This window comes from Rhamphochromis longiceps, linkage group LG4 (assembly GCF_057381845.1).
Source record: "Rhamphochromis longiceps isolate RC_006_pf linkage group LG4, R_longiceps_female_GT1.1, whole genome shotgun sequence".
Lineage (NCBI taxonomy): Eukaryota > Metazoa > Chordata > Actinopteri > Cichliformes > Cichlidae > Rhamphochromis > Rhamphochromis longiceps.
Window position 1 is genome coordinate 15,145,490 of NC_140560.1, and position 126,909 is coordinate 15,272,398.

A 126,909-nucleotide genomic window follows, 5' to 3' on the forward strand; every position below is an offset into this window, starting at 1 on the left:
CAGTATCTGTTGACCTAAAAAGCTAGCTAGCTTTAGGTGATAAGTATAAATCCAGCTTCTCATAACCTCTGGCTTTACAAACCATTGGATAATGCACATCTTTTATATACAGCCTGTGGCTTGCCCATCCCGCCACCTTTTCCCTGACTCGTGAGTCAGTCAGCTACATAATCCCCTTGGCAGAGATAATAAGGCTCACACTGCAGTGTCACTGTAGTTAAGTAGAATAATTTATTGCATTTCTTTATTTAGTCATCTGTTTCAGTTCATTAACAATAATTACAGGTTTAAAAGCTCATAGCATTTACAGAGCAAACAAACTTGTCTCTCTCTCTCTCTCTCTCTCACACACACACACACACACACACACACACACACACACACACACACACACACACACACACACACACACACACACACACACACACACACACACACACACACACACTACAATCAGAGACTTATGGAAGCTTGTGACTGCATGTTCTGGTAGAGATTGGTAGTGGCTGCAGGGAACATGAAAATATGCTCTCTACAAAGCCTCTTATCAACTCTCCAAACTGTGCCAAGCCTCTTCAGCATGTCCGTGAACTTCACTATCATTCGGCTGCTATTTACAGTAGCAAGATGGAAATAACAAGAGACCGTATTGCTCCGAAGTTCTCATTTTAGAAACTTGTTGAGGACTGTACAGTTAAAAAAATAAGAATGTTCCGAGCATTAAGACTTCAGCTGCGTGAGGATGGCACAGAAAAAGATGGTGTGTGAGCGAGGAGGAGAATGGCAGGAAATTATGGGAATAGATGGACTGAAGAGTGTGCTTTAATCCTATAATTTACAAATCAAGTCACAAATTCAAGTTAAAACACACCAGTTTCATTCAAATTGATCAAACACTGCTGTTTGGAGAGACAGGTTACCCATTACATTCATTTCTCCCCTCGTTGGTTAGCTCTTAAGATTATTGCAGTAGTAAAGCTTCATTCATCTGATTAAAAGAAAAAGGAAAAAGAAGAGGAGCATGTGAGGGTTTCCCCCCGTGACACTCATGTGAGAGCTGTGACTTGTTCCTGAAAAAATTTATCTGTAATGCCACAAGAATAACGAAAAAATCCAAACATTGTGTTTTAGAAATTTTTGGAGGCAGTAAGCTCTTTTTAAAAATAACCCTCTTTTTCAAATTAAGGTGTGAAAGCATTCATCTAGTCAAAGCCAGATCCATGGAGAATGAGCTCACGTTAGCGTGTCAGGAGGAAACCAGCAGATACATTCAACCCAAGTGTTGTTTTGTGCAGACTTGAACATCCAACATCACTAACATTAACCTGTGAGTTTAATTCAACAAACCAACTTTTACTTTTCTAAAATAAACAATAAATAGCTTCTCAGTTAGCAACCTGTGTCCCTACAGACTCTCAGAGTGAATGAATAACTGAATGAACAGACTTGAGCAGTACTATTCCAGTTATTTTACAGCCCTTGAGTGATCCCGATCAGATTTCCCATTAATTCTTTTGGTTAGTCATGGCACCGATTGGTTATTCAGCTTTATGAATTAGATGAGATGGTGAACATTTACAATTTGAGACCTGCTCCCGCCTAGCTTATGCTAGAGATGACTTGATAAATTTTTAAATGCGCTGCTCACTAAATGGAAAAATATGTAAAACCTACAAACACACCCCACCCAACCCAGCAGCAGTTGCAGGGTGACAGAAACTGCTAACCCATCTGACTTGCAGTGGTGTTCTGTGTTTAGCATAGTCGTGAACACCACCGAAATGCATGTGGTGACCCGGTATGTGAAAATATGACACAAAAATAGGTCTTCGAAAAGTGCAGCTCGCAGCAGTAGCGTGTGGTATGTGTTTTGAGCTCATACACAATCAGAATGAGTAAAAAACGTTGCTGGTTGCGCGCCTCGACACACATGTGCCAAAAAAAGAAGAAAAAGAAGAGAAAACACGAGCTTAGAAAGCACGGAAAGCCAAATGTGCTTTGAGCCCTCGTTGACCAGTGTCTGTTTTGAGTCTTTCTTCATGTGCAAATACAAAATGTTGAGATGCTTCCGAAAGCCTCTTGGACTATTCACATCACTTTCTAACCTACAGTTTCCATCATGAGCTTGGTATATTATCTATCACACTGGTGACTGCACGAGTACTGCATGTTCCTTAATCCAGCTCAGGTGAGTCTGGTGTTTCAGTGTCTAACTCTGCATTATCAGACTCTGCAGCTGTCACGCCTTCTCTTTCTTGCTCGAGGTCCCCATTGAGCTCTTTAGGTGTGCCTTCACCTTGTATTTCATCTGTTCTCTCTGGAACCTCATCTGTGGGTGTGACAGTCTCGGTCGTCTCAGTGGTTTCCTCTTTTACCGTTGCATCTGTTTCAGTCTCATCTATCGGCGAGCCGTCCTCCTCGTCTTTCCTAACCAACTCGTCGTCCCCCTCCTCCTCCTCTGCGATAGAGGCATCTGGTCTCTGTAGGGACTGAGCCGCTGTGACGTGGCCGGTGCACAGGTGCAGGCGAGGTGGGTCGGCAGGCGGCAGCAGGGTGAGCGACTCGACGCTCAGGGTGTCTGCGCTGTTGTCGGTAAGGAGTGAGATAGTGGGCTGGGAGGCTGGGGTGAGGCTCGGGGCCAGAGCTGGAGCTGGAGCTGGGGTTGAGGGAGCAGAGGAGACTAATGTTACTTCTCCACCTCCTCCTTCACTTTCTCCGCCTGAGGACGAGGGCGGAGTGTGCTCCAAAAGTATACCGTCATCTAGGAGAGTGATAGAGAAGACAGTGAGGGAGCTAAACTCAGAGGCAGATATTTCTACGGATTAGCACTGGGGTGGGAAATGATGTAGCTTGTAGCACAGTCCACACAGGGGACTGTGGGTAAAAAGAGTAGCTTCGAATTAAAGGAAACAGATAAAAATACAGAGGCACTGGGTGAGTGTATCAAGGTCAATTTAAAGAAAGTTCATATCGGAAGTCTTTGCATAACAGGCAAAAACCTTTCAGTGCTCCCTTATTCACAGGGTGCCAGAACCACCGCTAACTCTGCACGTTAGAGTTGGCAGATTTTCACACTAGTGCCCTTCCTGATAAAACCCCAAATGAATCTGTGTTTCCTCCTGGGATCAAACCAGGGATCTTTCACTTGTTGGTTAAATGTGTACAACTGTACCATATTCCATTTTGGCAAAATTCAGTATTTTCCAATTCTAAAGGTTTCTGAAACCTTTAAAATTTTAAATATACCCAGCCAATAGGAACCTGAGACCACTGAGGATTTGCATCAACTGGAAATTGAGGCACACAAAGCGCTCTGTTTACACTGTAAAGAATCTGCCAGTCCCCGCTGACAAGGTTAAGACTATTTTCTAAGCCTCTTAGAGCCTAAATGTCCTCCATCATGGAACCACTGCACAATCTGATTTTAAACAAAAACCCAGCCCTGACTGTATACTATAAACTACGATGTAGGCATACTTACATCGTAAGAGTGTGAGGTATGTTTCACAAGAGTAAACAACAACAGAAAAGCTGTTTTAGAGCAATAAAATAAACTAGACGAGTATGTTTGCATGATTTGGAAACATTTGGTCTAGCCTGCTCCTTCTCCACCCACATTTGTCTTTAAAAAAAACAAAAACAAAACAGTTTCATCTATTCAACTCCTGCATCACAAGCATCGCTGTTCTACTGTTATCAATCCCATCAGTGAATCCGATCAGAGCAGCCTTTACCTGCTTTGGTATTCAATTCAATGATTCCCAGTTTATCATGTGGTTGGTGGTTCAATCATGGGCCCTTACATATGACAGTGTTATTGTGTAACTACTAAACCCCAAAAATGATCAGTATATCATCAGACATGTCTGTGTAGAGACACGCAGATTATAGCTTTTTATAATCTTCTGTGTAAAGTCCCTTAAACAGCTGATAAGCCTCACTGTTTTCTCTTTTATCTTATTCACCATTCAAAGACTGTCTCCCTGCACATTCAGACAATGGCCATGCTGGAGCACCTCTTTTCTGACGCACAGGTTGTCATGCCAACGTTGCTTTGCAAGCTTGACTATTGCTTGGAAAGACATAACAGTGGACTCATGAGCAAGAAAATGGCTGTTAATTTATTTTATTTATTCGGCACCAATCCACAACAACAGCTGCTTCATGTAGCAGGAATCTACTGAATCTGCAAGGGAACAGTGCTGTGTTGTAACTATTTAACTGATGTGGGAGGGAGCCAATATGATCATTTACATTGTCACGTCGACCACACATAGGCATCTATACGACACAGTGAAACACCACTGCCAGCTACTGTGGTTTTGGAGGTTTGTGTATGTAGTTGTATTATAGTTACAAAACTCTCCATATGTCAAGGAGGTGTGTGCGCATGCATTGTAACACAAATATAGTTGCTCGGCACACTGGCGTGCTACAATAATTTGCAAAGGACTGAGTTCCTTTGTCACTTAAACGTTTTATTTAAATTCAGAGCATGTGTAATATAAGTTTGTCTTCATGCTTACGCCTGCAGGAGCTGTGGTGGTTTGTGTGCGTCCGTGTGAGCGTTACCTGCAGGACTCTGAGCTGATGTCGTGCTTGCAGTAACAGAGTCGCATCGCCCCGTGCTCCCGCTTCCACTGGAGGGAGGTGAGGGTGAGGAGAGGGGTGAGGGAGTGTGCTGGGGCACGCAATGAGCCACTGCAAACCCTGGAATGAGTGCAACAGACAGACCCTTGCCATTAGCAACTCAAACTGTCTCTTAAGTGTTCTCTGCTACAAACACACATAAAAAGAGGCGTTTTTATTCCAATATTCTACAAAATAAACTAATTAATGTGGCTCGTAAAAAAGCTTGGGTAAAATTTAGAAACCTCTACGCTTGGGCAGATCCCACAGCTTGCAAACATTTCCCAAGAAACAGTGTCTGTTCTTGATTTAGAAAAGGCTTGATTTTAACTTCATCTGCATGCTACATATTTCCACAATGAATCCAGCTCATCCAGATGTTATTTTGCTTAACCTGTATATTCCTCGCTCAGTTTCTTAGAAGCCCATGGCTGTTAAATATTAGCATAAGGGTCAGCGTATCACAAGCATTTACTGATGTCATGATAACTTTTACGTACCCACTGGGACACCTGTGGCCAAAGCCGATATGTTTTTGGATGTCTGTCTGTCTCCTTTTAAATGTGGAATCTCTTGAACATCTGAAGAGAATTTCTTCAAGTGTGACACCAACTTTTACTTGCAAGGATGAACTAATTAGAATTTAGTGAACAAATAAATAATAAAGTCAAGGTCACAGTGACCTCGAAGTTACTGTGGAGGGAAGCTTCATTATCTTGCACGAGACTCCATTTGGATAAGAGGGTGAACTGAGTGAAATCTGATGGTCAGTCAGACCTGCACCTGAATAAAAACCCTGCGGTCGTACCTCAGGATGTTCAGTGCTATTCGTTACACTATTTCACTGCAAAAAACGATGAAACTATGATTTCACTGCGACACTTTCAGGACATTATTCACCACCACAACACAGCAACAGAAGCAGCAGTTGTGAGCATATTTAATATTTGGCAGATACAGATTTGGTAAACAAGCCCTTTATACCTGCTTACACACTACACACACTGGACTGACATGGTAAGGGCATACAGTCGTATTAATTGAAGCTCCAAACTGTTTCAGCTGAGGTAATGATACCGTGTCAAGATTTAAGAACAGGCTTCGTAATCTACCCCACTTGTTGCCCTCTGGAAAAATAAAACTACTAATTGGGTGCCTTGTAACTCCAGAGGAGATTCTCCTGCTAAGGAGGACAAAAGAGTCGTATTCAGGAGCTGAAGATACAGTGAGTACAGTGATATAACTCACGGAAATCCATTGAAAAGGGATTATATTAGTGTACCCAGTGGGACTTACTCACAGGGATTATATTACAGGAACAGACAGAGCGACCGAAGTAAAGCACAACAGTACGAACAGTATTCACTACTTTATCGAGTGAGGAACCATATACAGGGAACTTCACAAGATCTCAAAATAGGCCTTGCCACATCACTGTTAGGTTTTAGAACCACATGGATTTCTCTAAGCCAATCAGCATAGATCAGGCTATGTAACAGATAGTGACATCATTGTTTCTAACCAATCAGCAGTAACCCACAGCATTTCGACTTCAGTTCTTTTGGAATTTGGGAAATTTGGTTTTTCGCCCCTGCCCACTCTTTCATCTGTGGTCATAATACTGAAACTAACAGTGGTGGGTTGATGAAACTCACACATTATGTGGTTGAATAGTTGCCCTAAATGTTCAGATATGTGTTGTTTGTGTAGGATTTCTTGAAATGAGTGAAATTTTGGAATGAAAAAGGTGGCGCCACATTTGATCGTTTGACACGTTCAACTAAAACTGGAAAGTCTATTTTTAGATGTACACCAGATGCATGTACTAAGCCATACTTTGGGTATTAAAAAAAAAAGGTATCGCACATCATAATGTAGCGCTCAATAAGTAAATCCCAGTAAACTGGATGTTGCCACAGGATTGTGTACTATAATACAATGAGAAATTCAACACATTTAGACATTTCCGAGCCACGAATAGTGAACAGTGTCATTATGTTTAGTTTTATGAGCTTATAACACCTTTTATTGCACTTACATTGCCTACACTGGTATCTTGTCTGCTAAAGTTGATTTAGTAATTCAATATGTATGATTTATTTAGTTAAGATTGACTTTGTGTTCTATATTTACAATTTAGATCTCAGTATTTTTCAGTAGATCTACACTTCACTGTTAATGTTTTGTTCAAAGTGGGCTAAGTATAGACTTCAAAATGGACACTTTTTCTTTAAAGCCGTCTGCTCGGCTTCTTTATGGAATAAGGGAACTGCAATTCAATTCAGGTTTATTATAGCAGAAATCCCAACAATACCCAAGGGAACAACTTCTGTGTTACAGAATAGAACATCCTGTGTTTGAGAGTACACACATACTCAATTTTAGAGTTGAAGCGATCTTAACGCTCTGAATACGAGTATAAATATCTCAGCTGGGTTTGATTTCTCTTGAACCTTCAGTTGTGTCACATTACAGCCTCACTAAGAACCATGAAGAAGTTAAGTCACTGGGCAGGACTGTACTTTGATGTGGGTGATATATTTGTGACAAGCAGACATGTCAGTTAAGGAAGTTAAAATAAACATTTCTATGTGTTTTCTTGTACATTTAACATGTAAACAGTGTATATTAACTTAATTGACCTTCATTGTAACATAAAAATGTCAAAGTATTTCGATGAGCGCCCTGTAAAGGATGAACAAATGCAAGAATTTTTAAAATGCAAGTAATATGAAGGGACTTTTCAGCTCAGTTCTGAAGAATCCCTTTTCTATTTAAAGCATCTAATCTATGTTTTTAGTGAAGCACTTATCTAATGTTCACCCCAACACTAAAGAAATAAAAGCAATAACAAAACCATAGTACCACTGGGTCAGACGCTATAAACAGCTGGTCTGAGATAAAAGCTGAGACGGTACGTGCATCTGTGTGTTACCTGGTACTTTATCGACAGAGGCAAAAACTGATCTATTTGCCGTGGGATCATTTGGTGCCCGCCTAGACTGCTCGTAGAACCGGAAAGGCAGGCCACTGGCTGAAGTGTTTGCAGTCTGAGCGAAACCCAACACCTCTGTTGCACTGGGCTGCACAGGCAGGTCCAGCAAAGCTAAAGAGAGAAAGAAAAAGTGAAAGTGTAGCACTGACCTGTGGGACAGGTTCATGTTACAGTTAAGGATCCAGTGCAAACTCCAGGACACAAAATACTCACTTGTCCTTAATACAATGACAGTATTGCACAAGAATCTTGAACCACTCCTTTTTATAATTTGCAAAGCCAGTGCAAAGACGTCATAACATGCAAACATACATGGAAACAGTATAAAGGATACAAGGAAAAAATGAAGCTGATGCCAGGCAGAAGCTTTTCAGATGGTATTGCATGGTGGTACAATTGTTCAAATTTGGATTCATCACTCCATCAGACCTGTTGCCACTGACTTTCAGTCCAATTCTTGTGGAATTAGGCACAACTCAGGCTTTTCTCCCAGTTTCCCTTCCTTAAGAATGGCTTCTTGGGAACTATCTTTCCACTGACATAATTTCTGATGAGGCTTTTTAAAGGGCACATTACACACCATACTCAGGTATTCCAAGGGTTTGGATAAAAGAAAAAAATACATTCAGCAAGCCTGGAGAACTGTTGCTCACGACGTCTGTAAAATTAAAAGCGAAAGTCTGGCTCCATGGAAGCAAAACAAAGTCAGGAGTGACGGCTTTCTGTACAGTACAGTAAATTTTATTTAAGCAAGAAATGTTTTTGTATGCACAATTATATCGGCAATGAGTCAATCTGACACTGTTGTTGTGACCACACTGACTATTTTGGTGAGGATCACATCCTCCTCAACTTTGCTGCATTAGCAGGATTTTATATTGTTATGAGTTTTGTGTAATTCTAAAGAATCTGGACTTCAGTGGGGGGAAGTACAAGGGACTGACGGGTAAATCCATCCTTATTTGCCAAAGGACTTTTTAGTAATTTTTGTGTTAAAGGAAACACCCACCACTTTAGCCAGAAGATGGTCAAACATATCCTGGCATAACAGCAGGCTTATTATAGCAATGTAAGAAATGACTCTGAGATCATCAGAGCGTCACAAAAAGAAAACAGACATACGACTGACAACTTTTTAAAAAAGGGGAAATATATCACTTTTAGAACTTAGAAGAAAGCCAGAAGCTAATTCAGGGAAATGACCTACACTACGTCAGTTAACAAAGAGATGAACTTTCACTTCTCTTGGACTGAAGTTTCCCAAACACAAAATTTAGTAAATTGAAATGTCTTTTAATAACTAACTAACTAACTAACTAAATAAATGTCTCAATTTAAATTTTGCTTAAATTGAATTTTAGCATTTTGTTGAGGCTGTGAAGCCTTCCTAATGTTTGCTTCAGTTCTGGATTACTGATTTAATTTTTCACTGTTAAATTCTCACCGTAGGTTACTTCTGTTTTTTTAAGTTTCTGTTGGCCGTTTTACCATGTTCACCAGAAAGCAGCGACTTTCTGTTTTAAATAAAGTGTGTTTTCTTGTAAAAGCTGCTGTACTGAACAGTTTCACAGCACTTTCTAGAAGACTTTCAGTCTCAGCGAAAACAAGCCACTAGCTTAACGAGAAAAGGGTCATTTTGGGTAAAAACAAAAGATTTAAAAGGTGGTTTTTCTCTGTGTTTTCTAACCGGCAATCCTTTGCATCTTCATCCGCCGGGCCTGGATACGGCCTTTGGCTAGCCTCTGTTTGGCGATGATGCAGCGAATGTGGTCTGCAAAGATGAAGTTGGCCTGCAGAATGGGCAGGGGCTTGGCGTGGGGGTTGGAGCTGGGTTTATGAATGACAATGTTTAACGCCCTGCTGTCGTCCTCAACGCCGGACACCTGCATGTCCTGTTGAAAGAGGACAAAAAATGCAAGATAAGATGGATCAAATTGTGTGAAATAGATCTGCATTTTAGTGTCCCCAGAGGGACAACAAAAGCTGACTTCACAAAGAGTCAATAAACACTGAAAGAGAAACTAATTATTGTAGAAAAATAATTGATTTCTGTGCATTTGTTTTACACTTGCATTAAATTAAAGTTCATTACATCGATTAAGGGTTGGGGGGGTGGTTCCCTAATATTTTTGCTGGGAGTTGGCAACCCTATTAGTTAGGTAGGTACAGTGGGGCAAAAAAGTATTTAGTCAGCCACCGATTGTGCAAGTTCCCCCACTTAAAATGATGACAGAGGTCAGTAATTTGCACCAGAGGTACACTTCAACTGTGTGAGACAGAATGTGAAAAAAAAATCCATGAATTCACATGGTAGGATTTGTAAAGAATTTATTCGTAAATTAGGGTGGAAAATAAGTATTTGGTCACCTCAAACAAGGAAAATCTCTGGCTCTCACAGACCTGTAACGTCTTCTGTAAGAAGCTTTTCTGTCCCCCACTCGTTACCTGTATGAATGGCACCTGTTTGAACTCATCATCTGTATAAAAGACACCTGTCCACAGCCTCAAACAGTCAGACTCCAAACTCCGCCATGGCCAAGACCAAAGAGCTTTCGAAGGACACCAGGAAAAGTATTGTAGACCTGCACCAGACTGGGAAGAGTGAATCTACAATAGGCAAGCAGCTTTGTGTGAAAAAATCAAATGTGGGAGCAATCATCAGAAAATGGGAGACATACAAGACCACTGATAATCTCCCTCGATCTGGGGCTCCACGCAAGATCTCATCCCGTGGGGTCAAAATGATCATGAGAACGGTGAGCAAAGATCCCAGAACCACACGGGGGGACCTGGTGAATGACCTGCAGAGAGCTGGGACCAAAGTAACAAAGGTCACCATCAGTAACACACTACAACGGCAGGGAATCAAATCCCGCAGTGCCAGACGTGTTCCGCTGCTGAAGCCAGTGCATGTCCAGGCCCGTCTGAAGTTTGCCAGAGAGCACATGGATGATACAGCAGAGGATTGGGAGAATGTCATGTGGTCAGATGAAACCAAAGTAGAACTTTTTGGTATAAACTCAACTCGTCGTGTTTGGAGGAAGAAGAATACTGAGTTGCATCCCAAGAACACCATACCTACTGTGAAGCATGGGGGTGGAAACATCATGCTATGGGGCTGTTTTTCTGCCAAGGGGACAGGACGACTGATCCGTGTTAAGGACAGAATGAATGGGGCCATGTATCGTGAGATTTTGAGCCAGAACCTCCTTCCATCAGTGAGAACTTTGAAGATGAAACGAGGCTGGGTCTTCCAACATGACAATGATCCAAAACACACCGCCCGGGCAACAAAGGAGTGGCTCCGTAAGAAGCATTTGAAAGTCCTGGAGTGGCCTAGCCAGTCTCCAGACCTCAACCCCATAGAAAATCTGTGGCGGGAGTTGAAAGTCCGTGTTGCTCGGCGACAGCCCCAAAACATCACTGCTCTCGAGAAGATCTGCATGGAGGAATGGGCCAAAATACCAGCTACTGTGTGTGCAAACCTGGTAAAGACCTATAGTAAACGTTTGACCTCTGTTATTGCCAACAAAGGTTATGTTACAAAGTATTGAGTTGTATTTTTATTATTGACCAAATACTTATTTTCCACCCTGATTTACGAATAAATTCTTTACAAATCCTACCATGTGGATTCATGGATTTTTTTTTCACATTCTGTCTCTCACAGTTGAAGTGTACCTCTGGTGCAAATTACTGACCTCTGTCATCATTTTAGGTGGGGGAACTTGCACAATCGGTGGCTGACTAAATACTTTTTTGCCCCACTGTAAGTACTCTTTAAAATACCAAAATGGGGAGGATGGTGTAGGTTTAAATTTATTAGATTGATCAATGTTGCTGAACTATAAAATGTTTTGGGTGGAGTGCATTTTTTTGCATACAGGTATAACAGAATAGCTTAAGTCTCTTGTTTTTTAAAACTTGAGTATGAACTTACACAAAATGCAGCAAGATATTTATAAAAAACAGTTTTATTGATTACAAAATGCGCTATATCGGATTCATATCGGTATCGGCAGATATCCAAATCAGTATCGGACATTAAAAAGTGTTATTGTGCCATCTCTAAAGTATAGTAGGTGAGCTAACACAGCCCTCAGGTATACGCCAGTGCTGATGGATTTGAAGATGGAGAGCGTACTATTAACCGTAAAACTTTTACCTGTTAAAAAGGAGAAAAAAATTAAATAAAAGAGGTGAGACAGGTATTTGACTCTTTCTGTGCTTTCTGTTAAAGCACATGAGGCTGCAGCATGCTAAAACAATCAACAGATAATATACGGGCGTAAGCCTTGGGAATTTCCAGGTGTAATGAATAAGCTGAGTCATGCTGGTGCTTGCGTCATCTGTGTTCCTTTCATGCCTGCAAGCAAACTGTACATTCAGTTTAGCATTCTCATTTTACTAAAATGCTTCAAAACATTTCATGACAAGTTAAAGCCACTAGTATAAATCCACTATTTTCTTTAGGACACGGTTTCTTTCTAATTGGAATTATGGTTATTTTCAGAGGACAGGAAGCGTATACAAGTCTTTCACTTCGGCTGCTGAAGAGTTACCTGCTGGCAATAGTATGCGGAACAAAATTCGCATTTTCACTGAAACAGGTGAACTGCAACTGCACAAACCCTCAAGGCATCACTAAGAGCTTTACATGTCTCTTGTAAAAAGGACACAATGAATTGAGTATACAAAGAAAATGCCTGAGTAATGAGAACGCAACAAGACAGCAATACAAAACATCCTGTGCTAGAGAACAAAAGAGCAGAATTACACTGGAGAACAAAAAAGAGATAAATCAATATGAACAAGAGTGAGTAAGTAATGAGTACAATATTGCAGAAAAAAATTCATGGTTTTCAATCAACATTTAATTTCAACTGAAAAAACAAAACAACAAACGTGTACACTTTTTTTTTCTTACTTGCAAGAGGCCGGCAAATTTGACGACACCCCATCCAAGGCGTTTGCTTTCTGGTTCCACCAGACTCATCTGGTACACATCTACAGCAAGGAATCTCTGGGCCTGTCCCCCATCTTTACTGACCACCATACAGGCTATCAGGTCACTGTTATCTGAAAAAGGGATCACAAACATAAACATCAATGGGTTTTTTTTAAATGTTTTTTTAGATCTTTTTTTTTAAACATATATAAAAATTGTAATCCATTTTTTAAACTGTTTACAACATATTTAATATGGCATTTGGAGTTCGAGCCCAAAACAGCATATTAATAATATGTATATTATTAAATAAAGGACTATTTACTTCTGCCAAAGTGTTTCAAGTTAGCTCTGAGGCGTTTCACACACACCAGTCAATGTCATGACATGTCTGTAGAGACAGATCAAACATTTGTCATGTACTGACTCATGTCAAATGTATTTGTGTAGCACTGGAGGGCCTTACAGCAGGATAGAAAGAGGAAAAAATGACAAACATATATAGGTTATGATATAAATTAAACTTTGATAAAAATCACAAGCAAAAAGCAACCTCGACTAGACTTGTTTCCATGTTCAAAGACGTCTAGTTATTTACACCTGCCACGCTAGTGTTTACTATAGATGTGTTTACTATGTCACCACCAGTCCAGGTTGTTTCCACTACAACCTTGGTAGATGCAATGTCAAACACTGTGAGAGGACCCAGTCCTGTATGTTATGGCCCCAGGACAGCTGCTTTACTCTGCAATGTGCATGGGAAGCTACCCACTAGAAATATAATCAAACAAAAGTTTAAGAGGAGGATACAGACATGATTTATTGATAAGCCACTTCAAATAATAAACTTGCTACCCTCGATTTAAATGACTGAGATCAAAATGAAGCAAGTTTTAGCTGATCGCAGGTGTTCAGGAAGTTTTTTCATGCTCAGTAGAGCACGCGCTCAATGTTCTCACGAAAAGTGAGAACATTGCAGTACTGGACATGCCAACTGGACACGATTACACAATGCAACGCAGTAGCAAAGCACATGACAATAATTGTTGGACAGGTATCGAGGCAGGTGAGATCTAATGTCAGTAATCCAAGTGTTTAAATACAGTCATAGTAATGTCATAGCCAATAGTAGTTGGATTACCATGGGAAAACTTTTCCAAGAGGTAATGAGGCTCTCGGGGACTGAGGTCAACACCCCAAGTAGTCCACACACCACATGCATGGGACTGTTTATTCACCAGAGTTCAGTCCCCAGAGTAGTGGGAAATAACTGTGCCACCCCCCACGCCTACCTAATTTCTTTTGGAAAGCTTGTCGGGTGAAAAGGTCTTAAAATATGGAGGACATTTAAAACAAGACAGTTTGGCCACTTAAAAAATAAAAAGGTGTTTCCAGAAAGTGTGTCAGACAGCGTACAATATTTAGCAATAGCAATAGTTATAATATTTTATATGTATTATTAAATGCATATTGCATAATGTATAGGTCCTTAAGTATCAATGAATCAAGATGCAATTCAAGTCCAGACTTTCATCTTTAATTTAAGGAGTTTAACAAAAGCATTTCATGAAGTGTTTAGGAATTATGGCCCTTTTTATACTCAGTGTATGGAAGAGGGCTTCCCTACAAGTATCATTTGTATTGTGGTAACTTGTACAGCACTTTCGGAGCACCTCTGCCCTTTATTAAAAGCACTTTAAAACTAGAACTAGCACTGCACTCAGTACCCCATTTGCAAAAGTAAATCAGACATCTGACTGACAAGCAGTTTCATGGCCAGAAGAGAGCTGTTACCGTGTTATTCCATTATATATAAAGCTTATAAATGACCTCGGATTTGATGGGCAGACAGTGGCAGTGAGTTGACGCACACAAACACACACAGTCAAAACACACAGAGTGCTTTAAAGGACAGTGAAGAAGCTCTGCTCCCACGCCTGGAAAATACATCAAGACAAAATAAGCCCACATGTCCAGTTCTTCATTTCAATTTACCACAAAACCTACTGTAAAGTAAACACGAAATACCGAACTGATGATCTGATGTGACACCACTGGTTTTGATCTAATTATCACCCACCTCGACTGACTCTAAATGTAAACCAGTAACATTAGACTGACGTACAACCCCCATGAGGAATTTCTCTTGCAGTCTCTCACACATCCCTTCCACTTGATGATATTTATGTTTCATTTTTATTCCTTAATTTGAATTCTCAAGTATTCTGACTAATCTACTTTTACAGTGCAACATGACTAATCCTATGAACATAAAGCAACTCAGATTCACATATCTGAGAAAACTAGTGGCTTTAAATTTAGGTATTTAACAGCAATATGCTTCTTACACAGGGCCAGCAAGCTTTTGCTGCACATTCATTCATACATGCGGCCTATTTAAAGATCAATGGGGAATACCAAGAACTCAACAGTTCCTACTGAAACAGTGAGCAGTGAAAGTACCTACAGCTGGAGATACAGTCATCAATTTTCGATGGTAACACAAGGGATGCCGACAACCAAATGGTCAGAGAAACCAGGGGAAGTTCTGCACACTCAATCCCCAGAATAAACGGGGGAAAAAACCGTGCCACCCCCCATGCCTACCTAATTTATAGTGGAAAGCCTGCCTGGTCAAAAGGGCTTAAAACACGCAGGACATTTAAAAGAAAACAAGTCAACTCCATTCATTTATCACTGAACTTAATAAGACTAAAATTACTTTTATTAACACAGACAACTGTTAGAGAAGGACTTTTCTATGAAAGACTTGAACCTTTGATCTATTAGTCCAAAAGAAGAAAGGTCTTCACAAAAGCAGTTCTTGTTCTACTTTTCTGATTCAGATTTTGAGGTAATTCGAATGAGACACCTTGGGCAAAAAAGCAAGATATGACTTGGATGTTCAGCCAAAAAAACCCCCAAAAAAACTCTAAACAAAATCAAACAGCATATGGCTGCCTAACTTCAGTATTCTCTTCAGCTTTTAAGTGTTCCCAGTTGGCTGTAGGCTGCATGAACAATACCCCTATTCACCAAGGTGAGAAGAGAAAAATGCAAAACATGTGACTCCAGTTTCGTTACAGGCCGTCTTACCCACAAGCAACAGCTGGTCACATTTCCAAATAAATATCAACATATATCATCAGTTCTGAGTTACATAAACGTATAATAATTTGTTTTACTCATTTTTTTCTACATTGGTTAGGGTTACGAAACACCTACATGACATGTTCTCCAGTAGGGCTGGGCCATATTATACTGTTCACGGTAATACCGGTATAATGTTAGACAACGATAGGAAAATGAAATATCGCGATAGAATATAAGTAAAACTCGCATGCGCAGTGCCTTTGTTTTCATACGCACATGGCCGATTGTTGAGTGAAACAGATGAACCAGAATTGGTTTGTAAAAATGGTGCAACTTCAGTGATGTGGAACTGGTTTGGTGTTTGTCCGTCAGATACACGACAAAGCACATTTTTTTTTGCAGAACATGCAAGCGGCCGTCGTTATTGTCGTATTTGTCGGACTAAGATGCTCTTAAATCTGGGAGTAATCTGGGTCCTAAACCCCCCTCTTCGGGTCAAACGAACACTGCACTGAGAGTTAAAAACTGTCTAAATTCTTTCATCTTTAATAAAAAAGATCAGCATTGCTGCTTTACCAGGTGTAACTATGAAGTTTAACTTCCAGGCATCCATGAAAACAAAATGTATTACATTTAACGGAGTTAGAAGTTAGCAGGAAGCTAGCGGAAGTTAGCTCGCTAGTTTCGCTAGTTACCTAAGCATGATATTGCATGTTCTGACTGAGAGATTTCTGAAAAAAATCAAACGTACAGCTCTGCTATCACTTCCAACATAAATGAAGACAGGAAACTAAACAGCAGTGACGTTTGTAGGGTTACTGAAGTTCGGCTAGCTGGTATATAATGATGTGCTACGTGATCGCTAGCGACACAGCTATGTTAGCACAACATAAACGGTGAAGCTGGAGGACGAACACTAACACTTTTCCACTTATAAAAGTTAACGTGAAGGTTCCTCATGGTTAGAGACAAATGCAATCGCATGGCAGGATGCTGTAAACGGACCAAACTTCAGTCAGGAGAACAACTGAGATAATCCATCCACAATACGAGGTTAGTCATTAATATACTGCAACAACATGGGAATAGGGCAGCTGCCAGAGAATTCAACATTAATGAATCAATGGTACAGAAGTGGAGGAAGCAAAAAGAAAGAGTTTAATAAAGTTTGATTTATCTGACTGCTTTGTTTCGCTTAATGTGCCTTATAATCCCGTGCACCTTATGGTCCGAAAAACACTTACTGCACACTGCAGTTTAATGTTGCAAAGCACCTCTTTTTAACTTCAGTGGATATTATACATGGTTATGCTCAGGATATGTCAGCCCATTTCTACTGGAAATGCCCTTTGGTTAAACTTTCAGCAAGGAATTTGCATTTGCACTGTTAAATTTTTATAAAGCTTTAATGTACATAAAAACCAGCTTCTTGTTTAAGTGAAAATAAATGGAAGGTTGTCCTTTTGCGCTAGTAATGTTGTGGAGTTGTATTTTGTCTCGCATCAATTATATCGTCAGTTATATCGTTATCGCAAATTTTCAAATATATATCGTGATAAATATTTTTGGCCATATCGCCCTGCTCTATTCTCCAGCGAACTTGAAAAGTTTGTACTGAAAAAGGTCCTCTGTGGAGGACCAGTTTAGACTCGACGCTGGTTTCTGGAAACCGGAGAAGCACGAAAAATGAATTGTGAATGCAACTGAACATTGTTCACTTTAACTTTCAAAGGGTTTGGTCTTATTTCTTATGGCTGAGGTGATAATACGGATTTTTACTGTGTGGACCTTTACAGGGATAATAAACATTAAGCTCCATATAAACACAGCCCACGTGAACTCTAAAGGCAATAGTAGAGCGCAGACATTTATCAAGGTTAAAACAACTCCATGCACACGCAACTGAATATTTGTGGCCTCACAAAAAAGCACAATTATATACTCTCCCACTCTGCAACACAGGGTGTGCTTTGAAATTCACCAAAAATGTGGCCCAATCAGGAAGCTTTTTTCCTCCATTATCCATTGTTCAATATAATAAAGTTTGTCAGCCCTTAGGGGGGCTAATTAAGAAAACATAAAGGATCCAACCCACACAAAAACACACACCCTACATTTTGGGCAATGTTCATGAATGAAAATGTCACACTTCCACTGCGTGTGTGACTATGCAACCACAGATTTATTCCTCCAGAGACTACATATACTAAAATACATATATGCTGTGTAATTTAAGAGTTAGTAAGAAAAATGTTGTGAATGGAGGCGGAGGCAGCCTAATGGTCAGAAAAAGAATTTTGTGGGTGGAAGGTAGCAGGTTTAAATCCCCCGTATACAGGAAAAACCCTCCACCCTGCATTATTACTCTGAGAAGTTGTGTTCTGAGTCAACCACCTTGCTTTAAAGACAAAGCAAACACAGGAAAATCTTTCAAACCATACAAGAGGTAAGATATATGACAGAAAATCAAGAGGCATAAAACTACTGGAAATCAAGTCAAACCTGATATGATCAAGACTCTGTTAAAGGCTATCTTTACCTTAATCTGCTACAGACTCTTGACTGGCATTTGGAATCATCAAAACATTCGTGGTTTCAACCACTGAATTAGACTTGAAAGCTAAAGGGAGCCATTTGGTTTCAATAGCTGTATTGCCATCTATTTGTCGCGAGTGTGTCTGAGGCATCAGCCCGGCTTCCCAAAAGACGGGCGTGAAGAGACATCTTTCACTTATAGCCTGTTCACACAATCACAAGACAAAGAGATCACTTAACATAAGCCAACTGCAGCACAACTGTGACACTGACTGAAAGCAAGTTAAAAAAAACAAAGAGAAAAAAAAGACAAATTGCTGAGACACTGGTTTGTTCCATCCATAAGGCCACAGGTTTACATCAACATGGTTTCCAAGCACCGACAGTGCAGCTGACTCAACAGATGAAGTGATAAAACTATAAAGGCCGCAGCTCACCAATACTCAATACTAAGGTAACAACCCCGGTGGAATTTATTAAGCCCTCTCGCTTTCTGTGGTAATTCTAAGAAGTCGATTTTATTGGTACTATCTTTTTAAGGCGATTAAGAAACACAATGTAAAAAAAAACCCCAAATACACACCTGTGCAATATCAGAATATTATCATTACAAAAAATAAGACATCTTGATTGTCTTAATCAACGACAGCAGTAAAGCCGACTCTGTGATAGACAACCTGAATAAAAGCCCCATAATTTGCATAATAGAGCAGATATGCAGAAATGCTCATGTTTGGGGAACTAAGGTGGGGATACACATGCCTACATAAACAAAATAAAAATAAAAAACTACTTATTGATGAATAAAATATAAAAATGATGGAAAGAAATCAAGCAAATACAATTTTATATCAAGTTTTTAAATACATTTATTATGTTATGCTTGCCCTTTATATAATTTTGCTGCTATGATTGTAGTAAAGTCTGCTTTTACTGACTCATTTTATCCTTTCTGTATGGTTTAGGGAGTTTCAGTCTCGCGTCTTTACTGGAATGTGTTAATTTGTAAGGGCATGGCAACTGCATGCAACTGATATTGGTTTAATGATAAGAAATGGATTTGCCTTTGTCCTGGCTCAGAAACAGCATTGTGTCATTTGGCCTTTTCTAACATTAAAAGTATTAATGGTTTTTGCACATGCTGCTTAAGAAGCTATGCTGATGATTTAGTGTTTAGCAAATCTGTGTATTTCTTTTGGAATAACTCTGATCTTCATAAAGATTTCATGACGTGTTTATACTGCGAGCTGTTGTGACTGTGCTGATTGTTACTTCTCTAAAGGTGCGCTTAGTCTCTCTCAAACTGTTTTCAGATGTTTGGTTTTCATATTCTGTTTAGATACAACACCTGTACCAGCTAAAGAATATCGATTCTGCACTACTCCATTTCTTGAAATGCAATGTTTTTAATGCTGCTGCATGTGCACACGCACACACACTTATGTTGTTGTTGGTAGAAAGCGGACTTGCATCGAGAAGTGGTTTGCTATGAGGTTGACACCTGTACTCGGAAAACCGTGCAAAAAAAAAAAAAAGGAGCCACAGATGCATACAGAAACACGTACACAAGAAATGTTCAAGTATGGATTTGCACAGTTTGAACATTTGCCGTGTGAGACACTGTCATCACTCTCGCTCGCATTACTCTGCAGTTATACTTGCGATCCTCAACAGCAGAGCAGAGTTAACCACGTGTAAGTTTCTATTACGTCTGCATGTAACAACTACACACCTGTGCACAATATGAGAAGACGGTTCAGGTTATCTCTGTGTAAAATAAACCTCTGTGCACAGGTGTTTGTGATTGTTCCTCAAGCTCATCGCTGTGTTGCTGTGGGTACGAGTGCTTGTATGTGCATTTACCCACAGTAGTGTGTTGCATCTGTGCTGTTACCTACTGGGTGAAGAGCGTGACTGAGAGAAAGAGGGTGAGAAAAGAAATGTGACAATCTCGTGTCGTTATTCTTTTATCCTGTTGTAAGCATGGAAATAAATCTGCACAGCAGCTGTAGCTTGTGGTCTGGTATTACACAGTGTACATTGAGTATGCCTTTGTGTCTCTGTGTGCGTCTTACTGAGGTCTAAGACATCGTCTGTCTTGATCAGATCTTCAGGTCTGGTCAGAGGGAGCTGTGTCTCGGGTTCTCCTTGAAGCTGAAGTGATAAGGACCGCAACATGAAGAAAACCCGAATCGCCTGAAGAGATGAGAAAGCCCACTCATAAACAAACAGGCACAAACACATACAGAGAAATTGCATGCTACAATAAACCTTCTGTCTAAAACTGGCAGTTTTAAACAAAGGTTAAGAATAAACACCTAACAGTGCTCCTCTAAAAATCCTAATAAGAGTTTTTTTAGATGACGGACGCAAACCTTTGATCACAAAAAAACCTCCAAACCTATTTTAAAATTCTTCTAAGTGAAAATTATTTCACTGGTTTGCTTCGATGTGCCACAACCCTTCAAGAACAACTCAACTACAAGTCCTGATTGTCTGTGTATGTCCACTGAACTTGGGTGTGTGAGTGGATTTTCTTTTGCCTGTCTGCTTCTCATTTGGGAGGACTGAGATTTCTGGAAGTGTACCAAGAACAGCCAGCATGAGCTACAACAATAGATTTATCCAGGACACCGTCACTGAGCTTGTGTGTGTGGGCGGACGCACCCTGCGTGTCTTCTCCACGTCTCCACAAGGAAGTCTCTTTACAAAGTCAATACCGGTCAGAGGAGTGCCAGTGGGTGGCAGCAGTATTGAGGCATCCATCATTAGATACTCCACATTCAGTGGCTTACTCTGCAACATAGAGACGACATTGTGTATGAGAACACCCAGACCTAACAGCAGAAAGAGAAATGTGCTTGCAGAGTCGGGCTGATGTTTCATTTTGAACAGGGAGGTATGTTACACCCCGGCCTAGGCAACCGGGGTGCAACGTAGAAAAACAAAGATAAGGAACATAAAACCACGAAGGCTCTCCACCAAAATCCCAAAACGAAAATATCCCATGACGAAAGTATTAACAAACCCCATTCACAACTATTTACAACAGACTATTTATTTACAACAAAACACCAAACTATTTACAACACGGGGGAGATCGCGACCATGACACACTGAAACACAGGGTTTAAATACATAGAGGGAGCAATCAGGAAATGGACCACAGGAGGGAAACACAGCTGGGGCAAATTAGAACTGACGAGACAGGGAAAATGTAAACTGAACACACTAAGATAACACAGACTTTCAAAGTAAAGCAGGAAATACATAAGTCATGCAAAAACAAAACACTGACACACCGAAACGTAACAGGGGAGGAAAGCAAATATTAAACGAAGGCTAACCCACCGTCATGCTCCTGTATTCGTCCTCAAACATGTCCAGAAAGATTTCTTCGCCCTGTGTTGACAGTGACATTGAAAAGACGTTTAAAAACAAGAGAAAACGGGGGCAGAAAATAAATACAATCAGTATTAAAGAAAACCATTTTGGGTGAAAGGCTTTCTGGGGATTTTTTTTTTGTGGGTGCAAGTCTGTGCATGCAGAGTGTGAAAAAAAAAAAAAAAAACAGCATATGCAAGTGCACATTTTCCCGTAGATACATGTTAAGTAACACTTTTATATATAATCCTGTGCTTGGTTTATTTGGGTCCACGGTAAACTTCCCAGTGTAATGACATTCTTCTACTGTTGCACACAAGAAACAGAAAGTACTGTTCCCAAGCTAATATAACAAGCTTATGCATGCCCTGTCATAATAAACATGCTATTAGGAGCACAGGGCACAAGTCCATCTCATCTGTCAATTCCCATCAAAAAAATTAAGGTGTAATATTAAACAGAATATCCAGGCCAGAAAGAAACAAGACACAGACACATGTTTACGGTCTACAGAGTTCACGAGGATCTTTTTTGAGACACTTGATATGGTTTCGGTTTCTTTTTGACACCTTTACCTTTTGACACATTTGCATTACCTGCCTATGCGAACAGTTTGTCTATGACAGTTTAATAAGAACAAGGTGTTCTTCTTCAGTATAAAGTACATTCAGAATTGGCAGACGTAGAAAAGAACTGGTGACTTTTCCGATGTGTTCAAACACACCACCACCTGATTCTCTTTCAAACAGTGTATATTAATGGTGATATAATCAAAATAAATTGAGATTTTAAAAACTGAAATTAATATGTACTAAAAAAAAAAACCTCACTTTGTAGAAAGCAAGCTGTTTCCTGTCCAAAAAGAACAATTTGTCAAACAACTGAAAGGCGGGTCTTTTGGCATAATGTACTATAAACAGAGACACGGATAGACAGGGCTTTTGTCCTATGCCCAAGTGTTTTTAACCTAACATTCACACAGTCACACTCCAGTGGATACATCAGGGGCAACTCTGGGTTCAGTATCTTGCCCAAAGACACTTTGACCTGCAGACTGAAGGAGCCGAAAGATCAACTACCGACCTTCTAGATCGATACAGAAAGCTCTAAGATTTACGATCATTGATCTGAAAGTGATGTTCAAACAGAAGCAGACCTTTCAGCTGAATAATGATCCAAAACACATTAGCCAAACAACCGATGAATTTCTCAAAAAGAAATCAAGTAAAGGTCAGATCTAAATGGCAATTATATTAAATTATATAAAAGTACCGTAATTGTCGGGCTATAAGCCGCTACTTTTTGCACAAGCTTTGAACCCTGCGGCTTTTAGTCAGGTGCGGCTTTTCTAAGGATTGTCCATGATTTTTGTCATATCGTAAGACGATTTGTTTTGTTTGTTCCGCTGTTGTACGGCACTACGTTGCCTGGCGGAAGGGCATGTGATCAGACACACAGTATCGGGGTTCAAGAGTGGTATGTTGGTCACGTGTCCATCCGCCAGGCAACATAGTGCCGTACAAGTAGCGCGAAAAACAAACTTCAAAGTAGCGCTATGCGTTCAGCGGGAGTCGTGGATGACGAGCGGCGATAAACTTGCGAAAAGCAAGTTATGCTCAACTCCACCGGTGGATTCTGACAGCGTGGAAAAGTGTGAAAACATCCACGATCACCAACGGATTTCGAAGGGCTGGACTGTTGCATGATGGAGAGGAGGACACCGCCACGGCCCTTCTGAGGGTGTTCGACTCTGACACTGACAACGAGGATTTCTTTTGTTTTGAAAGTGACAACGAAGGAAAGAAGCTGAGAGTGGATGACGAAGCCATCCTGAGCCTGTTCGTTTCCGACACTGGAGAAGAGGACTTTGGTGGTTTTAGTGCGCAGGAAGATGGTGGTGACTTTTCTTCTTGTTAAAGCCGTGTCACTGCACCTGAGCCTAAAAGGTTGTCTGAATCTATTTTTCTGGTGTGCTGTAGGTTATTGTTATGTACTACATTTGTTACTCGTTTATGAAGCACAGTACATGTTTTGTACTTGTAATTACCGCTACTTGTACATATACCTAAAAAGTTATGCAAATATGTACCCATAACTTGTTTTTCAAAATATTAATAAAAGGGGTGTGTCTCCAAACAGCCATCTCTTTCCTGACAATTCCCTTTGTGCATATTCTCTTATATATGATAAGTCAACATTGAAACACCTGCGGCCTTTAGTCAGGTGCGGCTAATGTATGTACAAAACAGGATTTTCCCCTGATTTTAGCTTGTGCGGCTAATATTCAGGTGCGCTTTGTAGTCCGGAAAATACGGTATTATATAATATGATGTGATATTATATAATATAAATTAGTAATTGTATTAAATTAAACTTCATGTGCTTGCCACAAAAAATAAAAATACTGGCAGATGCCAGTGCTACCAATCAGTCTCTTAGTAGACACATGTATAGTATAAATGTGAAAATCCTTCTGGAGTTACTGCATTTCAAGATTGTCAGAAGACTTGACCTCTGACTTTGACCTTAAGGTTGAGGACACTGAGATTCGAACTTGTCTGAGATTTTAAGTAGATGCACCTATGGTATCAATTTCAAAATCAGTCGTCTCATTCTTGATTTATCACATTCACAAAAGTGGGTGTCCACGTCGGCCCATCCAGCGGGGTGACAACAATAGCCTACCAGTCTTTAACAGCTGAAGGGTAAAAACACAAAGACCTGTGCAGGTTGAAGGTATTGTCTTTTAACATACTTAGCATTAACTTGGTTAATTAGCAGCACAGGCAGAAAGCAAAACACTCAAATGTGTTATTTTCTGTTACTTTTTTAGCTGAAGGATGATACAGACATGACTTAAACGGACCGAAAATTGATTTTCAAGTCAAAACCGTAGTGTGATCCGTGGAATATTGATAATAGATTATCAGTATACTGCCAGCTTAACTGATTTTATTGCTTCAGCTATTTTTACCAAGTGTCTATGATTGCATATGAAAGTGTGGAAAACTCTTGAGCTGACTGTTAGTTCTTTACTTTTTGTGTCCAAGCGCAGTTTTCTGGTCAGTTTTTATTTACTCATATTATGTGCCTGGAGCACTGCAGACTTTCTAAAAGGTCTTTCAAAGCCAGTATCTGCTCATTTTCAGAATCTTTTTTTGATTAACCACTTAACACGGACCAATGAATCATTCAAGAATAAATAAAACACCTAACTCACAGTGGCGTGTCCAGCGGGGTGGCCTGGGGGGTCACAGGCCACCCCCCCAACCAGACTGGCCACCCCAGGTGCCACCCCAAAGGCAAAACAATAAAATTCAATCAAATATCAAATGTCCGATTATGTTTTCACGGTGAAGCTCAGATATCCGAGTGTAAGTGAATGCAGCATCGGCTTCTGCGCTATGTGCATCATGTTAGCAAAGGTAGGAGAGCGAAGCACGAAAGACGGCACTGCAGGAAACAATTTTTCGGTGAAAGAAAATGAGGACAGAATAAATGTCCCGGTAAGTAATATTAAGTTTGTTGAGTTTAGTAAACTTCGGTGAAATTAGAATACCAAGGAAAAAAATAACACTTAAAGAATTATTGCAGCCGTCGAATATTTCAGACAGTATGCTACTGAGGGGAGCTAACATAAGAGTTATGAGTTATAAGATATAATCTAAGTCGTAACATTGCTGTATGGAGCTGCAGATTTGGTTGACGCAGTTTGTCCCGGACTTTCGCTATAATGAAAAAAAGACACAAAGCTGGAGTTATTCTGTCGTTACGCTGCACAGCTGCCTCTTCTCTCATTCTCTCCCCCTGCCTCTCCTGTTGCTACTTCAATCATGAAACTGATCAATGATCGGCTGATCGCTTTTCTCTCTTGTTTGTTTATCACCCACTTTGCGACAGAAAGAGGAAACCAGCAGATGTCGCGCTAAACAACAGCAGCACGTTTAAGCTTGATCAGCTGTTGTTAGAATTTATTTAATATTACTTTCTAGTATCAGCTGATGTTTGCTGGAGCCACAGCTGTAAAGCTGCTAGTCTTGATGTCGGTTTGGATATGTGGTGAGAGGGAAACATGAAGATGATACCAGGAGATGTTCTCACTGAATCATCAGAGCTGAACAGGTGATGGAGAAACAGGTTTACCTTTTAGGTGACATGAATGAGTTGAAGGGAAGTTATGAACTGTTTCTGAGAGACAAATAACACCAGAATCCTTTTCTAGGTAGCTGACAGCTGGTAACTGTGCAGGGGCGGGTCTAGCAAAGTTTTGCCAGGGGGGCAGGTAGGGCATTAACAGGGAAAGGTGGGGCACAAAGAAATACTTTTCTTTCTTATTCTCATTTAAAATATCTAGCTTTTATTAAATAATTATCTAAATCTTACAACCAAAGTTTTTATCTGACGTAAAATGTATAGAAATCATACATATACCAACAAGACAGTGTACATATGGAAAAGATATATATAAATCTTATAAAGTTTGTATCTGTCTCGTGTATCTGTCTCGTGTGAAACCCCCCAACAAAAATTTTCTAGACACACCACTGCTAACTCAAGCTATGCCCCAGTGTTGTGTCCACATGAAGAACCAATTTTAATATGTATCTTTAGGAGCTTTGTTGCTAGCAACCAGTCACAAAAATGATTTATTCCTCTTTTTTACAATGCAGTAAACACACAAAATCAGAATCTCACTGAAAAGCTGGGGGGGGGGGGTACAAACAGGAAGGCCATATGAGAGAAAACCTAAATCACATTTCAAATGAAAGACTATGTCATTAATAAAGTGGGCTGAGTTTCCAGTTTCTAAGGCCAATGGTGTGCTCATTTTTCCTCCAGAAGAATATTATAGCACTGCTGATGTTTTTGCTCTTTGAACAAAAGGCTTCCCCTGTTAGTTTTTGCTTAAATACACTAAATTTTATATAGCACTGTTTTAAAGATGATCAAATATCCTCTTGTCCAAATAAATTAATCTCTTCAAATTTGTCCATGTCCACTGGATATGTTAAAGTTTCTGAATATTTAACTATTGTTTTTCTTTTGGTTTGTTTTTTTGTGGTTCATCAGAAAACCCTGTTCAAACTCACAGAACCATAAAAATTTCCACTCTGAGCTTTTAACTGCACCAATAAAAAAATTTTCTCTGAAGGCAAAACCTCCAAATGAACAAAAAAACCAGCATTAAACATTTCTGAGTAGTTTTCCTTTGTTTAGTCACCAGATTTAAACATTTTTTGGTATTATTTTCAGTCACTTCTCTTCAACATTTTCCCAAATGTCGCAAATAACAGAATCATGACTGATGCCAAAACTGATATTCAAATTATCAAAATGAAACAGAAAGCCAGCTACCGGCTATTTAAGCATGCAACTATGACATATAGGGTATGGAAAACACTTTCAGTTTTGTCTCCTATACAGTACCTTCAGAGAAATGGCTCCAGTTATTGTCAGTGTCTCATGCACCTACAATAAAGTCTTATCTCCAGAAGGTTTTACTTTCATTTGTAAAGTTTCATTGTCAGACAAACCAGAATTTACCGGCAGGTGCTGATTGAACTTCAGTTCAGAGACTATTCAAGAAGGACTTGATTTAAAACCAGACTTTTTTTTTTAACTTCCTATTTAGAGTCCTTGTAAATTATCCCTGTCTGTCTGGTAGAACAACAAACTTTACATTGTACAAGTGCCAAAAATCTCTCTTTGCAACATTAAACACTTAAATGTTTAACGCTAATGTCAATGTTAATCGCTGTGCAAGTTCTTTACACTTTTTTCATGCTGATATACAATTCAATGTGGGGGCAGGTGAGACATAAAAGCAAGGCTCTTATTTTTGTAGGTTAGCATATGAATGAGTGAATCTGTGTTATTATGTACTCGCCTTGTAGAACTGTCGCAGTAAATGCAGACTCTCTTCTCTGGCACCCTGCAAGCACAAACATGACAGTCTGAACAGTCATTCGGGTATCACACACACACACACACACACACACACACACACACACACACACACACACACACACACACACACACACACACACACACACACACACACACACACACACACACACATACAAAGACTCACAAATAAACATGTAGCATGCAAAAAGCACAGTACAGATAATAGTGGAGGATACAGGGTGAGATAAAACTGTAAAGGTTTTGCATTATATTTTGTGCTTCAACCGAAAGCAGTTTTTCCTCTACTAGAAGCTCAAGTCCGTATCTGTGTCAGATATCTGTGGTTTCATCTGCACAAAAACACTAAAAAACAAATTGCAAATCTTTTTTTTCTTTTCCCCCCTCTTCATCTAACTATTTATTGTCTCTCAGCTAGATGGTAACAGAAAGACCTCATATCAAATCTTTCAAAGCCAATAAGTGTATTTCCCATAACATGGCTCAATTCCTCTAAGTAATTCTGCCATTGCCATTACTGGAAAATAACACAGTATAACAAAATGTCAAATATGCAATGGAATTTTCCAGATAAGTTGTTCTATGGGCATTGATAAGATATCGCCTCAGTGAGCACCACTTATCCAGCAACTTACTTTACTTGTAAAGGCAAAAACTGTGTTACTGACTGCTGTTCCTGAGAAAGACAGACATGTCAACAATACTTAATAAAAACCCACTAGTGAATTACATTCACAGGAACCTGTAAGTGTAATGCAACTGTAACGTCACTGCCTGTGTGCGTTTTAAATGCTGCTGTGATGAAAGTAATGATCTGAAAGTTAGTAAAATGGTTGATTATGGATGATTATAAGCTCTTCCAATGAGTTTAAAATGTAAGTTTTAGATTATATGAGCCATATGGCGGTGCAGCAGTTAGCACTGCCAGCTCACAGCAAAAAGGTCCTAAGTTTGAATCTAATCTGAAGTCTTTCTGTGTGGTTTCTCTCCTGCAAGAGTCCTCTCTGGATTCCTCTCAAAGTCTAAAGACAAGCATAGGGTTTGGTAAATTAATAATTAGGGATGGGTACCGGTTCTGACATAAACGGTAGTAACCAGACCGAAAAGCAGCGCACATTTCGGTGCTTTATTTCGGTGCTTTTTTTTCCTGAGCTGTGATACACTTCTAGCCAATCATTTTACGTTTCCGAGGATAGTAGGCGGGTCCAGGTACGTACGTTCAGTTAGAGCAGAGCTACAGATTAAAAATGCCCAAGGCGAAGCGGTCAAAAGTCTGGCTGTACTTCACAGCAAAAGATGCAAACTCAGCAGCCTGCAACAAGTGCTTTAAGCTGATACTGTGATACTGTCAAAGGAGGTAACACCTCGAATCCGATGAAACACCTGGCGACGCATAGCTTTTTTTTTTAAAAGCCAAGAAATGCGCTGTATTTGATAGCTTGCTGCGAGACCTCACACCGAGCGCATCTACTGCGGGTGGGTTGCCTGTTATCAGACCCGGAGTTAGCAACATCCCCAAAAACCCAAAGATTAGAGTCCTGGCCCCTAGCCCTGCCAGTGTAGCAGAAATGATGACGGATGATGATACAGCAGCAGCCGTTCTTCTCTGCGTGAGTAGCTTAATGTTGTTCGTGTGTAATTTACGTTGAGTAGGCTAACCACGTTATTACATTAATGCATGTAACGTGAACTAGCAAACATCATCATAGCTACATGCGGCTGTCTTCTTGTTTGATGGCAGATACTCCCATCACCCTGGCCAAAAAGGCTAAAATGACCAAAGAAAAAGAGGGAAACAGTTAAACATGAGAGGTTTTTGGATAAAGTTTGTGTTTTTTCCATTGTTTAAGCACTGCTTCCAGCCAAGAGTGATACCATATATGCCCCACAGCTGCAGAAAAGGCTAACATTGTTATCTTTTTACAAAAAACAGCTGAACATGAGAGGTTTTTGGACCAATTTTGTGTTCTCCATTCTTTAAGCACCGGTTTGAGCACCGTTTGAGCACCGGCACCGTTTCAAAAGTACCGATTTGGCACCGGTATCGGATAAAACCTAAACGATACCCATCCCTATTAATAATCCTAAATAGACTGTAGGTGTGAATGTGAATGGATGTCTCTCTCTATGTGTTAGCCCTGCAACAGACTGGGGACTTGTCCAGGGATAGGCTCCAGCTCCCCTTAGACCCTGAATTAGGGTAGGATGAATTATAGCCATGGTCAGATCACCATCTGTGTGATATTAGCCGTCAGACCTAAATTAAGCAAACAGGAGGCTTGATGTGCAGCATGTGGCAGGGTTGCTGTGCCCCTCCTGTGAGCTGATGCCCAAAATGCCCGTATAAAGGATAATCTTTTGTACAAATTGAACAGGAAAGCCAGTCTTGGAAACTGAGAGTTTATAGCAGTCCAAAGCCTGCTTGTTTGGCTAATAATGCTCATAACAAGCACTTCAACCGTCAACATAACCATTTAAGCTTAAACAGCCTGGACCCCCCCCCCCCCAAAAAAAGTGTGTCTTCATTACTATTAAACTGTGTCAGAGGTGGGAAATCCTCCAAGCAGAAACCCCCCAAGTGATGTTTAACCGATACCAAAAAAACAGTTAGTTTCACCAAACCCGCTGCAAAAAATAAAAGCTTTTAAAATGACCAAGATAAGGTTTCAGTTTAAAATTGTGAATTTTGTAAAAGGAAAAGGAACTCATTGACAGCTGTGCAATTTCTTCCTAGAACTTTATGTGCGTGCAAAAAAGCAAAAAACAAAGGCAGTATTACCATGAAGTGACAGAAAAGGAAATATAACTTCCCTGAAGGATGATCACAAAAAAACAAAACCCAGATATGTAAAACCGTGTGGGCTGCAGAAAAAATGGATGTCAGTGTTTAAACAGGGGGCAGATGGGAGGTCTGTAAAAATATCATCAGTCACTAAGTGGCTCTAACCAAGAAGCCTTGCAGCTGTGAATTCTACAGAAGTGACACAATTACATGGAAAGGGCTTGTTTCACTCCTATGGATGACACAATTTTCAGCATTTCACTTCCTGCTGAGGTCCCATGTTCCCTCAAGCAGTTTGTGAGAGTCATAAAGTCTGCTAACAGGACTGTTGAAATGTCACGGGAGCATGCTTGGGTGTGCTGTACCTCCAGGCAGGCCAGATGAACGTCTTTGATAATACAGTTGCTCCCAGACAACACAGACTGCTTTAGCAAAAGGCAGCTCAGCTCGAGGGTAGCTAGACGCACTTTACCATCTGCACACAAGTAAGAGAAATGCATAAATAAGTATCAAATATAACACATTGTTTCCTGTTAGGTCAAAAATCTAAGAAATTCATCACATGCATCATATCATGCAAAATGGCTATACATGGTTTGTGAGCTTTAACAGCTAAAGTTTCTACCTCATTTGCATTTGCCGGGTTAGAAATTCTCGTAACAAATGTTTTTGCTCAGTGTGCCAGTGCATACACTATATGTTCAGCTTAGCAATATGCAAATAAAATGAACATCAAAAGAAGAAAAAAAAAAGAAGGTACTTTTTTTTTCTTTTTTAAAGGTATGAAACACCACACCAAATGTGGAAGTGTGTATGTGTTACCTGGCAGTGCAGCTTGGCTCATAACTCTAATAAGTCTTTCTACGAGGACCACGCTGTAAGAACTCCTCTCCTGGTCTGGAACTGGCAACTGCAGACGCTCCAGAAGATCAAGGTTGATACCTACAAACAAATTAAACAGAAAAACAAAGTAAAAGAAAATGCCAATTCTGAGCCACGATCATTAAGGCTGTCATCTTGACTCGTCTTTATTCTGGGAATCTAACGTATGTAATATGTTTAATTGGTTCATCAGCAGCACAGATGGAAGGCAAATCACTGTAAGCCGTAGAGTTTTACTTCCTAAACAGCTGCGACACCACTCCACCACATTTAGGTTTTTTTAGCTGAAGGATGACACAGACATTACTTAGAACCTAAAATTATTTATGAAGTCAAAACTGAGGTGTAATCATAAAAAAGGGACCTAACACACGAGATAAACGACTGCTGTGTCCACAAATAACAGACAAACTAGCAAAGAACCAATTTTAAATTGTATCTTTAGGCACTTCGTTACTAGCAGCCCGTTGCAGAAACACATCATTTAATCCCATGTATTTAGCTGAATGAAAAGATAACAGTTTGACAGGCAGTAAAGAGTATTTTTGCATGAAGACGCTGATTCCTAAAGACCTGTTTACCAAAAATGTGGAGTGTGTTCTTAAAAACTGTGAAGAAACTAAAGAAGTGGGGGACATCTGTATAGTGAAAAGGCATTTAATTCTATTCTACAAGAGAAGAAACTGCATGTTTTATGAAATAGGAAAAAATCCTTCTACTGTTCACTGAATCCTTATATGAAATAGTCTCAGTGGAAAGGTGACTTGTCTAGAAGCCATTCTTAAGGAAAAATGCTGAAAAGACTGAAGTATGCTAAATTACAAAAGAACCGGACAGGAAATCAGTGGCCACAGGTCTGATGGAGTGATGAATGCAAATTTTAAATTTCTGGTTCAAATTGTTGTCAGTATCTACAGAGGTCTTCAGGAGAGAGATACAAAGGTTTGCAGCCACATGTAAAACAGTGTGGAGACTCAGTTTTAGTTTGAGGTGTCATTTTTCCAGCTGGTGTTGCAAATCTGGTCAAAATTTATGGATTTTGATCCACCATGCAATACTAAAAGTATAGATTTTTCCGCCTAACATTGATCCCAAACACACTGCCATTGCAGTGGAAGCATATCTGGATAGAAATACACACAGTGGATCACTATCAGTCATGGATTGGCCTCCCCAGACGTCAACATTACTGAAGCAGTGTGAGATCACCTTGGCAAAAAACCAAACAAAAGGCAGCCAATATCTAAAGAAGAGCTCTGAATGTCCTTCAGGAAACCCGGAGAAGTATTCCTAAAGACTACTTAAAGAAATCAGAAGAAAGTTGCCTGAGAAAGTTCAGGCTGCGATGAAGAATAACAGTGGGCATACCAGACACTGACTCTCAAGCTGGTTACAACAGAAACATTTTGCTTCATGTACTGTATGCCTTCACATGTTTTAATAAATTACTGCACCTATTTCCAAGACCTTTGCACAGTGCTGTGTAACACTGAGTGCTCAGGTAGAGTAGAAAAGCACTATATAAGAACCAGTCCATTTACCAGTTGCTGTATACAAACAAATGAATCTACATGTATTTTAAAGAGAACAATCACACAGCCCTTGAAGCAAACAGATGTCAATAATTTTCTTTGTTACTTGATATTCATTCACTTAAATAGAGAGACAAAAGCCTTATTATTACATGTCAAAAGGTTTATGCCAGTGGACAGATTATGTTAACAGTGAGCTTTTGCTTACCTTTGCTGTGTGAGACAGCGTAAAGTAGGCAGAGGACAAACAGCGCATGGTAGTCGTCACTGGTGCAGTCAAGGGCACTGTACACCATGTCTAAGAACGGCCTGCAGGGAGCGAGAAAGAGACAACAAAGAGAACATAGCTTCAGTTAACAATTCTGTCTTTCCCATTTTCAATTCTTTAGACTTTTAGATGAGGTTTACATCGCACTGCGCTCACGTGTGTTTGTGTTTGTGTGTGTGTGTGCGTGCATGTACCTGCTCCTCTGTGTGTGTGTGCGAGTAGCTGCAGCTGTCTTCTCCTCATCAGTGATGTTCTGCTCTGTCAGCTCTGACACCTTACACTTCTCCATCACCACCATTTCTATCTCTGCACAGATACACACACCGCGAGATGCATACTTAGTATTTACTTACATAAATCTCCACATATTTGGAGAACCACCTACCTCACAGAGTATCATTCACATCACAAATTTAGCACACTTACAGACACGGAACAAAGAGGCTCTAAAACGTATGGACCAACTGAAGTGTGAAGGTCTTAAAACGTACTAAAGCTGCCAGGAAACCTCACATGTGTTCCTCACAGTATTTAGAGCAAGCAGGTTAAAATTAGTAATTTATAGTAACACATCAATAGACAAAGGAATATTTAAATCTATTATGAAGAAAAACAGATCTATTTTTAAACGTATTCTTTAAAATGTTGGTAATTTTATCACTTGTTTTATCAGTTAACAGTGGTAGGCGTCTTTGTTCCATCCCAAATGGTACTCATGTCATTCTGAAACCATCTTCCCCTGCAGCCCATGACCACATTTGTGCTTTTAAAAAAAATGAGTAAAGAAAAAAAAGGTTGAAGCTGTTAATGCCTCAGTATAAATCAAAGCATAAAAAAAAAGAATCATTTCAGATGTGTGAAATGGTCACATTTTAACACACACACACACACACACACACACACACACACACACACACACACACACACACACACACACACACACACACACACACACACACACACAGAGCAGGAGTGAGAGACAGGCGGAGAGATGAGGAGCACAGGATGGAGTATCGCTGTGGGAACCAATACTGCTACGTGGATTGTGCTCAGCACAAGATCAGTGGTAGCCATGATGATCATGGGGAAATTAAATGGTGCCAAGAAGAGGATGCAGCAAAAAGAGGGAGTCCTCATCTTAAAACAAGCTAAAGAGACGGCTTCTGTTCTGATTGTGCAGCGTTGCCTGTTTTTTACTCCTGTTACTTTTTCCAGGAATCTTATTTCCTGAAAAAAAAAAAGATGAGGCTGTATAATATAAATTTAAACACAGCATTTTCTTGTAGCTGCAAATGAAAAGCAGCAAAGCCACCACATTTCCAGTGAAAAATGTCAGGTGTTCTTTCTTTAAAGAGTTCTCTCTCTTTTCTCTTGAGGATAACCAGAGTGCATGGGAGACCACATTGGATTTATGGCAGTGAAGAAACACTCACAAACACAGTCCTGTACTGCTGTGTCCAGCGAGACACACACTCACCTTCCGCCGTCTCCCCACTTGCTCTGCTTCCCTTAGAACTCCCACCTGCTCCTATTCCCTCTGTACCTTTTCCCTTTTCCCTCTCTCCTCCTCTGCCACTGTCATCATCCCAGCCCTCTTCTAGTCCTCCTCCTGCACTGCTGCTTCCGCCCCCAGCCCTTTCATCATCTTCCTCTTCGCCCAGGTTCTTGTAGTTTGGCCTCTTCTGTGTTCTTTTGCGGCCACGATGGCGGGACAGCTCCAGTGAGCGCTCCAGAGACTCCGGAGGCTTGATGAAGCGGCGCATACCTCCCGCACTTGCCTGATGGATAGAAGCAAAACAGGACAGAGGCCAGGGTATGAGGAGAAAAGGAATATATCACCTGTGGATCACTCAGTTATTATTTTAGTCAACAACACATAACCATAACCTTCAAAACTGTTTTAAAAATAACATCACAAATGTACGAGCTGCAATCCAAAAGACAGATACAAAACTTTTCCATAAAAAGCCAAAGGAATTCCTGATGTTCTGATTTGTGGTCGATAAAATTTTTAAGGTTGTCTCACTGTGCACCTCTAGGCTGTTTTCAGTGCTGATGCTATTTTTAAAACAACCTGTGGAAGTCCAGTTCTGACAAGTTTCACATGTGTATCTGCAATGCAAGCCTGAACTTCTCCACTGTTTCAAAACAGAGAGCCTCAAGAGTTTCCTTTTGGAAAAGAAAAAGAAACTCAAGCTCAAATCAGAGGACCACCGCTGGTGTTGAGAGAAGAGTCCATTGGTGCAGCTTAAAAATTCTTGCACTTTAAATGCAATGCGATTGGGGTACAATGTTTTGATGGCTTGTAACAAAGTTTGAGTCATTTCTTTCAGATGCTTCAGGATATCAGAGTAGTCAGTAGTCATTACTTCGAGTCAGCAGTATGACTCTATGAATAACCGTATGAGCTGTTGAAAATGTTCCCAACTGCACTCCTCACCTGACCGAACATCTTTAGACTCATAAATTCTTGACTCCTATGCTCAAAGCTGCTGTTTGCTCTCTGGGTTCTAAGCTAGAGACCCAGCAATGATGACTGCTGATATGCATGTCAAGTATGTAGACTTCAAACTTCTGCAAAACAGAAATTTGACTGTGAACACTCACACGTGTGTTCACAACAGGACATCCATCTAAAACAGCAGATGCACAGAAAGCAGCCCAGAGGTGCACAAAGAGAAAGCCTTGCAGGTAGGGCTGTGCGATATGACCAAAATCTCATATCCCGATATAAGAATTCTATCGGCCCGATAACGATATAAATCACAAAAATGTAACATTTTCTGTAAATTCTGTGAATCTCGGGCAGCTCGACTTGCGGGAAGTGTTTCCAGCTGCGCATCATGTAGCTGGAGTCGAGTGTTTTTAACCGATGCATGAAACGATACATTTTTAGACAAAAGGTGTAACGGCCGCCGTTTTCTTTGTGAGTATTTATTACACGGCGTGCTGCAGGGAAAAGCCTGTTCTAACGTTTGAGTCTAAGGTTTATTTTTTAGCACCTGACAGCTCTTTAATTCTCATCCGTAAATAATCTGCTCTTTCACGTGATTCAGTTTATTTTGAAAAGTCTCAACAGGATCTTGAGCTTTACTATGAAAGGTTTATGTGGAACATAAACAAGCGGACACGCGATGCTGTTACCGTCATTGTTGGTAACCACAACGCATAAAAACAGGCGCTTGTCCGTTCGTAGTGTGGTTATATTAAATATAAGAGAAAGAGAGAAGTTTAAGAAATTAATATAGCCACTACAGTGACCATCAAAACCATGAAAAAATATTGTCGTAAACAGTTTATTTTGCGACACCACGAAACAAACGATAGCGTAAAATCGTCATCCGATATATATCGTTATATCCAACAGCCCCACTTGCAGGGCAATTAAAATCAGTTATGTAAACTAGATATCATGTATTTAAGTCTTTTTGGCAGGGCAAAAGATAGGCAGTGGTCCAAACAAGAGAAACAACAAAGGAAAGCTGTCAGGTGGTAACAGGAAATGCGATAAGCCCCCGAAAAAAAATTAACACATGAACACAAGTATTTGCAGAAATTGCGTATTTAATTCCATCTATATATAATTTTACTTGTGTCTATTTATTGTCACACTAATTACAAAGTCTTACAGTAAACATACACTGATGTTAATCAAAAAGCCACTTCCCACTTCATACATTTTTGGACTAGTTCCTCTCTCACACACACAAAAACACACACGCGCTTTGAGGCCCTTCTGTGTGGCCATACTCGAACTTTGAGAAACCCACTTTCCACATACAGCCCCCAAACCGACACCAAAATGCACATGCACACAATCCCACAGGAAACAACTCGTAAATGATAAAAAAAAATGCTGAGCAGTGCTGTTAGGGCTGTCACTTACAGTAAGTATAACATGTGTAATTGTGACAATCTTCCTGTTGCACGTTTTAATCACAAACTCCTTACTGCTGCACATGAATATGAAACTCCAGGACGTTTCAGAGACTGCAAGTAATCATAAAGCAGTCATTTCAAAACTTGATGATCCTCTAGTTCATTTTCTACATACAGCACTAATAGTCTAGTCTGACGGAGTTATGACTTCAGGTAAGATTACAGTTAAACAAACAGCTGACCAAACAGTTAAGAGTGGAAAACAACGTCTCATATTCATGTTGATGTAACGTCGACATGTGTTACCCGTGTTAACATTTCTGCACACCATGTCCTTATAGGTGCCCAGTAAAGATTCAAGATGGCGCCGGTGAGGTCGGCTGCCGTCACGACTGCTCCGACCACTTTTTCTTTGTCTTTGCTTTTTAAGTGATTACAGCCGGATTGGCGTCCTTGCGGTGGTGCCGTAATGTTTGGTGATAAGAAAAAATTCCAAATAATTCTGGCTATAGATTTTGTTTGGGCAAACAAAGGTACTAATAATTGACATCAAAGAGAGACAAAATGGCAAAGATGAAGAAAGTCGAAGAAGATTTGGAAGAGATTAAGCATTCACTTAATTCGTTGACGTCGGAAATTGAAAAAGTAAATAAGCAACAAGGAATATTAATGTCGATGATGGAGCAAATCAAAGAACTAAAAGATCTGGTCAAGGAGAAAGATAAGACAATCCATTTTTTGGAAAGGAAGGTGGACGACCTAGAACAGCAGGCTCGACTCGAGGAAATGGTCATTACAGGTCTGGAAACTAAACACAGAACATATGCGAGAGTTACCGAATCTGGGACTGGTGCAAAACGAGGAGAGGACGTGCCCCCGATGGAGGAGCTACAATCGTTGGAACGGCAGGTTGTGGAATTCTTTTCGAGTAAAAATCTTCCCCTGCATAGTAACAATATATCTGCATGCTATACTCTTCCTAGAAGGCACAAAAATGCTCCTCCAGCAATTGTAGTGAGATTTGTCAATCGAAAACACAAAGTAGAATTGCTGAGAAGGTCCAGCCTTTTGAAAGGAAGTGGAGTATATTTGAATGAACATCTTACAAAAAGAAATGCAGATATTGCAAGACAAGCTCGTATTTTACGGAAGGAGAAAAAGATTCAAGCAACCTGGACCAGGAATTGCAAAGTGATGATTAAACTGAATGGAACACCAGAAGAAGCCAAGGTTGTAACGATTAAGGAACTTGAGGAATTGGACAATTATACGTGATAATATGATTAAGATAGACAAATGGTTGCGACCAATTATGGCTATAACTAGTTTTTTTTTTTTTTTGGCAAGGTCAAATGCTACTTCGGGAGGAAAAGGACAAAAGGAAATTGTAAAATTGGATATGGAAGATAACAAGATCAACGGACTTTAAAATATGTTGATAAATGAATGTGAGATTGCTTAGGATCTTTTCTTTCCTTTTTCAGTTTTTTTCTTTTTTTTCTCCTTTTTTTCTCTTTTTTTGTTTCCTTTTCTTTCTTATGAGGTAATAGATAGCGCTAGAATAATTTATGCATTATGTTTGATGACACAGATTATAAATCATATGATTTTGAAGTAGGTATTGACCCTGAAAGGAATGTGCTTAATACAATTAATGTCACATGTGATTATTTTACAGAGGAGCAATTCAGGGATAAGGTTGATATAGCCAATACATTTTCTTTAATTCATATTAACTGCAGAAGTCTTTATAGAAGTTTTGCTTCGATTGAAGATTTTCTGTATAGTCTGAGAGGCAAGTTTCAAATAATTGCTCTGTCTGAAACATGGTTAGATGAGAATAAGGGTTGTAATTTTTGTATTGAAGGATACGATTTGTACTTTGTGAATAGAATTAAGACAAAGGCAGGAGGGGTGGCACTTTTCGTTAATTGTGATTTGAAATGTAAAAAAGTTGAATGTATGTCTGTTGTTATGGATGATTTAATGGAGTCTGTGACAGTAGAATTGGATATAGAAAAGAGAAGTAATATAATTGTAACGTGTATATATAGGAAACCGGGATCACAGATTGAGTTATTTACAGAAGCAGTAGAAAATTTATTGAGTAAGGTTAAGGGAAATAAGACTGTATGTTTGTGTGGTGATTACAATATTGATCTTTGTAAAGTGACAAATGATAAGGCTTCGTCAGATTTTTTTGAACTATTATATGGTAAAGGATTTTATCCTTTAATTATAAAGCCGAGTAGAATAACGGAGAAATCAGAGACACTAATTGATCATATTTTTATTAATAGTTTGGAGAATAATATTGAAAGTGGCCTCATCATAAATGATATAAGCGATCATCTACCAGTCTTTGTTATTTTCGATTTAAATATGAAAAGAAAGAAAGAAGCTAGTTTTGTGAGTTATAGAAGGTTAAGAAATGATGAAGCAATTAATAGGTTTAGACAAGATCTCATGGAAACGGAATGGAAGGAGGTTTATGTTAATGAGGTCAACATTGCATACGGAGTATTTCTAAATATATATTTGGCCTTGTATGATAAACATTGTCCATTGATATCATTTAAGCATAAGAAAAAGAATATAAATAGGAAACCTTGGATAACTAAGGGTCTTGCAAATGCGTGTAAAAAGAAAAATAATTTATATAGGGAGTATATAATATATAGAACTAAAAACGCGGAAATGAAATATAAACTATATAAAAATAAGTTGGTATTAATATTGAGGAAAGCTAAGAAAGATTACTATAATAAAGTTTTTCAGGAAAACAAAAATAATATTAAGGGCATTTGGAATATTTTTAAAGAGGTATTGGGTAATAAGAACACACCCAAAGTTCGGCCTAATTATTTTATTAATAATAATCAAGTTGTTAAAGATAAGACCGAAGTAGCAAACGAATTCAATTCTTTTTTTGTAAATGTTGGACCTACTTTAGCAAATCTAATCAGGAAAAATGATGATCCAGGAGATGAGGAAGCCTGGATAGGTGATAATAGAATGGTTAATTCCATATTCTTAGCCGATACTACCATAAAAGAAATAGTAGCAATCGTAAAAAATTGTAAAAATAAAAAATCTACTGATTGTGATGGTATAGACATGGTCATAATTAAAAAGACAATAGATTGTATAAGTACTCCTCTTTGTTATATTTTTAATCTTTCGCTACAGTCAGGAGTATTCCCTGACAGAATGAAAGTGGCAAAAGTAATACCATTATATAAATCAGGAGATAAGCATAGTTTTAACAATTATAGGCCAGTGTCTCTTTTATCACAGTTTTCAAAATTGCTAGAAAAACTCTTTGCACAAAGACTTGATAGTTTTATTGAAAAATATCAACTAATACATGAAAACCAATTTGGATTTCGTAAAAATAGGTCAACGGCATTAGCGTTGTTGACTTTTATTGAAGATATTTCATCTGCAACACATAATAATAAATACACAGTGGGAGTATTTGTTGATTTAAAAAAAGCTTTTGATACGATACAACATTCTATTTTGATTTCTAAATTGTATAACTATGGAGTGAGAGGAGTAGCATTGAATTGGTTAATGAGTTATTTAGAGAATAGGTTGCAATATGTTTATTATTTTGGCAATACTTCTGAAAGACTGAAGATTGTATGTGGTGTTCCTCAAGGTTCTATTTTGGGACCTAAACTCTTTAATTTATATATTAATGATATTTGTGACGTATCTAAAAGGTTAAATTCGATTTTATTTGCAGATGACACAAATTTTTATTGCTCTGGAGAGAATTTGAAAGACTTGGTTGAAATTATGACTTCTGAGATGTTAAGAATAAAAAAATGGTTTGATGTAAATAAATTATCTTTGAATCTGACAAAAACGAAATATATGATATTTGGCAATCGTGTAAAGGAGGATAAAGTCATTATGTTTATAGAGGAAGAATTGATTGAAAGAGTTACTGAATTTCGTTTTTTGGGTGTAATAGTGGATGAGAATTTGACATGGAAATCTCATATTGAACATATTAGAAAGAAAATGGTCAAAAGTATTTATATTTTGGGTAGTATAAGAGATTTATTAAATTATAAAACAATGCGTATTTTATATTTTTCTTTGTTTTTTTCATATATCAACTATTGTGTTGAAGTTTGGGGGAATACATATGAGAATACCATAAAACCTTTAAACCTATTACAGAAGAAAGTTATACGAATAATTCATAATGTTAAATATAGAGAACATACAAATAAATTATTTATAGAATCAAAATTATTAAAATTAGGAGATTTAGTGAAATTACGGACATTATTAATTATGTTTAAGGCTAAAAATAATATTTTACCTTTTAAGTTACAAAGAGTATTTTTGATGTGTTCAAGGGGAGAAGAGAATAGAAGGAAATTTTATTTTAAACATCAGTTAGCCAGGACTACACAAAGATTAATGAGCACAACGGTTAGGGGTATAAGACTGTGGAATTCACTTCATTATGATTTAAAGAATTGTATAAATTTACAATGTTTTAAAAAGTGTTATATGTTTAAAACGATAACTCAGTATGAAGAATGCGAATGAATGTGATGTTGGTTTGGGATTCGACCGGAGAGAAATGTCAATATTAGTTTGTTCCTGATTTTTGGTGCCCACCGGTGATATAAGTTCGATGGTAGATAGGGGGCAGGGTTTAATAAGAATATTTTCTTCTTCCTGCTCCTTTTCACACATGGTTGTTGTGTTTTGTTGACAGAAGATGTGGTTGTTTTGTTTGATTGTAGTACCAAGTGTGAAATAAATAAAAATGAAATGAAATGAAATGAAATAGGTCAGAGCTGGTTTAGGGTTTTATAAACAGCTTAAATTTGTGGGTGATTACTGTATAAAGCCAATAATTAGCAAATTAATCTATTAACTAACTGATTGATATTTAATGAGCAACTACTGTTATCAGCACTTTTTCTCTTTTAGAAATTATAAGAAAATGATGACGAGGTATCTTCTGAGATCCACGTTGATCCATGTATTTTCAGCTTTATGTTCTTCCAGAGAAGCTTAGCAGGATTAAGTTGAAACAGCATCCTTCCTGATCTTTTATCAAACCTTGGTGCAATCCTTCACTGTTTGAAACAAGCCATTTGGCTCCTTTACTTTTTCCTTTAAGCCATCGGTCCTCTGATTGGCTCCCCTTGCAAATAAAAAAAGATTTCAGTATCAAGTAAGAGGGGCTCATGGGGACTACTTGTACATATGCTAACCGTGCACTTGCAAATGAGCAACCACTATTTCAACAACTCATTGCAAAAACAGGAACTACGGAACATCGTAAAAGGAACTGATATATTTCATTCATCCTCTGATTTAGCAATTAATTTACTAAGTATTTATCAGATTATTAAGGAATTACAATAATGATGGTAGTGGCTATAAAACTATACAAAACACACACTTTAATGGCTTCAGGGATGATGCGAAACAGGACTGAATTCCAAGATAATCCTTTCTCTCTGGTTTCATTTCATGAAAAGATTCACCTGCTCTTACACCGAGAGGAAGAAAACTCTGTATCTCACACTGAAACTGGGTGGCCTGATTTCACTGAAGTTCTTGTGCTAACACAAACCACCAAACACAAACATGAGCACGTGACCACGTCAAAACATACATGCACTTACATACGAGCAGGTGTCTGAAACCATCCTCCTTATTCAAATGTGTGCCTAGGATAAACCCAGTATCAGTTTCTCTCCATCAACCTCTGGTGAAGGTATTGTGGATGAATCACAGCAAAAAGCTGCATATTTATATACATCATTTAAAACCCTCGCTTTGGCCCTTTCTCCTCCATCTTTTCTTTCTTTTTTATTAATTTCTTATGACACAAAGGTATTCTTGTAACAATTAAAGTCTTAAACATGTTGCCACTATTATTTTATTTCACGCTTTTTAATTTAAAATTCAGAAAACCTTAGTTATTAGGTTTTTTTCCCCATGCTTTAAAAATACTCACATACACTGTGTGTTACTGGTAGGATTACATTGTAGTTACTGCTAAAAACACAGTGTGTATTTTGTCAGAGACAAACCACAAACCAGTATCAGTGTGTGTGTGTGTGTGTGTGTGTGTGTGTGTGTGTGTGTGTGTGTGTGTGTGTGTGTGTGTGTGCATGTATGTGTGTGTGCGTGTCACACCTGCTAGCTGACTATATTCTGGTAAACCACTCGCAGTCTAAACCAATGCTGAGAAATTACTGGAGGTCAGGGAGCATGCACGACATATCTACAAACACACACCCGCTTGAAAGTAGGGTGCCATTTGCAGGTCAAAAGATAAACCCAATTTTCCTGCACAGTAAACGAACTGCACGAACTTACGTTACGCAAAAAAAAAAAAAAATACTGCCACATGCATGCAAATATCAAAAACATGTATCTAACTGGTGCACTTGCAAGTAAACACATCTACAAAAGTGTGAGAGAAAGAGAGAGAAAACACTTCTTCCAGGAAAGAGATCTGGGTTAGGTGAGCCAGCTCTGTCAGTGTTCCATCATGTGACCTAATTTCCTGCCACATCAAAGACGAACAGGAGGTGCCATTTGACCACCTGCGCAAAAACAGAGCCCATACCTCATATGTCTGCTGTTTTATCTACAATAAATCAATCTATAACACGGTACATGTGATTTAGCAGATACGAGTGCAACTTCTGAGTATCTACTTGGCATCTTTAGGAATAGTTAGTAGAACTTCCTCAATTAACCATGGTGATGTCACACAAATGTGTGGCATGCATAACACTTGTTCACTGCACTAATCTGCTCATTAGCGTTTTTACATGCACCAGAACAAAATGCCAAATACACTGCTGCAGGGTAAATGCCAGTAAATCACACAACCTGCACCGGTATCCATCTTATCAATGTCAATCAGTCAGAAAAAGAATAATTAATGTGCAAACGCAAATTTGTGTTGCCTAGTGGAACGGAAAAAATAAATAAATTACCCCCGGTAAAAAAAGAAAACAGTAACTCATGGATAAACACAACAAATATGATTTGTTAATCTACTTGATTTTACTTAAGAGAAAAATATATAAACAGGGAAAGTGATCTTGAATGAATATCTGGCAGGTACGTATTTGGGTCTGGCTGCCTCCTGTTGTGGTACACCAAAGCTGTGAAGACATCACGCCTCTAGTTATATTCACTGAAAAGGTAGGCCGTTTCTTACAACAGCCAGAGAGCTCTTGCGCGCGCACGCACAGACACACACACTCAGCACAGAGAATAACCACAAGGGTTCTCAGAAACGCTCACTACCTCGGCACACCCACCTGGCTTTAAAAGCAGATGGTCAAAAAAAAATGTAAGAAGCAGGGGCGGGGCGATGAAGGAAGAGAAACTGAATCAAGAGTAGAAAATGAGAGGTGAGGGGAACTGGATGGGGAACATTAGGTGATGAAAGGGGAAGATTAAAACGGTGGCAGAAAAGAAGAGGGAAATTACAAGAATATGCAGATGGAAATTAAAGGGCACGGAGCAGTAAAAGGAAACCGAATGCTGCTATCCAACGCCGTGGCAGGAAGACCGAGAGCACGACAGGAATCAGGAGTGTTCAAAAAATGGAAAGGGAAGAAAAAGAAAAGTCAAGTAATTTGCATATTGCTGCCTTGATGTGGGTGAATCATGGAGAAAACCATGACCCTTCGATCTCATAACCACCTACGCACACTTCTGGAACACAACTGTGTGTGTGTGTTGTGTATGTGTCCATGCGGTTGCTTCGTAGGTGTGAGTGTGCACATTTCTTGTTTGTATGCTGTACTCACTCACAGTTTTACCTGTTACAGTACAGTACAGTTTACAGTACATTAACATATACAGTCAAAGTGTGTGTGTGTGTGTTACCGTGCTCTTGTGCGTGCTGTGAATATCTGTCGGTGTGGTGAATACAGACAGATCTCCGTTGAAAATAACATCTGCAAGGGCATTGACCAGTGGCTGATAGTGGATGATTAGAAACACCTGAAAAACAAGAACATAAACACAAAATAAGTAAAATCAGTTTCTGGGCCACTAGAGCTGATTAGAAAATAAATTATACTGTTAAAAATTCATTTAGACATGATCATCTGCACCAACATGTAAGCATTGCAAATTACACAAATATAACTGGCTCCCTTTAGTTAACACGATTTACAGTCAATGGCCACTTTATTAAGTGTGTGTTAATGCAAATACCTGGCAGGAATTCATGTAAACATGAGCAAGGAATTCAAACCAAGCATCAAAATAGGGGAAAGGGGTGAGTTAAGCTACTCTGAACGTGGCTGTTGGCGCCAGACTGGCTGGTCTGACCATTTCCAAAACTGCTGATCTGCTGGGATTTTCCCACACAAACATCTTTAGAGTTTACAGAGAATAATCTCTAAAAACAAAAATATCCAGTGAGCAGCAGTTCTCTGGGAGAAACTGCTTTGTTGATGATGTCAGAGGTCATAGGAGCGTGGCCAGACTGCTTCGATAACTTCGATAACAGTAACTCAAATAACCACTTGTTGAAAACTCAGAAAACTGAGCCTACAATTTGGAGCATAGGTTCAACAAAACTGGACAACATAATATTGGAAAAATATCATCTGGTCTGATGAGTTTCTCCATGAATCCATCCTGCCTTGTATCAGCAATTCAGGCTCCTGGTAGTTCTGGTGCGGGAGAAATTTTCGTGCACACTCCCAGAGTATTCTTGCTGATACTTTATGACTATAGTGCACCCATCTTCTGATGGCTGTGTCCAGAAGGACAACGCACCATGTCAAAAAGCTCATATAATCTTAAGCAGGTTTGTTGACCATAACTATGAGTTCAATGCACTCAAAAGGCCTCCACAGTCACAAGATCTCAATCCAGCAGAGCAACTTTGGAATGTGGTGGAACGGGAGATTCATATCATAGATGTGTAGCACCTGTAATGCTGTCATGTCAATATGGATCAAAATCTCAGGAATATTTCCAGGACTTTTGTTGAATGTATTCCATGCAGAACTAAGACAGTCCAGGAGGTAAAAGTTGGTTAAAGCAAGTAATAATAAGGTGTAAGTAATAACTAATGCAGCATAAAGTAAAGTTTTATTTCCATTATTCACATAATAAAGCTAGTAGAAAAGGCTTTACAAAGAGCAGCTTGACTGTATGACAATACACCACCGGATTAAGCAGCCACAGCAAGATTACACTCACAAGAGTGTCAGCAGGCAGGCAGGTGTGTGTGTGTGTAACTTACTTGAGACAACAGATAAAGGGACACTTGAGGGTTGATCTTCCGCTCTTCAGACTAAAGAGAGAGAAAGAAACAAGAAGATTTAAGGTGATATATAATAACAACAAGAACATAATGTGTGTGATAATCATTTAGTAGTACGAATATAACAGTCATGACCCATATTGCAAACATTTATCATGTCAAAAGAAAATTTGATTTAAACAGTGTTTTAACTGTCTAATGTTCAACTATCTGCATTTATAACTCATAATAATTACGCTTTCACCTGGAATATAATCTTTTCAGCTCACCTTTGTTTTTTTATAGATATGTTAGGGCTGTGTGATATGACACAACACACTGGATGATGAAACATTGTGCTGTTGCAAAACATGTTGCAATATTTTTTCATTGCTTTATATGACGATTTGCAATAGTCACCACGGTGTAAAATAGTATGCAGAGTTTATGAATGAGAAGCAAAAATTAGCTGTCAGGTGCTCGAACTAAACTTTACATTTAAATGTTAGAATAGGCTTTCTCTGTGGCACACCATATAATAAAGATCAAGATAACTAGTCATTACAACTTGCATTCATAAATATATATGGTTTCATGCATTGGTCAAAACACTCGACCCCAGGTATACGATGCCCAGCTGAAAACACTTCACACAAGCCGAGTTGCCTCATTTATATTAGGAGTGTCTGCAATGCAGCATACTATGCAAAAGATATGTGGAAGAACAGAACAACACGTCTCTGAATGAACTTAACAGTGTGCTAGGACACTCTGCATTTGAGTCAAGTTTCCCGACAACCATACAGGAGCAGTAATGATAGCCAGAGTGAAGAGTGAAGTTGTGTGTGGTCATCTAGTGTGTAAATCTGGAAGGGGTGGGGAACTCCAGGGCTCAAGGGCCGATGTCCTGCAGGTTTTAGGTATCACCTTGGGTCAACACACTTGAATCAGATGATTAGTTGTTTACCAGGACTTTGCAAAACTTCAAGACATGTTGAGGAGGTAATCTATCCATTTAAATTAGCTGTGTTGGATCAAGGACACATCTAAAACCTGCAGGACACCGGCCCTTGAGGCCTGGAGTTCCCCACCCCTGCACTACGGGATAATGCCACATAAGGCCCATATTTATTTCATTTTTGATTATTTACTTTAAATGTAAAAAAAGAAATAGTACTTTTCATACGGTGATTACATAACTATTCACTGAATTTATAGAAAATGCATTATAATGATATATAGTGTTATTGGGATAGAGGGAGAGAGTATTAAAAGGCTTACTGACCAATCGAAGCACTTTACACCACACATATGGGATACTTTCTATGTTCTATGTAATTTAAGATTTTACCAAATCATATGCAGGCACAGAAGACCATGCAAACTCCACATGGAAAGGCCCCTGAATGGTTTGAACTCAAAACCTAGTGGTAACCTCTATGTCACCCACACAGCACCACCTGCACAAACTGGCAAATACCTAACCTAACCGTAACTTCTAACTCATAGCTTTTCTGAGGTGATCAAGCAAAACCACTGGTTAGTCATTAATCAAGCTAAGAAAAAAAAACTACTACTGCAAACTGAACATTTTTCAACTTTTTAATTTTTCAACTTGATAATTAGCTTAGGAACAGAACCGTACTACACTGCATGTGTGAAATGAAAGGAGGAAACCACTTTAACACAACACACACTTCAACTTTGAACCTGTGAACATCAGTCTAACCAGATGTATTCAGAAATGCACTCCAGACTAACGTACCGTCTCAGGACTGACCAAAGAGTAAACATAGAGTGGCAGAAAGAGACGGTTGAGGAGGTGGTCGGTTAAAACGTCATTAAGGAATTCACAGTTGATGATGAGGATATCGTTTAGGTAGTGGAGGTGGTCAAGGTGCTCTGCTACCAGGTCACTTAGCTTCCCCCTGTTTTTATGTCTAAGACAGACAGAAAATAAATAAATATATATAACATAGAATAATAAGCATGAGCCAGATCAAGGCTTCAAACAAGGACACTGCTGACATCTAGAGGCTACAGTGAGAAAAACACTTACTCTTCATCCGTCTGTACACACTTGTCCAGTTCGATGACGTGGCTGCCGATAAACCAGACCAAGTTACTGAAATATGGGACCGCGGTCTTATCTCGAATGTAGTGCAGCATGTGCTGGTTGTCCACTAGAGAGAGTAGAGGCATGGAGAGTTATTATCAAGGTCAGTTCCACAAATACAAAGACTCATTCATGTGTACACAAAACATGTGATCCTCGAGGAATACCAGAATATAACCAGATAATTATACACATTTAAAAGCATATTAAAATTAAAAAAAAATTAATTATTTTAAAAAAAATACCCAAAGGGTCAAAATAAGGACACAAATTGTCAATCCACTATCAATAAGGCCAGATGAATTTCCCTTTTATATGTTAATTAGTCAAGAATAAAATGCTTTGCCAATCAGTTTTTGCTCTGTTTAACCCAAGCTTGTGGCCTGAGCTTTCCAGATGCACCCTCTTGAGAGGTGGCCAGTTTAGGTAAGAGCAGTTTTCACACATTAGGTGTGTTTACATATGTTGGGATTACCACCGTATTGGTGGAATGAGTGTTCATCAAATGGGTGCACAGTCTGATTTCCTGCTTTAAGTTATGCTATTCAACTGAGGCCTGCAAATTTAAAGAAGGATAAAAAAAAGCTTTGAAGGATGGGCCTGACCTCTTCGGCTTGCTCCTAACGTCTGCTTAGAGAAAGGCAGCTCCAGGATTATTAGCCACAATTAGAATTTGACCGATATTTTTAAGGCTAATATTGACACTGATATTTGCTGATATTTTATTTCTTCCAGGCAAACAAAACAGAAAAAGTTTCCTAAACATCTGTTATTAGTAAAGAATCATTTAAGTTGTTAACATTCTACTTGGATCATTTGTTCACGTGTTTTGTCAAGAGGCAGGTGCAGAGTGCCCTCTGGTGGCCAAACTATGCAACATCAATGCTGAAAGCATGCCTGAAAAGTATTTCTCCTCTGTCATTACTACTTAAACATTACATTTATTGGTCATTAAAAATGCTGATACTTCTGGATCATCAAATAACTTTTATTGATAAATCGGTCAGTCTTTAACCACTGCACTGCCTGCAGTCAGATTAGATTGAGGCTTAGCCATGTCTTGGGGAAGAATACTAGAAAATAAGAAACTATCTGTCCTATTGCTGTAATAATTTTTATTTCTATTATATTGCGAGCCTTTCAGTGTTAGAGCGCAGATTTTATTTGGGGCAAATATACACAGAACAAAGTGAATTTGTTCACAGTTAACTGGAAGGTGAAAATGTTTTTTTAAAACCTGACAATGCAATCAAAGTTCTGCAGGTCTGCTTATTTAGAGAAAAAAACTTGTTTAAAAAAAAATCTGGTCAAGTCAATATGGTTTCTGGTGCTTATGGGTCTAACTGCAGAACTTTAACAAGCACAGTTACACTGAACTCCTCCAATAATAGACTTTTTTTTGTTTTTTGTTTTTGTTAATTTAATTTGAACTTTAACATACAAGGGTTTTTCAGGGGAAAACAGACAATCAAAAGAAACACAGAAGTAAATGTTCTTTAAGTGTTGACTTAGGTGAATGACAAAAGCAACATCCTGTAGTAAACACCACCAGTCGAATTATAGTAACACTTTTTCATGGAAAATCAAAATGCAAATAAAACCACATGGTTATTATACTTCCAATCCAGACAGGTCAAATTGAGACAAGTAATGCATGAGCAGCCAAATTAAATTCATGAATTACACAATGGATAGGGAGACACTGACTAAATAACCACAGTGATCAAAACTGTTGAGCCCATCACCAAAATAAAAACCAACATGTGGGGCTTAGCTGAAAATTAGGTCGTTGGAACAACAAACCCAAGAAACAAAATGAGACTGTTTTTTACTGCATGAATGAAGTGGATGATACAGAATGATTGAAAAGAATTATGCTAATACTCCATACATTTAGAACAAATACACCATTAGGAGCAAGCAGGGCAGGGTAACAATTCACATTAAAGCTCCCCCCAAAACCCCCAGACTAAGTTAACACTATAGAGCTGAGGTGTCTTGACATCATTCAACACATGAAGAAGAGTAACTGTAAAGAAACTGAACAGGATACCAAGCCCTGAGAAAAAGACTGAATGAATGGAACCAACTTACATGAAACTGGAGTTAGGCAGATGGGACGCGCAGAAAGAGGAGGAAGAGGGAGGGGAGAGACAAAAGAGGAAGAGTGGTTGTTGATAAAGGAGAGGGGGGGGGGGGGGGAAACAGACACAGGTTCAATGTGAGTAAAGGGGCGGCTGTGGAGGGGTGGAGGCTGGGAACGACCTCACAAACATTTATTAAAAAATAGCAAGGGCACACCTGGAAAAGGAGTTGCATATGTAATGTACATATTTAAAACTTGTTTTGGGATTTTACGGAGGATTATGTGAACAGCAGACACTGAAACAAGCAGCCCCCACCCCCAAAAAGAACAGTTACATTACTTGAAAAATCAGCGCAATAAGAAAACTTGATTCTACGCAATGACTAAATGCTTTGGGTTCTGAATTAAATCCTTTTTCAGGTGGCCATCTGTTGCAAGGCATGTCCTAAGGAATCATTAAGGAGCATCAATACGAAGTAACCTTCACTGCAATATTTTTAGTGTTGTGATACTCTAAAAATCCAACTAATTACAACTATTAAATCAGCAAAGGGTTTTCCACAATTAAATTATTATTATGCACAAGTGTAGTAGGCAGTCTAAAATTCAGATGTTGTGGGTGGTCCCATGACAATCCCACAGACTTGAAGTCAGAGTTGCTACATTAAAATGATGCTTTTAAAGATTCCTTATTAAAGCATAGCCCGTGGTCAGTTTAGCAATGACACATCCCCTTTAATACTACATTGATTTATAAATGACTTTTGTTCTTATATTGTTCAAAAAAGTTGTACCTTTGGGAGTTAGAATCAGGATGTTATGGACGGCGGAAGAAAGCCATGTTGTACAGAACAAAGTGTTACATGCGGGACGAGACGGACAGATACGGACACAAAGCAACAGCTTGTGAGACTTTAAAGCCTTTACACTGAGCAGCTGTTTCATTTAAGGTGACAATAAGCATGACATGTACAGAGAAGCCAAAACCATACAAGGCAATACCAGCTTCCCCTGCAATGAAATGCAGACAGCTTGGACGCACAAGGATCGCACATTGACGGCAGGAAGGAGAAACACTGCTGCTGAAAAAGCTGCTGAAAAGGTGTCGATGTTCAGACTGCTACTGCTTTCTGTAGTCTTTCTGAAAGACCTGCAGCCCCCCGCATGACAGAGCTACAGGTGAAGGGATTTCAACACCTAACTGTGCATGGTGCTGGACTGTGTGAAGAGTCTCTTTACAGTATGGTGATTGTAACGTTTATTCTACCACGACTTATTGTGAACTTTAACCCTGTGTGTTGAAACCTCAGGTAATTTTATTAGAACCAAAAAAACAAAAACAAAAAAACTACAACAAGTCTGCTATTTTGTCTAATTTAAATTTTTACATCAAAATGTTTCTTGTTTACTTTTAATGAAATCTTAAGTGTAAAAGCATTCAATTAGCTTTCCAGGGACTATAAAGAATAACACGAGAATCTTAAAAACGTTAAGAATAAATAGTTTTAGTTTGCAAGTGTGGATAAAAAGTTCTAATATTCATATTATCATATCCAGTTAGAATTCTATAAAAAGTAAATGCATGTCATGGTTATAAATAACAACATCGCTTGGACAAACTCTTGTAATGAATAATTCTCCTAAAAAGGCTAATGCGTATAACCAGGAAGATATCCAGCAAAACGTAAATAAAAACAGAATGCAGTGATTTGCAAATCTTATAAATCCAATCTTATTTTATTCACAGTAGAAGACAGATTCAACCCGAACACTAAAACCGAAAAGTTTAACTCTCATGAAAAGCACTGAATAATGTTTAATTTGATGGCAGGAACTGATATCAAAAACGTTTCAAGAGGGGGGAGGTAAGAAGCTGGTAGAGTAATTGGTGCTACAAAGAAACAGTTGGAAGAACATTTTGCAACTAATTAGGTTAATCAGCAACAGTTTAGAATTAAAAATGTGCAGATGCAATAATGTGCACAAGAAAAAAGCAAAACAAAATAAAAAAAACCCTTGTTAATAAATTTTTGAACAATTTCAATGTTCCTCAATGGAACATTAGTCTTTAAATATTTCACCATCTACAGCAGTGGTCCTCAACCCCCAGGCCTCGGACCGGTACCGGTCCGTGAGTCGTTTGGTACCGGGCCGCGAGAGTTGAGGCTTAGGTGAGAAATTTATGGTTTTCAGGGTTTTTATCGGTTTTCAGCGTTGTTTTGTTATCGTTTTTATCGTTAACTCGGTTTTCCTGGGTCTTTTCACGTGTGTTATGAATAAATCTTATTTTTTTCAGTACCGGTACTAGTTTTATTTTGTTGTATTTATCCGCGACACCTTAAAGACCGGTCTGTGAAAATATTGTCGGGCATAAACCGGTCCGTGGCGCAAAAAAGGTTGGGGACCGCTGATCTACAGCACTTAATATCAGAAGATTCAGAAAATCTGGAGAAATCTTTGTGTGTGAGCACCAAGGCCAAAACTCTGAATTCGATGCCCGTGATCTCCGGGCTCTCAGTCGGTGCTCTATTAAAAACAGGCATAATTCTGGCCTCAGGAATGCTTCCAAAAGTCACTGTGTGTGAGCACAGTTCACAGTGCCATCCAAAAACGTGGGTTAAAGTTCTATCACGCAAAGAAGAATCCAAATTTGAACAGATATGATACAGATGCCCCACATTTTGAAACATGTTGCTGCCATTAGCGTTAGAATATAATTATTGGTTTATGAGATCTGCAAATCAATGCTTTCAGTGTTACCAAAATTTTAGTCATTGTCCCAAATTATTTGCAACTGGGGTTGCATGTTGACCCTAAATAAGCAACAAAACATTAAAAGAAAGAAAATTTGCCAGACTGCTTTTTAGTGTGTATTTGTTACAGTGTTACCTGTCAGTCATGCTCATGCACCAGAAGCAGCAGCAAGAAGAGGGAAGAACAGAGAAAGGCGGTCCCAGCATCCCGTGAGAGTGTGTGGATGTAAGCAGCGTGTGCACGTGCGTATTCACGGCACTCACCTTTGTAGACGTTGAGTGTGATGGTTCGGACTGCGATGCGGACCATGCTTTCAGGGTGGTTGAAAAACTTAATGGCCTCGGTGTACAGGGCAAAGTCATTAGTGTGCTGTGTGTGGGAGACAGAGAGTGGGCGCTGGTGAGCAAGACAAGGCACTGCACCATTTTGTTCAGGATGCAAATGACCACAGAGAGAGATAGAAGGCTGCTAAAGGAGACAAGAGTGCTGAATTTTGAAGGTTAAAACTTAACAGGAGCAGTAATCTTATAACATTACTGTTGTTTTAATGAGAAAATACTTAAAAAAAATACAAAACACTGTTTTGTGAGATTCAGAGGGGTCCACTACAAAGCTAGATTAGTAAGTTAGTGAGCTATGTTGATTCTAAAATCAAGAGCTTTCTGTATCATGCAAGTGGCTGTCTTTCCCACTGGCTAAATCACTGTAGAGTTTCGTTTTAAACTGGCTGGAAGAACCACTCTTTTTTATAGATTGTCTGCTGCAGTTTCATATATGCAAACTGTTAAGCTGAAAATCACTAAAACCAATTTGCATAAATTTGGTGGTTCGGAAAATATTTTTTAAATCTTAGTATCCTTGATTCTAATCTGCTGCTTAGTAACAGCTGGAATTGGAGCTACTAGAACACAGTACACACATTCAAATTCTAATGGATTTGACTTTTACGCGCTGACAATCTAAAGCGATTTCTATGTCTCCTTTATTAAGCAGTCTGACAGTAACGTTTAAACTGGATACTATTATAGCTTAAAGTTTCAAAGCTCTAATGTGCAGCTGTCAACTTACAAATAAACAGCACAGCAGAGAGTGCACTCAGTGATACAATTAAAATTAAACTGTTATTTTATTGCTATGTGTGCTCTTCAGATTAATGATTTTCTTCAGCATTAATTTCTTGGCCTTTTGCAACACCGTTGAAAGGTTTTTATTTTTCTTTACTTTGACGATGTCTGATTGGAAGAGGTGGCACTCGCGTGTGAAGAAAGGGTCACATGACCTGTGGAATGCTCCTTTTTATATGAGCGTGCACAGAGCCTTGACTAGAGAACCCAACTTAACAGAGACCTTATAACCACCGTTGTGATACCAATCAAGCCAGCTAAGCTAAAGAAAGCCCAGCTGTGTCAAACGTCCCTCGTAGTATATCCCCCTGGACCACCTCACGTACTGCTAGACTCATAATAACTCATAATAATCTTGTGCAGTGTTGTTTGTTTTGCCATTAACTTTTCAAGTTTTCATCTTTTAACTATAAAATTCTAGTATTGGCATACCAGTTCCAACAAGAAATTTGAACAAACCAATGTACTTAATTCTGAGCATAATGAGCTTAACAGCAGGGACTTCTTCTTCTAACCATAATAAGATTTTAGAAGCTCAACACGTCTCAACATACCAGCACGCTCCATTTAGCAATTCTGCACAACAACCTGATAACTCTGGATACTACTGTTATCTCTCTCTGTGCCAGTGCCCGATTGTCCACCCGACCATTCCTCAGTTGCTGTGACCTCCAGGCAGTCATAGCTGCGAGTCAAGCATTTAAACAGTCACCCAGAATCACAGCAAATGAGGAGTTCTGAGCCTGACACCAAACCCAAACCGACTTTTTGCAATAGTTTTAAAAATGTGACTTGTGTAGTTCTGAGAAGGAGGAAAGCTGAGCAGTTATCAAACGGCACCATCTGCAGGAGAATAAACTATAGCTAAGACTCCAAAATATGAATAATAATGATAATCAAACTAATAGATTAATTTAAAATATTTATATAACATATAATAATATAAACTGCTTAAAAAAGGTTTTAATTATTTTTAGAATAAAAAAATATATTTGACTTTAGACCAACAATGTGTCAAGTTGGTTATTAACACTAGATATTTGTTAACACACAAATTAAAACAAAAATGTAATAGTTAACTTAAAAAGACATAAATGTTCTCAGATCTACACAACAGGTCTGGTTTTGGCTTCAGGGGTAACGCTACCATCAACAGTACACCAATAACTTTCCCCAGCACAAAGAGGCCAAGGGAAAGACGATAGATATCACTGAAACATCAGAGGTTAGCAACATCACAAATGAATAGTGTGGTCAGAGTTCTTGGCAACAATCTAAAACCTCATTTGCAAACAAATGACACACAAACACACAATATGTATCATATAGAAAAATAGATTTAGAAACAAGCCCAAGAAATAATGTGTCCGTGCCACGTTCTAAAAATTCAGTTATTTGCTGTGTGCAGTATCTCTTAAATCAATGCTTCTACACAGGAAGCCAGTATTTTGACAGAGAAAATGTGCTGCTGATTTGCAGAAGCTCTGTTTCTATGTTCTGCTGCTAATCTGCCTGTTGGGATAAGCACACTGATAAGCTTTACTGGCAGAAAATGCATGTGACAAATACGGTTCCAGACTGAAACTTACTTTAAGTGTTTTTATTTGTTTAAGTGAAGGCATTTCATTTCTAAGGATTGTGAATTTATAACAAAATCAACACAGCCACAAGTTCAAGTGTTGTGCAGTAATTGTGATTATATACACACACAAAATAACCACTCAGATGCCTTATTTTTTCCTGTGCAGTCTACAGCTTCCTCATTAAACCACAAAAACAACACTGCACATGTGGAAACAGCCTGCTCGGCCTGCTGGTGCAGCTGCATGCTACTCTCTGCCCCTCACTGAACAGAGTTCACACAATGAAAAGTATGCCTACAGCAGGGCAACAGGAAGTCAGTACTACAATTCCTTTTGAGTTGATTTGTCAGTGGGTTGCTAAGAGAGTTTGAAAAGTGGCAAAATGTAATGACAAAGTTAACAATAAGGAGGTGAACTGAAGTTTGCACAACTGTCCCCCAAGCACTATTTGTATATAATTGCATATTAAAATAAGTGCATGTGTGTAGTAAATTAGATAAAGTATTATATGTATTCCTTAAAATTACTTACTGAGGGGTAAAAAAATTCCAGTTTTATCATTTGCAGTTTCAGACAGTTGGCTGATATTACAAATTTGCTTCATTGCACACTGCTTCCATCCTTAGTGTCTTATGTTTCACCACTTCCTTCCCTCCCTCGTATCTCTCATAAAGATATGCAGACACTGAGCAGAAGGTTCTTCATGTTTTGTTAGCCTGTCTTTTTCCTCTCTCACACCATCCCTTCTCCCCCCCGTAGCCTTACCTCATTATAGAAGAAGTGCACGGTGTGGTTGTTAAGTTTGAGTGACAGGGTCTTAAGGAAGGAGATATAATAAGCCATGATCTCCTCATCCGAGAAGTCAAACTTGTGGACAATAATGGAGTTGACGTGGTTGTTTGATAAGAGATAATCTGTAATGAGAAAGGAGGCGACACGTTTAGGGTACAGAGAAGAGATGGCTTTTATTAAGCCTCCAGATTGTCATGCAATTTATCTAATAGCTCAGCATTTACAGAAAATGACACAGTGTTAAAAGCTGAAGGTGGACTGATTCATTTCACTACCTTAGGTTTTCTTTCACTGTTATTGGAGCAAAGGTGAGGTAAAGCTCTTGTGGTGACTGCAACACCTTGCTGAAATACCAACTTTAGTTTATGTTTATAACAACCCATTGTGAAATGGACAGTATATAATCTACTAAGATTTTGGTTCCCCAGTAACAGATTTAAAACTGTCCGTGAAGTTGGATTTAAGAAATAAGTGCTGAAAGTTAAAGTTTTTAGAACTTGTTTAGTGCCATCTTGTGCCAGTTACAGACTTACATTAGCTTATGTTACCTAACCACCGTTAGAACCGATAACTCAGTGGAATATAAGGAGACTAAAACTTAAAAATCAGTCTAAGGGGATCACTGTTGTACTGCCCCTCACTGCCATGTATTAGCTGTAATATTCGGGTTTGCAAAGCACTTGAAACCAGCGTGAAGGACAGTCTGTTTCAATCACCAGCTCGACAAGCTCTTATACAGAATGCACTGAGCCGCGTGATCAACTCGCAAATCAGATGTTCGCCAAGTGCAATCAGCACTATTTTATGAAATAAAATAATATAGTTTTTTTTGTCCATTGCATACATCAACCTATTTTTCCTGCGTTAGTAAGAAACTTTGTTATGTTTGACCATGTGGTAACCTGTTATGTTGTAAACTGTTTAGGTGTGCTTGGGAAAAGAGAGACTATTTTATTGTATAAAACAGGCCTCATTGACTTGGGTTTTTGACTCCAGCTTGCTGGTCCAGTAAACCACCTGTCACCTGAGAAAAACAGATTCTCCTTCACACATAGCTCATTTACAAAGTGCTTTATAAACCTGAATATTGCAGCTAACAGGTGGATTATCCCATTTCAGTGCAGTTAGCCAAACAATGAAGAACCACTTACTGCTTAACAGACAGAGAGTTAAAGTACAAAGTAGAGACTTGGTTTGTTAACAACTGAACATAAACTGTAGTACTAGAAAACATAAGGTAAAAAAAATGGAAACACGATTAAAGTTTATACGGTTGAAAAGAGAATAAAGGGTTCAAGAAGCTAGCTGTGATTATGTTAATTTCAAGTATTTAATTAATGGTATAAAAATCTGTTAAATTGTTAGCAGAAAACAACGGATAAACAACTAAGTGAAAAACAACAGCTTGCTAAAAATGTGAATACAAAGTTGTATATTATTAGAAATGGTTAGCGGTTTAATTATTAGCTGTACACATTTAAAGTACATATAGTTACATTAATGTATGGATAAACTGTGGATTTGTTAGCTAACAACACAAACTAAATAGCTAGAAACATAGTCACATGAAAGAAAGTTTTCACAGACTTTATACCGTCAGTGCTTTTTACTGCTTTTACAGTTTTTACAAGGTAAGCAGTAGGCAGTTGCAAAAAACAGGAAAAGAGTAAAAGAGAAAAGTGGAAATGACCCCCTTAGACTTCTTTATTTTTCCCTGAGTTAACAGTTCTATTAATAGTTACCTAACATAAACTAATGTCAGTCTATTAGCAGCATTAGTCAGAGAGTGAAATGATGTAATACTACTTACATAGGGAAGTCTCATGGCTAATGTTTTCAAAAAGTATATTGAGGGTCTGGAGGAGCTGGACACACACGTAACGTCCAGACTTCTGACGGAGGATGTTCAAGAAGAAGGCAAACATGTTCTTCTCCAGGAAGAAACTGGTCACAGACATAAGACACAAGCAGGTAAAAAATTTTTTTTAATTCAAGTTGACTGAATAACATACAACCATCATAAAATGGACAATGTCTTTAAAAAAAAAAAAGAGAGAGAGACATTACCCTGCTTACTAATATTATGGTTAGGTGTTTATTTATCATTTTCATACAGTATTCTTAATTTACAGCACTGTGCACTTGAACAACCTCTGAGTGTTGGCTAAAGACTTTTGCACAGTACTGTAATTCTTATTCTTATCGCAGTTGTTCTACTCACTACACCCAAATGCATCTCAGCTGACTCTCACTTTACTTTCCAGAATATTTCAATCCTGTTAGACCATCATAATTTATGTGCAGCGATATACTGACTTTCTGCACTTACAGACCGCAAACTTCACCTTTAAAAAAAATGATCTCAGACTAATTCTTTGTTTAATATTAGGTTCTCATTTTAGAGAAGTAAACACCTCAGTACTTTGCATCATAGAAACTGGATAATGTTTAAAATCATCACTTTGATAGCAGAGTAAGATGTCACTTTAACTCCCACATTAGAGTACCACCTTCATATCTGTATTTAAAAGTGATGAATCGCACACTAAGACTTGAACTGGGACTTACTCAAACACAGAGCTGTCATTCTGGTCCCCCCAGATGAGGATCTCTGTGATCGAGCGGATGGTCTCCACCAGAAGGTTCCTGTTGTGATCTGTTACTGTTGTGTTTTTTGTCAAGACGTGGTACATATACCTGATAGAGAGAGTTACAGAAATAAGGTGAAAATGTGAAAGAGGAGGTGACAAAAGCCATTTGTTTAAATTTGACTGAAGTCATTAACATTCACATATCTGTATCTAAACCTAGCAGGACAAAGATTGCACTGATCGCGTGACATTGCAGAAAGCTGCTAGATAAACCTAATAACGTTTCAAAGGAATATTGATAGATGCAGTAGCGCTGTTACTGGGCTGGTGCAGTGTAATAACCACTAACCTAGAAACTTGTGCACACAAGCGGTTTCCCTCATTTAGCCTCACTAGAGCCCTGGCTCGGGATTTTATGTCCTGATTCAGGTTGATCGAAATCACCCCTCAATGTCATGCACCTGTTGGGGTTAAACGAATGCATGTTTTCGTACTCTGGTAAAAGCCAGTGTTTTCCAGCATGAGCTCTTTTAATTCAGCCTCCATGCAAGCTTTACAAAATTGGTAAATACAGTTCTTCGTGTATTAATGATATTCAGATTAAAATTTAATTTAAACACTTAATTTATCGTCTTAATTTATAGTGTCAATTCGGTTTTTGTCTGCTAGGACTACATCAGATTTTACTTACCTCGCAAAACATAATAAAAAAAATCCAGTAATCCTTGCTTTATTACAATTTGATTGAATAAATGCATTTACACACATTCACTACTGCTAAATATTTGGCTAAATATAACGCTGGTAAAAAACGACTGTCGTTTTCAACCAGCGACCACTTAGGCTAACATTAGCTTATTTCATGCTAACTACTCACTTCAAATGGTCCAGGGAGTGGATATTTTTCGCTTTCCCCTGTCCTCCAACCCAGCTCCGTGACCGGCCAAACATGGTTGCGGTTTTAATGGGACTGCAATTTTGCCGGGCGCCTTGTTTTGCTAGTGTTAGTGTTCGTATCTATCCATTACACCCACTTTCCCGTTCGGCTAGCTGCTTAGCAAACAGGGGGTGATAGGCGGTGATGGTAGCCACTGCGGGGTCATTACGTAATAGCGTGGGCAAAGGGAGTTGTAGTTCTTTTCCCTACGAGAGGGTTTACAGTAGAACTGAGAAAAAACTACAACCAATGACTTCCCATGCTATCAATGATGGTTAAAGCACGCGACCATAACTGTTTTGGTGATTGACAGCTCTAAGGCCAATCAAATGCCGACGCTTTGGTTGGTTGCTGGTTGGGACTGTTTTGATGCGGTTGGCAGAAATGTTAAGACGGGACATTATAAACTATAAATAATTCGACGTGTGTTTTGTGAATAGTTCGTCTCTTTCTGTCCGGGTGTGTAAACAACAAGTCCGCAGTAGTTTTCTTGCATTTTTTAGACCGACTCCTATGCTACTTTTTTTATTTTATTTTATTTTTTTAGCTCTAGCCACCAGCTGGCATGGCGTGAATTCAACAAACTCACGGAGTCAATGCCAAGAATGCGTCGAGCTAACTGGCTGTGATATTTGAATGTGTTCCTCTGGTTATAATTAGCTATGGACTTTATGTTGTTTAGCCCGCATGATTTCCTGTCGTTTTCTTCTGGACCGTACAGATAAGCTACTACATTGAGGGCTTCCTCTGAATCGTCGTTGCAGGCCAGGACGGGCCGAAATGGATGCCCCAATCCCAGCTACCCACACAGACTTCTAACGCTGACAGCAACAACTTCAGGCCACACACACACATACACAAGAACCCCTATCCGTGGCTTTCTTTATTTTCTATGACACACCAAATTTATGCCCAGCTAGATTCGGTGGAATCGCTCCTGGACGATCTCCCATATATGTTTTATTTGGGCCTGTTCTTTGTCAACGTCCTGATCCTCTATTATGCCTTCCTGATGGAGTACATCGTCCTGAATGTGGGGATAGTATTCCTGCCTGAGGATATGGACCAGGCACTGGTGGACCTCGGGGTGCTGTCCGACCCGGCCTCTGTTCCCTATGACACGGACACGGAGCTGGATGTGTTTGAGGGATATCTGGAGTGACAAGGCGGTCCTGGAAGGAAAAAACGGAATAATCAGATTTTGATAATGATGTTGCTGGGATCAAGAGGTCAGGCTGGTGCTCCCAGGTCAGCAGTTTGTTGGGAAAATGCCTCAAAGTGGATGCTTCTTAAGCTTTTTGTTCAGAGAGGCACATCAGGCAAAAAGTAAGCAAATGGCACAATTGCAGTCAAACGTTTAAGTATTTAGACAGTCATAGTTTTGCAATTTTGATTCCATACACCAGGACACTGTGACTGAAGTACAGACTGTCAGTTTTTCTTTTGCATTAACTTTTTAGGAATTACAGCCTCTTCTTATACATAGTCACCCATTTACATAGGCTGAAAAGTAGTTCTTCAAGTGTTCATTTGGTGATGATTTCCATGGGTTCAAGACTTCTAGACAAAAGATATTTATCCAAGCAGTTCTTTCATTTAAAATTTAAAATCCAGTTACTATCGAAGCTCTGAACACGGAGGACTGCATAAAAACAGCTGTAGTTTTTAAACTGTTAAATACTTTTGTGCAATCCCTGACTTAAAGCTGAAAGTCTGCACATGATTGTTTGATTGTTAAAATCCACTGTGGTGGTGTACAGAGGCAAAGATTGTGTAGTTCTCCAAACACCAGATTGTAATAGTCAATAAGTAAGCACCATATGTTCAGCACACTTTAATAGCCAGTATATCTGTTATAAAGTCAAATTTAAAAATCAAGCTCTACCTTTTTATGATGGTAAATGTTTTTTTTGTGTCCACAGGTAGGTTGAGGATTCATCTCTTGCAGACTTATGATCCGTGACTGTTTGATGGAAAGAGCACTTTGGGAAGGCGTGTTCCCAGCAGAATATCAAGCAACCACAAGAGGTTAGCGCTGGCCTCTGCTACCCTCGCTTTGGATACAACGAAAATGGAAGCACAGCATGGTGCAGGAGAACGGAGAGAGACAGCTGTTCCCTTTGGAAGAAAAATTAATGTTGCCAGGGATGTGGATCTATCCAGGAACTGGAAGTTCACTCTAAAAGCAAAATGTGTTTGAAACTTGCCGCATCAGCCACGGTGTGATGTCCTACAATGTGACATATGGCAGTAGAACTGGTGAAGTGCAGGAAAACAATGTCCAATAAGCATGATGAATACTTAATCACTCACAGAACAACTTAAGTCACCGTTTTATCCTCTAATACAGAATCCAATTCTCTCTTAAGAACATCCTCGCGGAGATTTGGGTCCACTAACATCACCCTTACTCTCAGAAGCACAGCTAAGGATTATGGAAGCACTGGCGAAGCATAACACTGTCTCTGAACTGAGGCGGGGAAGATGTAGGACATAAAAGTGCCGTAAACTTTTTAATATTGTCACTACGCCATTCACCACAAGTCAGAGTATTAAAGTGTCGAGAAAGAGGTATTTCTTTAGTGCTGTACCCCTTTGTTTGTCAGTAATTAGGCGGAGTGGTGACCACTGTGATCACAGCTGGCCAAACCTGTCAAATGTCTGAAAAGGAGCCTCTAAAGAAAGGCTTCATTCTTTTTTTTTTTTTAAAAAAAAAAACAACAACAACAATTTACTGAGAGACGAGATGCATTATGCTGACCGTCTTCAGAGGATTTTGAGCCAGCTGTTTAATTCCTTGTGTTCTCCTGCTTGTGCTGTCACAAATTTAGAGCTGCTTTTTATGAAGTGTATATTCTCAACAGCAATAATAAACTGGATTCAAGCAATGGATCAGTTACATAGTTATACAAATGAAATGGTTCACAGGTAACCATTTCATCCATGAGCTTGGCCAATTGTGGATGGGGAGAAAGTAAATATAAATTGTCTATATTTTGCTAGGCAGCTTTTCACCGAGATTGCTGGTGCTGGTATTTTCCCTCGTCAGCACTCAATATAGGGAGATAATAATCCACAGCCACACTGTGTAATTAACTAATAGGGAAAAAGGGAATAAAAAGTCTTGCTGTGATTCAAGAACATGGATGAAAACAAAGTAATTTAAGAATGTTTTTCAGAGAGTTGGCACCAGAGTTTAACAAAAAGCCGATCATTGATACCTGATACCAAATCGTTTTTTATGTGGGTTAAGGCCTTGGTGATATTTTGGTAGTTGTTTTTGTCAAGATGTCCATAGCTAAGTTTTTTTGGAGGGAAAACGTGTTTGGAAACAGTATTTAGACCACAGGGCACTAAAACTCAGGATACTAATAAAATATATAGTATGAATACTGTGTGTATTCCATACGTTTATGTGGAATTTAATCAAACAGGAACAGAATCAATACGAGGTAAGGCTGTGAATAGGAGATAATATTTAAGGAAGTGTGTAATCTCGCTGTCTCATGCTGTAAACAATGTTAGCAGGCGCCTTTCTTTTCATTGACCAATGTCAGTACAACAGTGCTTCTTAGTTTTGGTATGAAAACAGTAGCATCTGAAGCTGTAACAGATTTCCTAATTTTGTACAAAAGTCAGTGGCCATGCTGTTTCCCAGGCATGCTACCCTGTTCAGGGCCACCATCATCATCATCATCTCGCGGGAAACATACAACCTGTGCTTGTGTCGTCCCACCGCATCGGCTTCTTTGCAGACATGCACATGCTCAAATGAACTGTAGAGTTTTATTTTCCATTGTGTATTTAATAAACTTTGAGCGAATGCCAGCTTGTAGCCTCTTTCTTTAAACCATCAGCTTGTGTATTTCTGCAGGTGTGAGGGTTTTATTAATAATCATGTGCATCAGCGTGATGTCATATTGCTTTTTAACCACAAGAGGGAGTGAGTGCAACAGAGAACAGCAGCAGTGGCTTCAAATTGTGGGAATTCTTTGAAGTCTCCACAATTCGATGATGGAAATCCCCAACAATGCTAAGTGTTCAGATTTGTTAGAATTTGCAAAGCGTGGTGGGAGTACGCTCTGCGTGATAACTGCCAGATGACGGCCTGTTATTTGATTCGACTCCGAGAAGCGGTACTGCCAGGAACTGTAGATGGACATTTGCTTACTTTCAGGTCTATTCATAATGTGAATCCAGTATTTTCCCTTTCTATTTGTTGAGATTCAATCTCGACCCAGTTCTTTCATTACCAACAATTCATGCTTCACGTGTGAGATTAGTAATGAAGTATCTCACAAATGTAATTTTGTTTTTTATCACTTCGTCGAGTGCGCACGCAGAGACTGACGTTCTTAAAGGTCAGTTTGCATCGAAATGGAGAACAGAAACATGCAGTGAAGGAAGTGAAAAGAAGGATTTTTTTCAAAAACCCCTTTGAATTCAGTGAACACAGGGGCATCAGTGGAAAGAAAACACTATAAAAATAGTAGTAGGGTGAGTGTCAAAGCATTTTATTATTATAAAAGTAACCAACAATCAGTACTGTATAATTTATAGCCAGAAAAACACCGTTATCCTCCCCCTCTCTCTCTCTCTCACACACACACACACACACACACACACACACACACACACACACACACACACACACACACAGCACCACAAATGCACGAATAAAGGCAGATAATGGCAAAAACTTGGACAGACAACTATAAAGAAAAAGAAAAAAAAACAGTCACCTTTAATAACAAAGGGTGACTATAAAAGTGCAATTGTGCTTTTTTAAGTTGAAAGTACTGAAAAACAGTACACACACACACACACACACACACACACACACACACACACACACTTTGTAATGCAGATAGTGGAATGTTATGAAGAACCAGCAGCAGAGAACAAGCAGCAAGTACGTCAGTTGTAGTGCAATCTCAAGTTTCACATAATAATTTGTTTGTGTCCTTTCCTTGCAAGCACACACGTTTGAAAATGTATTGTGCAATTTAAGTATACATCATGAGATGCATGATGAAAACAGTTCATATGCTTGTAGAGAGGTATTGCATTTTAGTGCAATAGGATGCGGCTGTCCTGCTGAATGAGTCTCTCAAGCACACCGAAGGGGATGCACTGGTTCCACATCCTGGGATGATGAAATGAGATGAAACAGGGTAAGAAAAAAAAAACCCATAAAAAATTGGAAAAAATAAAGATGTGTGATGAAGTAACATGAAAGAGCTCCTCACCTTAAAGTCTTAACTTTTGTACAGTTTCTTAGGCTGGCTCCTAAGCTCTGTGCGCCGACATCTGTTAGTTTGTTAAACTTTACGCTGTCAAAGAAAAGTGAGACAGAAGTTAGATGTGTTTTAACAGAAAAAAGCCTATAGCGCAAATCCAGACATCGCAATATGTTTTGTCTATAATATGAATACATGAACGCTAAAAATAAAACCAAAGAAGAAGTAGCAAAAAATGTGGAAGTGCTCTTTGCTTTTCACTTGAATTCCCAGTGAACTTCTGTTTGAAAATGCTTCATCGCAGAAATAAACATTTTTGCAACCTGGTATAAAAACAGCTTTGGGACCACCGTACAAAGACAAAGATATACCACATAAATATAAAATGCAGTTTTTAAGTGATTTATTTTGATTTATTAGGGAAAAACTATTCATATGTCACGAGGTGGAATGGACAAGTTTAACTGAGTGTTTTTTATTTTGCATGTGTTGCTGTGTTTTATTAGTTTCAATCTTTTAATAATGTACAGTGTTTTATTCTTATGGTTTTATTGCATGTTTTTATTGTATGTATTTGTTCACTTGTCCCGGAGAGACTTGAGCCCCCTCCTGATCACTAATTGGACACACCTGGGAGGTCACAGAGGAAATAAGAGGGCCTGGCAGGACAGAGACAAGGGAGTGGACGCTGGAGGAGGGCAGCAGGACGCCGCCCTAGCGCTGCTCACGGTGAGACAATAGTGCAGGTGAGACACAGCAAAGCAGTAAGTAAGTCGCGAGTGATACCGTGCTAGAAGAAATCCCAGTGATAAGAAAGAACAGTGACTGTCGCTGCCCCCTCTCTCTTCTGGCTAGGCTGCTAATAAATCTTTATTTTTTATTTTTTTGTGCTATTCGAAGGTGTACTTTCTAGTGTATTTCAGATCATCGTCCTACTGCAAAACCAAAGGATGCATGTACTTAGGGCCAGGAACTCCTGGTTGGACACTCTCCCTCAGGTCTATCTGGTAGAGAGCCGAATTCATGGTTCCATCAATTGCAGCAAGTCTTCCAGGTGCTGAAGCAGCAAAGTAGACCATCACACTACCACCACCATGTTATGTTCTTTTAATGAAATGCTCTGTCAGTTTTACGCAGATGTAATGGGACTCAAACCTTCCAGAAAGTTCAGCTTTTCTCTTGTCAGTCCGCAGAATATTTTCCCAAAACCTCATCAAGATGTGTTTTGGCAAACGCGAGCCAAATCCATCTGCCTTTAGTCAGAGCTCTACAATGGATGCTTTTTGTGCCCACTGTCTTCCTTTTTGATGAATTATGAACTCTGCCCTTAACTGAGGGAAGCGAGGCCTGCACTTTAGATGTCGTTCTTGTGACCTCTTGGATGAGTCACTCATGTGGTCTTGGAAAGTTTCATCACTGTTCTAAGTTTTCTGAAGCTGTGGATAAGAAGCAGAAGCAAGCAGTGGAGTCCAAGAGCCTTAGAAATGATGTTATAACCTTTTTCATATTACTTGGTTTCTAAATTGTTGCTTTATATTGTGGGATGATGTTGCTTTTTGAGATCTTTTAGCCTGCTTCACTTCATCAGACAGGTTCTTTGTAATTCAACAAGTCTGCCAGTAATCAGCCCTGAACGTGGGTAGTAAAACTGAACTCAGCTTTGTCATTTAAAAACTGCATTTTGTATTTACTCAGATTATCTCTGACTTATACCAAAATATGTTTTTGCATATTTATTTAAGTGTGATAAATATGCAAAAAACTAAGAAGTCAGGAAGGGGCAAGTAAGCTTTCACAGCATATTAAAGTGATACATTCTTAGGGGTGTGGCCACTTTGACTGACAGGTGAGCATCACCTACAAACCTGGGCCTCCTGTCTGCTGTCATCATGTCAGCTAATTCAAATGACTGAACCGCACCTCTCAGTCATGTTTGCTGTGCTGTAGTGTAACTTTTACATTACTTGGCACTAAACTCGTAACTTGTCTCACTGCAATACATCTGTACAGTCTATGGAAGCACCTTGATATCCAAGCTTGCTAGACTGACTCACTTTCATCACAAGCTAAAGACCCCCTCCTAATTTTAAGTAGTCACTGGTGCGTTACTGTGAGTGAAAACATAACTAAACAGCAAGCGAAAAAGGACCTTACAAGTATATAAAAAATTAACTAAGTGAAACTATGTAGAAAAATAACTGTCAAACAAATGAATTGTCTTGTGGTCAGTTCCCATCTACACCCAGTCCCTGCCTGTGTAAGTGGAATTTGTCAGTCTTTTAAACGGGAAGACCTTTGCTAAAACAGAACCTTTTACACTGAAATGTAGAAGAACCTAATTCTTAGCCATCAGTTCCAAATAAAAATGTCAAGTCTTACTCAAGGTCAGTGAGGGAAGCCATGTGTGGGAGAACAGCTGCTAAACTCTCTGCCCCTTCATCAGAAATCATGTTGCTGTAGACACTGGAAAAAATAGCAAGATAAAGAGGGAAGTGAAATTATGTGGGTCAAAAGTAAGTGCCACTTTTAGGTTCCTCTGTAGGCAGATGTTACCTTAAACAGTGCAGATTAGGCAGGTCCTTCAGTGTGGCTGCTAACTTCTTCACACCCTCGTCTCCTATGCAGTTCTGTGATAGACTGGAAACCAGAAAAAACACACACAACTAAACACACATATCAAAACTAAGTTAAAAGCTGTGATGATTTTGGGGGGTGTCATGGGAGCTCAACTAATTGTGTCTTTATACCACCAATGACAAATACTCACTTAAGTATCTCCAAAGAAGGGAGTGAGACTAAAGCACTGGCCAGCTTCTCTGCTCCTTTGTCCCCGATCTTGCTGTTCTCTAAGCTAAAGGTGGTGAGAGAATCAGGCTGTCAGTTACTAGAAACATCTCATAAACACAGAGCGATGCTTTAAGCGTAATACAAATAGAAAAAGTGCGCTGTATACTTACTCCAAGTGCTGTAGGTTATGCAGCCCTGGCAGGAGATCCCACAGCTTCGGAAGAACCAGAGGACCATTATCTGGACCAAGTCTACAGGGAACAGTGTCATCATTATCGTCACCAGCTTTACAGTGACAACCATAATAAATTCAGATATCAAACATCTGAGCTACTTACTCAAACTCCAGCTTGTGTAGCTCTTTAACTGCTGGCACTCCCTCAGACAGGATGGAGTGAGACTCGCTGGAGCTACAAGTGAATATAACACGTTTTCACAAACCAGTATGTTGCAGTGTAAATCTGAATGTGTGTGCATAAGTGTGTGGTGTATTACCTGTCTGATAGCCTCTTGTGAATGTGTATGTTCACCAGCTTTTCCAGGTGCTCTATATGACACACCTGTTTAGCTTTCAAAGGATGGATTGTGAACTTGGACACTGCCCTCTGGAGGAGACTTTCTTCGTCACTCTGCTCCAGCAGCTCCCAGAGGGTGATGGCGTCAGCAATGCATGACCTGGAGGACCCACAACACTGTGTTTAACACTGCTATTGGTGCTGGTAAAGATCAGCGACTATCAAGTCACAAAAAAGTTCCCAATACTATCCTTTAACCATTTAAATCCTGAGGATTGAGCCATAAAAACATAAAGAAATACAAAAGATTACAAATTAGTTCTCTGGACAGGCTTAAACAGGATAAGTAAACTATGACTGGACAGCCACAGTTTGTGGGATAGTTGTAGCAGGGTAGGGTTTAGAGCTGTATATAAGCACTACCTGTATGTGTTGATGTTGTTGAGGCCAACCAGAGCTCGAAGTCCACAGATCTGGATGCCAGAGTCCTCCAGGTCCAAACAGAAACGTCTGCCTTCAGTTCCCCCCTGTTCAAGTGCTTTCTGAACAGTGAACACATCTGGCGGGCTTAGTTGAACTCCATGAAACGTCAGGAACTCTGGAAGATTTGCTGCTAGGTGTGTCACCAGCTGAGTCCTGCCAGCTTCTCGGCCACCATCACTGTGAGTAAAACTCGCCTCGTAGACGTAGTGGCATGCCTCCAAGATTTGGGAGGGAGTAAGGTCAGCGTAAGAAAGCCCTTCCAGGTGTTTTGTTACCAACCCCTGCTTGTTAGCCACCATATCTCTAAAGGCTGTCTCTGTATGCGTGTGGAATCGCTGCAGTTCTGTCCTATTGTGGAACAAGAGGCCAACTGCAAATCGCTGAGTGAGCTCAAGTTCCTCCCTTTGAGGTCGCCGACGACCTTTCCCTCCAGACTGGAAAGGGAGGGTCTGGAGAAAGGACCGGTCTGTTAAAGTCCTGGAGAAGGAGAAAGAGAAAATGTGTCATGGGAGATTGGGGGATTCTAAAAGTCTGAAAGTGAAAGAGAAAATAGATTGCAAGTGGAAAGGCTTTCATTTTTAATCTAACAGCATATAAACAGTGGATATTATGATATTTTAGCCCTACTGGCTTTTGATGAATCTGTAAACGGTTGATTTCTACCTTGACAAAGCCAGATGTACTCCTGCAATGTAACTCTGAAGGAAAGGGTTGGCCCATAAGAGGATCTGGTCATTTTGGTGATCAGTTAAATCATTGGTGGTCCTTTCACTGTTTTCAGTCCTCTGTTCTGTCTCTCCAGCTTCTGTCTCATTTTCTCCTTCCTCCTTGGTACTATTTGAGAGGCATGGACTCGCTCTCAGCTGATGAGAGAGAAAGAGGCCTGTTCTCAGACCAAATGCCTTGACTTTGCCAGATATGTCCCGTCCTGTGGGAAGGATGGAAGAGTTGGCTTTGACCCCTTCCCAGGCTAAAGAGCTCAGCTGGGACAACAAGTCAAAGTCCTCCGTTACAGCTTCTCCGCCACTGCTCCTGAGATCCTGATCCACTTTGTCTGCTTGCGCCTCCTGTTCTTGTGCCTTTTTTGCCCTTTGGGTGCGAGAGGAAGTGCGTGCCTGCGTTCTGGACTTCCCCTGATTATTTTTCGAACATTTCTTCGCCTGAGAGGTATTTGAAATTTGTGTCTCAGTGTCTCTTATGGATTGTGCTTGAGCTTCGGTGTGTGTGGGAGTACTCCTGCCGTCTTTATCCATTTTTAAACACAGCACCTGATGACAGAGCCCAGTTAAAGTTCTTGGCAGGACATCCACACTTCTAGACTGCTCTAAAATCAAGCACACCAGCCGGCATAGTCCGGGGTTCCAGCAAAGGAGATTTAGGTAGCTCATGCTTTTTAGACTCTCCAAAGCTGATTCTCTGAGGCCAGGATCAGAGAAGTACTGGGACAAATATGTTTCCACATTTGCTGGGGTAAACCCACACATCTCCAGAAGGCTGTCTGTACGCCTGAGCAGCTGGCTGGCAGTTCCCCGTGGCCGGGTGGAGAGTAGAAGAGTGCAGCCTGGAAGCAGGACCCTTTGAAGAATGGCAGAATACAACTGCCTTACTGTGAAAGTCTTTGCCTTGCTGTCTTTTTGCAGTGAAGCTGTTAGGTCTTTTTCCTGAGCTTGAAGTAGAGTTTCATAGTTGCGCAATTCATCAAAACCATCAAAAATGATGAGCACACGTTTAGGGGCTGCCAGGATTTGAACATACACTGCTTCTGGGTCCACACAGGATGGGGCGGAGGAGGAGAGGTTGAGCAGGAGTGTCTGAAGACTGTAGACCGGCTCTGTCACACTGAGCTTTTTGCCATCCAATAGGAATACAAAGTCAAACTGAGGGATGCAGTTTCTGGACCAATCAATACACAGCTTCTTGATCAGAGTGGTTTTTCCCATGCCGGCATTGCCAAGCAGCAAAATGTAACGTCTGGATTTTTCTCCATTTGAACCATCAAAGATCTGAGTGGAAAACGATAAGCAGGCAATGAGTTTAACAAGGTTTTTTTTTTAATTCTTTTGTGATATAATCTGTTCAGTAAAAGTGACGCTCCTACCTGACTGAGTGCCAGCATGGTTTTTTGCCGATCTGTGTCTCCCTTGATGACTAGCTCCTTGTCCAGGCATTTGTTTGTATTTTTCCCAGAGCGAACTACCTCTCTTTGGCTCACTTGAACATCTACATAATGAGAAGACAGGCTGAGGCCCGCCTCCATATCCTGGTAGGTTTGACTCATGTGAGCTTTGGCTTCTTGAATGTAGTCCTTGACATTCTCTAAAAAAGAAACAGGACTGAGTACCAAGCTGGTCCTCCACAAACCATTGTATATTCATGAGATCACTGTAGACAAAGTAAGAAGAGATCCTTAAAAGCCATGTGGCAACTTACGTGGAATATCAAGGACCTTGGGAGACTGAGGAAGAGGTGATTCCTTACATGGAGACATTTCTGAAGTGGAACAAAGCATGAAGTTTGTCACATGCCAGAAACTCATAACCACAAGGAGGAAGATTTGAGACAGATACAGATGCTCACCATTGCCTGGGGATACAGGTGAGGTACAAGGGGGAGACATGGCTTTGCTAGCTATTTCTGACAGAGAACCCAGTGGGGACGAACTCATTTGGACCGGAGCGACTGTGCCATCGACTACAAAAAAAAAAAAAAAAAAAGAGTGAAATGACTGCATCGGCACACAAACAAAGCAGATGTTACAGAGAGCAGTTTCCATGTTGTCTCTTAAAAGGCAGAAGCAAAACCATAATGAGGAACAACAAATAGCACAACACCACCAGAGAAGACAAGAAGCAGAGAATAGCATGCACACATGAACACTCACACGCAACCATCCCAGATAAAAGATTTAACCTTTTTTTACTTACCTGGGGAGAGTGGTGGTAATTGGCATTTAGAGGGTGGTGACACAGTAGGAACTATATTAGAAACAACAGTTAGACAATGGACTACTTGTACAGGGTGTACACAATAATCAGTACACATTAAATAATTAAAGATGTCACTGACATGAATAACACAACCACCAGTGGACAGAAACAACAATGGCAAATCAATAATTCTGATTGAAAAGAACTTTTTTTGCATTGTAAATAGACATGATTGTGTTACAGGTGTGATTGCTAATCAAGGCTGTAGCTAAGCTACAGTTTTTCAGAAGAAGCTTTATGGTCAGATTGCCAAGGTAATTAAAACTGTACATCAACTCATTTTCTTTGCATAATGCTCAACACCCCTAGTCTGCAGTGTCAATAAAAACGTAACACCAGAAGAGTCACAAATGTCACTTTCTGCTGGGCTATGACATAGCAGTACACAGGAAACACTGTTAACTCTTAGCATGCCGGTATTTAACTCACCTAATATATATGTAGGTGTAGTGGCGCTGCGGGGGAGTGGAAACCTAATGAGCGGAGGAGGAGGAGAAAGCTGGACTGGATTTCCTGCGGAATCTGAGATAGTGATAAACTGAATGGGAATCGCAGAGCTTGTTTGGGAAGGGTAAACGCGAAAAATTCTTGGTGGAGTGGCGGTGGACATCGGTAAAGTCTTTGCTGGACTTGGCCCTGATGCGGGATGACTGCCTGCAAAACAACCAGAGCTGGCATCAGATTCTGGGAACTGGTTTAGTCAGCCTTGAGAGTTATCAGAAAGGGAGTTGGAAAAATGACAACAATGGTTTGTTTTTCAAAAAACAGCGAAAGATTTACGGTCACAAACATCCTCATTGCAGAGCACTGTTGAACTTGTTACTCAAAGACAATCGCATTACGTATTTACTTTGAAACGTGATTACTTTGTGAAAAGGCATTGCACTATTTACCTCCTATTGAAAGTTATTTCTTACACTACTCTGCATTACTTCACCACTTCATCCCAGATGTACTGTCACACAATTTCCATCCAAGAATGAAATAATAAATCTTACATTCAATATCTCCAAAAATGATTAACTCAGTAAGGAGAGGATAGATTCGGTATTTGCTCTAAACCATCACTTTCTTTAACCTTCTAACCTTGAAAGGTTTCACTCTGCTCTGTCATTTCTCTTATCATCATGTTGGGTGATCATGCAAGTGCAAATGAAAAGGGAGATTAAGCCAAAGACAAATGGACCAAAGTAAAGTGCATTACTCTGCAAATACAGACATGTATACTTAAATTTGAGTCTCCTATTTCTATTTGTGGTGTAGTATTTCCTTCTAAGCTGAGCCATTAAATCTCTTCAGTGACCAGCAGCTGCTGATGTAAATGAAAATACATGCTCGGGTTTTTTTTTTTTATCACATTGCGTGGTAAATCGGAACTATAAAAAGCACCAAACTCATGTGAAGCGAGGTGGGTAAGGTGCGAGTTCTTCTTCTAATTCATCGGCGTAAACTCATGACTTACAACTTCAAGTTCCTGTTTTTGTTTTTTTTTTAAAAACTAACTGGTTCATGCACATCGGTGGAGAACAATCACCCTGTGATCCAAAAGTCTAACCACTGAAATTTCATCTGAATTACCTTTTTTGTAAAAAGTCACTCTCACATGCACGTGCTGAAAGTGGTTCTTTTTCATGCTAGCATTTTACCATGGAGCTATTCGAGGGATATTTGTAATATGATATGATATGATATGAATTGCAATATTTGACTTTAATAACCTATCTTGCAACCCTGGTAATCCTCTTTCAACTGCTATCCTGCAGAGTTTCACTTTTTCAGATCAACATCACTTACAGCGCTTCAAGTTTAAAGCTCCAGATGTTGCCTCAAAAACGGTTTCAGTTTTCATGACTCACCTGGCTCAACAGCTGGCTCAGCCTGTGACTCTTTGGTTTTTGGTTGACCTGCAGGAGTTGAAGAACCAACATTACAACATGACAGCAACAAAACATGCTCAGAACATCCTTTTATTTGTAAACATATCCTTTTCTTTTTGTACCAGATGGTAGTTCATTTTCATGTGATCTTCTATTAATAGTATTATTCCAGATTTGATTAGCAAAAAACCAAAAAACCCAAAGCATCTCTTAATATAGTGATATGAATGGAAACCAGTGGCTGAATTTTAAGCTCTGAGTGTTTGAACTTTTTCCACTAGTCTTAAACATACCAACGTAATTAGAAAAGTAAGAAAGTGCAGTGTCAAGTGCTATAAACACCACAGTATTATGACTACCATAAAAATGATAAATTGTCATTATAAGTTTAGTTATAGTAGGCTTAAGAATGTGTCTATTCCACTGGGTCCCAAATGTAATGTGGGTTGGAAACTCCATCGTTTGTTAAACAATCAGAGGAAGACTCTGGGTTAGTCACCTGATGGTTTTGGCTGTTTTGCTTTGGGCCTTTCATCCGAGCATGGCTGTGGCTGAGAATCTGGAGAGGGAAAAACATGCAAGCAGGACTTTAAACAATAAAGTGAAAATGACAAGTTAGAATCATAAAATTAAGTTTTATATAACAAAAAGATGCTGGTAGGGTAGATGCTGTTCTTTGTGTAGTTACGAGCCAATCATTACCTCTCGGTCTTTTTCTCCTTCGTGATTGGCCTTTTGCTTTGGGTTCCTGTATCTGCTCAATGCTGTTGGCGATGGGTACCTCAGCTGCTGTGGGGAGGTCATCAAAGGTCCATGGATGAGTAACTAAAAAAGTCGATGTAGCATTTAGCAGATGCCCCTACTCGAACGTGTTGTCATTGTCATGGCATTTCATTACTGAATTAAAAATCAGTAGCTCTTCAAGGCATCATGTGACAGTTAGATAAACAGTAGGATTTGATTGACTTTTAAATTATGGCATTCTGTTTTTATTTACATTGACACAGCCTCCCAGTTTTGGGGGCAACCAGGATGTACATGGGCTGCTTTCATTTCTTTTGTGGATACTAAACAAAATGTAAAGACTGGACCAGAGTCCGGTCCATTGTCTGTGGGCTTAATCACATTTGATGATGTTGTGAGAGGTTTACATTTTATGGGCCGTGCATTTACAATATGCTGGGTGGAGATTTTTGTGTTTGTGTACTAAGATAACGACAAAGGTGTTTAAATGTATATTGTAGTAGATATTTATTTTAGGAAGACTGTGCAATCTAGTCACCATTGTTTATGTACAGGGGCAAATCTACTATGGTGGCATGAGGTGGCATGTGCCACCTTAAAAAAAACCTTTAGTGTCACCCTAGTTTATTCAAAAAAGCTAGCATTAACACTTTGAGCCTAGCTACAAGTAACACTGAATATGAGTATGTTGCATAATGTTACCTGATGCAAGACCTGCAAATGTGTAAAGAAATGGCTTTGATTTTTCTGATTTCCATGCCACCCTAAGAAAATGTTTCTAGATCCGCCTCTGTTTGTCTAGCCTGCTAGGTGGTTAGCACCATTAAGAAATGCTGGCAAACCACCTCACATATCCAGTAACCACTGCTTCTCTGCACAATGATCGATGTTAATGAAAATAGCTTTTTTAGTTGCATGAAAACACTGTTGCAACTAATGTAAAATTTTAATATTTACTTATTTAAAGTTTACTTAAGAAATTTTACTTTTACTTACTGATAAGTAAAAGCTATTACAGGTAATACTTGCATAAAACTTGCATACAAAAATCTATATAAATATAATTAATTGTGCTCCTTATATTGGATAACACTAAATTAATACATGAAAGGGTTTAGGTGACAATTATAAATAATCATAATTACAATTATAACGATTTATGACAGCCTGTGCACATGTTTTGTTGCTGCAAAAGTAATGTGGTCCCCTTCAAAGACCTTTGAAGAGATTCTGCTAAAAATCTTTAGGTTCATATTTAAAAGATAAAACAGTAACTTTGATGGTCAGTTACTCTTACAGAAAAAATAATCAACAAAAGAGACGCTTATCTTATTGCTAGATTTGTCTTATGCAATATTAAGCATTATGATGGATAATAAAGCCAAATGGGTCATGGCAACAAAGTGCCGGCCTTCAGATTCGAGCAGTAGCCTAACTCTGCTTTGTGATTGGGTCATCATTTAGATGTTTTTTTTCTTAAAGGTTAATTTATAACTACAGACTGAAATGACTGAATTACTTGTTGACGTCACTTAAGAAACTCTAAATTTCAATGAGCCCCTCATCCTGAACGTTCAGATGAGGAAGTGAACCTCCGACTGTGACACTGAAAAAACACAAACATTTCTTTACTACTGCGTTTGTTGTGTTTTGTCTTCCTTCCTCATTATTCGGGAAGGCCAAAACAACACTGGTGCATTTCTACAACTAGATTACCACGTTGTGGTTGTAGGCCTCCACCACTCAGACCTATGTAATGTGTAAGATTCCTACACATTACATACACTGGAATTACCTAATTTAATGGTGGCAGTTTTAATGTTATGCCTTACTGTTGCTTATAGTTTAGATTATGGCTGTCCAATATAAGGCCCAGGTGGGCAGAATTGGCCTGGCAAAGACTCTGATCCGGCCCATCATGCATGACTTTGAAAATGTGAAGGGTGTCATAAATTTTGGACTTTTAATTGTATTTTGCTCAATTTTACAACTTTTGCTACATTCACGTTACACCAAAGTAATAGTAAAATAATTAAATGCCAGAAAAGAGCCATTGTTTTCACTATCCATTGTGGAAATGTAGCAGTTTTAGCTGAACGAGTCTTTGTGACAGATTTCCTTCATGAGACTCACCATGAAATTAATAAATTTACAGGAAAGATTCATGTTCTCTGTATCTGACCAAATAATGATTAGTAATGACACTGATACTTTGAACTTTTGTATTAAATGAATTAAGTCATGACTTATTAAGAATCATATTTGACATTTGTGTGAAACTTAGTCATAGCTTAAGATCATAATAATCATAACCTTTGAATATCAACTAATTTTACGCAGTTATTTTATGAGTCCAAGTGATTGTCTGTGACTGACATCAGAGATTCACTGCCATGTTCTTTGTTTTCTTCTCTTTTTCCTCATGTTTCTAGCTCTCCTCCCCTGTCTGTATCTACACTAGGATTTAGATACAAAATTAACAGTGAAGTGTTCGTTTTTTCTTTTTTTTAGGACATCAAATGAAGAACATGTTTAGCCTTATTATGTTATGTGGGCTCTGTTAAGCACTATGTGACAACAGGTACAAAGTAACAAAAGGAGGTTCTTACGGCTGTCGTTGAGTTCTAAGTAGTCAAAGAGGGAATCAACATCTGAAAAAGTGCACAGAGGTAATTATAATTAGATAATAAACTTCACATACATGTGAGATACGTAATAGAAAACTACTATGTGCGTTTTTACATATAGTACACTACACATGAGTAAACACATATAGATGTTTGGCTGCCACTTACCCAGCAATTTTTCATTTATATCATCATCCAAATTATCTGAAAAAATAACAATACCATCATCAGATAACAGAATTTCAGTTTCAAAATATAAAATATGTAAAGTTGATGAATTCATTATACAACACTGCCTCTTTTAAATATGTTAATTACTAATTACTCGTGGAATCGATTGGATATATTAGACAGTCAATATTCATTTATTGTTTATTATTTATTATTAGTCCTGTGTTACATGCTGTTTTTCAGTCTGTTTGTTTAAGCTTTTACTGTCCTGTGCTGCCTTCCTGACAGTAACAGCTGCTTCAGTGAAATATTCAATCATATTTTGGGGTGTTGGACCACCCCTATCTCAACTGTTAAGCTACCAGTGGTACTAGTATATTTTCCAAAGTGGATGGATTCATCAACTTCACTTCAACTGAACAGAAAGACAATGATCCCAAACACATGAAACCCAGTTCTGGAATGATAAAGCAGGCTAACTTTAAGTCTCTGCAATGATCCTCCCAAAGCCCCCGACCTCAACCCTACTGAAAGTGTTTGGGCTACTAAATAAAATTCACCAATTCTTCCAAGAATAACTGTCAGAAATCTAGCAAGAATTAGCAAGAACTGCCAAAAGCTTTTGGTAGCGTTTTAATGGTTGAGGTGCACCTTCCTAAAAGACATTTAGCTATTTAATAGTGGTGGAGTATGCATGTATTTGAGCCTGTATGTGAACTTTTGACCCCGTGTGGATTTGAGGAAAACAAAGATAATTTCAAACTTGTGCACCTAATTCTTGTTTTTATAATTATTAAAGTTGCATGCAGCACAATCGTGTAGAGCACAAGTGTATATAAACTGTTTAAGATTAAACTTCATTTCATTCAATAGTTGGTGTTAAAAATGTCTGCTCACAGATAGAAAAATAGAAAGAAAGGAGTGATAATAACCATCTGTTTCTTCTATTTAGAAGTGTTTGTTTGCGTTTTCACTGCCTCAACACATAATTCACCTTTTTATTATCAATGCAGAAAAACAAAGTAGTGACAATGCAAACCTATCAACAGATCCGCCAAGTCCAAAGGGACTGCGATGGGATTGGGATCCACTTCCAGCATCTTGACATCTGGTGACACGCATAGGAAAGAAATAAAATATCCTGATTGGTTATTATTATATTTGTAGGTTAGAGTGGAGTTGAGGATAAGCTGAATAAATGTTGGTAGTTAAAGATCGAGTACAGGGGGATGCTTTTGTCAAAGCTGCAATTCCCGCAAGCTATTCCTAACATAATGCCATCACAATAATAATGGGTTGGACAGAGACACCCTAAAAACACAATGCCTGTTGTAATAATAGTAATGTGAGAAAACAACAGAGGATTTACTGAAAGAGAAGAAAGTAGGAAAGCAGGAGAAGTAAATCAATTTCCTGTCAGTACACGATACACTACAGTATCCGGCCACAGTCTGGAAAACCATTAACACCTTGACTTTATCACTGTATGGTTAACTGTTCAAACTGTGTTTACAAATATGCACTTTGACTCTGGGGGGGTAAAAAAAACGCCTGTGCTGGAATTTTACTTGTGCAGGAAGCTCAGGTAAACCTGTTTGCAGAGATGACTACTGCGATCTTTTACAGCCTAAAGACACCTTTAGGATAACCACGATGTGGACAGTAGAAAAAACCCAACAACACCAGAAAAACCAAAAAGCAACTTTTTGCCCTGATGAATCATTACTTGTACAATAAAACACTACACTGACTAATTCTACAAATCACCCAAATTGCAGGAAGGCAGTTAAAAAAGACAAAAAGGATTTCATGCAAAAAAACCCCACTCCAGTTGTTTTAAAGGAGATCATGCACATAAAGTTGCCCTTGAGCAGTGTGGTTGTCTAGCAGTCTATAACCAGTGCCCATGTGTGGTGCCATTTGAGCAGGTAACCAGGTAGTTCACAACACACACACACACACCTTGTTTATTAGACCAGACACAGAGGACTACAGTCGACTATGGACTTTCGACTCACATCCTTGTTTAAAATCTGTCATTGTTTTTCTGAGAACCACTAAAAATAAAGCAGTATATATGTGCCCATTACCTCCCTGAACAAACAAACAAACAAATAACAGTGCAACCAGTTGAGTTACTGATCGCACACAAAATATGTCTCTAATGAGGAACTCGGGAACCTGAAGCACACAAAGCACCATGCTGTCTGCACAACTAGAAGAGCAAGACCTTAAAAACTAACAGTGAAAAATAAATATTAAAAAGAAAAGAAAAGAAAAGAAAGAAATTTTTTGTTTAGTCCTGAGTCGGAGTGCGTGAAATTCTTTGTCCCTGCGCAGTCCCACACTAAATGGCTGCCAACTATTACCAAAATATTTTAAAAGTTACATTGAAAGTGATTTTCAACAGCTAATGTACTTCAGTTGCCCGGAATTCCCCGCAAATCCCCAACTGGACTTATTTTCACTTACGACAACGTCTGATCTGTTATTTTTGTGCACTCTTCACGTGTGGGGGTCTATGATGGTGGGTGCGACTCCATCTGGTCACACAAAAGCATAATGGAGTTGATTCTTCTTGTCATGGCTGAAACTTTCAAAGCCAAACGCAGAAAATCAATGCAGGTGCTGAAGCAGCCGCTCAATTAAAACTTTAACCTAAATTTTCTTAAAAATGACTAAAGTGGCCCCTGTAAATTAAAGAAAAAAAAGTGTGGAAAATCCCCGACAAATCTTATTATTCTTTTCCTGCGCGCTTTCATGAATGCGCAAACCCAGACCCACCGGAGCTCACCATGGCTGATATTCCTACCTGTCGGGTCTCTCTGGGTGATGCTCAGGTCCTGTAAACGTCCTGATGTGATGTATAGTCTGTGTGTCTCATATAAGTTCCATCATCTGAGAGTGCGCAACCTGCTGTGGCTCACAATGCTTTTGCTTTCACTTTGCCTAACATGCCTTACCAAACGCACCAAGCCGTTAAAGGGCGGTTCTGTGTGCAGAGTGCACCCTGCATCTGTTTTAGGTCTGTTTTAACAACAACGGAAGAAGCAAAGAAAACGTTCAAGAGGCGCGCCACGAGGGACCGGTTTATGATGAGGAACAACGGTGATGTAAAGCAAACAGGTCACCGTGCGTTACAGTCGCCACAACATCCTCAAATATCCCTTTGTTTTTGTTTTTCCCCTGGCAACATGAGCGTCAAAAGGGGGCTCAACTATTTTGCAGGCTACTTAGCTTCATGTAGCCTGCATGACATGTTTTGATGGACTTTTAATTAACCTCCTAGGACCTGGCATCCACATATGTGGACATCACATTTTAGGTTGTCTAGACCAAAATACTACATTTTGTTTTACAAGGGCCTGATATCTAATTACGAGCAGGGGCGGAGCGGGGGGGTGGCTTACGGGGCTTAAGCCCGGGTTGTTTTGTCAGAAGCCCGGGGTATTTTGGAGTGTAATTTTTTCATAGTTAGATGCCTGGCTGACAACTGTATAAAACAAAAAGTACACACAATATTCGAAGCACATAGTGCACACTGTGGGAATTTACGACTGTGCATGAATCCCCCCCTGATATTGGTATGATCCAAGCTCAGGCACTAAGCGACTGAGCGAGGGGGCGGGGGGAGCTGCTGCCCGTGAGTGCGCTGTTGGAGAGACGGAGCCAGCCATACTAAGGAGAGCTTAAGTTTGAGCAGGTACCAAAGCAAATCATTCGTACCGTACAAATAATGTAAATATGACGGTGCATCACGAAAGATTGATATGAAACTGATCACTTGACCAATATTATTTTACTTGCTCTTCAAGTGAATCAACAAATGGCGAAATGAAAAGCCGAACAAATGCTATTTTTTAGAGAGTCTTAGCTTACGTGTGTTTATTTCATATTTTCAGTTCTTACCCTCCCCGACTAATTCGGTTTCAGTTATGTACTGAAATATAAGAATGGACATTAGAGGCTTCTTTCAAAGAAAAAAACTCTGGTAAATGTTATTTTATATATTATGCTTTGTATGTTGTTCAGTATATTTCTATGCAAAATAAGAGGGATTTCAGTACACAGCAGGATATTCACATTTGTAACCAGATATTTACATACACTTTAGGGAGAAAACATAAAACATTTTTACTGCACAACATCAATTTAGAGTAAACTTTTGTTTTAGATAAATATTGAAATATATTTTGAATTAGTTAAATGTCAGAATAAAGAGAGACAGAGCTTCTATTTTTTATCACTTTCATTAAATTTAGGAGTACATATACACTAAGTTTATTGTTAATTAATAAGAAAACTCCAGACGATTCCATTCTGAGCTGAAGAAGCTTCTGATAGGTTAGTAGAGTCCATGTGAGTAAATTGGTGGCACAGCTGTGGATGCATATAAGGCAAAACACAGAGCCTGTTTCTGTGACATGGGAAAATCAAGAGATGTCAACCAAAACACCAGGAAAAGAATCGTGGAGCTCCATAAGTGTGGCTCAATTTTGAATACAATTTGGTGCCATTTGCAATTAAAAAACACAGACAGTTTCTCTCTTTAGTCTTAAAGTTAACAAATATGTTTTTATATTTATCAATCTAAAAAAATAAACATTTAGTCTGATTTGATGTTACAATTAAAAAAGTGTTTGTGTTTTGATCTGAAGAGTTTGTAAATATCTGGTTTCAACTGTATATTTGATGATTGTCAGCACAAAGAGGGAGAGAGAGGAACAGAGAGGGAGAGAGAGGAGACAGGACAGAACAGAGATGAACAAGAGCAGGTGAGACACACATGTTAGTCAAATGGTTGCTTACTAAAAGTATCACTGTATCATAGGTACTCATGTATCTCGTACCTAGTGTTTCTTTTTAGGTTTGTTATTTTTCAAATTCTATATTTATTAAGTTCTGCAGGCTTGTTTGCACAACAAGGCTAAATAATTATATAAACTTTTCTCAATCTAAATATTGTACTTTGGTAGAATTAAATAAATAAGTGTAGTGCAGGTCTATGATGATTTTTAGTGCTACTATCATCTAGTTCTGATTGTGGTTATGTCTTGGTTAAGTCCTCAGTAATCCTGCTTTTGAACTGTTGTAGTCCTGTTTTAATTCTGGATCAGTTCTGGGTCTGGTTGAATTGGGGTTTAGTCCTCGTGTCTTGATACAGCCCCGACTTCGTTCTGCCTTGCTGCTCAATTAAAAAACTAGTTTAAGGTGTCCTGCATGTGTGATATATATATTTCCCTATATGAAGTCATTCTTTTTTGAACAAAACTCAAAACAGAGCCTATTAATCTTTCAGTCATTTCTACACCCCCCCCCCCCCCCCCCCCCTCAAAAAAAAAAAAAAATCCCACATGCATACTACCCTTTAGGGCTAAGCCCCGGGTGTTTCAAATGTCTGGCTCCTCCTCTGATTACGAGGACATTATACTGCCACTGTTCTATCGAAATTTAAAGCCAATGTCCTCATATGTGGATGTCATTTTTCTCAGAAACAAAAATCAAGTAAGTTTTTTTTAAATTACGTAATTATTTGTTTTTACATTCATCAGGTCCCAATCAGCCCAAATAGCAAAGAGAAATTAAAAATGCATGCAATGAAAGAGTTTGGGTCTTAGGAGGTTAAAGCTTGTTGTTTTAGTTAGGTGAACTATATTCTCCCTCATTCCTGCATTGGAAGTCTTTAGATTTTAAGATATAACTGCACTTCACCTCAAATCTAAAGCTTGATTTTGGACGGGACAACAGGCATCAGTAGCTCCAAAATGGATCACATTTTGCTTTAATCTCTTACTGTTTAATTTTCTTATTAATATTATCATCATTAATAGTCATCCCTTTTCTACATTCTACAACTATGACATTGTTTTCTATCCATTGCTAACAGTATGCTAAATACTGTATGTTCATAGTTTGCCTTTTGGGGATCACAGTGAGGTGTTGTTCAGTTTCTGCTCTGTGACCACCTTAAGACAACCGAAAAACAGCATCAGCGTTCACTGCCAGGCCTTTGGAATTGACAAGGAAACATGGGTAGTTTTCAACAGTGGAGTGGAAAGTACCTGCTCCACCTCCACCTCGCCGAAGCCAGGCAGATAAACCAAATAGATTGTGCCTTGTTGCCAGACACGTTTACATCACGCTCATACCATTCATATCAAGCTTGATCCACACAGTTACATAATAGAGGGAAGGCATTTTAAAAAACAATGCGTTCGTTTTACAGAAAGTAATGTGTCTGTAATTAATGTCGCACTGGCCTACATTTATTTCCTTGAGACTTATCATTACACTAAGTTAACCAACTTGATTTTTTGTGTTTGATGCTTTCGGAGAGATTTCTGTTTCACACAGGATGAGTAATATAAACACACACAACACATTTGAGGCTAAGAAATATGAATCTTTTTATTCATTTTAAAGCTGCAGCAGTAACAGAACTAAGCAATGACGTCTACCTTTTAACAGGGCAAAGTTATAACACAGAAACCTGAAGCTGAAACTAAAGCTCCACCCTTGTAACTGACTCAAGGTGGTAACCTCTACCAGGCTAAACATTATCAGAAAGCGTTCTTTGCCAAACTGTGTGCAAACCGAAAGTAGGTTACCACAGCAAAGCTGAACATGGCCGGTTACTAGTCTGACCGGCTTCACCTTCTTAACAAATCTAAAGAATAACCTTTTTGTGTCGTCTATTTGTCAGGCCCACGTGAAAAAGTATTCACGCCTTCATAATGTCTTAGCTTTTTGTTGCATACGAATATGACAAAGATAACTCAAATGAATTTTTAAATGATGATTTAAACGATTAAGGGTAAAAACGTATCGGCCGTGGTCGAATTCTTTCTCCAAGTCCATTCCACCACTCTTCGAGAAGATAAGGCTTTTGTGGCAGTTCTTTAGATGTTGCTCTGGACCTCCGGATCTCCCGGATGAGTCGTTGGTGCCCTCTTGGAGTAAGAGCATTTGGTAGGTTGTCTGTTTCTGTGAAGGTTCACTACTGTTCCACGTTTTCTCCATTTGCGGACAATGTCTCTCACTGTGGTTCAGTGGAGTCCCAAAGCCTTAGAAATGTCTTTGTCTCTCCAGGCTGACAAACCATTTCTTCAGATTGTGACATGATGTGTTGCTTTTTGAGATGCTTTAGTCTCCTTCGGTTTATTGGACAGGTTCTATATAAGTAGAGTCTTGATTCAACAGGCCTGGCAGTAACCAGTGAAATTGAAACTAAACCTTGGGGATTATGGGGATACTTTTTCACACGGGCCTCAATACGTTTGGATAACTTCTATTTCTTAGGAAATGATCATCATTTAAAAACAGCATTTTGGTCATCTTAATTATCACATTTGTTTCACAATCTGAAACATTTAAGTGGCTTAAATATGCAAAAAGAAATCAAAAGGGGGGCAACAACTTTTCACAGCACTATGCTTTCTTGACAATGGCATATTTACACCTAGAAGTCATAAATTTGCAGCTGTTGTCAGAGAGTGAGTAACCAGCTCGGGGGACCTTGGAAATAAAAAAGATATATGTGTTTGGAAGCTCGCCACATCCTATTTTTAACTGGATCCAAAATCAGAATGTGAAAATGAAACTGAAAGTGAACCACACCTTAACCACCAACTCATGTCCTGGCAGGAATAAAGCCTGGAGCAGGCTTTCTGTTTCCAAATAGACCAAACTGAAAACACCAGAGGATAAATATTTGTCCCTGCCCTGTGCTGATGCCTGAATGAAAGCAGCTTTTGTTCCTGTAATCCTGGGCATTTCATATAAATGATAAATTATAGAAGGAAAAAGAAGGAAAACCAGTGAAAGTTAGAAGCATCTGAACAGAAGCTTAAATGAAACTTACCACAGTGTGACTCCATAGTGTCCTTTATGCCTGTTATTCCATCTATGTCCCAGATTGCTGTTCCATAAACATTTTCGGTGACCCCTGCCATCATGTCATCTTCCGCTGTAACTGAAGCATCTTGTGGTGCAAACGAGGGACTCAAATGTTGAAAGGTAAATTGTGCAAGTGCCGAACCTGCGCCACACTGTGTGTCCTCAGGCAGACAACACAGGTCGTCTGCAGTTTCGCCTGGCCACCACGCATCCAGGAGGCCCCCCATATTGTCTGTGACGTTGTTGTTTGAGTCTGTGGCTTCACAGGCTTCCACAGGTGATGCATTTCCTCCTTCTTCGAAAGTTTTAAAGCGATCCATGCAGATTCCAGGTGTCGCCAACTCATCATATAAAGGGTAATAGAACTCCTCAGGTGTGTCCTCAGCATCCAGCGTGAAGCTTTCGTTAAAGTTGCCAGTGCACGCATCGAGTGTCCTGCAAGCGGCTGCAAGCTCCATTTCCTCTTCCAGATCTAAAATAGCACATTGTGCTTCGCTGTATGTCACTGTGTTATCACTAGTTGTACATCCAGTTGTGTTATAATAAACTAAAGGCTGTAACATCCTCCTTCCTTTGTCCCAGTGCTGCCACAGAGGTACAGCTATCCGCCTAGCAGCCTCTTCAATCTGCTCTAACCACTCCCCCTCAATCTCCAAATTCCCCTGATTTACCCTTTCACTATCACTTACCAGCTTCTGCATTGAAGGTGCACTTGTCAGCAGTTCAGTTATTTCATCATTTAATGAAAGTCTGCCATCAAACACTGTGGGGACAGAGTAGAGCCTTTGTGTGGGGTAGTGTTCGTCCATTGCTGTCCCCTCCCTCAATTCCTGAATGAGTTTATCTCTGGAAATAACTTGATCCTCATATAGTGAGCAAGTCTCTGGCTCCAGTCTTGTGCTGTAATGATCATCCACTGATGGGACAAACTCTGATCCTGCCAGGTGGTAGTCAACGGAGGGAGACTGTGACCCACCTTTCCCTACCTTAATGAGCGGTCCATGGCTGAGATGCTGGTGGGTGCTAGATGCTCGAGAAGCAAATTCCCCATCGGTCTCATCAGATCCCGGTATAAACCCTGATTCCCCGCAAAGCAGCTCCGGCGCAAGCCCGTCAATGAATCGATGCAGACCCAAGCTCTTGCTGTACGGTTCTGAGATTATCTGCTCCTCCACCAGACCCTCCAGCAGAGCTCGGATCTCAGCAGGTGAAGCCCAGGTCAGAGCCGAGCGGACTTCGTCCAGGACCTCCTCAAAATGAGCCATGACAAGAGTGTCGGCTCCCTGGGCATGGAGGAGTAACAATAGAAGCAGCGTATTGGAGTTATTTGAGTTTGTTCTTTATTTTTAAAGGGACTCTGTGATTTTATCCGGGAGGCGGTCGCATGAATGGTAGGAGGTGTTATTTCCCAAAGCCAGAAATGTTATTATTGGTATCATAAGGAAGTGAAGTTACACAAGAAAAGGAATCTGATCGAAGACATTATGGCAGTCTCAAACTTTCATCATCACACATTTTGTCTTTAAACAAATTTACCCGTCTTTTTTTTTTTTTTTTAACAGCTGGTTTAATATTTTGCCCAAATTCGATTACATGGCTGTCATTTTTCTGCTTTTTCATGTTAAGAAAGAGGCAGTGCCACACTGCACACTTTCTTCTGCACAAGTGGGCTGTTTTTCAGCTCAATCACACGCAATAGATTTTATTAAACTATTTAGTTATGATTTGGGGACTTAATCACCAAATAATCACCAAGGCTGCACATTTACCTATTTGTCCCCTTAAGCTCATAAACAGAACAAACACAAAATTCACACAGAACCCCCCCCCCCCCCCCACATAAATGTAAAGCCTTCTCTGCGGGTCACATTGTGAATGTGAAGGTGCAGTCCTTGTGTTAACCGATACAATGTTATGCACCATACTGTGAAGTTTTTAGGCAGGGACTAAAACGGTTTGGCAAAACTACGCATGCCTCAGTGCCATGTTTAGCATTGCTCATTTGCTTAGTAGAAATTGAGCTGCACCTTCTTTGTGTACCTGAGGAGCCAGTTTGTTGTCGTTTTAAGTAATTGGGAGTCAAATGCTCTTATTGTTTATTGGTGATAATGATTTATTTTCAAATAATGGAAGAAAAAGCAGTTTTACCAGCTTTGTCTCACCTTTCCAACCATTTCCTGGAGTGTTTTATAATGAGTAAATCTAACTTTACTCACAAGCTAAAGGTGAAGCTTTACAGGTATGCTTTACAATAAAGATATTACTCTTTTATGTATCATAACTGTGGGAAAGACATTAGCTATAAGAGTGTGGTTATGATTGTTTTGTCTGCTTGCAGGATGCAGATACAGTTTCACATGTATTTTCTGCTTAGCATTGGAGGAACTACAAGTGTGGAGAGTGTAGTGCACATAAGGACACAAACACACACAGACTGCGAAACAAAAATTTCCAACCAGACTGGTCAGTACACACCTGGCAAACCTGATGCCACACCACTGATACTAAAACAATTCAAAGAGCCAAAAAAACAAAGAAATAATTTGAATACTACAACGCAAATGAAGCGTGTTTAATGAATGGATGCCGTTTTCATTTGGTCATCGGTCACATCAATAATTAGACATGAAGATTTTAACACAATTATGAAAACACCAAATACATCCAGTGGTTCAAAATTTGTAAAATGACCACATATTTATGACAGCTGAGAATGTGAAAAATCACCTAACCCTAAATGTAACTTTTGATCTCTGATGCTCGGTTTGAATTGCAAAAGTTTAACGTTGAACATTTTTCAATAAAAAAAAAACCCAACTTATTTTCCTGGAGTTCGATGCCAGCGTTGCCACACAGGTAAGAAAATGTATGTACAATTTAAAAATAATTCCAGAAATCTGCAAGTGTACTTCTTTAAAAAGTAAAAAACTGTTTGGTTTAGCTGTTCTGTACCTTTAAGCAGCCCCTGCACCGTCATCTGTAAATTAGTAATGCACACATATTGTTAAAATTGCACTCTCTCTTCAGAAATGCAAGAAAATGATTTGAAATCAGCATATTAAAAAATAACAACGATGTGCTTTACTACTTTTTTTTCCAGCTTTTAATTTGTTTTCAGCAAATTCGGGTATAATTTCAATTATGTTTTCAGAACCTACCTGTACTTCTTTATACTTCAAAAACAGGAAGTATTTGGAGGGGATAATATAAACAATCTGCTCATTTGAAATGCAGAAGCACCGATATTAATGACGAACTAAAATCCAAGTTACTTTTTTTCTTTGTTGGCAGCTTTATCTGCACTTTGATCACAGTAACCTGATGCCATAAAGAGTTTAAACACAACAAAAAAACAAAACAAATTGCTGACCTCCTCTTAACACAAACATTACCACACCAGCTCAGGCACTGTGGAATATTCTTATATTTCTTTTCATCTACTGAGGGGATTGACATAATGTACACAAAAGCACCTGAAGCAAATGACTCACTCTAAGCAAATACAAGCTTAATGATGCTGTAGGAAAAAAATGGATCCTACAAACGGTATTGTCAGTACAGGCAAAGAGTTTTCTGCTGCATATTTTTCCTTTTTGCCACTGAGCTTCATTCATTGCACCAAAACTGATAAAAAACCCATGCAAACGCCAAAAATTGACATCTTGCATGGCCGGGCCTTTACTACCATTAACAGTTTTACTACCGTTCGTCTAACCTGCAGCTGGCAAACAGCCCACGACAAATGTGCTGGTAGTTAAAACTACAGTGCTCAAAGTGATATTGCTTTCCTTCAAAACAAACAAAGAAACACACATTTGTAAATCATTGTAAACCCTGACAGCCTCATAAAGATCATTCCATAATGAGTGCATTCATATTCAAAACTGGCACAGGTGCTTATTTGGATGATGACTTTATTTGTTTTATGAAATGGGAAGTAATTTCAGTTTCTACAGACTCTTATTATGTATTCATTTCATTTACTCTCAGTAGTTCTTCAGGAAATACTGCTCTGGCACGGCAGCATCTGATCAATGCATGAAATCTATCACTGAAAACAAAGAATGATAAGATTTCTCTGACTGTCAAACAGAAATGCTGCGATTCTGATATGTACGAGCTCTTGTGCTCTTCGTGTGCCTCGTATTCGGTGCCCGTCTGCCGTCATGTGATCAGCCACGGTGTTCTGCTCCTGTATGGATGCCATCTGATGTGGTCAGATTGTGCTTTGCTCCTCTGTTACCCTGTTGGAGCAGTAATCCTGGATGGCTTTGGGGGGAAAGAGAAAGAGGAGAGAAGAGAATGATGATGATAAAGAAGATTTGATGAAGCTGATAAATAAATATGCGTCGACTGATGGTTTCAGTTAGGAGTGAATCAGCTGCTACGCAAACCACATTAGACTCCACAAACTTGATCTCATGCTTTAAGCATAATTGAATTTCGATACAACTCCTACTGTTCCTCTTTTGATTGGCTGCTTCCCATTTATACAGCGACCGCTTCCTCTTTCATTGTTTAATCAGGAATTGAGCCGTCAGCTAAATGATCCAGTCATCAAAACCGGCGGGGGTCTTCACTGGAAGGAGGAATATGCCTGACAGCGCATCTAACTTCCTTCTTAAGAAAAATGAAAAACTATGACGTATGAGGTGCCAAAGGGTTTGTTTATGATGTGCAAATAAAGGGGTGGGAGTCATAAAATGCAGAACTCTATACTTGGCACATCTCCTGGATCCCTGCTCTGACTATCTGACCACTGTGTGCATTTACAGCTGAGAGAAAACAACATGACAGCTCTACAGTAACATCCTGAGCGGTGGGGATAGTGTTGACATTGCTGCAAGTGAGCTGAGATGATTTCTTTTTGGTTCTTGTTGTTTTGGCAACAGTTTCACACCATCTTCCCATTCACCAGTTTTGGCATCCTGTGACTTCGCCCACTTCTCAAAACCTCTATTCTATTTGCAGGATTGCCAGCTGATGGTCAGAAGGGGATTTCCAGGCAAGTCCAGCTGACCTTGACGGCTACACTTAAGTCACACAAGATTTGTTTTGGCCTTTTATGGTTACTGATTGTACGATGCTCATTTGTGTGGGTGTCTTTCTAAAAACAAACTCACTTTTCACAATTTTCTGGTAGGCTTCCGCAGCGGGGGAGTCGGGCACCTCGCTCAGGAAAGACCTGCCCTCGTCACAGCTCCGTGCTATCCTGGGATCTAGAGGCACCTTTCCTAAGAGGGGTAGTTTGAGGTCTGCACACATTTTCTCAGCTCCCCCGGTTGAGGGAGGGAAGATCTGTGACGTATTCTACAAGGAAGAGTTTAAAGAAAAAAATATGCATATATCAGCTAGGTACTTTCTTAATCTACACACGAGGAATTTGGGATTGATTAACTGTGTAAACACGACATTTTTCCACTGGGAATTCTAGCTCGAAGCTCAGGCCGTAACCCGGAAAACTAAAACACGCTGCACAGAGAGAGATCAGATTTAAAAGGGTTGCTTAAATGGCATCTCCCACTCTCCCACATTTTCTTGAAAGTGTGGTGATTTCACTGTTTAGTGATAGGACAGGACATTGTGGTCCTGTTATATCATCTCCCCTCCCAAAAATAAAATGTCAGATGTTGAATAGAAAGGAAACGGCATAAGGCCCTCCCTTAAAGGGATGTAAGAGCCTCAGGAAATTACATCTAAAAGGAAAAAACACAAGACATAAAAATGTAGAGAAACAGAACTTTGTTGATTTGATTTTGTGCAAGGTGAGCTTGCTTGTGGTTGTGAAAATGAGTGCACTGTATCCTGTTCAGTGTATCTGCAGTATATCTGCACAGGATAGCAGACGAAGCCTCCTCACAACCTGGTTTTTTTTGTAATGAGCTAAAATAGCACAGATGCGAGCACATATTTCAGACCTCTTTGCTTCGTTCCTCTTTTCTGTGTGCTCCACTTCTTTACTTACCAGAACTAATCAAGCGTATGCTCGCAGTGCTTGTATACATTTCTCACCAGATTAGATCAGATTTGTAAATTTTTGTCAATGTGGTTCTTGTTTCTGCTCAATTATCTTATCCAAAAAAACAAAACAAAAGACAAAAAAGATGTAAAATGAACAGAGACATGGATCTGGTGCATTTTTAGCTTATCTGTGTTTTGCACAGGTGTGTGTGTGAGAGTGACCTTGCATTTAGGGCAGGCAAAGCCGCTCATGTTCTCCACCACCCCGATGATCGGCATCTTAACCTTCTGACAGAATCGGATCTCCTTTCGCACGTCCTGCAACGCTACCTCCTAGACAGACGTGGAAACAGGAACCACAGAAAGAGAAAGGCAAAAGCGAGGGCTGAAGTTTGTGTGTATGTGTGGGTGGAGATGGGGAGCATACGGTGGACAGGGAGGGGCACACACACACACACACACACACACACACACACACACACACACACACACACACACACACACACACACACACACACTAGTCTGGCTTGTTTGTTTGGTAATTCCCACCGGGTGTGTGTGGTCGGTCGTGGGTTAGTGAGATCAGGCGGAATGAGGAAGTGTGTCTGTTGCTTTCTGACTTCCCCGCACTGAGCTTAATCTAAGAAGCAGGAAATTGGTGCTTCACTTCACCAAGTACAATAAGAACTTTGACACAGCTTATAGTGAGGTCTTCTTAACTGAGCACATATAGAGTAAGCCACATTTATTGACATGGCGCTAAATGTTCGCCACACTAAGAATCATCAGCAGGAAACATGACTGACAGAACTAGTACGGCTGCTGGATCACAGTCGTTTTACTGTCTGCATGCAGGACAACATTGGGTTAACCTCCAAGTATTTGTGTGTAAATATCATGATGCCCTGCTGGCAGACATGTTGCTGCCCGTTCAGCAAAAACACCGCCCTGTGCCTATCCTGTCTGTGGCTTTATCACACCAAAATCACCTTTACAAACCAGGTAACAAAAGCATGTGATGTCAGCAGGTGAAGCAAAACGCTTTTGTGCCGAGTTGACTTCCTATTAAATACGAAAAATTTATAGGAAGCACGCCGTGGAAGACAACAATAGAACACTCTGAATTTATTTTTGTTCTGCACAGCTCTGTAGCATGCCATTTCTTTAACAGTTTGTTGTCTACAAACATGCCTGTAAAAAACCTGTATAACATTTTACTGTGCGATGGGCTCTCGCTTTTCTTTTTACGATGGTTTCATGATGGAACAGCATCCTCTGTTGGTTGTGGTATGCTAAAAGCATCTCAAAAGCAATTCATCTTCATTGACACTCGGCCATAGCGCCATGATTATGACCATGTGGAATTGCTTTATTGCCAACAGTAACAGCACCTGCACAGCAAATGTATTTGTCCCATATAATCCAACCTATTAAAACCTGTCATATCATATTTTTAAAACACTATTTTTGTGCATTAACGTGTGCATTCTAAGACAACCATTAGTGCGAGTGGATTCGCTGTAAAGCCCTTACTCTGGATGATCCACGGACTTGTGCATTTGCTGGTGCAAAATTCAAATTTCATCTGTGTTTACGTTTCATAGTGGGCTGAAAAAGCAGGGGTCTCAAGGACATCCTAAACATGTCAGTATACTGTAAAGCCATAAAGGGGGAGCACCACCAATTCCACAAACCAGCAGCAGCATTAGTCATAACAGAAGGCAGCTGCATACGGCAAGATGCAACGAGCTGAGTTTTTTTTTGTGGTAAGCCAGTTGCCTACCTGTGGTTTTCAGAGTCAATACTACATGACTGAAATGACTCAACTTGTATACAGAAGTTCAGGTTGTTAAAATCATTTGGGGGGAATTTAGGGAATCACCAAGTGAAGTCCGTTGGACTGAAAGCAGACATATCTGCAGGTCAAATTTCAATTTAAGGCTGATAGCAGGTAGTTTTCATAAGTATTTGAATACATGTTTATAGATTATTCTTTTTAAAGCTGCAATTGTTGATGTAAAATAGCTGAGCTAAAACTGAGTAAGTTTTTAATAACACTGAAACCTCTGAGTGAGAATTAGAGAGCTTTTAGGACACACAGCTTGAGCTATGCAGCTAAACGTCGGGCTGCTAAAGTTTCAGTTTCAAATGAGCTCACAGACGGTTCAGAGTTAACTGAAAGATGCTGAAGTTTAGCTGCAGGTGTGTGTGCGAGCATTAAGGGGGTATCTTGAAATATAATGACTGGAATTTCCTTGTCTGGTTGTCTTTCTAAGAACTATAACTGACAGCATATTCAAACAAAAATTTGCTTTTCATAAAGTCGGAGGTTTCTTCCTGTGAAAAAGGAGCTTATCATTCCCGTTGTCGCCAAGTGCTCACTCACATGGGGTCGTTTGATTATTGGGGTTTCTTTCAATAACATCGTTGAGATTTATAGAAATAAAACTGAACTGAATTTCCCCCAAACTGCAAATATAACGGTGTACAGAAAGAGTTGAACGCGCACGGGCAGAAATGTTGAGAGCGCAAGCAACACATTGCGAGCAAGCGCAAATGCAAAAAACTGAGCGAGAGGGGCTGTTATTGTGTGTGTGTGTGTGGATAATAGCAAACACTGAAATACATTTTCGCACGCAGCTATGAATTTTGCTGAAATTCAATGAATTACTCCTCAAAATGCAATGCAACACTTGCGCTCAATTTTTTTTTTACGTGCGCTCAGAATAGTGGCACAAAAGTAACGCCATACTCTAAGCCCTGGATAGCTGAAGTTTTAGCCACGTCGCCTTTGTTATTTCCATGTTCAGCTGGGTGAAGGGACTGTAAGCATCTGATTAGCATTAGGTTACAAATGTTTTCATGGTGGTCATCCTGGAGTTTGTGTGTCTTCATTGAGCATGACTGCCTATGTGTGAAAACAGACATGAACATGAAACCCAGCGGCTCATAACTGGACATGTATGAGGATGATTGGCTGCTCATCAGTCAAACAACATCTGAGAATGTTTTATAAAAGCAGGTGTGTACAAAGAGGGAAAACCCTAGATTGCACCACAGCAGCGTTTTCAAAGGTTATTGACTTTAAAAAGCTCCCATAGAGCACTTCATATACTAACGTAAACCTGCTCACACTAAAGCCGAGACTTGTACCTGTGGTGTGGTGATGATGATGGCTCCATCAACATGGGTGGCGCTTAGGTACTGGACGATGGACAGGTGTTCGTCAGAGGTGCCGGGTGGAGTGTCTACGATGAGGTAATCCAGTTCCCCCCAGTCCACATCCCTTAAAAACTGCTTAATGATCCCTGATTGGACACAAGCACCACACAGGTTGTTGCTATGTGAGATCTGGAAACATGAGCATCTCACATACACACATCACATTACCGCACCATTTTTCTTGGGTCCTCTCCAGATCACAGCATCATCGGGACTACTTAGCAGGAAGCCAATAGACATGACTGCCAGGTTGTCCTCCACATACTGCAACACAACGCAGAGGCCCCTGTTTTATTATGCTTAAATAAGGAAAATAATTACAAATAAATAAATAAATAAATAAATCGTTCAAATCAGCTCACCACAGGGGACCATCCAGAGCCACTCTGGTGAACCTACACAGGAGACGACAGAAAGACAGCTCAATCTTTGTGTCCATGTGAGATTATGATTAAAATGTTGCACCAATAGATATAACAGCCGTTTCTGACAGCTGCCTACTGACTTACTTGCTCTCCCTCTAAACCCACGATCCTTGGAATGGATGGACCACAGATGTCTACATCAAGCAGGGCAATCTAAAAAAAGGAAAAAGAAAGTGGAAGCATGAAAAGTCGGCAGTCCAGTATAATGAAGGCAACTGTCTCCCGAAAGGCTACACAAGGCATTTCCTGTCTGCTTGACTGGGCAGCACATCAAAACAATGGGGCTGTATCCCAGCACTAGGAGCCATCCTAAAGCATTGCTTTATCAGCATTTTCTCTGAGGAACTGCTAAAACTTTGGGAAGTGGAATGTTTTGCGTGGGAGTGTCCAGTTGATCCCCTTACTATGGATGACATCATTGTGAATGAACCTTTGTACTCCAGTGGTTTATGGGTAACAGTCAAAGATAAAAACTCCTGCTAAGTCTAACATGAGATTTTCTTTCAACTAAGAAATAATGATTTACGCAAACTACACTAAGTTTTCATATGTCAAATTCACCTATATTCAGCCTAAGAAACAACTTTATGTAATACAGTGGTCCCTCGCTATAACACGATCCCTTTACCTTTCGCAGCCTCGCTGTTTCGCAGATTTGCTTTGTGCAATTTTGCATGCTTCTCCCCCCAGCGAATTATGTTCTGTGTCCTGATTGGCTGTAGCCATTGTCACTCAATCTCATGCCGTGTCTCCTCTACAGTACAGAATGCGTTCAGCTTGTCAAATTTACATAAATCTTTGATCGCTAGCAGTGTGACTCTGAAGTGCTGCACTGTATGTAAGTTTTCTCCCCAACAAACACAACAGTGTCGACGAAACGTTTTGCACCATCAAAGGCAACCGCGGGTGCCTTTGTTTTCATTCTATAATACTGAAGTTAGCTCTCTACCGAGGTTTCAAAGTGTTTAAACAAGAGAGAAAAGTGTGAAAATCATGCCATCAAGTACATTCAGGTCTGACGAGCAGGTTTTTGGTTTGATCATTAATTCTGGCGAACTGCACAGATATTGCAAATTCATCAAAGTATTTTAAGCCGTGCAGATTTAAGGAAAGCAACATCTCTGGTATGACTGGATTGCCAGTTTGACACTAACAAAGTGTTATTAACAGAATACTTTAAACAGAAGACAGTGGTGTACATCTTACGGAAGAAAGATGAGGACAGATTCTAGAAAAATGCCCTGACAGATGTCTAAAAAACTGATTCTCCCACACATACCTCCGGGTGATATATACAATGATTTCTATTGAGATGCCTCTGATGCAGGACCGGAGCCTGACTTTCATTAAATTTAAAGTGCTGTTGAGCACTTTGCCATCAGAGGCTAAGATATTACCGCCGATATTAGAAACTTTACTCTGAAAACAACGAGGAAACTTTACTTTAAGAGCAAAGAAGAAATTTGTTAGATTTAGTTCTTCAGGCTTCCTGAAGTCTTTCACAGTTTTATCTTTGGACACTGGCTTCTTTTTCACTAATCTTCACTCCCGCCCTTCTCCCTGATCCCTCTCAGAGGAATGTGTTTTTGGTTTGTTCAGCCACTTAACACTGACCTATGAATCATTCAAGCATATTTTATCTTTATGCACTTTCTTATTAGGGGCCTGTCACAAAAACACATGATTTGTTCCCATTACTTTAGTTGAATCCACAAAAAATCCCCAAAACAAACATAAGACAGTTTGACAGGAATAAAATAGGATTTTTGCACCAACATGGTGATTCACAAATAAATCCAGCAACGGCCTGACACAGGACCCAAGATATGAATCTGCCCCTCCAGTTTATCCATCTACGGTTCATTGAAGGCTCATCACGGTTTCAGTGAAACGGTGGCGGTCAAGAAGCTACTCTTTGGAAATGAGCTTGTGGCAGTAATTTGATAAGAATGAGAGATACTGTTAGATAAATTAGGACAAGAGGCAAACATATTACCTCCAATATTAAAAACTTTACTGTGGGGGGAAAAAACAACTCAACTCTTCCAGAGTAAAGAAGAAATTTGTTAGATTTAGAAAGTGGAAATGTTCAATAGTTTATCGGTGGATACGAATAAAAAAAAAAGCAGAATTATGCTGAATATTGTTAATAAGTTGTGAGATGTAGGATTGTCTGCTTCATTTTAGTTCGTTGCTGCAATAATGAAGTGAATTCTTATAGATTTCAAAGTCAGTTTATGATGATTTATGATTTTCTCTCTCAGCTCATTTGAGAAACGGCATCAGAAAAGTTGTCCAGCACTTCATCTCATGCGGGAGATAGAGCAGGAGATATGGAATTAAAAACTCAGATAACTGATGCAGATTTACAGCTGAAAATGTTTTCTATAAAACAGCGATCCCACCACCTGCCTGTTTGTACAGGTCAAATAAAACTACTGGTGGCGGCCAGTGGTACCCCTCAGCCTCCTAGCAGATACATCTGTGGTGCCAGTTTTAAAATCCTAGTTGACGTCCTTCTTGAGTTATCGCACACGGGTGTCCATGTCGCCGTCCGGCAGGAAGCCAGCAATGATCCCATCAGCCTTTTATGGCTGCAAGTTAATAAAAACTTTAATGACTTGGTAATGCTTTAATGAGCCCTGTGTTAGCCGTATCACCAAGACAGGTGTCAGTAATAATGCCAATAATAAATATTTGTACATCAAGGGATGTGCAGTGGCGGAGCGTGGGGGTGGCTTACTGGGCTTAAGCCCGGGTTGTTTTGTCAGAAGCCCGGGGTCTTTTGGAGTGTAATTTTTTTCATAGTTAGATGCCTGGCTGACAACTGTATAAAACAAAAACTACACACAATATTCGAAGCACATAGTGCACACTGTGGGAATTTACGACTGTGCGTAAATCCCCCCTAATATTGGTATGATCCGAGCTCAGACACTAAGCGACTGAGCGAGGGGGCGGGGCAGCTGCTGCCTGCGCGTGCGCTGTTGGAGAAGCGCAGCCAGGCAGACAGAGGAGAGCTGAAGTTTGAGCAGGTACCAAAGCAAATCATTCGTACTGTACCAATAATGTAAATATGACGGTGTATCACAAAAGATTGATATCAAACTGATCATTTGACCCATGTTAAGTTACTTGCTCTTCAAGTGAATCAACAAATGGCAACATGAAAAGCCGAACAACAACACTGCTGTTTTTTTAGAGAGTCTTAGCTTACATGTGTGTTTATTTCATATTTTCAGTTGTTACCCTCCACGGCTAAATAAATCGGTTTCAGTAATGCACTGATATACAAGAATGGACATAAGGAGCTTCTTTCAAAGAAAAAACTCAGGTAGATGTTATTTTATATATTGTACTTTGTATGTTGTTCAGTATATTCCTATGCAAAACAAAAATTTCAACACACAGCAGTATATTGACAGTTGAAACCAGATATTTACATACACTTTATGGAAAACACAAGAACATTTTTTTACTGCACAACATCAGTTTAGAGTAAACTTGTTTTGTTTTGGATAAATAAATATTGAAATATCTTTTGAATTAGTTAAATGTCAGAATAAAGAGAGACAGAGCTTTCTATTTTTTATCTCTTTCATCAAATTTAGGAGTACATGTACACTAAGTTTATTGTTAATTAATAAGAAAACTCCAGACGATTCCATTCTGAGCTGAAGAAGCTTCTGATAGGTTAGTAGAGTCCATGTGAGTAAACTGGTGGCACAGCTGTGGATGCATATAAGGCAAAACACAGAGCCTGTTTCTTTGACATGGGAAAATCAAGAGATGTCAACCAAAACACCAGGAAAAGAATTGTGGAGCTCCATAAGTGTGGCTCAGTTTGAATACAATTTGGTGCCATTTGCAATTAAGAAATACAGACGATTTCTCTCTTTACTCTTAAAGTTAACAAATATGTTTTTATATTTATCAATCTAAAAAAATAAACATTTAGTCTGATTTGATGTTACAATTAAAAAAGTGTTTTTATCTGAAGAGTCTGTAAATATCTGGTTTCAACTGTATATTTGATGATGTTGGTGTTTGGCTTGATTGTCAGCACAAAGAGGGAGAGAGAGGAGCAGAGAGAGAGAGAGGAGAATGAGGACAGAACAGAGATGAACATAAGCAGGTGAGACACACATGTTAGTCAAATGGTTGTTTACCAAAAGTATCACCGTATCATAGGTACTCATGTATCTCGTACCTAATGTTTCTTTTTAGGTTTGTTATTTTTCAAATTCTACATTTATTAAGTTATGCAGGCTTGTTTTCACAGCAAGGCTAAATAATTATATGAACCTTTCTGAATCTAAATAGTGGACTTCGGTAGAATTAAAAAATAAGTGTAGTGCAGGTTTTAGTGCTACTATCATCTAGTTCTGATTGTGGTTCTGTTTTGGTTAAGTCCTAAGTAGTCCTGATTTTGAACTGTTGTAGTCCTGTTTTAATTCCGAATCAGTTCTGGGTCTGGTTGAATTGGGGTTTAGCCCCGACTTTGTTCTTGCTGCTTAATTTAAAACCTATATGAAGTCCTGCTTTTTTGAACAAAACTCAAAACAGAGCCTATAACCCCCCGCCCCCATCCCACATGCATACTACCCTTTAGGGCTAAGCCCTGGGTGTATCAAATGTCTGCCTCCGCCTCTGGGGATGTGTGCAGTAAATTATAGGTAGTGATGGAGGCAATGAGATAAGGTGGGTTTAATGTGTGAAAGAGTGCTGCATCTGTAAGGTTTGCTTACTGGCTTGCTGCTGGTGTCAGTTCTGTTATTAATAATTATAATAATAATTCCACTGCATTCCACTGTTAATAACAGGTTGTGATTATGTGATTAACATTGTATAATACTATCGGAAAAAAGTGAAATGAAAAACAGCAGCTGAGCAAAATTTTGACACAAGTTCTTTTATCAGCCTGGGACTGAGAGCTGTCCTGCTCATGTCAACAATCGAGTGTCAAGTTCGCTGCTTACAGTAAACATACATGTAGCACTCACTCTGCAACTGATGCAAGACAAATAAAAACATTAATTTGATTAACATTAATTAAACACTGTTGCCCTGTTCAACTTGAAACTGTGAAAGCTACACAAGAAACTGGCGTATAAAGAGAGATATCTCACAGAAAAACTGCAGGAGACATAGACTAATAACCTGAGGCATCTAACTCCATCCTACTGGTTAATATAATCTATCATTGTTTTGAATGGAACTAATAAATTTCTTCCTTGATTAAGCTGTGGCTTCTTTTAGAGTGATAGCACTGTGTTCCTTGTTATCGCTGGGTTTCAATGATCGATTTTCCAATTCAAATCAATTTTAGCTTGAATAAAGCGATATTGATTTAAACCCTGAATTGATTTTTAAATATAAATGTATTTTGCCAGAAATGCCAGAATCTCAGGTTAAAGCTAAAACAGCAAATACGAGCAGGTAAACAGATTCCACACAAAGCTCCACACAGTGAGTTGTCGGCTTTCTCACCCGACAGCACGGACACGCCGTCGGTGCTGATAGCTCACAGCTCACTGATTATACAGTTGCAGGTTTTGTCTCTCTCAGACCAAAATTCACTGAAGCAGCAACAAAAGAAGATCCTTCTTACTATTGCTGTTTTTCTTCCACCACGATAAAAAAAAATCACACTTCCCGCACAGCTCTTTCTCTCTCTCAGAGTACTTCAAGAACAGTTTCCCATCTCAAATATCCGTTTTCCGCATTATTTGCTTGCTTATTACGCAAAAAGTGTACCGTTGTGTACAGCGTGTCAGCGACAAGAAAGCCTAATTTCTTCTGTTCAATACCGAAGAAATTTAAACTTTTTAAAATTATACCAAATTGCAAAATGTTTAGCTGTGTCTCTAATAAAACCTCTGTAACTTTGCTCTGCTTCACTTCAGCAGCATCAGGTAATATTCATATGTTGATTCATGTTTTTTTCAGCTTATTATCTATTACAGAATATTTTAAATGTTTTTAAATTAATTTAATCATCTGCTATAAAAATCCAGGCCAGGAACACCTTCATGTTTTTCTGTGCTTTATCCCCAGTTACTTTGACACAAAGGAATCTGCTGTGATGCTCACACCTCTGATGAAGTCTCACAAAAGTCAATACTGATAAATGATCAGAATTAAAATATTTCTGACTGTCTGAGGCAAAATTTCCCAGATTCAAATCGAATCGGGACCCTGTGAATCCGAATCAAACCTATTATAGAAATCAGTGACGACCCACAGCCATGTTCCTTGTGTAACACAATTTACTTTCAGAATTCAAATATATTGTTACTCTATGTCTGCAGTGACCTCTAGTAGTCAGTGTATTTTAATGTTTTATATGAGAGCATCAGGATTTACACACACTAGCTACTTTGGACACCACTTGTTAATGCAAATGTGTAAATATAATAGCCAATCACACGGCAGCATTTAGTCAATGCAATCTGCTGAATTTCAAACAAGCGGCAGTTCTCTGAGTGAAAATGCTTGTTGAGGTCAGAGGTAGAAGGAGAACCGACCGACCAAGCTAACAGGAAGGGAACAGTAACAAAAATAACCACTCATTAACCACTCGTTGTGGGTGGCTGTAGCTCAGGTGGTAGAAATCATCTCAAACTCGATTCTTGAACATGACAATTACTGATATTCTGTATTACCTCCTTTGTGGTGTCACTTGCCAGAGCGTGAGCCAAGTGAGCGCTAAAGGTGCTCTTCCCCACACCTCCTTTTCCAGACAACACGAGGATCTTGTGTTTGACTGTTGACAGCTTCTCTCCTATCTCTGCTATAGCTGCAGACACACGGGAACAAGATGTTTTAAGCTCTTAACTAATCCCCTAATGTATCTGCTGAAGCCCAAATATGTATCAAAATATTAAAGTGATGAGATAATAGCACATGGTCTTACCAGGGTCAGGGGCTTTTGTGGCTCCAGAGGCACAGAGTTTCTGGTTGGGACAGCCCTGGCATGGTGCAGACTTGCCAGCTTGCTCACTTGTTGTACCCGGACAGTCTAACAAGGATAAAACAGAATCCAGTCATCAAGATCTGAGCACCTTAAAGAGACCTAAATATCCTAGATCTGCTTCGAGTGGTTGTCGTTAAAATAAAATGTGGTTGAACAAAATATCTAGAATCTCTGCAAAGTCTGATTGGCGCTTGACTGTCTTTAATATTCAGGTGAGAAATTGGTTCAGATGTTCAGGAACAATGCAGGAACCACTAAGGGTCAAGCCTGCCGTAAAGTGGAAACTGCTAAAACACCAGCATCACTACAGGGAGTGCAGAATTATTAGGCAAGTTGTATTTTTGAGGAATAATTCTATTATTGAACAACAACCATGTTCTCAATGAACCCAAAAAACTCATTAATATCAAAGCTGAATGTTTTTGGAAGTAGTTTTCAGTTTTAGCTATTTTAGTGGGATATCTGTGTGTGCAGGTGACTATTACTGTGCATAATTATTAGGCAACTTAACAAAAAACAAATATATACCCATTTCAATTATTTATTTTTACCAGTAAAACCAGTATAACATCTCCACATTCACAAATATACATTTCTGACATTCAAAAACAAAACAAAAACAAATCAGCGACCAATATAGCCACCTTTCTTTGCAAGGACACTCAAAAGCCTGCCATCCATGGATTCTGTCAGTATTTTGATCTGTTCACCATCAACATTGCGTGCAGCAGCAACCACAGCCTCCCAGACACTGTTCAGAGAGGTGTACTGTTGTCCCTCCTTGTAAATCTCACATTTGATGATGGACCACAGGTTCTCAATGGGGTTCAGATCAGGTGAACAAGGTGGCCATGTCATTAGTTTTTCTTCTTTTATACCCTTTCTTGCCAGCCACGCTGTGGAGTACTTGGACGCGTGTGATGGAGCATTGTCCTGCATGAAAATCATGTTTTTCTTGAAGGATGCAGACTTCTTCCTGTACCACTGCTTGAAGAAGGTGTCTTCCAGAAACTGGCAGTAGGACTGGGAGTTGAGCTTGACTCCATCCTCAACCTTAAAAGGCCCCACAAGCTCATCTTTGATGATACCAGCCCAAACCAGTACTCCACCTCCACCTTGCTGGCGTCTGAGTCGGACTGGAGCTCTCTGCCCTTTACCAATCCAGCCACGGGCCCATCCATCTGGCCCATCAAGACTCACTCTCATTTCATCAGTCCATAAAACCTTAGAAAAACCAGTCTTGAGATATTTCTTGGCCCAGTCTTGACGTTTCAGCTTGTGTGTCTTGTTCAGTGGTGGTCGTCTTTCAGCCTTTCTTACCTTGGCTATGTCTCTGAGTATTGCACACCTTGTGCTTTTGGGCACTCCAGTGATGTTGCAGCTCTGAAATATGGCCAAACTGGTGGCAAGTGGCATGTTGGCAGCTGCACGCTTGACTTTTCTCAGTTCATGGGCAGTTATTTGGCGCCTTGGTTTTTCCACACGCTTCTTGCGACCCTGTTGACTATTTTGAATGAAACGCTTGATTGTTCGATGATCACGCTTCAGAAGCTTTGCAATTTTGAGACTGCTGCATCCCTCTGCAAGATATCTCACTATTTTTGACTTTTCTGAGCCTGTCAAGTCCTTCTTTTGACCCATTTTGCCAAAGGAAAGGACGTTGCCTAATAATTATGCACACCTGATATAGGGTGTTGATGTCATTAGACCACACCCCTTCTCATTACAGAGATGCACATCACCTAATATGCTTAATTGGTAGTAGGCTTTCGAGCCTATACAGCTTGGAGTAAGACAACATGCCTGAAGAGAATGATGTGGACAAAATACTCATTTGCCTAATAATTCTGCACTCCCTGTATTCACAGTAAAGCGAGTTTTAATGTGAGGATGCCAACTAAGAAAGAAGTCCCTGCTCCAAAATCCACACCTTCAAACTTGACTGAAATTTATGAAGCGGACAAAATTATGAAGGAGGAGGATTACCTCCCAAGTCTTCAACTTCACCTTACATCAGCAGCTAATCTGGTAGCAGTTGGATGTTCTAACAGGAAAATTAAGCCAAACACACAAACTGGTTTTGGAATGGATAAAGCAGACTAATATTAAGTCTTCCCGAAGCCCCAACCTCAACCCTACTGAAAATTACTACTTTACAGTTTTTCCTCAGTTGCTTTGGTGCATTTCTCACAACAGAATTAAACTTTGCACAATAGTTAGTTCAACCTTCACAACATGTAGTCGTTTTGGCACAACCTTGTGGCGGCTTCATGTTCATTGCCAAATGCCTTTGGACATGAAGCAGTTGAGTAAGTACAAATATCTAAAGAATGGTCACTTTTGACTTGCTATTCATCACTATCTCCCTGCTTTTATCATGAATGTCACAATTATTTATACTTGTACCGGTTGAATAGTCATTGTCCTTACAACTAATAGTCTTCATTTCATTGCTTGTGTCAGTGCACTCAAAATTGTTGAACATCTTGTCAAACAATTTGTACACCCATTTTGAAAACCCTATTTTTAAGGAGTTTCCATGAACATCTCCATAAATTACTTTTCTCAGGTGAACCTTATCTCACACTAATGAAAATTGGTGTGTGTTACTCTTACTTGCAACCAATGAAAAGCCTCTTCTACCCAGTCACAGGTGAATCGCGTTATAGTAACCCCTACTCTACAAGTATATATATATCGCACCAGGCAAGACCCCAGGTGCAGGCTGTATAAAGATGCCCCAGAGACAATCCAGCACATAACAGCAGGGTGCAAGATGCTAGCAGGCAAGGCATACATGGAACGCCATAACCAAGTGGCCGGCATAGTGTACAGGAACATCTGTGCCGAGTATAACCTGGAAGTCCCGAGGTCAAAATGGGAGATGCCCCCAAGGGTGGTGGAGAATGACCGAGCTAAGATCCTGTGGGACTTCCAGATACAGACGGACAAAATGGTGGTGGCTAACCAACCGGACATAGTGGTGGTAAACAAACAGAAGAAGACGGCCGTAGTGATCGATGTAGCGGTTCCGAATGACAGCAACATCAGGAAGAAGGAACACGAGAAGCTCGAGAAATACCAAGGGCTCAGAGAAGAGCTCGAGAGGATGTGGAGGGTGAAGGTAATGGTGGTCCCCGTGGTAATCGGAGCACTAGGTGCGGTGACTCCCAAGCTAGGCGAGTGGCTCCAGCAGATCCCGGGAATAACATCGGAGATCTCTGTCCAGAAGAGCGCAGTCCTGGGAACAGCTAAGATACTGCGCAGGACCCTCAAGCTCCCAGGCCTCTGGTAGAGGACCCGAGCTTGAAGGATAAACCGCCCGCAGGGGCGTGCTGGGTGTTTATCATATATATATATATATATATATATATATATATATATATATATATATATATATATATATATATATATATATATATAAAAATAATGTAAACCAACAGACAGGATTGGCATGAGGTGCATACTGAATCTACAAAACTGCAGAACATGGAACGTCAGCCTTGTGGAAGAGGGGTGAGGATCGGTGGAGGACGAGGACAAAACCAGGTAAGAAGAGACCAACCACATAGACACGTTCCTGACTAAATCAGGGCAACACTTGTGGATCATGTGATAAACCATGGCCTCACAATGGCCGAGTCTGGTCGAAGGGTGCAGCCAAATGTTGGGAGAACTACTGTAAGTTCTATTATTCAGACATTTCGTCGGGAAAACAGGTGAGCATACTGTAGTTATTCAGCACAAACTAATTTGCTCTGCACTTTCATAGTCATACAGGAGACTTGCATTAGGACATGACCTCATAGATCTTTACATATAGACGTACTGTAACTGAAGTGCAGACTTGGCCCAGGTGTGGCATAGTGTGCTGTGGTACAATACAGTAATGCTGTAAAGAAAGGAGTTTTGAATGATAGTCCTGTAACAATTACTGTAAGCATGTTTGCGCTTATTTATGTTTTTGTTTTGTCATCTGCATCTCAAAAAGGACTGCCAGACAACCTAGAAGAGGCGGAAGAGGTCCACTTTTGACTCCGCAGCAAGAGGAAACAATTTGTGCAACGGTGGCTGCAAACAACGCTTTGAGACTGAGAGAAATACAAAGAACTGTCGTAGAAGATGACACCATCTTCGGAAATATTCAGTCAATATCAATTTCCACCATAGACAGAGTCCTCAGATGGAATGAAATGTCCATGAAGCGATTGTACAAAGTACCATTTGAACGGAACAGCGATCAAGTGAAGGAGCTCCGTCACCAGTATGTACAGGTAAAACATGTTTGCATATGTACCTCTGTTTACTGTAAAAGTTTAGGCCATGTACTGGACTTACATTTATGCATGTTACTGTAATCCTATTTACAATTCAAACTGTACAATCTGTTGTGCCAAATGCACCATTACAGACTTTTTTTATTCTCATCCTTTGTATAGCGTATCCTGGAATTGAAGCCAGGGAACACCTGCACACGTTTGTATATCTTGACGAAGCGGGATTCAATCTCGCAAAAGGCAGACGGCGTGGACGCAATCACATTGGAGAAAGAGCCACCATTGATGTCCCAGGCCAACGAGGAGGAAATATTACAATGTGTGCAGCAATCTCAGAAAATGGCATTCACACCCATATTCCTCATATTGGTGCATACAATACACAACACCTGTTGGCTTTTCTGGACGCTCTTTATAGGGACCTAATCCCACAAAATGAAAGGGATGATCCTGGTGACAATCGGACAATGTATGTAGTGGTTTGGGATAATGTTAGCTTCCATCACTCTGCTGTAGTGAGGCAGTGGTTTGCAGGATGGAGCACACGACAGGATGCTTATGGAGTTTCTTCCTCCTTACACTCCATTCCTAAATCCAATTGAGGAGTTTTTCTCTTCCTGGAGGTGGAAGGTATATGACAGGCATCCACATACCCAAATGACCCTGCTAGCAGCTATGGATGCAGCTTTAATAATGTTTAATGTTTTAATGTGTGTTAGTCCCCATAGGGAAATAGTTCCTCTGCATTTAACCCATTCACCCAGTGAAGCAGTGGGCAGCCACCAATGCAGCGCCCAGGGAGCAGTGTGTAGGGACGGTACCTTGCTCAGGGGTACCTCAGGGTAGCCGTTCAGTGGAGTTGAACCCCCGACCTTCCGATCATGGGGCCACCACTCTACCTACTGAGCTATCCCTGCCCCTTCCACAGAGCTATCCCTGTGATGACATCACAGCAGAGTCCTGCAGAGGGTGGATTTGACACTCCAGAAGATACTTTCCCCGATGCATCGATAGAACTGACATTCGCTGTGATGTTGATGCAAATATATGGGCAGACAGACGGGAGCGTCTAGAGAGCAATGATTGATATGCAGCAGTGTCTGTTTTTCAGTTTTCTTTTGTTTCATAACTACTGCAGTAAGGTTTACTGTCTAAGTGAGTTTGTGTTTGCTGTAAAATGTTTGATTTACTGTATTCCCCCAGTTGCACAATGCTGTGAACAGTTTCAATTAAATATTATCAAGAGTGCATATGAAGTGTCTTGATTTTCCTTTACAATTTATGGTTTTCAACATGCCATGCATGCTGTCCAGACTTGACATGTCATTGGGACGCACCTACAAAGAAATCCGTCACAATGAGAACATGTTCAAACTATTTGATTTTGTGACCAAAGGTGCTGGTGTAATGACTTGTAATTGTGACAGCCCTGACACTTTGATATAAGTACTTGCTTTTGATGAATATATTATCTGTTTTGATTAAGGGACTTGCTTTTGAAGCATTGACTACTTATTTTGAGCAACTGACTTTGCTTTTTGATGAAGTGACTCACTTTTGCAAGTTATCCACCATGTTTTGCAGTTTGCACTAATTGTTTTGAGAAGAGCCTTAGTAGTGTTGCAGAGATCAATTCTGTTGTGAGAAATGCACCAAAGCAACTGAGAAAAACTGTAAAAGCCAGGTCAAACAAATTTAAATGCTCTCTAGCAATCCTGCCCAGAAGAGTGGTCAAATATCCAGAAAGAACTGTTCTAGAAGATTCTTGATGGGTACCTTATTACATCTAGTTTTGCTAAGGGATCGTGTAATACAAAAAGAAAAGCTGCTCTCATGCGATGGTCCCTTAAAATCATTTATATACAGCTTAACATAACATTCAGCCAAGAGACTACTAAAATGACTTTATTAAAACTTATTCACATAATAAATTATACAACTGCGTAGAAGACTGTCATCATGACTCAGCAAAACTGGAAGACGTACTGCGATACCTATTCACATTCCCTTGTGTGGATATTATGCGCATTTTGCCCACAGCAATAAAAACAAACAAACACTTTAGTGATACATCAAACGATGTCTGATAAGCTATCTATCTAGCTAGCTAGCTATCGATCTAAATAAGCATCACATTCAACTTTCCGAATATCCCGAATTCAACGTGTAATAAATTCATTAAATTAAATTACAACACCTTGAAAATTAATTTATCTAAAACATCCTTATTAATGTCCTTTCAAACACAGACTCAAAGCTATTAATGTTGATAATTCCAACAGAGAGGAACAACCGCCGTGTGTTTAACAATCACCGCGACCTTACAGTTAAAAGTAAATTCCCTACATCCACACACAACTTGAACAACATGACTGAGGTATTAAAACTGAAGAAAAGTAAGTTTAAAGGCTTACGCTCTGGAGCATTTTCTGGTACGTCTGCCATGTTTGCAAAGTGTCCTTCAATTAAAGTCTTCCCCTCCAAACGTTCCGGATACGCAACGTGAAACGTCGATTCTATTCTTTTTGTACAGTTTTAAACAGTTTTATCGAGGGACTGTGACAACAGCACTCAATGTACTCAATACAGTACTGAGCACAGCAATAAATATGGAAATAAATAAATAACTCCATACATACATACATACATAAACAATAGATATATCATTTGTACCGGTCTTGTGAATACAAACACTCAGGATCGGTTTGAGGAATTTTTCCTTACATACATCAGCTTGTGAGGCTTTATTTCGAGCATGTTACAATCGTAAAGCAGCTAGATTAAAAACTAAAACAAAACAAAAACATAAGAAAGGAAAAAAGGAAAAGGATAGGACATAAGGAAATTTTAACAAGAAAACATGATACATTAAAGAAGCAGGAAGAAGCATATTCTTATTTTATCCAGTATTCTCCACTATTTATTATTAATTATGATCACTGTTACTTCCTGTTTATATCCTGTCCAAATCCCGCGAAAAGCAACAACAAGACACTGGCCACTAGAGGTCACTGTAGACATAGTATAACAATTGCAAATTCTAAAACTACTTCTGTAACCGGTCACAAGATTTTCAAAAAACCTTGAGGTCAAGGTCACTGAGATTTGAACTCGTCTAAGATTTTTAGTGAAGGCACCTCTGATATCAATCTGAAAATCCTATGGTGTGCTGTCGAATTCAAAAGACTTTCAGAAAACCTGATCTCTGACTTTGACCTTGAGGTTGAGGTCACCAGGGTTAAAACTCATCCGCGATTTTTAGTAGATACACCTGTGATATCAGTCAACTTAGGTGTCCACGCTGCCAACAGGCAGATAACAATACTGATGAAGTAAAAAGTTTCACCGTTACACAATGAAGACAACCCTATCGCTCTTAAAGATGCCACAGCTGCATCAAGGAGGAAATTAATTTGTTAAATTTTATTCACAAAGATGTTAGATTACACTAATCAGTAATAGGATAGAGTTAGATAGCCTCAGATTATTAACCAATGTCGACTGCAATTTGTCTGTGAGATAAACTTTGAGGACAATTTGTGATTGTTTGAGTAATTCTTTGTTGTAACAAAGACATTTTAGCATTTTAACAATTTATTCATTAAGCGAACAGGGGTCTCGGTGAGACCCAGGGGAAAAAAAAGTATTTTGATTTTTCCATATAAATCAAGTGTTGGGTTGGTAAAAGACACATTGCAAAAACAATTTTGTTTTTAACTAATTTTATTAAAATTTTACAACATGTGCACTACAGTGCACAAGGGGAGTTCATTGATCACGAATGTGAAACTAACAAAATTCAATCCTTTTCTTGATTTCTAGAGAGAACTCTTCATCACTGGTATTATTCAGGTCTTGTTCATATATTTGTCCCTTGTTTATCAGTTCCTCAGCCAAGAGGCGCTTGAACTCCAGGTATTGGGAGTTCTTCTGAGCTTGTTGCATGTCCTCGCTATCTTGTTGGTACTGAAGCCAGGAGTTGGTGATGACCAAATCAATGAAATAACGTGTGGTGCGAACAGTCCACTTTTTGGTCCGACTAGATATTCTGTAGAAGCTGAGCATGTGATCAGATAGGTCAACCCCTCCCATGTCGATATTATATTTGCAACCACTGCAGGTCTTGGGACTTGTGAATTGGGACAGCCAGTGAATGGAACGATCTGTTCATCATACAGACCTTTGTTGGCCTGGGCAGATTGAGGCAACCTAAAGGACTCTCTTTAGAAGTGGTCTGACTTTCCCCAGGAGATCCTTTTTTTTTCTCATTTTCTGGCAGATCATCGACTACTTTCAGCGAAGACCTGATCTTGTAGAAATGACCACATGTCATGGAATCAGCTATAACTGCGTACATTTTAATTCTCGGATATCCAAGGCATGCAATGTACACTGAGATTCCTAAAAAGCTATTGATTTCTTCTGGTGTTGTGTTTAAACTACACCCTGAATCCTGTACCATACGCTGGTTGGTCAACAAGGACAAGTCCTGAATTAGTTTTTTGTCAATGTACTGCTGGAAATACTGCTGTGGGCTCCAATCATTAAGTGTCATTAGGGTACCATCATCTCCAATTCTGCATTCTTCCAACAAAGGCATAAACCTAAGATAATGGAAAATTATTTAGCAAAATAAAATTTAGATACTCCAATATCCGATATAGTTCACTTGCAACACATTTACACTATCTTTATAAGTTAAATCAATTTACTGGAAATCATTTCTGCACGTTACCCATACTTTTTTCACTCAAAATCAAAAATTCCTGATTCTCCTACATGCTGGTTTTGTACCAGATAGGATGACGGCAGATTTCAGCTGACCCTGTGTCGTTCTCCATTACACCCTGCATCTTGATAATCTTTGTCTGGCTCTCTCTGGGTTTTCACCCTCTCCTATCTGGCTCATATGACTCTCATCTTCTGAAAGATCTATGTCTGAAATTCCCTCAATGATTGTGTTAAGAATTCTTTCTGCCTCTGTCAAAGAGTTGTTTAGAAAAAAGTGAAATAAATTTAAGTACAAAGTCCTGACGTGCACCAGAGTACACATTAATAAATTAGTCATTTTCTCCGTGAAACTAAATAAAGTTAGGTCTGAAAACCCCCTCAAATTACTTACTAGATGTTTATTTTTGAAAATTAATCAAAATCTGAGTTTAAAAAAATATCTTAAATGTAGATATCATGCTTACATGTCTTTCTTCCATAAAATGTGCTTGTGGGCATGCCAGCCATTTTGAAAGGTAGGAAAAAGAGAGTTGGGAAGGCCACACCCCCACACATGTGACATCATTTTAAAGGTGCTGTTGACCTCTCTAAGAAACATCAGGACTCAACAGAGTGGCATGTAGAGTGTGAGTGATACAAGCAAAAACTAAATGTGTACTACAGTGCACAAAAATGAATTACTGGGTCTCAGGAGGATGTGGATATGATGGCCTTTCACACAGATGTGTTACAGAAGAAAATAACTTTTGATAATGACTTTTTCTATCCATGGATGGGAATTGTATCACTAGAAGCTAACAGAGACACATGCTGTGGTAACGGTGGACCTAATGTAGTTAAAATTTTAATTAATGCGTTATCTTATAATGTAAGATAATATAATGTTATAAAAGTGGTGATAATGCCACATTTCTATGAAAATATACACAGTACACGGAGAAAAAACCTAATGAACTGTTCTAAAACAACTTGTGTGTCCACCAGGGAGCGTTGTTGTTTTAATTATGCTCCAACGTGTGCAGGGTGGGGGTGTGGGGTACAAATTTTCAGGTTTAGAAGTCTTGAACTGAAGTTGCAGGTGTGTGCAATTAATTTCTCGTAAGGGGATATGTGAGAATCATGGACTGTTGTGGAGGGCCGGAACAACAAGAGATTAAGAAAATTAAAATTGAGCAGAACTCAGTTCAACTTATTGTGTCTCTCATGTGACCCCTTGAGAAAATGAATTTCCCACTCCTGATTCATAGTGTATTGTAATAGCTTCCCATATCGATCCTGGAAGGAAACACCAATCCCTTTAAGGTTGCACCAGGAAGGAAAATCTGCCAAATCAAACATAGCAAAGCCAACAGTAGCCACTACTGAAGTCAAAATATTTCTGACCAACCGTGTCGTAATCCTGTACAATTAAAGCTGCTTTTTATGGAATTTCCATCTCACTGTTTTCATTGTAATGACAATAAATTTGGGTACATGACTAATAATATATTGAGAAGTCCAGTGACTCAGGAGGACTGTAGAATTCAGTGACTGTAACCTCAACAATACAGCTAGTGTTCATCTTAAAATAGACCAAAATGACAAATCACAAACATTTACTTTGAAATCTTTACTTTTAAACTGCACATTTAAAATATAAACCCTTTTTCCTCTTCTCATTGTTCACGTGTATTACACACCACATTAAGTGGGTCTTCACAGTTCGCAGCTGTTTGTGTTCAAACATGTTTAAACTTTATGAACAAGGCTGCCTCATTGGCTCTCTGGTATCACAGGAAAAGGTGATTGTTTGCGAGAGTATCATTTGTCCGCCTTTGTAACCGCGAAACAAAAGAGATATGTTGTTTGCTCCAGTATGTGCATGTGTCCTTGGATATGTGTTAAAAGCCAAAGTAGTCTAATAGCATTACCTAGTACTGTTATAGTAAGCACTCATTCACATTTCTAAGGTTCGAACCTGTGTGTCTGTGTGATTTTTCAGTGTATGCGCCTTCCCCTCCTCCAACTGTTTGCAGTGTTCAGACTTTGTAATGTGATATTTTCTTTGTGTTGGCCCTCCCTTTGCTAACTGTCACACTTATTCACACAAACCATTAATAAGCTTTGTGCACTGCTTTGACGTGTGTGGCAGCTTGTTGATCTCCTCTCAGACATGTTTCTGTGTCATCTAAGAAGAAAGGAACACAGCTAAAGATGACTGCAAATTGCACAGAAAATAAGTGGAGCACACGTGATGCCAAAAGTCAGTTTCACTAAGACGAGCCTAGTGACTGTAATGACTGTATGAAGAGAAAAACAGCATTACAACTAGAGTGTACTTAAAATAGCTTTGATGTCCGTCCTGTTTCCTTTTCACAAGTCCTCCCCTGCCCTTTACACCCTTTAATGTCAGGGGTCTAAGTGTTAAAATGGTATAGAAAAGACACTTAAAGCTCAGCATATCCATGATTAAAAAAAAAAAAAGTTATAAAATAAGCTGTCATGTTGCAGGGGTGCATAGTGCCAGTCTGTTTAAATGGTAAATATAATTGTACATTATCTTTGCAAAATATAGGATCATGGTTTCACTGGTGCCAGTGTACTTCTTGTGCCAATCACAAGTCCTGATAAATGGGGTGAGTTGCATCAGGAAGGGCGTCTACCCTAAAGTCTTGGAGGGATCAAAAACGCAGATCATAAAGAAGGAGATTTCCATACTGGAACAGTTGGGGCCTGGGTCATCAACAACTGCCTCAGGTGTTGTTGACCAACAAGGTGAAAACTGTACTGTCGGCCGAAGATGGAGGAAAAGGAAGAGAGTGGGAAGGCATGTTGGGGCGCAGTGAGAGAGGAAAAGAGGAAGATGTCAGAGGATGTTAATGGATGTAGTGTTTGACTCAATGTGTTATGAATGTGTGATCGATGCGCCACACTGTGTAATTACAGTGTAATTGTGTGATAAATACATCAGTGTTTTTAACAAAATATTAAGAAGACTGATAATATGTCTGTGAATGTAAAACTTATATTTTAAATAAAAGTTTAGATTTTTCAAGAAGTTGTTTGTTTTTACAACACTGATAGGACAGTTGTGTAGTCAACTAGTTACATAATTACATTACATGGTTACATAATTTCCTCTGGGCTCAATTATTCTCAAATATTCTCTCAAATATTGCAGTTTCACAAGATAATTTACTGTAGAAATGACACTATCACTGTACTAAAGATAAAGTTACAGTATTAGTAGACATATACACACTTTAAAAATTACATTATTACTGCAAAGAATGGTGTAAAGATTTACAGCACCACTACAGCATTTAAAAAAAAGTATGTTCCTGTAAAAAATTACAGTAAAAACTAAAAACAATTACAATATGGTGGCTGTGTTTTACAGCAAGGCGATGTCAACCCTGCTGCCAGTTTTTAGCTGTACAATCTATAGCTTTTTTTTCTTACTGTGAAGACATGCAGAGGGTTGGTGTGATAGAAGACGATGCCAGGGATAGGATGAGATCGAGAAAGATGATCTGCTGTGGGGACCTTTAAAGGGATTAAAACTATGAACATAGGATGTGCAAACATAAAACAATTTCTGTGAATAATTTGAATGGAGGAAAGATGATATGACAAAAAATGGACTTCCCTTTGTGTGTGTGTGGGTGTGTGTGTGTGTGTGTGTACCATTAACCATCAACAAACACCATTACGTGCAGCTCCTCTGGGCATTTTAAGTATATGGGGCATTATGTTTTGGTAGCTTTTCAGTGTTGACACCATCTTCAAATCTCGGTATTACACAGGCAATACGAGCCGACCAGATACCACATAATGAAGTCAGGCGGATTTTGTCTATTCAGCGAGTGGTACACACACACAAACACACACACACACGCATGCACACACACACAGACACACAGACAGTCACAGAGTTACTCAGCACAAAACCCAAGCCATCACACTGGGAGCAGTACCACACACACATTTACACAAACGGCCAGTCTTAACATAACTCACAATTTTCCTAGCAGAGGGAGTTTTCTGTGTGTGTGTGTGTGTGTGCGTGTGTGGGTGTGTGTATGCGGTGGGCCAGAGATGTCACCCAAGTGAAGAGGAAAGAGGAAGTAAGCTGTTTAGAAAAAAAAATATTTGGGTGTTACCAGGATATGAAGTTAACAAGTCAGTGTGAAGAAAATGAAACACAGTTGGAAACAAAGTGTTTGTGGATTTTATTTGAGGTTTTGAAGGGTGAACTCTTCACTTTTTCTTTTCCTAGAGTAAATCAGTAAAACAAAGATTTGTTTGACTGAGCTGTGGTGTTATTAATAAGAGTGACAGAGCAGAGCTTGCGTCTATAGATACGCTTCCAGAAACAGAATTACTTAGTTTTCATTTGACCTCGATGATCTTCCTGCTTCAGATCTTCCCTCTTCACTTTTTTGTTTGTTTGTTTGAACTCCTCCTTTTTCTTCTTCTCATATGATATTCTCAGTTGCTATAGACATGAAAGGTCATTCCCTTGGAGACTGTCTTAAACTGCACCCACATGGCTTCTGTTTCTGGACATTGGCAGAGATGTGTTTCTTTTAAATTTAGTAAACTCAAAAGTGTCTCACACATTTTTGCCTTTTTTAAGGTTCCTTCAACACTAACAGAAAAAGGATTGTTTGTCATTTTGTCAATGCAACGGAAATGCAAAGTAACCCACTCCCACATTAGGATTAAATACAGGCTATGCAAAACAGCTTCACGACACCATAAGGATTACTTTGTGTATGTGTGGGCATAAATGACTGTGGATGTTGCCCAAGGGATAACGCATGCAAATAAATGATGTTACTCTTCTAAGCCATATTTAATTAATAGCGTACAGTGAATTGATATATGCCGGTCAACAGATGAGACAACTTGCGGCTTAACTTTGGGTCACACTCACTGTGTGACAAAATCAAATAAAAGTATATAACAAAAAATAAAATAAAATAAAACTGCGCTCTTTATTTGCAAGAGCCACGCCTTGTTAGAGGCAACTCCCTTTGTTGGTCCGGGGATGCAGACAGCTACACACTTCTCCTGGAATGCATGGAGTCTCCATTCATTAATTTGCACTGACAAATGAGAGGCTGCAAAGAATTAGTTTTATATAGTTGGAAATACACTTCCATGGCTCTTGACCCACTCCACATTTCTACAAGAAATAGCTGCATTGATTTATCAGAGCATTAAAAACCCCCAAAACAATTTGTGTAATTCCAACAAGCTTTCTAATGACGTCTTTATTTTTCAGCACAGCATGAACTTTCTCATGGCAATTTTCTTGTCATTTCTTTAAGTACTCTTTAGGTATAGTTCTCCAGGACATTTACATTTGGATCTTGGCAGCCTTTCGTTCTTTGTCAACATGATTCCACGCTGCTTCAATAACGTTGATGTCCAGCCTCTGAGGAGGCCAATCCATGGCTGAGCTTGAATGACACACTGAAGGAGTTTTCCATTTATGTGCATGGGATCATAGCCATGCTGATCTCCAGCAAACGAAGCTGTTGGCAGCCAGATGCTTTTCATATGGTATGGCATGGTGGATTAAAATCCAATGGCACTTTTGTGTGTTCAGAATTCCATCAATTTTGACAAGCTCCCCAACACCACTGGCTGAGAAACCATAACAGAGCCTCTGCTGTGTTTAACAGATGGGTAGACACTCACTGTTGTACCTCTCTCCAGACCAACCTTCGACACACTGATGATGATTTTAACCAAAAATTCCAACTTTGGAACAACATCCCTTTGTAACACCAGCTCTTGTTTAGCTCAAGTTCTTGTGTAATTTAGAATACCTCAGACTTTTCTCTCTGTTTCACTTGCTTAATGATTGCTTCTTCAAAGCCACCCTTCCACTGGGACCATTTCTGATGAGAACAACTGAAGGGCTGGATGCATCTTCGAGATCCCGTCTATAGGGTTTTATCCTATTTCTTAACGGCATGACTTTTAAACTCTATTCATTCAGAATTTTTAGGCCTTCTTTCGTCTTCCACTCGTCCAGTTTACTCAAATTTTCTAAGGGCACAGTACACACTGTGCTGAATTTTTAGATGATAGTTCTGTGGGAATCACTTTGTTGGTGTGTTATCTTTGGTACTTTTTGAAGATTCAGCTAAATAAATGGGAAAAAATGATGTGTTATTGTGACAGGCTGCTATTAAGAAAGTGCCTAAAGACACAATTTCACAAAACACATTTTGCATGCAAGGGAAATATCCTACACGAAGAGAAGCAACAGCATTATACATCATGTACATGCATTTTGTAGAGGGAGAAGAATTTCAAATGGTTCTTGTGGTTATTTTGGTCGGGCTGTAGCACGAGGAATCCCAGACATCAACTCTTGATACTTCCATCCCCCAGCCTCCATTTCACCCACTAACAACCCAAACCACTGACCACATGCACCCCCTGCTCCCAGGACCAAGCTAATTAAATGGTGCCCCCCAAACAAAATCACCACACTGCCATGGCATCTGCTTCGTGTTCATAAGTAAACACGGGTAATCAGAGGGGCTAGTAAACTGGGGACTTTTGTAAGACACAGACAGTGTAATCATTGTGTGTGTAAATGTGAACTGCTATAATAATACCTCACCTTTGACCTGCAGCCTTCACCACAGTGCAGGGGGATGACACACACTCTCTCACACACACATGCACACACAATTTAATACCATGTCAAAGCACATTATCCTGATTTATGGAGACTTACTTTTAGCCTTACCTTAGATTAAGCCTTCTACTTTACAGCACGTGTCCCAAAAAAGGAAGCTGAGCCGCCAAAACACGAGTACAGCTGTCTCTGTCTGAGCAGGGTGCTCCAGGATAACCATTGTTATCTTGCTTGGTCTTTCTGGATTCTTTATATGTCTTCTTGTACTTGGGTGCAACAGTTCAGGCTGAGGGGGGGGGTTATCTTTGTTCCAAGGACGGGAAGCCGGTTGCGTGTGCGTGTTTGCCCTCGCGTGAGATAGCGTTTACGTGAAGGAAGGAAGATTAGTTTGGCCAGCAGCCTATTTCTGGCCACACAATGTTAGACATAAGAGTATTTTCACTGTGTTCATGTACACATGATGATATATACATTTGTTACCGTACAAATGGCAAATGCAATATTTGCCGTTTGCAGATTGTGTTGTCAGTCTGATATCAGGGAATACGCATGCTAACAGGCATGGTAAGTTTTGTGTTTCACAAAAGGAATTTTGTGTTTTGCAATTTTTGGACTCACAAATTCACTTTCCAACAGTCGAGGGGCACAAAGGTCGAGCACAATGAAAATAGCTTGTCCAACAAGAGCATTTTGTCATGTACAGCAAGTAACTGTATATTTTTTGTATCTATAAGCATGAAACTTACACACATTTTGAGCTTAGCTCACTGGATTTCTTAAAGGGACAGTTTTTCTTTTGGAGTATAACATCCAGAGGTGGAAAGAGTACTCAAAATTTGTACTCAAGTACAAGTACTGTTACACTGGTTAAATTGTACTCAATTACAAGTAAAAGTACTGGTGTTAAAAAAAAAATACTTGAGTAAAAGTACAAAGTACTGTTCTCAAAAACTACTCAGAGTATTAATTACTTTTTAACAGACTGATGTTTTATTCTGTTGTCAATAGCAGGCATTCAACTCGATTCACCAGTATAAATATTTATGTTCAAAGCACATTTTTCAGATGAACAAGGTATAGAAAGGTAACTTGTTTTGTAAATAAATGTAGATATAAAAGGAGGAATTTTGTTTGTTAAAACAATGACAAAAATGTTTCTGAACATGCGTAGAACCATTTAAACTTTTCCCCATACACTGAACAACAGGCAGGTAAGTGTCTTAAAGTCTTAGCATTTCTTTCACACTTTACTTTCTGAACCTTTTGTTCAGTTTCAGCAAGAGCTGGTTTTCTAAATTAACAGAGGCAATCCGACTTCGTTTGGCAGTGAAGAGTAGACCAGCACAGCTAAAAAGTCGTTCACACGCAGCAGAAGCAGGCAGAGCTGTGTTTAGTTTAAGAGAGAGGTTTTTGATGGCTGAGAAGGAGTGCAGCAGCTCCATGGTGTCTGTGGCACAAGCAAAATAACCATCAAGCTCAACTGCACTTTGCAGCCTTCTGGAGATTGGTCTGGAGAAGAATTCATCTTCATCAGATGACTCTCTTTGCTGATCCTCACTCTCATGCTCTGTCGTTTCAAGATGTTGTTTGATGTATGTCAAGGCTGTAATTGCAAGTAGATAACACAATTTTGTTATTTAAATTTCAGTGATTATTCCTGAACACAAATTTAAAATCGGCAAATTCTCAAAAAGGATTGTTTAGTATTCAGGACAGACCATCAATAACTTACAATGTATTAGGTGAAATACTCACTTAAGCATGTGTTCAAATGTAAAAATACACAAAAATGGGATCACATGAATCCTTACCAGCCTCTGTTACATCTGCTCTGTCAGTCCAGGAAGTCTTGAACTTGGGTAAGAGGACTGCAGCTGCAGCCAACTCTGGATCCTCCATCATCGCTCCAAAACGCTTTTGAAGGCCATTTTGCAGGGCTCTGATGAGTGGCACGCATGTCTTGCTTGATGTCTCCAGCCTGCTAAGTTTGGACAGTAGTTGTTGGATTACTGGCAGGAGCCATCCCATAAAGGAAGTGGACTCAGACTGAAGGATGTTTGAAGCTTTCACCAGTGGCTTCATGGTGGTACAGTACTCCCTTAGGAATGCAACTTCTGCAGGACTCAACCTGTAAGACACAACAACAAAACCCACCATGACTATAATAGGGATCTTCTGATTTAATATTAAGAGTCTGCTCACGTTTTTAACCATCCATTAAGGAAAATTCACAAAATTTGAAACCATATTGGTAGGTGTCCAATTTTACTCACACTTTCACCTTGAACTCCTCACAAATGCTCCTGATGGCATCTTCCCCCTTCTCATCAATGATGCGTATTATCCTTTCAATGGCAAGGTAGGTTGAATTCCATCGTGTTGCATTGGGACGAATGATCTGTAGCTCACACTTGTCCTCTACCACTTCATTAGCCAAATGAGATCGGCCAGTTTTGTTCCAAATGGCCTGGCATTTTGCAAAGGTTGCACGGGAGAGCCTCTTGTAGGTTTCATTCATGCTCTCTGCTAGGGCAGCATCAGTTGTTGCCACAAGGTTTAGCAGGTGACATGCACATCGCTGATGAGGCGGAAGTTGATACTCCAAACCAGAGTCTTCATCAAGAATTGCACTTGCCTCATGGTAGTCCCTATGGTCAGTCAGGTCAATAGTTTCTGGGTCTGCTTCATCTTCAGCTTCATCTGCATCATTTTGTGCCCCAAACATGTGGAAGGCCTTGACAAAGTTGGATCCACTATCAGTTGTGGTTCTTACAACTTTGCCTCTAATCTTGTATTGGCAATGGATATCATCAAGCGCACCAGCAAGCATGTCAAATGTGTGAGACCCTCTCAATCTTTTGCATGCTAGTGCTGCAGATCTTCTTTCCAGGGACGCTTCCTCTATCCAATGGCATGTGACTCCAAGGTAACTTTTCTGATGAGCTGACCAACAATCAGTAGTGGTAGCAACAAATTTGACTTTATCCAATGCTGCAACCAAAGTCATCTTCATGTGATCAGCAGCTTCACAGATTCTGGCACGGACAGTGGGTCTGGAGATGACTTTGGCTTGAGGTTGTAATGTGGTAACCAATTCTTTGAAAGATGGCTGTTCTACCACTGCAAATGGCTGTAGACCCTCACATATGAAATTGATGACAAGCTTGTCAACAGTTGCTTGTGGAACATGTTTGTTTGCAGCTCTCAACATCAGGTCTGGTAACTTGGCTTGTGTATTTGCTGAGAGCTTGTTTGGTGTGGCTGTGGTCTTTCGCTGTCGAGATGTTGATGCCACAGTGATATTGTACTGCTCAGTCTTCGATGGATGTTTCCTCTGTAGAGATAAATATTATCATACGTCAGGTTCATACATTACTTCATAACATCACTGTGATTAACACTAAAAGAAAACACATTTTTAAAACATTATTCAACTAGACTTGAGCTAATCTTTGATTGTTGAGCATAGTATAAAAGAGTGGTGAATTGGTCAAATTTTGCAGATATATTGCTGTATTTATTCACAAGTGTAAACCAATTTTGAACGATCATTGCAAAAAACATGAATTTCTGTATACATTCTAAGTTCTGTAATCTGTATACTATCTGTAAAAAGAGTATCGACCAATGTATCAGTATCTAAATTTTTAACTCCTTTTTATCAGTATCACCCTAAAGTTTTCAGTATTAGTCAGGTCCTAAAAATACTAAGAGAGCAAAATATGTGTATCTAGCAAATCTAATTTAAGAAAAGGGATCACATACACAAAAATGCTGCCCATACAGCTAACAAATAAAAACAATCCACATTATGTTCTTTAAAAAAAGATATCATATTGGGAAACATATAACCCTACTGATTAAGAGCCATGTCACTATGATAGACCTATATCAGGCCAATGATACTGATCAACTGATCCATCAATCGGGCTCTGGTACATGTCAGCTGAGAGCTGGAAGATTAATTTGAGATGCAGCTCAGCACTGTGTTCAAGTTTGTTTGTTTTTTTGTTTGTTTGTTTTTTTAAATAGGCCAGCTGATTGTAGGCCTGTGAGTTTTAAATGACTACAAGTTTAATTTATTGTAATGACGGTGGTTATCCAAATAATAAGCTAAAACATTCCTACGAATTGTAGCTCAGTTATGCATGCACACACGCACATTAGCTAGCTCCGTCTTATTTTAATATCAGGCTAACCAATGGCGGTGACAATATCTTAGCCAAACTAGTAACCTTAACACACATGAAAAATAAGAAAGCAATATCATACACGTATAGTTGTAAAACCTCTTACCTCAATGTGTTTTTTTAGATTAGATGCTGAAGTCTTGTAAGCTGAAATGAGGTCAAACAAAGTTTGCACTGCATCTGGACGCTGTCTCCTTTTCTTCCTCTGTACACGAAAAATTCCTCCAGGTATAGCCACGGGCACGCGTCCTCCGTCTTTTCTACGTCGTTTTCATGGTTGACAGTGTTGTCCTCTGTCTCCATTTTGGCTTCTTTGTCTCCAAATCTTTCGTCTATAAAGTAGTTTATACTCCACCATTTAGCACCTCCAGACACCTGTGCCTGCTGCTGCAGCGGAGTTTATTCTTTGCTTACGTCTTAAATTGGCGCGGTTGCGATTGCACGGCCTTATTGGCTGCAAAAATGCAGACGAAAGGTTTGAATATTAATTCAAATTGTGGGCGTACTCAGTAGTGACTTTTGATTTTATAAGTAGCGAAGTAGATTACATGGTGTAAGTTGTACTCAAGTATGAGTAAAATTACACACTTGAAAAATTACTCGTAAAAGTACAAGTACCCAAAAAATGTACTTAATTACAGTAACGTGAGTATTTGTAATTCGTTACTTCCACCCCTGATAACATCAAGTCAATTTAACTTCTGGGATATTGATCTGGTCAGTTAAATAGCAGAGGGGGGTTGTTGATCAATTTAAGCTGCTTTTTTTATTAATGAAATTACCAACAGGTGCACTAGAGGGGCAAAAATGAGACAAACCCCAACACAAAACTGGTTTTACAAGTGGAGGCCACTCACATTTTTCCCTCCTCTTCCTTTCTGACTTTTACTTCACTCATTTTTGCATTTGGCTAGGGTCAGAGTCACTACTGGTAATATGTAGTGACTCTAGGTAAATGCCTGGATCCTACAGAGGTTGCACAGGTTTGCTGTGCCAAGAGCATGGACTTGATTGAGAGCTGGGTGTGGTGGGTGTGGCCGTAGAAGGCTCTTAACCCACCAGCAGTACTGTTATCTGCTTCTTTGTGCAAGAGTGAAAAGGATGAACACTGCCAGACTAGTGTACAGCGTCTGGCTTTCAATATCACCTTGATCTCAAAATATTTGTTTTGCTAATAATTAGGTGATTAGAGAACATGCCCATTGTGAAAATGCCGGGAACCGTGTGTTTGCATGTATGCATATTTTTGTGAGTGATCCATGTTCATCAGCTTAGAAAGAAATTGCTGATAAAACATGATGACTAACTGCAGATCTTCAATGTTGGCCTTCTTATCAGACCTACAGTTCCAGTTGTCATTTCCTTTTTGACTGACTGGTTTTTTTATGCATTAGGAAGCCGCAGACCTTTTGCTGCCTAAATCACGCAGTCGCTGCTCTCGGTTTCTTCATTTTCTGTTTTGTGTGTACTTTCTTTAGGCTCTCTGTGTCTGAAGTTCTGTGCCTCCTGTGGCCAGATGCTCACGCAAATGAATGGAAATCTAGGGATGCAAATCCAACGGAAAGTAGCTTGTGTTAGTCCGTTTGTGTTTGTTTGTGTGTGTGAAGTCTTTTGGCTTCAACCAGATTGTCCTAGCTAAACCAGCTCACCAGGGTGGGGTGAGAGAAAGGAAATAATAGCAGGAAAAGTAATGACAGGTGTTTTGCTGCTGAATTATTTCTCCTGCTTATACTTGGCATCTAACACAGGCTGGTGATAGCAGCATAAGGATAATTCTAACACGAATAAGACGGCGACTTTTCATTATGTCTCTGAAATTGTGCAAACCCCCAAAGTGGTCCTCCTCTTTTCATTTTAAACAGGGAGCTTTGACTTCTAAAACAGGAAGCTTGGATACATTTGTGACTTTCTTTATTGTGCAGGACAAACACTGTACAAGTATGTTAGAGGAGTTTTGGCCCTCCCTAATTGAAACTCCCGGATAATATTCTGGTATGAGGTTACTTCGTGCAGTGTTTGAAAGGTCTGGATGACACACAGCTTCAGCAAACTGAAAAAAAATATGATTGTTTGTGTTGCCGTGTAATTCTAAAAGCAAATGCAATTATTTTAAATGTGTCTGCATCAGTGTCAACACTGCCTGAGCCTCTCCCTCCGTCTACCAGAGGAAAGGAAGGGAGGGAAGAGAGAGGTGAAGAAAAGAGCCTGACTGCCAGCATTGTTCCACAATCACATGTTTCTGACTGCTTTCTTTTTCAATGTATAATCTTCTGCATATTTTTCTCCCTCACTAATAATATTGCTTCTGTACAGCAGTATCTTCTATCTCTTGGCTTTGTGTAGTTTTTTCCTGCCTTGTTCATTCTGCCTCCTGCTGATTGCCTAAAGTAGCAGGAGTGAGCGCGGACACACAGACACATACACTCTTGTACACACTATGAGAAACAGGAACAGAGGAGGTGGGGGTGCTTCCTGTCTGGCTGGAGATCGTCGTGTTTCTTTGTGCCTGTGTGTGCGTGTGTGCGTCTGGCGTGCTTCTAGTGGTAGAAGCACTGCAGAATAAAACGAATTCGAGGGGAGTGGGAGGATTTCAGTTTTCATGGTCACACACAGCATAAATGTCTTTGAATGAGTATTAACATGATGAAGGTCAGAACAGAGTGCACAGGGAGGCAATTTTCCATGACTTGTGGTTAAGTGAAGAACAATTTTTAAAGGAGTATTTGAGTTTCTTACAGTTTAGACTATTTTGCTATCATTCACAATGTTTAAAATAAAGTGTAAATGCAAAATTTAGCAGTTGGGACATAAGCAGCAGTACTAACAGTGCATAATTCACAGTGGCCTTCACAGTGTGGGCTGGGTGTGTCTGTTTCTGAAATGAAACTGTTAAAATGCTAGTTTTTGTGAGCAGGCTGCTCTCAAGGCAACTGGCCCATGACCATATGCATTTAAATAAATATATAATTTTATGTTAATCGTGCAGAGATCATTGTATTTGGCACACCTGTTCAACCACTCTTTAACACAAATATCAAATCAACCAATCACATGGAAGCAACTTAGTGCATTTAAGTATAAAGACACAGTCTAAACCACCTGTTGAAGTTCAAGAATGGGGAGGAAAGCTGATTTATCTGACTTTAAACATGGCATGGTTGTTAGTGCCAGCCAAGCTATTTCAGAAACTTCTGATCTACTGGGATTTTCCAGCCATCTCAGAGGTTTCCAGAGAGTTGTCTGACAAGAAAAAAATATCCAGTGAGCTGCATTTCTCTGGGTGCCATACAATGTTGATGTGAGAGGTCAGAGGAGAATGGCCAAGCTGCTTACAGAGGACAGGAAGGCAAGTGTAACTCAAACAACCACTGGTTGCCATAAAGGTATGCAGAAGATCATCTGAATACACAACACGTTGACTGTTGAAGCAGATGGGTTACAGCAGCTGAAGACCACACGATGTGACAGTCCTGACAACAGAAGACCGGATTGCTCTTAAGGATTGTTTGGAGTCGACTGTGTGGGAGGTGATCTGTGACGACCACGGAGAGGACATCGACAGCCTGGTAACATGCATTACGGACTATATAAACTTCTGTGTGGATAACACCGTGCCTACCAGGACTGTGCGGTGTTTCTCCAACAACAAACCGTGGATTAACCCAGGCATTAAAGCCGTCCTTAAGCAGAAGAGGAGGGCCTTCAAATCCAGAGACAAGGAGGAGTTGAAAAGGGTGCAGAGAGAGCTGAGAGGACTGATAAGGAATGGGAAGGACAGCTACAGGCAGAAGTTGGAGAACCAGCTTCAACAAAACAACATTGGTGAAGTCTGGAGAGGCCTCAGAACCATCTCGGGCCACAAAGGTCAGAACTCTCTGCCTGGGAGGGATGTGAGGTGGGCAAATGAACTGAATCATTTCTTTAACAGATTTGATTCAGCCATGAGGCAGTCTGCAACATCGGCTGCAGACTCACTCACCCCCACTGCTGCTGTCTCACCTCTGACACCTCAGACACTTCACACCTCCTCCACTCACCCTGCTCACTCCTCCCCACCCCCAACAACAGCATCCAATACACACTCAACACAAGGCTCCAGTCTGTTTCTCTCAACCACCCAGGTTAGGAGGGAACTGAGGAGGATTAAAGCCAAGAAGGCAGCGGGCCCAGATGGCATCAGCTCAAGGGTGGTCAGGTCCTGCGTGGACCAACTGTGTGGGGTGATGGAGCACCTCTTCAACCTGAGCCTGAGGCTGGGAAGAGTCCCACAGCTCTGGAAAACCTCCTGTGTTGTACCAGCGCCAAAGACTTCACGCCCCAAGGACCTCAACTGCTACAGGCCGGTGGCTCTGACATTCCACCTGATGAAGACCCTGGAGCGGTTGGTCCTAGCTCAGCTTCGGCACCTGGTGAGCTCATCACTGGACCCACTTCAGTTTGCCTACCAACCTGGCATTGGAGCGGATGATGCCGTCATCCACCTCCTACATCGTTCCCTCTCTGTGAGAATTATGTTCTTTGATTTCTCCAGTGCCTTCAACACCATTCTTCCCACGGTCCTGAAGGACAAGCTGGAGAACTCTGGAGTGGACCATCACCTCACTACCTGGATCCTGGACTACCTCACCGACCGACCACAGTATGTGAGAACTCAGGGCTGTGTGTCTGACAGGGTCGTCTGCAGTACGGGGGCCTCACAGGGAACGGTTCTGGCTCCGTTTCTCTTCACCATCTACACTGCAGACTTCTCCCACAACTCCACCCAGTGCTTCCTGCAGAAGTTCTATGATGACTCTGCAATAGTCGGCCTCATCACTGATGGGGACGACAAGGAGTACAGAGGTCTGACCCAAGACTTTGTGGACTGGTGCCAGCTGAACTACCTCCAGATTAACACTAGTAAAACCAAGGAGCTGGTGGTAGACTTCCGCAGGCACAATCCTCCACTGCAACCACTGAACATCCAAGGTATGGACATTGAGGCTGTGGACAGCTACAGGTACCTTGGTGTTCATCTGAACAACAGACTGGACTGGACTCATAACTCA

At 39.7% G+C, this 126,909-nt stretch overlaps 5 protein-coding genes and 1 pseudogene across 9 annotated transcripts; 1 reads left to right on the forward strand and 5 right to left on the reverse strand.

The window, feature by feature from the left end:
* Positions 1-208: 208 nt before the first annotated feature.
* clec16a (C-type lectin domain containing 16A) lies at positions 209-60,271 on the reverse strand. 4 transcript variants are annotated; one of them, XM_085403477.1, is made up of 24 exons: positions 60,050-60,228; positions 59,522-59,633; positions 59,150-59,278; positions 58,392-58,525; positions 56,555-56,703; positions 53,346-53,451; positions 48,186-48,309; positions 47,892-48,066; positions 46,127-46,177; positions 44,752-44,868; positions 34,451-34,751; positions 33,168-33,279; positions 32,914-33,014; positions 31,114-31,233; positions 30,657-30,766; positions 27,472-27,516; positions 21,552-21,602; positions 20,868-20,996; positions 20,276-20,396; positions 12,552-12,703; positions 9,312-9,516; positions 7,565-7,735; positions 4,573-4,710; positions 209-2,761 (listed from the first exon to the last, which is right to left on the reverse strand). In XM_085403477.1, exons 3-24 carry the CDS (start codon positions 59,272-59,274, stop codon positions 2,175-2,177), a joined length of 3,324 nt encoding a protein of 1,107 aa, XP_085259603.1. In that variant the 5' UTR covers positions 59,275-59,278; positions 59,522-59,633; positions 60,050-60,228; the 3' UTR covers positions 209-2,174. The 4 variants fall into 4 exon arrangements, with proteins under 4 accessions (XP_085259603.1, XP_085259604.1, XP_085259602.1 ...); XM_085403478.1 differs by lacking the exon at positions 59,522-59,633 and having other exon boundaries at positions 209-2,656; positions 60,050-60,271; XM_085403476.1 differs by lacking the exon at positions 59,522-59,633 and having other exon boundaries at positions 34,517-34,751; positions 60,050-60,270.
* A 146-nt stretch (positions 60,272-60,417) lies between these two features.
* Positions 60,418-63,937, forward strand: dexi (Dexi homolog (mouse)). 2 transcript variants are annotated; one of them, XM_085403480.1, is made up of 2 exons: positions 60,418-61,357; positions 62,032-63,937. In XM_085403480.1, the coding sequence occupies exon 1, from the start codon at positions 60,894-60,896 to the stop codon at positions 61,269-61,271; it is 378 nt and encodes a 125-aa protein (XP_085259606.1). In that variant the 5' UTR covers positions 60,418-60,893; the 3' UTR covers positions 61,272-61,357; positions 62,032-63,937. The 2 variants fall into 2 exon arrangements, with proteins under 2 accessions (XP_085259606.1, XP_085259605.1); XM_085403479.1 differs by having other exon boundaries at positions 60,419-61,435.
* An 819-nt stretch (positions 63,938-64,756) lies between these two features.
* ciita (class II, major histocompatibility complex, transactivator) lies at positions 64,757-86,701 on the reverse strand. The gene is made up of 22 exons (XM_085403482.1): positions 85,402-86,701; positions 78,580-78,648; positions 77,538-77,573; positions 77,352-77,393; positions 74,701-74,823; positions 74,498-74,557; positions 73,978-74,025; positions 72,551-72,775; positions 72,059-72,109; positions 71,712-71,825; positions 71,565-71,624; positions 71,233-71,450; positions 69,798-71,137; positions 69,075-69,611; positions 68,632-68,811; positions 68,475-68,546; positions 68,307-68,387; positions 68,117-68,200; positions 67,903-67,986; positions 67,729-67,812; positions 65,359-65,442; positions 64,757-65,255 (listed from the first exon to the last, which is right to left on the reverse strand). Exons 1-22 carry the CDS (start codon positions 86,699-86,701, stop codon positions 65,180-65,182), a joined length of 4,968 nt encoding a protein of 1,655 aa, XP_085259608.1. The 3' UTR covers positions 64,757-65,179.
* Positions 86,702-89,332: 2,631 nt separating this feature from the next.
* nubp1 (nucleotide binding protein 1 (MinD homolog, E. coli)) lies at positions 89,333-108,848 on the reverse strand. Its single transcript, XM_085403483.1, has 10 exons — positions 108,712-108,848; positions 101,961-102,065; positions 101,710-101,843; positions 95,129-95,197; positions 94,982-95,014; positions 94,793-94,883; positions 94,551-94,705; positions 91,620-91,730; positions 90,560-90,746; positions 89,333-89,705 (listed from the first exon to the last, which is right to left on the reverse strand). Exons 1-10 carry the CDS (start codon positions 108,740-108,742, stop codon positions 89,653-89,655), a joined length of 969 nt encoding a protein of 322 aa, XP_085259609.1. The 5' UTR covers positions 108,743-108,848; the 3' UTR covers positions 89,333-89,652.
* Positions 108,849-110,075: 1,227 nt separating this feature from the next.
* LOC146671273 (uncharacterized) lies at positions 110,076-111,535 on the reverse strand (annotated as a pseudogene).
* A 7,092-nt stretch (positions 111,536-118,627) lies between these two features.
* LOC146671274 (uncharacterized) lies at positions 118,628-119,939 on the reverse strand. The gene is made up of 2 exons (XM_085403484.1): positions 119,483-119,939; positions 118,628-119,274 (listed from the first exon to the last, which is right to left on the reverse strand). The coding sequence occupies exons 1-2, from the start codon at positions 119,883-119,885 to the stop codon at positions 118,919-118,921; spliced, it is 759 nt and encodes a 252-aa protein (XP_085259610.1). The 5' UTR covers positions 119,886-119,939; the 3' UTR covers positions 118,628-118,918.
* Between the last annotated feature and the right edge of the window lie 6,970 nt (positions 119,940-126,909).

Coding starts and splice junctions, on each gene's coding strand:
- LOC146671274 (XM_085403484.1), bottom strand. CDS start 119,885: ATGGTTAAAAACGTGAGCAGACTCTTAATATTAAATCAGAAGATCCCT. Junction 119,275..119,482: donor AGCAGATGTAACAGAGGCTG/GTAAGGATTCAT, acceptor TTGCAATTACAG/CCTTGACATACATCAAACAA.
- dexi (XM_085403480.1), top strand. CDS start 60,894: ATGCCCCAATCCCAGCTACCCACACAGACTTCTAACGCTGACAGCAAC.
- nubp1 (XM_085403483.1), bottom strand. CDS start 108,742: ATGGCAGACGTACCAGAAAATGCTCCAGAGC. Junction 95,015..95,128: donor TGGGTTTAGAGGGAGAGCAA/GTAAGTCAGTAG, acceptor TCTCCTGTGTAG/GTTCACCAGAGTGGCTCTGG. Junction 90,747..91,619: donor TTGCCTGCCCTAAATGCAAG/GTCACTCTCACA, acceptor TCTTCCTTGTAG/AATACGTCACAGATCTTCCC.
- ciita (XM_085403482.1), bottom strand. CDS start 86,701: ATGGCTCATTTTGAGGAGGTCCTGGACGAAGTCCGCTCGGCTCTGACC. Junction 74,824..77,351: donor CTTAGAACTCAACGACAGCC/GTAAGAACCTCC, acceptor CGACTTTTTTAG/TTACTCATCCATGGACCTTT. Junction 71,138..71,232: donor CCATGCTGGCACTCAGTCAG/GTAGGAGCGTCA, acceptor TTTTCCACTCAG/ATCTTTGATGGTTCAAATGG.
- clec16a (XM_085403474.1), bottom strand. CDS start 60,123: ATGTTTGGCCGGTCACGGAGCTGGGTTGGAGGACAGGGGAAAGCGAAA. Junction 30,767..31,113: donor GAGCCAAGCTGCACTGCCAG/GTAACACATACA, acceptor ACTTGTGTGCAG/ATGGTAAAGTGCGTCTAGCT. Junction 20,997..21,551: donor ACGAATACAGGAGCATGACG/GTGGGTTAGCCT, acceptor TCTATGTTGCAG/AGTAAGCCACTGAATGTGGA.